This window comes from Mixophyes fleayi, chromosome 11 (assembly GCF_038048845.1).
Source record: "Mixophyes fleayi isolate aMixFle1 chromosome 11, aMixFle1.hap1, whole genome shotgun sequence".
Classification (NCBI taxonomy): domain Eukaryota; kingdom Metazoa; phylum Chordata; class Amphibia; order Anura; family Limnodynastidae; genus Mixophyes; species Mixophyes fleayi.
Window position 1 is genome coordinate 34,577,975 of NC_134412.1, and position 144,179 is coordinate 34,722,153.

At 38.7% G+C, this 144,179-nt stretch overlaps 1 protein-coding gene across 1 annotated transcript; it reads left to right on the top strand.

Annotated features, from left to right (window-relative positions):
- Positions 1 to 23,969: 23,969 nt before the first annotated feature.
- CACNG8 (calcium voltage-gated channel auxiliary subunit gamma 8) lies at positions 23,970 to 108,322 on the top strand. The gene is made up of 5 exons (XM_075191262.1): positions 23,970 to 24,210; positions 72,999 to 73,558; positions 87,913 to 87,996; positions 105,853 to 105,993; positions 106,680 to 108,322. Exons 2-5 carry the CDS (start codon positions 73,336 to 73,338, stop codon positions 107,258 to 107,260), a joined length of 1,029 nt encoding a protein of 342 aa, XP_075047363.1. The 5' UTR covers positions 23,970 to 24,210; positions 72,999 to 73,335; the 3' UTR covers positions 107,261 to 108,322.
- Positions 108,323 to 144,179: the final 35,857 nt, after the last annotated feature.

Sequence of the window (144,179 nt, forward strand, 5' to 3'; positions counted from 1 at the left end):
AGAGGTATCTGGATGAGAATATTATTCCCAGGGGTTTGAGAATTATTAAGGCAGTATCCTTTAGGGATGACCCCATTTTTACCAAACAGTGAAATTCTATTTTGGATGAGTGTTTTTTTAATCTTATGAGACACTTGATTAGATAAAGGAACAATAAAACGAATGCAATTCAAGGAGAAATATAGACGATACAGACACTCCTCAGTAAATTTGAGACCAATGAAGGGTTTGTAGCAAGAGATCAAAGAGTTAATAAGAAAATTGAGTATTTTGAAATATAATTATTTAGAATGAAGGATACCAAACTCATGCATGATAAAGATGATTAGCAACATGATAGAGTAAGGACATCCAACAAAGGTACCTTGAATTGTCAATTTAAAGGGAATAGATCTTCTTCCAACCAGGGGAAACAAAAGGTAAGGTTTTAATAGACAGCAAACAGGAACGATTCCAAGAAAGGAAAAATTGGGTCCCTCCTGTCTCTCCAGATAAACAACAGTTTAGAAGAGCTAGTAGAGATTCAAATATAGATTATAGGAATAAATTTGAATGCTTACGTGATCTTGATACATGTAGTGATTCTCCTAATACACAAGATGATGAATGTGCTAAACCTAAGACCACAAATATACAGTATAGAGATTCAATTACTCCAGATAGGTCTTACAATAACAAGTATAGAAACTTCTCTGCACCTTTTTTTAGGACAGGATCGATCACCACCCACCTATGCACAAAGAGTTCGGTCCAGAACAATTCAAACACCATAAAGAAGACCTAGGGCTAGATTTACTATCAGGCGTGATGCATGGCGGCTTCAAACCGCCATGCATCGCGGCGGTTTTCCGGCGTGTTTGCATTGCAAACAGCCGGATTTACTAATGGGCGCATTTCAGCTTCAATTTGAAGCCGCCGGCGATGTAACGGCGGGATGTAATGCTCAAAGCCGCCGGCGGCTTTGAATAGAACATGGCGCTTTTGCTTTAAATGACGGCGCTTTTGTGTAAAGGCGGTTTTTTTGAAAATTACACCTGTCTCCTGGCCTGTTACTATTGGCTATTTTCAAACTCAGGAGATTTGACATCACAAGCCCTATATAAACCACTGGCCTGACACTTTTTTCTCTGATAGGGTTTAGAGGAGTTTTGTGAGAGGAGTTTGGAGGATAGTGGTTTGCTGAGAGTTGGTGTTTGGTGGATTGGTGGAGCGATATCTGATTGAAGTGTGAGTAGTCCTGTGGTTTTTTCCTGTTTTGTACATTTATTTTCTCATTTATTTTCTGTCTTGTATTTTTTGTATTTGACTTGTCCTCTGTCTGTGTTACTTGTGTGTGACTGTGTGGGGAGTGTGTCTGTAGGTAGTGTAGTTTGTTCTTTGTGTTTGTAAGTCCTTCAGTGTTTTGTGTTTTTCTGTCTTCTGGGTAAAAATGTCCAGAGATAGGAGGGGAGCAGAGGCTGAGGAGAGGGAGATGGAGGTTGAGGGGTCAGAGGAGGGAGAGGGAGAGGTTGAGGAGACAGGACAGAGCAGGAAGACCAAGACAGGGAGGAATGTGCGCTTCTCACATGATGAGAATTGTGTGTTGGTGCACAATATCATTCCCTGCTACGAGGTGATCTTGGGGAACCTGGCAGCCCGGACTCCGCTAAGGCGGCGCCACCAATTGTGGGGGAGAGTGTGCGACGCTGTTAACGCGGTGGGCCCACTAAAGAGGACAGTGGCGCACTGCCGCAAGAGATTTTCGGACATTAAGAGGAGGTTGAAGGAAAAAATGGCCCAGGAAAGGAGGTCCACAAGACGCACGGGTGGTGGCCCCCCTCTTCGCGTTGAATATACCAGCTATGAGGAGGAGCTGCGGCAGATAATGCCCCGTGAAATAGTGGAGGGAATTAATGTGCAAGACACAGATTCGCCCTCGTTTGCCCAAGGAGTTGGTGAGTGATTTGTCCTTTTTAAGCTAACAATATTGAAAATGTTTTTTTATTGTAAAAGTGTCTTTTTTACTCAATCAGTATGTAAAGGGCAATAATTTTGTTTATAACTGTTTTTTAATGTGCAAACACATGTCTTCCAAAGATTTATTATTTGTAAAAGGCTTTTTGCTGCAAATACATTGTATGCTTTTTCTAATACATCCAGATTCACCTGGACCACAGTTGAGTCCCATTCCTACAGCTACACCTCCACCTTCAGTCAGAGATTCGCCCACAGAAGAGCAAGCAGGTGTGTGATTTATGTTTTTGTGCTAAATAATGGAGTTAATTGTTTTTCTGTGGAAATGTTGCTGGCAAAATTTTTTTTATTAAAATATGGTGTGCTATGCGACCTTAGGGCTACATTTACTAAACTGAGATGTTGGCTAGAGCAACCAATCTGAATATACCTTTACTTTATTTATTGCATTCTACAAAAAGAGAGCTCAAATCTGATTGGTTGCTATAGGCAACGTCTTCACTTTTTTACACACGCAGTTAAGTCAAAATACCCAGCATGTACTACACAGAGGGAGGACTGAAATAGGATTTGTGTACCCCAAGGCACGGTCTAGCCAGATATTGCGTAATAAATCACAATATTTGTAGGTTACAAATACTATGCTTTTTTAGCCCCCTCAACCATACATAGTTCATATGATACTGGGTATTAAAAGGATAATATGTGCATCCTTAAGCAGGTAGCATAGGACAATAAATCATTAATGCAAAAATTGTGAAACAATCTGTAGTTTGTAAAGATTATTCTTTCCTATCAAGTGTTCAGAATGCAATATACAAACATATTATATCCTATATACTTACCGTCATTTTCATACACAGGGCCCTCTTCATACCAGGCACCTCAGGTGGAGTCCCTCCAAATGTCCCCTGAGCCAGATGAGCAAACCATAATCACCCTGGAAACTCACAACATTTCCCAAATTGCGGCCCAGTTGAGGCGGATACACCGCACAAATAGCCAAATTCCTGCTGCAATCAATCGTCTGGCTAATGCCTGGGAGCAATCCAATCTGCAGATGGCCCAAATGACTGGGGCTGTGGAGGCATTAAATTCCTCCGTTCGCGAGGGGAATGCGAACCTGACCCGGCTGGCAGGCCAACTGCAGCAAGAACTCATTGCCCGCTTGCCTTCACCCTTTTCCTCGGCCACCACAAGTACCGCTAGTACGCCAAGCAGATCGGCACAGAGTACTCCTCCAAGGAGAGGTGCTCGCACCAGGGGTGGGCCAGGGAGAGGACAGAGTGGGGCAAAACATAGCGATATGCAAGCAAAAAGGCGTCGCTAGCGCTAACACATGACTATTGCCTCATGCTTTTTTTACTTTGTATAAGCATTATCCTTTATTATTTATTGTGTTGTACTGCAATAAATGCAGTTAAATTTCTATGGTGTCAGTGTTTATTTTCTGCTAATTAAACAAGAGTATAGTGATGTTTTAAAAAACTAGGCACTCAAATCATTTACACATTGCCCTCTGACTGTCACAAACATTGCACTCACATCAAACACATTTTAGAGAAATAAATGTTTTTCCTATTGTGTAGTAGTTTGTAATGAGACGGACTCTAATCTGCCTTCCGCCCTCTGTGCTCTGCACATCACCAGATGTGACACAGACCCCTTCTGCTTCAGTGTGTACTGCACTAATCGGTGGGGTAAATTGATGTAATGCTAGATTATGTATAAAACAGCCAGCCAGGATAATATCAGACCCCTTTTCAGGTGCATACATAACCACCCCACCAGATTATTCTAGTAAGCTGAACCTGGTTTACCAAAGTACAAATGTACGCTATAACACACCTCTACTAGTGGGTTTGTGCCTGAATTTGTGCTGTGCAGATGTGTGAGGATGCAGCAGAGGAGTCATCAGCCAGAAACCCATTCTTTATTGAGTACAGTTAAAATTGCTTTTACACTCTGTTAAGGGATTTGTTGCAATATTAAACAAATGTTGAACTTAGTAAAAAAATTGCATCGTGGGAAAACAGAAGAGAAAAAGAAACCCAAATTACACTGCCATTACAAGACACTGGCCTTTTAACATATACAATCCCAAAGGGACAAACTTTGCACATGAAATGGCCCTTTCCCTTCTGTTCAGATTGACCAAATACCTCAAACAGCACACTGTTTGAACAATCTCGCCGCTCACAAGCAGCGCTTTCATTTTGGTCTTTTGAATGGCGGTTTTCCGGCGCCTTTATAAACCCCCTAATAGTAAATCCGGCTGTTTGTATGTGGAGCATTGTTGAAACCGTCACGGCGCTTTATACAGAGGCGGGTTTGAAAACATCATTTCTGGCCGTTTGGATGGCGGGTTTAGCGTTAGTAAATCCGGCGATGGCTAAACCGCCGGCAAACCCGCCGAAAGTCGGCGGCTTTACAAACACGCCTGATAGTAAATCTAGCCCCTAGAGTCAGGGAATGCAGAGGAGGAGTTACGAAATCATTAAAAAAAATGTAAGACTACTGTAGGTAATAAGGGGCTCTTTAATTTATCTTTGAGGGTCCTTACCTTTAATGCGTTGAGGTTCCTGGAAAAAGGCTTAAAATTTGCACCGGCAGCTAGACCCAATTTGTTTGATCTATTTGTGGATCTTATTAAGTATGTGAGTCTTACCTATAGTTGTAGATGGAGTAGTTGATCAAGCGTTAGGAGAATTGGAATCATTATTATTGGAATCAACAGATTCTGAATCAATGCAGGTTACTGAGATCTTTAATGCTAACAATTATGGTACAGTGAGATTCTTTAAAAATAGATCAAATTTCTATCCACTTCACAAAGGACCATTTGTAGAAATTGAGATCTATGTTAGGTGTAGCCCTCACTGACAATGTGATTAATAAGGATATTTTTCATTTCTTATACACATTAAATCTGGTCACGGGTACTTTTTATCAGTTACCAAAAATTCACAAGATACTGACTGCACCTCCTGGGAGACTGATTATATTGGGTGTGCATTCCCACACAAGTAATTTACCCTTATTTGTAGATTCACACCTACAAAGTTTTGTTCCTTTGTTGAGATCATATATTAAGGACACGATTAGTTTTCTTCATCTGATACATACGGTGGACGGAAAGAGTCATACCATTTTATGACCTGTGATGTAGAGGCGTTATATTCCAATATTCCTCATGATCGAGGCTTAAAAGCAGTTGATTACTATATAAGAAAGTATGGGGAATTAAATGTCGAGTTGTGTGACTTCATATTGTCGTCAATAAAGTTTATATTTGGGCACAATTTCTTTTTTTTTGACACTCAATATTAATTACAAACATGTGGGACTGCCATGGGAACCTGATTCATCCAAGTTATGTGAACCTCTTTATGGGCCTCTTCGAGGAGCGGTACATATGGGGTTCACAGTTTGGGGTGGCCTGGTCCTCATTGACAGATACATAGATAATTTATTTTTTGTTTGGGATGATGATGAGGAGCCCACACATGTATTTTTATCCCATTTAAATCACAATAATTTTGGTATCAGGTTCACAGGTCATCAGGATCCTGTAGGTATTAACTTCTTGGATGTCGCATTGTCAGTGAGGGAAAACAAAATAATTTCTGAAACACACACGAAGAGTGTGGACACATTTAACTACCTTAACTATAGGAGTAGCCAGGCCAAAAAATGGAAGTATAACATTTCAAATGGCCAGTTCCTGCACGTTCGGAGGAACTGTTCCCTAGGGAAAGATTTTGACAGACAAGTTAATGTGCTCTACCTTTCCTTTCTTACAATAGGGATACCCTAAACCATTATTAGATAGAGCCCTAAAAGAGGTAAAGTCTATGAATCATAAAGACCTTCTAGTAAATAAGAAGAAATGGGTAAAGGACATGGATGACAAATCTATGGTGTTTGTAACTCAATATAATAAGTATACATCAAAGATCAGAAGAATTATTGATAAGAAATGTGTTATATTGGAACATGATGACAATGATGTGATGATGATGATGATGTTAAAGGTTCTCTTCTAAATAAAGGGAAAAACACTGTCTTTAGATAGCTAGAAATGTGAAAGAAAGATTAGTTTCTGCTTTTTTAAGAATAAGAAAGGTGCTAAAGACCTAACAAGTACTATGAATAATTCTGTGAATTGGTTAGGTAAGAGACCCAATGGGTTTTATAAATATGGACACAATCACTGCATAACATGTCATTTTATAGATCATGGGAGCCATGAGTTCTCTTCACTTGTTTTGAATGAATAATTCCCAATCAATAATATTCCGATTTGTCGGTCCAGTTATATCATTTATCTTATAAATTGTGATTGTGGAACTCAATATGTAGGGCAAACGGCAAGACCATAACATGTACACTTTTTGGAACGTCTTCGAAATATTTTAAAACAAATTAAAACCCATAGTCTTTCTCATCATGTGGCTATATGTCAGAATGGAGATATTAGAAATGTAACAATAAAGGCCATTGAACAGATTGGCTTAACAAATAGAGGGGGTGATTGTTTCAATCTTTTATGTAGGAGAGAGGCTTATTGGATTTTTAGGCTCAAGACCCATATGCCTCCAGGTCTGAATAACACAATTGAACTTAATAATGTTTAGTATTAGATCTAGCTCTACCGTCTTTGTTCAGTATAATTGGGACTACTATATATTGAAAAAAGTGGTGTTCCAAGATGATTTTTATTATTAGTTTTCTTAGTACTATCAATTTGTATATTTTTAGGTATGCTCTGCCATCTAGTTGTTATTATTGTGATGAGCGATATAATCTATTATTTTCCCTATTCACTCTTATTGGGATTGTAAGGTATTGAAATCAAGTCCAAGGTTAGGACCTTTTGCTGATTATGTATTTAAATACTCATTAGATTTAGATTACTATTTACGACATAAGCTTTTTTTCTGCCACGCATCAGGTTATATTCGAGTATAATAATAATATTTATATCAATTTTTGAATATTTTTTTATGTCGTATATATCTGTTCATGGGTGGTATGGCAATCTTGTATTGGTTCATAAATATTGACTATTGAATTTTTTATCTATATTGACAATTGTATTTACTATTTATATGAACTGGTAATTTTTATGGACACAATAGGTTATCATTATTATTATTACATTTTTATTTTTATTTTAATAATATTTAACAACAGCATCCTAGTACATGATCAATCCATACATACTCAATGTGACCACATGTTGTTATATTTTAAGTTTTATTAGAGATCATGGGATATAACTATAGGTTATCTTTATGTTATTTATAAGTACACTAAGTATTAACTATAGAATTATAACATAGATAATGATACAATATTTTTTGCATGTTCAATGACCGATATGTACTAATCAGTATACCTGTCAGTGTCATATGGTTACCATATCGGATTTACTATATATACGTTTAGCCGTAGGAATAGGGAACTGCCGCCTGAACATGGACAATGTTTACATATCATCTGATTGGTCTACATTTGATGAGCACCAGGCGGGTGCTTAACAACATAGTCTTGTTTATGGACATATGATTGGCTGCAAGTTCTGTTTGACATATATATAAGGGATGCCTGGACCATTTGAACTTTACTTCTGATAAAACCGCCAATAGAAGGGGTGTAGAAACGCGTCAGCTACGCCAGCATGCACGTACTCACCTTTTTGTTCTCTACACGTGCCTTTACTGGCAGAGCTACCAGAGTATTATCGGAGTATTCAGCTTCTTCTCACCACACGGCAACAGCCGCATCAAACCCGGGACATTATTCCACAGTCTCTAAGGAGGATATCAGCAGGGACAACCAGTCCCAGTAAGGTACATTGTAGATCTGATTGTTAAGGAGAAGATGTTTTTATATATTATTATTATATTATTATTATTATATATTACATTTTATATATATATAGGTGCTTAATTGTTACACTGAGCGCTAATAATCATTTAATCTATTTATATTTTAATAAATATGTTGAGATAGGATTAACCAGCGCTTCCACTTGTTTTTTCTTTTGTGAGAGGCTGATAGGATGGCAGAGAGCATACACAAAACCCAAACAATTTCTCCTTGGCGATTACTAATCTAACATAGTTTCTCTCATTATTAGATTGTCCAGCGTTGATACCACTGCTCAAGGAAACACAAGTCCTTTAAACCCTGAGTTCATCCCCAGCAATAGCCTGACTGATAGGTGAAGAACCCATGTCTTCCTCCCACCGAGACTGATAGCCCCTACGGCTCCCACTGATGATGATTAGAACAGGTATCATCATCATCATCATCATCATTTATTTATATAGCGCCACTGATTCCGTAGCGCTGTACAGAGAACTCACTCACATCAGTCCCTGTCCCATTGGAGCTTACAGTCTAAATCCCCTAACATACACACACACAGACAGACAGAGACTAGGGTCAATTTTTTATAGCTACCAATTAACCTACCAGTATGTTTTTGGAGTGTGGGAGGAAACCGGAGCACCCGGAGGAAACCCACGCACGGGGAGAACATACAACCTCCACACAGATAAGGCCATGGTTGGGAATCGAACTCATGACCCCAGTGCTGTGAGGCAGAAGTGCTAACCACTGAGCCAATGCTCAGTATTCTACTTTGCTTTATGGCAAGGCTTCATTCTGGCCACACCCTGGAGCCTACCAGCTGTGAGAGACTCTCTGCTAAATACATGTTGAAAGTCACAAACTTTACTACAATTATTTTTACTATGAATTAAAAATGCATGGCTTACAAAATGGTCTTTTTCTGGTAATTTGACTCTAATTCAGTTATTATATGAATGAAGAAAGCAATTGATAACCAGTCTTTTTTTCATGCATTTTTAAGATTATAAATCCATTGCTGATTTATTTACATACTTATATTATGTGCATAGACTGAGCAAACAAAGTTCAACTTAATGTAAAACCAAAGAATAATGCCCCCACTGAGGCACTGAGGTACCTGTTGTGTTACTAAAAACCTCTAAAATCAGGAATGGCTTCACATGTTTGAATTATGCACAATACATCCTCCTGTTGGAAATCATTCTTATATTCCTTCTAAAAAACAAAATGGAATTGTCTTGATTGCAGAACCTGGCACACAATTACAGCTATCTCGCTCTATATGAGGTACGCCCCATTGACCAGACCTGTCTATCAACCACAACGGACAAAAGAGACTCCACAAAAAGATATGGTCTGCCATTTGAGTCATCACTTTAGATTGTACGCTCCTTTGAGCAGGGCTCTCCTACCTCCTGTTTTCATCACTTTTAACTTCACACTCCAGCTACTCAGCTCACCTCCTATCGGACCTTCTGCCCTCCGACTCCTCTTGCTTCTCTCTGTTCCTCTCAGTGGCTCTTAACCTGTCATCCGCGCCCATCACTTTGGGTTCAAGTTACCAGCCTGTACTGACTATCCCCCCCCCCTCTTTTTCTAGCTGTGCTTTAAACTCCCAGAGTTATATTGCTTACTGTTATTTGTACTGTGCTGTTTCACCTTGTACTGTGCCATTGTTTGTCCTTATACGGCGCTACGGATACTTTATGGCGCCCTATAGATAAAAATTAATAATAATAATAATAATAATAATAATAATAATCATAAAAACTGAAAGTTAAAGCATATGTGCAATGTCATAAATGGCTTTTATGGAATTTTCAAAAGTGCCATCAGTTCATAATTGATACCCAAATAGTCCCAATATTGGTACTTTTACTTTCTAGAATGGCAAACCCCTTAATTTTCCAGCTGCTTACTTACTGTTGGCTCTAAATATAGTTGTTCAAATCACAAGTGAAATCCCAAAAATAAATATATTCACAATACACTGTGTACACTAATGCACATGACTTATATGTATTAACAAGTTAACCCGTGCATGATACTCGTGCATTCTAGTCAAATCAAGCTACTTAAGGTGTTAAAAAGGTTCTTGTCATGCATTTGGGCCATAGCCCAGGCCTTAACCACCAACCACTCCCCACTGTCACCCCCGGCAACCACCAACCACTCCCAACTGTCACTTCTCCTTCAAGAAATATATATTTTTTTAAAATCTTTATAAACACTTTTAACAATTAACAAATTAAATTAACAAATTAAAAACATCTTAGTATACCAAATTTCAGCCCTTTCTGAATTTTTTTTCCACACACACTAAGAATTTAGTAGGTCAGTGTATAACTCCGTCCAGCAGGTGGCGCTGCAGCTTGGTTTTATTTTTTCCACACACAGACAGACTAACACACGCCACTAGACATTTATATTATAGATTATGAAACATTTGTTGGTGGTAGAGGAATCTAGGTCAAGCATACAGACCCTTTTTCACATATAGTCCCATGTCCTATATAAAGCACTTTGTCCAGAGTTCAGTTTCATGTGCAGCATCCGATATGAAAAGTCATTCTGTAATATTCACAAACGTATACTGAAAACTTCCCACACCTTGACAAGAGTTGGGATGATGTTGAATGTTAACAGCTTATATTTACAATATATCACTGCAACTTATATTAGCATGGGACCGCTCAGTATGGTCAGGTTAACATTGCATTTAGATGCACAGCAATCATTTAGCAATTAGTCTTCGACTATGTTGTGCATGTTAAACAATTAAGCAAGTATTTGATTGGTTGCTATGGTGTAATGTAAATTTTGCACCTAAGTGCAATGTTTGCAAATAAGCTGTTGTCAATTTGCCTACTGATGGGAAGTTTGACATCCATAGGAAAAATACATTACTGATAGTTAAACTTCATCATAGAAGATCCAGTTTGTGACTCAATAGCACCCACCTCATCTATTTTTATTGAGCTTCTTAATGGACTGCCCTTTTTTATTCACTAGTGTTTTCTGTTCAATAACTTATTTTTTAGCTGTGTGAATTGTTGCTCTGGAGTACAGCATCCATTTTAGAACTTCACTTACTGAAGTCAAATATAAGAGTTACATTTCATTTTATGTTTACTTCAGGACATCATCATTTTTCATTCTCGTGTTTGACGTTGACATGTAATTATATAGACATGCGATAAATTAAGTGATGTATTATTAGTAACACATCACTTAGTATTTCCAAGGCAGTACATGCCAATAAAGTCAAACATCAAGGGTATAAGATTAAAATTACAGAAACGCGAGATGACCCACATGACGTACATGTTAATAATTGACTATTTAGTATTTAATATGCAGCCAACGGGAGTCACCACTATATATTGTCTTCTTCCCCTTAATCAATATGGCCAGTACTACCTCATAGAATCCATGTTGGTTCCTTTTCCCTGTTTGAACCTATAAATGGCCACTTCTTAAGCTGTTTGCTTGAGAATTGTGTTTGCCTTGGTCCAGTGATTTCTGTTTTTCCTAAGTACTGAATCCAACTAGTCTCTGTCAACCTGCTTATCCAATATACCAACTTCTTGTGATTAATTTTCTATATCACAATCATCTATCAGACTTTAATCGGAAACACCAGTATTGTGACTGTGTAATGCATTCTATTTGACAGGCAGCAGCCCTGAAACATCCATGCAAAATCTTAATAATTGTCTCAGAGTGTGCTGCTGCAATACAGTATAATGTACAGGATAAAAGAACAATATGAAGATCTCAGCAGTGAGTAGTATCCCTTTTGCATACCTCCAAAGTGTCCTGATTCAGGTGGGACAGTGCTGCATTTCAGGACTTTTGTTCAGTAGCAAATTGGAGCTACATCCCACTGAGTAATGCCCATTGAGTACTGCAGGTGTCACGAGCTGTGGCGGTGCCCGAGCCGCCGTGACTTATTCCTGCCCTGGTTGCATCTCGGTTGTTGTCATAATGACCGAGACGTCACTTCTGGTTTTTGTCCCGGCCATCACTATGGCAATGGCCAGGATACTCTTTAATTCACCGCCGCGACACGGGCAGCTGGGCAACCGGGCACGTGCGCAATACTTATTAATTTCCTGATTGGCCCTTCCATGTACTTTAGGCAGGAAGGGCTTTGTCTCCCTGCCGGTTATAGCTTCCACTGCCTGTGTGTAGCTAACCTGCTTGTTTCTGACATTCCTGATTGATCCTCCATTGTGATCTTGCCAGAACTTTTTGATCTTGCCTGATTGCCTTTTGCTCTGACTATTTGCCTGGATATTGGATCTCACTTCTCTGCTTCTGACCTTGACCTTTGCCTGAATTTTGAACCTGCTTGATTGCTGCCAGCACCGACCTCTGGCCTGTACCCTGACCCTTCTCCTGGCTTTGGACCCTCTACCCAGTTCTGGCCTCGGCCTCCAGTCTTCCAGTTACCCTATCCAGTGCCATGGCTATCCTGATAATCCTCTACTATCATAGTGATAAGTCCTGGGGGCATTCGAGTACCGGCGAACGTATATAGTTATATGGGAAAGGCGGCTGACATAGGTGAAGACCTCTACTAGTCCTGTACTAGGGACTTCTCATTAGCTGTGATCCTAACAATGGGGAGACCAATGTCTCTTCTTGAATTTTCAATCATAAATGTTGTGAATGATACTTCTATAAACCCAGTACTGTTCGCACTAGCCTTAGAACTATTGGCAGTGACATTGAGAGCTAACTCAGACTCTCATGGCATTTATCTACGGAAATGTGAGACTAAATTCGCACTCTTCATGGACGATATGCTACTCATAATCTCTGATCATGATAAATCTATCCCTGCTATCTTACATACTTTTCACAGTTTTAGTTCTTTTGCGGGCTACAAAATAATTTTTGATAAATCTGAACTGATGCTGGGAATTCCAAATATTTTGTGTAATGTGGAACTCACCTCCCAGTTCATATTATCTCCCACTAAAATCAAATATTTAGGAATTTAAAGTTTTGCTAAATTACATAATCTATATGCCTTTAACTATCTGCCTATTATCAAAAAAAGTATCATCACTTATGCTTAATTGGCATATTCTCCCACTATCTCTCTTGGGCCTCAATACTACCATTAAAAGCATAATTTTTCCTAAATTATCTTATTTATTTCAAATTCTCCAAATAGGCCTAACTAAATCAGATTTACATACATGCACCGCATTATTTTCTAAATTTATAGGGCAAATCAAGAAACCGTGTATAGCCAGACATAAACTGATCTTTGGAAAGGTCCATTGAGGTTTAGGATTGCCAGACATACTTTTCTTTACACAAGCTTCCTTGTTCCGTTACGCTTTAGATTGGCTCCTTCAACATGAAGATTTTACAAATCAAGCACTGGAAAACACATTTTTCCACCCATATTCCCCAGCAGCTTTATCTTTGATACCTACACAGTTTCATCATAATATCCAATTCATAGATACTTATATATCCTGGCTTTACATTAATAAGAAATATAACAGAGACTTAAAAAAAAACTAGATTCTTGCGAATTTGGGACAATCCAGCGTTTCCTCCAAGTCTAGAAAATGCTAATTTCTTGGCGTGGAGGGTGAATGGAATAATAGTAATCAAAGATATATTTGACCCAGGTGGCAAACTCTATGCTTTCCAACAATTGCAAGAAAAAACTGTTATCCCAAATATACAATTTTATATGTATTTGCCATTATATAGACTCAATACAATTACTGATAATAACATCTGAAAACCCTGGCGGTTTAGATACCTTACTCACCTTTCTAAAATCATCACCTTATAGGATTAGATACCTATACACATCTCATATATATCTCATCTATGCAGACCAAGCAGCCACCTGGAGATGAACATTTGAGGCATGGCAAAAAGATATGCCGAACATGAATGATTTTGGACACTTTAGTCTGTTTCTCTGAATCCACATGGAAATTCCTAACCTCAGCTTGTCTTCATGATGTTTACCTTAAAACGATTCATAGTTCTTAAATTCCTTGGACCAGACATCGATTCATTATTGAAGGGGAAACGGGGCTATGGTCAAAATGTAAAACACAAATAGCAGATTTAACACATCATTTTTTGGGATTGTAGAAGAACTTTAAAATTCTGGAACAAGCTTATTAATTTCATCAATCATAGCTTCAAAATACATGTAACTATGACTAAAGAACCACTCCTCCTTGCTAATTTTGATGCTCTACCTTCCACTGAAACATTTCCTGCCCTACCAGTAATAGTCACTGTGGCTAAACAACGAATTCTAAAGCAATGGGAATCCCCAATATCTACAAAATTGGGTGAACTTCAGACAATGTTATTAAACATTATTTATCTAGAGAGAAAAGCTACACTCCCTGATATCAAAAAAGGGGTAATAAAGTTTCACAAAAAATGGGGATTGTACATTGAATCAGAAGTAACTTCTATTCAACAAAACATTTTCAATCTTTTTGAACTCAGTACATGGTATCTTCTTAGGCAACTGGACTGATGCTAGATACACCTTGCCCTTCCAATTATCGACCCCCTACAATCTATAACTGCTTAATTATAATTAAATTCTCTTTTTGTTACCACCCTTCATATCCTCCCCATATGTAGATATGCTTTTTACCTAAAGATTTCCTTACCATTAGAATAATCTAGAATAAAGTAGACAACTACCATTCTTTTAATCCCCCTTATTTATATCCCCTCACTCTCATTTATCCCTATTGTTTTTTTTCTTTATTCTTATACATTATAATATTATAATTATACATCATTATACACATAATAAACCGACTTTGATTGATAAGCTCAAACATTTTCTAAGATGGATTTCCCCTCTCACAAGTTAACGCATCAATTGTTTACGGCATCATTATCAATATATCATTATATGTTTAACTTAATAAATTATGATGATGTTGCTATTTGTAATGTGATTAATTGACTTATGAAAATTTTATATATTCAATGTCCTTATTATAGTTGTTTTCACCTTTTAAAAACAATAATAGTAAAAAAAAAGTTTTGAAATAAAGATAAATACTGACTGTTTTTTCATGTAACACACAAATTACTTGATAGCTTTATTTTTATACTGAAATTTAAAGTTGATCTAGGGCATGCCTTAGATCAACTTTAGGACATTCCCCATCTTTAAATCTGTCTACACATTTTAAATTGAGCACCCCCTCCAATGCAACATGGTTGTGCCAAGGTACAAAGTTACTATTTTTTTTTGCTTTCCTTTTCTTAATGAATCAGGCCCAATGTGGTAAAGTTACTCCTCACATCATGTTTTACTCATCATTAAATGGCCGGGGTAGCTATTAGAGACACACCACGAATGGCTAAGCTGCTTTGTCTTGAGAACATGGGTTGTGAGGGACAAAGCTGAAGTCAATGGTTTAGAGAAGGTAGAATCATGGAGGACAAAGCCAACTTCTATCAGTTGGACAATATAGAATTGTGAGGGACAAAGCTGAAGTCAATGGGTTGGAGAAGGTAGAATCATGGAGGACAAAGCCAACTTCGATCAGTTGGACAATGTAGAATTGTGAGGGACAAAGCTGAAGTTGATAAACAAGGCAAATAAAGCAAGACTCTTTGAAACACCAGCAGAAAAACGAAATTACAACTTTTCTTGTGCAAAGATTGGTAGGAGTGATAGTCTTATTAAGGCTGCATACAAGTGAGGTCTCTTAGTGCCACTTGAATTGCCCTTTAGTAAAGTACCGATTGCAGTAAGTGAAAAAGAATGTGCAGTTGTCTGTGCTGACGGTGCACTGCCACCTGTTTTTGTCTCTTTTAGTTGCAACATTTCAAATACCTTTAACTATATTAGTTTTCTTTTAGTCTCAGAAATTATGTCACCACATCATCATCATCATCATTTTATTTGTAAGGCACCAGAAAAGTACCGGCCTGTCAGCAAATCACAGAACTGCAAATTAAACATAATAGCAAATCATAAATATCAAGTATGACTCATATAAGTACAATTATAAGTAGCAAATATACAAGTACAAATTCCATATGTACAAATTAAACATAAAAATATAGTCAAAGTAATGCAAGTTAAACATAACAGTACATGAGAGTACCCCCGGGTTACATAAGTACATCAGAGATAGAGAAAGGAGGAGCAGAAATGAAACATAGGGTAGAGATGTCCCTGCACATGGGAGCTTATAGTCCAGAGTATAGATATAAAAATATTTTTAAACATTTCCCTTTTTGTCTCTGTGCTTTTATTTAAGTGAACATTTTCCCAGTCTACAAGCTTCAATGATTCTCAGAGCCAATTAAACTTTGCCCTTCTAAATTCATAGTTTTTATAGAAGGATGTTTTATTGAATCTTAAGTCAAATGTTACCATGTTGTGATTTACCTTAACACCCCATTTCCTGTACATTATATGTAATATCAGTTATATTGTAGTCGGTTTCTCTACCACTTGCAAAAGTTAGCTGGATTTTAAAATAGGTCAAAACTGCCTGCCCTTAGCAGCAGGGCCCTCTTAAGAGCATCTTGGGCCCCTGGGCACAGCAGTGCACCGGGGCCCCTATATATACAAAAAAAATTAAAATGATTATATATATAGGCCCTGCAGCCCAGGGGGGCCCGTCGGAGGCAGCAACAAAAAAAAAACCTGGAAAAAAAGAAGAAAATACTTACCTTGCAGTCAGCTGGCGATCCGGCTCCCTCCATGGTCTCCTCCTCCGTCATGCCCGACATGCACTGCGAGCGCGACGGAGGAGGAGACCATGGAGGGAGCCGGATCGCCAGTTGACCGCAAGGTAAGTATTTTCTTCTTTTTTTTCAGGTTTGTTTTTTTTTTGCTGCCTCCAACGGGCCCCCCTGGGCTGCAGGGCCCCCGGGCACCTGCCCATTGTGCCCAATGGGAAAAACGGCCCTGCTTAGCAGAGCCGCTAATTTCATTATCCCAATATACATCTGGATTGTTTAACTCATCCATAGAAAGAACCACATTTTTATTTGCTACCATTTCAATTAAAAATAATAATTGCAATACAGTTCTATAATTGCACCTGGTTTCGCAATTTTTTCGTAAAATGTTTTTGGGCATGTTCCTGCAATGTGTGGGACTTTAACACAAGCCTGCATCAATTTTTACAAAGCATCTTGGGTATTATTTTTTTTTTTTCACTAGCTGTACCAATCTTCCCACATGCAAAGGTCATAGTTTATAACAACCAGATATTCCACAGAAACAGAGACGGATATATTAAGCATCACTTAGGTATTCAAGGTAGATATTGCAAATAGCTCCTTACTTACCCCTCTGAAATCTGAAACCTCTGTCTTTTTTAGTGTAGTTGCAAAAAAGAAATAGTAGATAGGATATTCAATCCTGTTAGATCTCATGTGTGCAAAGTATGGATCAATTTCTTCAGGGGTTTAGGGCTTAGACTTATCATCAGGATTATTGTGGGAAGAGGTAGTAGAGCCCACAAATTATCCACTGTAAATGATGTCGTAAAAGCCTTCTTATAACAGAAGGTATTCACATTCTTGTGGTTATGACAGCAATATTTTCTAGAACCAAATAGTGAAAGATTAGACAGTAATATTTTCTAGAACCAAATAGTGAACGATTAAACTTTACACTACGAATTCTTGACAGAGATTTGCAAATTGCTCTAACCTGCCTTATTGGCCAAACATCTAGGGCCATTGAGTTTCTTGCATGAATGGAGCCAGTAATCTTAATACATTTCATAGATCTCATCAATGCAAGATATAGATCAATAATTTACAGTATGCGGTGCAGTGTTTAGAGATTACACAACCATAGCATCCATTAGGGTTTTAGTGATGTGGGTTAGAAAATTGACACATAGGGTTAGATTTACTAAACTGCGGGATTGAAAAAGTGGAGATTTTGCCTATAGCAACCAATCAGATTCTAGTTATCATTTATTTAGTACATTCTACAAAATTATAGCTAGAATCTGAATGGTTGCTATAGGCAACATCTCAACCTTTTCAAACCCGCAGTTTACTAAATATACCCCATGGAGTCAACAGCATACAAAAAATGGGGCCATATTCTAAGACGGGGAGAAGTGTTTCCATAAATCTTAGATAACGTTCACTTTTTATCCATTCTACAACACATCCATTGGCAGGGTGAATACCTTGCTTTAGGCAGCACCAGGTGGAGAGAGAACATAAGGGCAGCCAATGCAGAAATCATGTTGATTCTCACTGGATTTAAGCTCCAAAAGTTCCAAGACAGTAAGACACAACAATGCATGTATGAGGTCAGTAAATCTCTTACCAGATCCTACGATTGCCACATGCCTCTGCCATAGGAGGCTGCAGGCTCTCAAATTATCCACTGAGTTTCAGGTACCCAAACAAATCATGCAATAATTCAACTGCACCACTTTTACCAGCTGGACCCAGGTGATTGACAAGAGATTAGATGGTCTCTAGAAAATAGCCTTGCATAGCCTATGATTGAAGAATCAGGACGAATATCTGGCAGTAGTTTTAATGACAGTGTGATCAACATGTGGTACTGGGAAAATGACCATGAATTATTGTAACATCATTGCATAGACAGGTAAGTTATTAATCATAATTTTTTTAAGTGTGATAAATTGGATTGTCACTTCTTAACGTACATATCCATACATAATCCTTAGTGCACGAGACATCATAGACCAAATCACTCCAACTGGAGCACCATTCCCTCTAAACTGAATCTGAAAATGTTAGTGTTGAAAATTGACCTTTCTAGGAAAAATCCTGCAGATTGTTAATGGAACCCTTCAGGGTAGATTCATAATTAAATTAAACTTTTAACTCTTTATTATCTAGATTGTTCACTTTAGAGGGGATATTAATTAGAAGAGTACAAATGCGAAAGTCCAACATATCTTTTTTTATATGGTCATGGTAGCCTTCACACAAGTGTGTTTCTGTGCAGAACTAAGGTGTAGTCTGAAATTACAGATGACCCCGTCGTAGCACGTCTCACCTAAGGGAGTTTAAGATGTTTGCTTACACAGTAAAGTCACTTTCTGTGCACTGTGTCTGCAGACATGCTATCCCTGTATTAATGGCATGGCCCCCAGGCTATACTGCACGCATAAATGAATGAATAATTTAATTTAAAAACTGTGATGGGTGCTCCATTTGCACTAATCCACTGGTCTGTGACTGATCATATGCCTGGCATATCCTTGTTTATAGTCTTGGGGGATACTTCAGAGTGTATATGTATGTGTGGATCACCTCTTCTTCCTCATCATCTTCTTGGATATTCATGATCATAGAAGTCTATATAGAGCCTCCATTATGCTCCAATTAACATTGAAGAATCCAGCGTGCTTCTATTGGTTTTACTGCAATATTGCTTCAAAATATTTGTGTGCACATGCATGTTTATGAATTGCTGCCAAAACTAGATAGAATTGTTAGTGTCTTGTCGCAGTGTTTCTAATATAATTTAAACAAACATAATAATATAATGTAATGGGTAAGTTTAGGTGCTTTATCATCCATACTTGATTTTTATTTTTTGAACACAAATAATGAATAATGATTGCAATCAGACTCTGAGGTAGCATAAAATATTGCTGCGGTCCACAAACTACTCCTAAAAAGAGTCATGGGATCCTTCAGATACGCGCAATGTCCATCCTTGGAGCTTCAAGAAAAAAAGACTGAAAATAATTGCACTCAGAACCTATTCTGTGGCATTTCTTATCCATAACAACAGAGTTGTTGGGTTCCCACAATCATGGCCCCAACTGAGATGGATTTAGGGAAACTGACTGAGCAGACCAATAGCTTCCTATCAGTTTGCATGATAACACCTCCATATTCCCTGCAGCCCTGCATGCAAAGGGAATTTGTATTTGGCCAGTACAAATTGATCTTCTTGCCTTTGGCAACCTTCATATATGTAATCACATGTTATGTCTTGGTAGTGATTGTGTATCATTGATATGCGATTGCGATTAACCATACACTATATAGCATTTCAGAACTGGCTTTCAGAATTGCATGAATACTTTGGACACTTTGTATGAGCAACAAATCACTTTAAAACAATGAATGATCCTTGTTCAATGTTTCTTACATCAAGTATCTAGTTTACTATAAAGACCAATGATATTAACAGGCATCCATGCTGCATTCACCATTTGAAAAAACAATCTAGATCTAATGCATTATACTCACAAGAAAATTTTATTAAAAAAAGAAACAAATTAAAGCTACTGTTCAGTCATTCAGCTTTCTTACCGTTCAGATTTTTCCCACAGGAAATATAAGTCATAGGCAGGGGGGTAACTGAAATCCCAAATTGGCCTTCTCTGCGCATGCATAGAAGAGCCAAGTGGGGGACTCTGTAGCTGATGGACCAGGATCATGGGACCCTCCACACCAACGGGTCCTATAACAGCCGCATAAGCTGCTCAGGCAGAGGTTATGCCATTATTCATAATAAAGTGCATGAAATACAAATGAAAAAATGAAAATCATTGCCACTGTAAAGAAGTTGTTGTTACAGCTGGTCAACATTTGTATGGTTTTAGATGACCAGCACTGCACTGCAGTGTGGGAACAAGCACGGTGTCTTAGTGGTTAGCACTTCTGCCTCACAGCACTGAGGTCATGTGTTCGATTTCTGACCATGGCCTTATCTGTGTGATAAACATCCGGCTTTCTACCACACTCCAAAAACATACTAGTAGGATTATTGGCTGCTATCAAATTGACCCTAGTGTGTGTGTGTGTGTTAGGGAATGTAGATTGTAAGCTCCGATGGGGCAGGGACTAATGTGAGTGAGTTCTCTGTACCGTGCTGCAGAATTAGTGGCACAATATAAATAGCTGCTACTGATGAATGTTCATGCTGAGAATCACAAGAGATGGAGTTCTGCAAAATCTTCAATGCTGTCCTTTTGGTCAGTTACATAGCCTTTATACTATATGTAATATCATATACATGTCATCTAGCATTAGAGTTTTGTTGATACTGCTTCATTCACAATAAAACACAGCTCAAAGTGGAGCAAGCCACATATGAAACCATCCATAAGCATTGAGAACTGGGCACTTTGGACTTGCACATAATGGCCACCGCATCAATTCTAGCTGTGGATGAACATTTGGAACCCAGCTTGACTCAAGAAAGAGGACATCTAAATTAGTACATTTTATGGATGATCTGGAACACTGAGGAGAATTAGACATCAAATAAAGGACATTAATACAGTGTTGCATTTCAGAACGTGATGCATGAAATTTACTTGTTCATTTATATACTCTTATTTTTTTTAAAATATCATTTATGAAGTAGATAGCTTGAAAAATAATTTAAATTGTATATAATGCAGTTAGCAAGCTGAGTGCAAGTCATTTCTTTATGTAATCTTCCAGAAATGGACCTGAGAGGCACACCTCAGTTTTCTTCAAAGGCATTTTATTCAGAAAATCCTGCATGAATAAAATCTAAGCTGATCTCAAGTATGTTTAACTCTAACAAGGCCTTGAAATGTATTTATGACGTGACATACTATGCTATGCATGTAATTACTGCATGCAAAAATCCTTGCTATTTAGGTTTACATTTTAGTCAGTGCTTTTTTTGTAAAAAAAAAGTGGTGGAACTCACATCTTGTTAATATTTTATGAAAAAAAATGATATATTCATGTCTAAACATACCTTTAATGTATTGTATTTCAGGCAAATGTTCATAGTAAATTACAAACACTAATAATAATTTTTATGCCCCCCTTCAGTCTTCATTCTGTGCTAGTGCCCCTAATAATTTTTATGTCCCCCTTCAGGTGTCATCCTGTGCCAGTGCCCCTAATAATTTTTATGTCCCCCTTCAGGTGTCATCCTGTGCCAGTGCCCCTAATAATTTTTATGTCCCCCTTCAGGTGTCATCCTGTGCCAGTGCCCCTAATAATTTTTATGTCCCCCTTCAGGTGTCATCCTGTGCCAGTGCCCCAAATAATTTTTATGTCCCCCTTCAGGTGTCATCCTGTGCCAGTGCCCCAAATAATTTTTATGTCCCCCTTCAGGTGTCATCCTGTGCCAGTGCCCCTAATAATTTTTATGTCCCCCTTCAGGTTTCATCCTGTGCCAATGCCAGTGCCCTTACTAATTTTTTGGTCCCCCTTGAGTTTTTATGCTGTGCCCCGGGCCCTACTAATTTTTATACCGAACCCCCTTCCCCCTTCCCCCCACCCTCAATTCTGGCCTTTTTAAAAAAAAAAATCACCATTTATTTTTTTGCACACTTTCTTTTAAACGGCCCCCCATTTTTCCTTTAACTTACCTTGCTTTCTGTTGCCTCATTTCTCCTCTTCATTTCTTATTAGCTTTCTATTCTGGCGCGGCGCTCCTCTTCTTGTGTTGAATATGCTCCTCACACCTCCGTGAATGAATGCCGGGCACGACGTGCGTGATGACGTCACGCCCGACAGTCCTAGCAAATAGAGAAGGGAGGAGGGCGCAGCCGCGCCGGAGAGATGGTATTTGTTTAGTTTTTTTACTTTTTATTGTTAAAGGCCAGCGGAGAAGCCGCCGCAAACCAAAAAAAAAAGGTCCCGGAACGCCGTTCCCAGCGTTCTATGGGAAAAAAAGCACTGATTTTAGTTATAGGTGTTTGGAAAGCATTGCACAATATACATATAAATCCGAGTTTATTGCAGTTAATAGTCTACATTGGCACAGAATGTCTTTCTATATAATTAACTCAAATATTCTAAACTATTCTCTGCTAAGCAAATCAGTGGTTTTCCACAGGATAGCATACGTTCTCCAATGTATTATTAGCCACGGTGGACCACTCACTGCAATGAATCCTGCTCAGCCTGTAGTATATGTAATATTTTCTGTAGAGTAGTGTATATCACTATAATTGCAATGGAGTAATTGGAGCGTAGTACTCGTCAGAGTGGTTAGTGAACCGTGCACTGTGGCTAAGAATTAACTGGTGAATCTGTGCTGTCATTTGACAGACCTGTAATTAGTGTAGCACAGGATATTTCAGTTAATTGCAAATAAACATTATGTTAACATTATGTTTTCACCTATATATAACAAATGTATCTATCAATCTATCTATCTTTCTATCTATCTATCTATCTATCATTGTGTGCAATTTACATGGATGACATCTAACACTGTATGTAATATACAAGCCTAATCATAGAACTTCCACATAAAATGGAATGCCATCATCTCCCAATAAATGACCTTTGCAAGTCTTTCAGTGGAACCCCACCTCCTATGATTAGAAATAGGTTTGCAAACATAAGGATGGGAACCACTTTATTCTTGCAAAATTATTTTATCACAAGACTATTGGAGATGAGCATCTCAAGTTGCTATGGAGACCATGAGAGCTAGAATAGAAAAGGCTAGGGTAAGGCACATCTGTATATTACAGCAAAATTAACCAGAGTCAATGAATTCTAACAATTTAACCCTTTTTGAATATGCTCTAAACTGCTGAGCCGAGAGGGAGATCTGCAAATACACACTTCAAATCAGGACAATTACATTTTACAAATGACTTCATTTTAAAAGCACGTTTATTTAGCTAAATTCCCTTATTTTGCTTTCTGTGTGCTGATGTCGTATGATCAATATGTGCAGCATTATTCTTCCTCTCCTTACTATTCCAAATTTGTATTCTTTAGTCTATAGTGCACTCTTAAGCTTCCATTGTGTATACTTGCAGAGAGGGAACTGCTTTCCTATCTGTGCATCGTCTGTACTGATTCCTGGCCCATTCCAACTCCGCTTCATTTTCACACATTCACTTTAATTGTAACAGAAAACCAAAAAAAAATCTGTCATTTTTTTCCAGCTTCCTATTTTTTCCAGAATCATTGCTTACCCTTTTACTCCATCATAAATCCTCCTATTTTCACAATAAATCCACGTTTGCTTCTCGCTAGTCATCTTTCTTGGTTTAATATATATTAAGCCCATATATATCCCTTTGTCCCACTCTTTCCTTCTGCTTTTCTCCCCCCTCCCCCACCTCAATCCCAATGCTGTGTACATGCTCTCAGCCTCATTCTCTCTCTCCCTCCATCTCTCCCCTTTTCTCTCGTTTACTTTTTTTCACAGTGGTTTCTCCCAGTGACATAATAACAGGATGCTGAAGTCTTTCTCCTTTTCTGCAAAATATCCCCTCTTAAAATAAACGCCATTTCACAGAACCTTCCAGGGCATGAGGGAGAGAGACGCTAATACATCCAGGGATTTGTGAGGCATCTTCTGATCATCCTATATACACACAGACACACATCCTCATCAAAGCACACGTTTTAACAAAGGTAAGATTCATTTCAATAACATGGTAGCTACTGGATCAGCTTTCCTGACCAGAGAGGATGCTGTGTTGTACTTTATGTATAGATATTACTTAACATGGATCAATTTCATTTAAATAATACTCAATATTGAAATACATTTAGGTGTAATGTTCATATATCCAATAACATTAGGAATGCTTTGGATGACAATGGATTTATTTCCCTCTTTCATCCACAATAAATGGACATATTATTTTGAAAAATGCAACAGATACTTAGTTGCATGGTTAACAATTGGCTTTTTTCTAAAGTGATTTACTAAATACTGCCAATTATCATGGAAGTCTGCTCATTATAACAGGAACATTACTAGATAGGATTGCAATTATGTTTTATTTATTGTTTTTACTTTTTCAGTACATAAGCTGGTGCTGTTTTACATACACTGAACGGCTGATTAGCATATGGCACTACATACATGTCTTGAAGATTAGGACTTTTTGGGAATAGAAAAAATGATGCATATATTGGTGTTGCATACACTATTTCTGAATTGAGAAAATACATTTAAAAACTATGTATAAACATACATATGTGTCTGTATTTTTATTGCTGCCTGCATATATATATATATATATATATATATATATATATATATATAAATTATATATATATATAATTATATATATATATATATATATATATATATATATTACATGCACACGTAGTTATGTGCATGTAGGTACCTTGTGTGTATAATATATATATATATATATATATATATATATATATATATATATATATATATATATATATATATATATATATATATAGTTTCTGGGTATGTATGCCCATGCCATGCCCTGCAAAAATTTGCACAGATGCATGATACCATCTGGATTTGGTTTGCCTATGTATTGCTCCCTAAACAGATATATGTTACCTAGATGTCTCCTAGAAAGGGAAAAGGCTCAGGAAGCCGCTTTGTTTTATTTCCGTTGTCATTTTCCCTCCTCCCAATCAGTGGTGTTTGAAATACTGACATGATCTTTATCATGCAATAAAATGTACATGTGAAGTGAAAGTGCTATCCAGCCCTGCAGCAAGCTCTGGGCAGGTGGCCACTGGTCTGGAGGAAAGGGACTGGGGATTTAGGGATTTCTCTATCTCCAGTAAGAGTTGAGGGCTTTACCGTAGGTGAGCTATGTTTTCGCTCTGTGGGTGGCTGTGCATAGCTAATTAGGCTCTTATAGCTCTTATTTATGTTACGTGTATACATTTGCATGTGCTTTAAAATATATGTGCACTGCATAAGCCACAACATGAAATATATGAATAACTGTATTGCATGTTTTATTAATATCTAGACCAAAAGACAGATTTAAAAATACAGAGTATTTTATTTAAAAAAAATAATAATTATATGTTATGTTGCATTACTATTGCTGATTGAATCAGTATCTGATATATTACAGTATCATCCATGGATAAATGGCAATTTTAATAATGTATGACTAGTTATAATTACAAGATATATTGATAGATTATAACAAATTACAGTTGATCACAGCCACTTGTGCAACAGTCTTTCATGCTCTATGCTAACAAAAAGGTGATTCCATCAACGTCCATCATTTTATAAATCCCTGGCCTGCGCCCTAACTTAATTCCATATTAATATATTAAAATTGCCTTGACTACAATATGACACCTAGTCTGACAAATCGATCTTGTTCACAAGAAGAGAAGCACACAGGCCTTTTAAAATTCTGGGGTACTATTAACTCTTCCTGTCTGTAACATCTTGCTTAATGATAAACTGCAGCCCCTGTAGGATTTGAAGTGTTAATGAGGTCATATTTCAGAGTGACACCTCATATTTCATACTTTGTATTACAGAGCGTTTGTGTTCAGGTAGCAGTCACTCACTAGGGTCAGGAAATATTTGGTCGTCTTTTCATAGTGTGAATAGGAAGAGTGAATTCTGATGAAATTAGCACATTATGCACTAACCATCCACTTATATCTGTCAAACAATCTTAACTCTGTGTTTTGCTCATTAGAACTATAGAACCGCATCGGAAATTATAGGCTCATGTAAAGAAACCAGAGACGCCACAAAATTGCCTTGTACAAAATAAGCTCACTCCCCAAAATTTTTTTATAATTGTGCAAGTGCACTATTGTAGGCCTTAGCCTAGTTTTCTTAAATATTACATTAGTGTATTTATTATTACTGAAAATAAGGAGAGGTGTATTTTAATTTTACATGAGGACCATATAACACAAGTTGTTGCTACATTACAGAAGGCATTTACTCATGGCTGCACAGCCTACAAGGAGATTTAGGCAGTCTTGCCATAGTTAAAGTAGCAGCTATCTCCGACACATTCATTCTGATTGTGTCATCCTGTTTCAGTATATGTACAGTACATATATCCCGAGGGGGGCAATCAGATTCTGCACAAAGCAGGCAAAAAAACAAATACTCTGAGATGTCCATTTGGGATCAGTCTCATGAAAGTTTTTTGTCCATTGTTTTGCTTCTATGGTGACTTGTATTTTGAACTGTTTTAAACATAGCCTTACCTTTATTTCATTGGAAACAGAGCTGACCTTTGTTGGAAGACACAACTGCAAATTCACTTAATTGCAGATTAATTATGACCTGTGCCTATGACTTGAGTAGTCAGAAAGAGGATAATGCTGACATTATTGAAACAGTCCTGAATGCTGTAGAGTAATGTATTAGGGCATTTTTAAGGGTGTAAGGATATAGGTGATTGTAAGGATATAGGTGAATTGGCAAGTTAGGAATATTTTATTTGGCTCTATTTGAATTATAGGACCAACAATTCTCACTATATGCTGTCCCCAGCCTCGAACGTAACACATATCTCTCTGTAGATACCCTTAGCTCAGAATGTGTATTGTATTTGACATTGTTTAATTATGTCTGACCATTCCAACGGTACAGTAATTTCGAACATTATCTACATTTCAAACATTTTCCATAAGTGGAGTCATTATTAAAATACCATGCTGCTTTTGCATCAATTTTGTATTTTACGTGAAACTGAGATTTGTACCACTTCACTTTTCATATTACAATTAAAGTGGACAGTAAGTGACTGAGTGGTCTAGTTATCATTAGAGGGGAGCGGCCTGCGGGAGCCAGCATTACGAATCATTGCATAGCGCTATGATACATAATGAAGTACCGCTGGTATTTATGACTTCCTCTCTGATACATTGCGAAAACCCTCCTCCTCTGCGTTAGAGGATGGGGTCTCACAGTCCTCCTAATGCAGCAGATGAGGGCTGGAGCTTCTGTGCATGTGCACTTTACTGTTTAACTAAGGCTTGGAGTCTTTTATTTTATACTCTGTAATGCTTGCCTTTAAATTATTATTGGGCAGCACAGTGGCTCAGTGGTTAGCACTTCTGCTTTACAGCACTAGGGTCACAAGTTCGATTCCCAACTCTGTGTGGAGTTTGTATATGCTCCCCGTGTTAGCGTGGGTTTCCTCCCACACTCAAAAAACAGACTAGTAGGTTAATTGGCTTTTGTATGGGGCAGGGACTGATGTGTATTACAAATAATGATGGTACAGAGCTGCAGAATAGGTGGCGCCATATAGATGATTATTTTGTCTTTAAAATATGTTCATCCAATGGCTTGGTTCTCACCTGTTTGCAAACATGCAATTATATCCAGCACTTTTCTTAAAAAAGACATACGTTCAAGGCATGTAATCAGATGAGTATGTCCTACTGCAAAAGTTAAGGACACCTGTTTTTTCCACGGTCCACAGACAACTGGAATGTAGCATGTGTCAATCACCCAGGGGGAGGAATGTGCAGCCAGCCATGGAGAGATAGAGAGTAGTTGCTGCATCTGTGAACTCTGTGCTCTTCGGCTGTGGCTGACTGGCAGATTGGATGCTTAATGCCATCCTGAGATGGCGTAAGGTTTTCTCCAATTGATAAATTGGATCAGTTTGCAGTCCTCATAGAGGTCTATGGGGACTGCGGTAACGTGCGTCAAATGGGTTAAGGTAGAAGAAATCTGAGATTTTTCCTGTGTTAACCCCTCGATAAACTAAGTGTCATCCTGCGATTGCCATTTTTCAGCTATCACAGCTTGATAAATAGACCCCCGAACCTGACATTTCAGGTGTTACACTGTAATGTAAATGTTTGTTTTTCAATCAAATTTTTGCATCGATTTTCAAACAGATGATTGGCCCTTTCTTTTGGCACACAGAGAAGAACACCGAGAGCTCAGTACTTTAAAACCTGCAAATTAAGCCATGCTTATCTTTGTTTTCTTACCAATTCCACATTAGCGGTAAACTCTACTTATGCTTTCTGTCACTTGATAATTAAAATTTTCAAAACTTATTCCATATTTGAGTAGAGAATTTTGCATGTTTCTTCAATGGAATTTGGCCATAAGTGTCTAGCATGTAATCCTGTCCATTCACACCACAGAGCAGACACTGTCATCGCAGCTCGATTTACAGACTTACTCAAAGCTTGTAGCACTGGAATTTTGCACATATGTGAAATGATTTAAATGAAATTCCTTTGCACATTTGCTCATCTTATTACAGAGTATAATGCAATACAAAAAGTACATAGTTACGTAGCCAGGCCTTTGTAATTGTGGAATCATATTGAATCATTGACATACCAATACTAATTGTCATCAAGAGCTTAAAGGTAAAATATTTGGCTGAATGTAGTACCATTTTTCTATATGACCACCTTCACAATAATCCAACCTATTTAATGAGCAAGTAACTCATTAATGTACTTTAATGTATACTGCAACAAAGTGTGTGTAATACTAAATAGGGTGTGGTACGCATCGCCAATGCTGTTAAATCCGACGCTGAGGACACCTACAAAAGAAAACCAATTTGAGAAGACAACGACAAGAATATACACAGACTTACCTGATCAGCAATTGTCCACATATCCGATCGTAGCAGGACACTGACAGCAGTTTCTTCCGAAAGCACAGCTGTACAGCAGTAGTGTCTGACGTCAGTGCGCCCTCAATGAATTTCTATTTAAAGTGGCAATGTCGGGACCCCTCTCTTAACAGTTAACCTGCGTGGTCCCTACTTTTGTAGGTGTCCTCAGCGTCGGATTTACCAGCATCGGTGAAGTGACTACCACTGTACTAAATAATGTACCTGAAATAACTAATGTGGTGAAAGCTTACTAGGTCTATCAATTGCTATTTAGGAGTATTGAGCTTATCAGTCTTTCATCATAATGGGGCAAGCAAGCAATCAGTGCTTGTTTGATTGGCTTGCAATCTCCAATTAGCAAATATGCTTTGTAGAAACTGCAGATTGGAGAGTACACCAGGGATGAGCCACTAATGTTATTGTAAGTTTAACTAGCATATTTAATGCATGCTTCCCCATCCTACATCTCTGACCGTGTCAAGAAAAATTCCCCTACTTGCCCTCCTCAGCACCTCTCACTGGGAGATGCTTGGTGATGTGGAGCATTTCTTTCACATAAATGCACCTTGGATTGTACCCGAAAAAAATAATGAAATGTCATTTTTAGGAGCAAGGTATTTATATAAGATTCGATGCATTGAGAGCATACTTGCCTACTCTCCTGGAATGTCCGGAAGACTCCTGAATTCCAAGTATGTCTCCTGGACTCCCGGGAGACCAGGCAATTCTCTGGCATCCTGTCCCCAACGGGGCTCAATGACGCGATTCATGGCGAATTGGATCATTTTGGCCCGCCCCGTGACGAAATGCCGATTTGGTCACAGGGGGGATCCAATATGACATGATTCACCATGTCCCACCCCTTCTACTCTCCCACCACACACCTCTTCCGGCAAGCAGGCAAGTATAATTGAAAGGGCACATTTGCAGGGGTGTTCTCTGGCTGGTTGAGATTCAGGGAATACCTTCATGCTTCACAGAGATGGAACATTTTTTGTTTTTAACACAGACAGTGTGATTCTATGCCAAAATGTGATGCACAATATAGATTTTTTCACCTGAAAGATTGCATGCATCTGAATAAAACACAACTCTTTCTTTCTGTAATTGGTGGGGCAAAATTATGCACTTAAGTTTGCATGTGCACAAAAGAGACTAACATATTTGCATTGCACCAGCCTGGTGTATTTTATCCCCAATGTGTTTGAAATATTGATATATTATTTCCAGGCATACGGCAAAATAAATATAACCCTCTTAATATGTCTTTCCAGTTTTATAGTTATGTCTAACAAGTGCTTGGTAAATAATTAATTGTTTAAATATTTACATTTACTTAAATGAATGATAGGGTTCTTATTGATTTTGGTTTACTGCCAGTTTGGAAACCAGTGAGGCTGCAAAATGGGCTCAGGCGACCTGAGGCTCATTAACTACATCTATAAGGCCCAAGACACTCAGATATTTTGTTTCCTCATTTTAAAAGCATGGGCTCCTTTGGTGACAAATGGAACCATGTCTAGTTTTGGTGATTGGCCTACGCAACAAAGATATTAAAAGGAAATAGAACTAGTATGTTACCTACTTAACAATGCAACAGATTTGGTCATTATTCCACCTTCACTATGGACAAAGTAGAAGATGGTTAAGAAAGCAAAGAAAATGTATTTTTTCTAATGCATTTTAGAAATCAAAACCAAACATCTGATTGGTTGCTTTAGATTATAGCACCCTTATCATGTGCACAAGTTTTCATAAAAGTAACCGAATCTGTGCAGTACGGGGTAAAAGGCAACACTTATTGATCTACTATTTTTTACAGTGTACATTTTAACAATTATCAGTTGTAACAGAAACACTCCATTTTGATATAAAATTTTATTTTTTAAACACTAAGGGGCATATTCAATTAAGCGCAAAGTGCCTCTGCAACAGACCCAAAGTCACTTCTTGTTACTGCAACATCGGGGATTACTATACGGCCCCACATAGAGTTGTGAAGGGAAGTCCGTGATGTTGCGGTACAGCCATACGTAGCAGCGATGTACCGGCTTAATTGAATATGCCCCTAAGTAACAAAATGTAATAAAGGTAATTTACGAAAATGTGAAAATGGCTATGTGTAATGCAGTATTTTAAGCTTAAAAGTGTCCCAAGTACCAATAGTTCTGGTAGTGTCCAGGGTAGAGTTCAGGGGCAGATGCAGAATTTTTAGTGTGGGTTTCTAAATGCTTGATTTTGGAGCAGTTAGCACTTAACGAGCGATAGCGTGCCTCCAGCCCCTCCCTGTAATACAGTATGCACCACTGTTTACTCTGTGTGGCTGTCCATTCCTGCTGCCCTGCACTGCAGAGGAGCACTTAAATACCAACTGTTCACTCATTCAGGACAAATTCATAGCATTTCGGGACTGAGCCATAACCTGGTCCACCGATCTGTATTTCTTTTGCTACCCTCTATTTCTAACAAACATTCCCACTTGATCACACCCACTTCTGTGGCTCACCTCCTCTCATTCAGAGCATAGTGCATACACCGACCAGCCACAGCATTAAAACCACTGACAAGTGAAGTGAATAACATTCATTATCTCAGTACAATTCCACCTGTCAACAGGTGGGATATATTACGCAGCAAGTGAACAGTCTGTTCCTTAAGGTGATGTGTTGGAAAAAGGAAAAATGGACAAGTGTAATGACCTGAGAGACTTTGACATGGGTCAAATTGTGATGACTTAAACAGTGAGTCACAACATATCCAAAATGGTAGGTCTTGTGGGGTGTTCCCGATATGCAGTGGTTAGTACCTACCAAATGTGGTCCAAGGAAGGACAACAGGTGAACCAGCGACAGGGTCATGGGGATACAAGGCTGATTGATGGGTGTCAGGAGTGAAGGCTAGCCAGACTGGTCCAATCCTACAGAAGAACTATTGTAGCGCAAATTGCTAAAACAGTTAATGCTGGCTATAATAGAAAGATGTCAGAACATACGGTTAAGCGCAGATTTCTGCATAGCTGCAGGCCATTCAGAGTGTCCCTGTTGATCCCTGTTTACCACCGAAAGCATCTACAATGGGTACAAGTGCTAGAACTGGACCATGTAGCAATGGAGGAAGGTGGCCTAGTCTGATGTATCATGTTTTCTTTTACATCATGTGGACGGCGGGTGCTTGTGCATCGTTTACCTGGGGAAGAGATGGCACCAGAATGCACTATGGCAAGCCAACGGAGGCAATATTATGCTCAATGCTGGGAAACCTTGGGTCCTGGCATTCATGTGGTTGTTACTTTGACACATACCACCTACCCAAAACATTATTTCAGACCAAGTACACCCCTGCATGGCAATAGTATCACAATAGCAGTGGCCTCTTTCAGCAGAATAATGCGCCCTGCCACACTGCAAAAATTGTTCAGAAATGGTGTGAGGAACATGACATGAGTTCAAAGTGTTGACTTGGCCTCCAAATTCCAATCCGATCCCACATCTGTGTGATGAGCTGGAAAAACAAGTCCGAGCCATGGAAGCCCACAACGCAACTTACAGTACTTATAGGAACTTCTGCTAACGTTTTGGTGCCAGATACCACAGGACACATTCAGAGGTCTTGTGGAGTCCATGTTTAAATGGATCAGAGCAGTTTTGGTGGCACAATGGGGGCCTAAACAATATTACACAGGTGGTTTTAATTTTGTAGTCGCTCGGTGTGTAATACAGTGCACATAATATATAACACTATATATATATATATATATATATATATATATATATATATATATATATGATCACCTTAGACAGTACACAATGTATATAATGCAATATTAATAAATACTACTATAGATCTATGGTATTTATCAATAAAATATTATATACACTATGACCTGCCTGTATGAGGATATCAATCTGTATATATACATCCATCTGTGGTGAATTGTCCTAATAAGATCCAATATCCTTCTATAGTGTGGCTCTTAATCTTCACAGTTGTGTACTGGTGCCTATTGTGGAGGGTTGGGTACATATCAGCGATGCTCAAAAATCCGACAGGGTATATTCCTACAAAGAAAAATGAAATGTGAGAAAAATTAATAGAAAATAAAAGGTCCACATCTCCGATGGAAACGTCATGCAGACAGGCAGTGATTCCGAAGACACAGGACTTCGGCACTTCACTCTGACGTCAGCGCGACTTAGTTGAAGGTTAATTTAAAACGGCAATGTGTTGACCCCACAGGTTAAGTGTTTAAGCACTTAGCCTACAGGGTCCAGACATTGTTCTCAGACTTTTTAAGCTGTTCTTTTCAATGAAAGCCATGGGTTACTTTTTGGAGCAATTGGTTTAATCCAGACATAACTCATAAAATTGCCACTGAAGTAGCCAACTGAGACTATAAGTACAGTGGGCCTAGAGAAGAGCAAAGCAAAAAAAAGAAGTAACTTTGCACCTTGGCAGAACCATGTTGCATTGGAGGGGGAGATAGATGTAAAATGTTGGGGCAAATTTATCGTTGGGGTAGGGCATATCTTAGATCAACTGTAAATTTCAGTGTAAAATAAAGCTATCAGGTATTTGTGTAATATACTGAAAAGCAGCCAGTATTTAACTTGTATGCAAAACAATAAACTAATTTGTACACCTTGTATTGTAACATGGTTTGTCCAGGAACAAATTTACTCCTTATTTCTGTCTTGCTCTCCTTAATGACTCATGCCCAGAGTGCGCCCTATAAGCCATTCATAAGTGCGGAGGATCTGAATAAATGACAAGACAACATGTCGTTAGAAAACTTGACTCTCTTGCAATATATATGGTGTATCCTGCCACACCAGGTCCATAGTTAAGTGCATTCTTTTCCAAGGATAGCCAGTATTTATTCTTTTATCTTGGTAACAGTGGAAACTCTGTCTCTGGACCTGTGAATATGCCGCGCTTGCAGCTTTCACTGTCGTGATTCTTCTATCCAAAATGCTAATTGGTCAAGTGGAGAGGACACAGCAGTCTGTTCCACTAATGTCTCTCCCCTTTGACCAATTAGCGGTCAGGAATCTACAGAGGATCATGTCATTGGAGCTCAGGGGAGGAGAAAACTAAAAGTGCAGCTTAGTGCATTGATAGATAGAAAAATCTTAAAAGGTGTTTTATGTGTAAGTGTAAATGTTTTACCTCATCATCATCACCATTTATTTATATAGCGCCACTAATTCCGCAGCGCTGTACAGAGAAGTCACTCACATCAGTCCCTGCCCCATTGGAGCTTACAGTCTAAATTCCCGAACACACACACACACAGACAGACAGAGAGAGACTAAAGTCAATTTTGATAGCAGCCAATTAACCTACCAGTATGTGTTTGAAGTGTGGGAGGAAACCTTATTAAGTTCATCTTTTCTCTTTTCTTTTAAAATATTGCTCATTGAAAACCTACAGTGTTTTTCTCTTTGCTTTGTAAATGTGATCCACCGTTTCCTCTGCAAGGCAATATGATTTGTACTCTTAACACAAACATTTATAATATAATCCCTGTTTTCAATGCTAAATGATTTGATAACATAGTCACCCTGACTTCTAACCGGTGATGCTCTTAGATCAAATAACCAGCTGTACCTTAGTCTCTTTCTCTGTACTATACTTGGTTGTATGGGTCAGTGTGAGCAAACAGAGGTTACTGTGAGCAAACAGAGGTTACTGCACATACAAGTGTGAATAATGCTACAAAAATACAGCTGAGGCAGGTGAAATGGTGAATGGACAAAAGTGATGAAAATAATGGGAGCGAGTTCATCTTCTAGAAAAAATTATATGTATTTAGTTATTAATTTATTTATAGTCTCATTAGACAGTCGCTTGTCTTTTCATAACACATTGCAGCATAAGTCACTTATTGCAGTATTAGCATCCTTTTTCATACTACCCATCATTAGCCCCATTGAGTGATAACAAGTTCACTTGGTTAAAGAGCCAACACTCATTCATGGTGTCTCCCTCTAGTTTGCTTCTGCTCTCCTGCACTATAACTTGTATAAAACTGGACACTGCATCCTGATAACTCAATTTCCTGAACTCCTCTCTGTATTGTCTCTGGACTAACCCTGGTTGATCCTGCTGATTGAGACAAGTTGGTATTTCCATCCTGGCTGACATAATCTTCACTCAGCTCCATCCTTATCTTGTAGTCAGCACCTGCTTTGTTATAATATTGGACTTCTTTCTACAACTCGATCTTAGGGGCATATTCAATTGACGGCGGGATCGGCGAAAATCCCGCGCTCCAAAAATATTACCACTAATAAGGTAATATCTCGCTGGATTTCAGCTCGCAGCTCCCTGAGCTGCGAGCTGAAATCCAGTGAGTAAATTACCGTATTAACGTTTTTTACGCGCAGGATTACCGTATTAACGGTAATATTTTTGGAGCGCGGGATTTTTGGCGATCCCGCCGTCAATTGAATATGCCCCTTAGACTCACAAAAGTCACATGTCATTATATCTCCATCTTGGCACTTTACGCCAAATCTCTCAACTCTCACAGGCTTTAGAATGTCCCTCTCTTGATGAATTCCCACTCACTCCTCACACTACACGCAACTCAACTTAACACTGACCTTGACTCACTCAGCAGCTAAACTCATAGGATTTCCCACACTGAGCATCACATACTCTTATGCCACATGGGAAGTTACAGGTGATTATCTTCCATGTGCTCCCCAGAAAACTTTGCCAGCCAGATGGCATTAAGAAGCATATGGATGGCATTAAGAAGTATTTGGTTGGGGGCATTTGTAATACTTTGTAATATTATTGAAAAATGTTGGAGGTTATTGCCCACACCTGCCAGGACTGATCAGACTGTTGGTCAGTGGTCTAACTCACACTGTTTGTTGTAGTGCTCACATAGTGCCTGTTATAATCGGAGAAACATTGGTTTGTTCTATTAGTATTAGTTTGTTCTATTTGTTCTATTAAATTACCCGGGAAATAGGTGCTGGGGAGAACACTGATCTTTTTTAATTTATATTTTCTTTTTCATGAGACTGTAGTATACAAATTAGATGTTTTTGAGGATTTGCATCGACTAGATTTTCACAAGGGATTTGTAGTAGCAGAAAAGGCCAAAGACAGTACAGGTTGAGATGTGGGTCGATCCACTGTGCTTCTGAAATTTATTTTTACCTATCTATGGCAAATAAAAAATTATTGAGAGAGTGAGAAAAAGAGGGTTAAGCTCAAGGAGTCATATATACGAATGTTTCTTACACACTCTGAAATCTTGTATAAGTTGAAGAGCTGATCATGCTTGATTAAAATTTGGATTTTACTCTTGATCCATTGATCCATTCTTTTGTAAAGAAGTGTCATTAATTTGAAAGTATCCTGCTCGTATGACGACAGGGCAGATAACAGGGCAGAAAAGTACAGACAAAAGCTATAAAAATAATACAACTTTTATTTTAATAGCCTCTGTCTTTTTCAGGCCATCTTGTTGCAGGATGATATGAAAAGTTCAATAAATGTAAATCTTAAGAATGGCAACCCCTTTAAGTATCTGCAAATCCATTACTAGTATGTCTGAAAATAAGGTGATATTATGCATTTCTCTGTGATATTCTGCAAATTATAAGTCCAAAATGACAGCGAGACAACAATTTTATAGGTTGACATTTTTATTAATAGAGGTGAGTTAAATTTTAAAAAACCTGTTTGTGCTGTTCTGCATTTGGCAGTGACATTTTTCATGTTATGCTCCCGGCAGGGGCGGGCTGGGCCGGGGGGCAGGGGGGCATCGCCCCCCCCCCCCGGGCCGCTTAGAATTACAGCTATTAGGGCCGGCCATCAGACCGGTCTGCCGCCCCCGGAAGCAATATCGCCGGTAAAAAACGGCGATAAATGTGCTGCATAGCTGTGATGCGGCCGCGCAGGCCGACTGTGCGGCGTGCGCCCCCCCGGGCTGACATCTGCCAGCCCGCGCCTGGCTCCTGGAAATTGGCTTTAAGTATTCCCAGTCCTACCCCGACCACACCACAAAAGCAGAATGATTTGACTGTCATTATCCCAGCTCTATTCATAAGCTATAAATTCCACAAAATGCATATATAAAAATATAGGGCCTAAATCATTAAGGAAAGGTAATAAAAAAAAAATTGTAACTTTGAATCTTGGCAACACCATGCCATATTGTGTGTGTGTGGGGGGGGTAAATTTAAAATGTGAGGACACATTTATAATTGGGGTGGGCCATGTCCAAGATCAGTGTAAAAATAAAGCCATCAAGTATTTGTGTCCTATTTGAAAAAAACAGCCAGTATTTCACCTATGTGCAAAATAATAAACTCATTTGCACCCCTTGCATTGCAATATGGTTTTGCCAAGGTTCAAAGTTACTAATTTTTTTGCTTTACTTTCCTTAATGAATCAGGCCTGTAGTCCGCAATTGAATTCTACAGAATGGTGAAGTAGAAGCAGAACTCGTTACTTTACACCTCTGTGAATCAGCCTGTTCCTCTGCAAAACTTTATTCACACAAAATTGTGCTATAATTTCACTCATCTCTATGCTTTACAGCTAAGAGAATACCCATATACTTACACACATGAAAGTCATGGTAATTGTATGATAAACAACACACTGTAATTAGACTATATCAAAACTACAGAATTGTGATATTCAAAATGCAAATATACATTTCAATCTCATTTTATGATGATTGTGATTAACTGCGTGCAGTGCAGAATGCCTTATGGCAGTCATGTTTCTGTTCTTTAGAAAATCCTGATTTTATCTGGATGTCTTCATCCACAGGGGCATTGCTGGCTTATGTCCAGAATCAGATAAAGTGGCATACTGCAATACAAGTGACTGTCAGGCACGATGAATTTAAAGGACCACAATTGGCAGCTCAGTGTGTGGTAAATATACCTTTCAGTTGTTACAAATTGCCCACAGGGCTATCAATCTCCAAAAGAAAGTATTCAACCAGCCCCATGACTCTGCATGTTTTACATGTATATACACATCTGCCCTGCATTGTTCAATAATTAGAACTAGATCCATTTGCTGTAAATTTATAAGAATACATTTAATTCTAACATGTATCTGTAGGCTTATTTCAAATGTTTATTCCTGATTAGGTCTTATCTTTATCTAATGACCAGTTATCTGTGACTATCACTGCAACAGAACAATGTGCTGAATAATAATTAGAGGACAAGCTACACACTACAACAGGGGTTGGCATCCTTTTTCTATCAGCGTGCCGGCTAAAATCTACTTAAGCCCAGGTGCACCAGACATATGTGTGCGTGTGTATATATTTATCTGTATATATATATATATATATATATATATATATATATATATATATTATATTATATTATATTTTATTATGTCTTATTTTATGATGCTAATAACATAATAGTAATAGTAATGGGACCAACAAATAAACATTCATGCTGTGTCACACTGTACACTCAATTCATGTTATGACACAGTAGTGTCCCCATTTTGTATTATGCTACATAGTTGTGCCCTCAATTCATATTATGTCACATAGTTGTGCCCCCAGTTTATATTATGCCACATAGTATTGTCCCCAATTCATATTTTGGCACAGTAATGCCCCCATTTCATATTATGCCCCACATAAGTTCCCCCAATATGCATAATGCCCCACATAAGTGCCCCCAATTAATATTATACCATATTAGCCAGCCCTTTGTGTGACTCACCTCTCACTCACACAATTCAGCAGCTCTGCAACGGCGCCCGGAAGGGACTGCTGCGTGTTCAATTCCTGCAATCTTGTCTTGAAAGTGAAAGTGGCTCCTGTGTACCAGTCTACAAGGCCCTGCGCGCCATGTCTGGCTCGCGTGCCGGGGGTTTCCAACCCCTGTACTAGAACACCATGGGCCTGATTCAGTAAGGAAAGTAAGGCAAAACAATTAGTAATTTTTCTTCTGGACAAAACCATGTTACAATGCAAGGGGTTCAAAATGAGTTTTTTATTTGCACATAAGTTAAATATTGGCTGTTTTTTCATCTAGCACACAGATACGTGATAGCTTTATTTTTACACTGAAATCTAAAGTTGATCCAGAACATGACTTACCCCAACTATAAATCTGCCATCACATTTTAAATTTTCATCCCCCTCCAAAGCAACATGGGTTTGCCAAGGTACAAATTTACTAATTGTTTTGCTTTACTTTCCTTAATGAATCAGGCCTCATATGTTCTCATAAGAAATACTACAGCCCTTTTTTTATTTTCATGATTAATCATTCATTTATTTGAAAGTGCACAGTACATTTCATAGTGCTGTACAATACAAGTGTAAATAATAATAATAATGATTATAAGGTTGCAGAAAGAAAGATCACATGGAACTCCAAGGGTTAAGTTATTCATAAAAATACATATTTACATTTTCATGCAAAGCTGTACACATCTTGTGTATCTCAGCGTACCAGGTTATATGCGTGTGCTGCATAAAGATACGTTTAAAGTGTATCATATGCTTTAAGCACCCATAGCTTAGCTGGTGAACTAGGGTGTGTTGGGGAGTTTTTTTATTTCGAATAAAGCATTTTTTAAACCGTGTTTATGCTATTGTACTTTTTTACAGGTGCACTACAATTTGCACTGGACCCTGGATGACAGGGCATGCTGCCACTTGTAGTTCTAACAAGTGTCATCATACCCAAACACTTAAGGCATGCCGTGACTTGTTGGAACCTATAGTGAACCAGAAAAAAATACTGATTTAACTATTTACAGTTTATTACCTTACATCCACCAATCCAGGGGTGTTTGGGAAGACCTTTCTACATCCCCAATTCCCCATAGCCTAGTGTTGGTAGTGGCTTTTCAGGGAAGACCCCATGTTGTTTGTGCCCCCAAAATTGCCACTACAGGCCATCTTGGGTTTTTTTAAAAAAAAAAATAAACAAATAGGCTTATGCATTTTTCGTGCGCATGCGCAATATGAAAATGCTTATTTTACAGAAAACAATGTACTTGCATCCAACATGAAGTCCTATAGTTCCTAATGAGTATACGTTGATGACTATATATTACAATTGATGATATCTGTACTTTTTTGTAATGTTTACCCAGATATTATTTAGAAGGGAATATTATTTCTAAATCAATTAGTGTCAGAGGTGTTGTACAATTGGTAAAGGCAATCTGTTATTTAGATGATCTACTATTCAGGTGAAATGCGTCTTGTGAATGGGATTAGTGGTGCAACTAAATAAATTAATTGGAGGAACAGAGATTAAGGATCTTTGGGAAATATATATATATTTATATACAAGCTGAAGTACCCGGAGTTGCCCGTGTTTAAATCTTCAAGTTATTAAGTTAACATTGAGCTGGATGTAACTGTCAACATTTTAAAAATAATTAGCAGCTTAGTAGCTCTCCCATCCAATCAGTTTTTTTTTTATTTTAAATGTAATTCAAATCCATTCAGTGAAAGGAAAGGCCCAGAACAGGCTCCCCGTGTCAAAATTCTGCCCAGCATACATCAACTGGAGGTCCAAACAGGACCCAAAACCTCATAAATCCTGGCCAGGATCCGACTGGACCACCTCGCATTGGTTTCATGCCAATCGGTGCAGGAGTGTCCAAATGTATAAACGGACAGAGAGACAAACCAAATCCACCCAGTGGAAGGCCCACAACAGGTTCCCCGGCTCAAAGTTTTGACCCCTGTACACCAATGGGAGGTCCGATCGGGACCCTAACCCCCTTAAACCTGCCCAGGATCTAACTGGACCACCTCACATTGGGTTCATCTCAATTGGTGCAGGGGTGTCTGAATGTATAACTGGACAGACAAACAAACCAAATCTATCCCATGGAAGGCCCAGAACAGGCTACCAGGGTCAAAGTTCTGGCCCGCACACATCAACGGGAGTTCCGACCAGTACCTTACCCCACCAGTACCTTAACCCCCTAATATGTTTTCTGGGATTTAATGTTATCAGCCTGTGAAGTTTTCATCCAAATCCATCCAGTGGAAGGCTCAGCATACACCAACGGGAGGTCCAACCGGGACCCTAATCCCCTTAAAACCTGGCCAGGATCCAACTGGACCACCTTGTGTTGGTTTCATCTGAAATGGTGCATGGGAGTCGGAATGCATAACCAGAGAGACAAACAAACCAAATCCAAGCCAAGGCCCAGAACACGCTCCCTCTGTCAAAGTTCTGGCCAGAGGGGAGGTCTGACCTCAACCCCCTGGCATGTCTTTTGGGATCCAATGTTACCAGTCTGTGAAGTTTTGTCCAAATTCATAGAGTGGAAGTCTCAGAACAGGCTCCCCGGGTAAGAGTTCTGCCCAGCGTATTCTAATGGGATGTTCAACTGGGACCCTAACCTTAAAACCTGCCCAGGATCCAACTAGACCACCTCGCGTTGGTTTCATCCCAATCGGGCAGGGGTTTCTGAATGCAAACAAACCAAATCCATCCAGTGGAGGGCCCAGAACAGGCTCCCCAGGTCAAAGTTCTGGCAAGCGACCACCAAAGGTAGGTCCGACTGAGACCTACACCCCCTAGTATATCTTATGGGAATTTTCGTCAAAACCTATCAAGTGGAAGGTTCAGAACAGGCTCTGTGAGTCAAAGTTCTGGTCAGTGTCCACCAACGGTAGGGCCAAAACGGGTCCGTAAACCCCTTACAAACTCATATATATAATAGATAGACAGATATCCATCTATCTATCTATCTATCTATCTTAGATATGATATCATGTACAATATATCATTATGTGTCTGATGTGGCTTAATAGGAAAGTATATATGCAATTGTATGGTAAACAGACAATTGCTAATATTTCAATAATATTTTCGGTAATACTTTGCTATTTGGCAGTTGCATGTGTATATGTTGTGTGCCAAACAAGACCAGCAGCCATAGGACACATTGTAAGGCTATCATGAAATAACCTCAGGACGTATTCATAAGACATTTCTGTCAAATATATCTACTCATCTGCTTACACCCCTGCATAAAATATATCCAAAACAGATAAAAAATAGTTTGGATACAAAGACCCGAAAGAGCAGCTCTACAGCTTACTGACTGAGTCATGGTACAATTACAGCTGGATAATCAAAGGATATCTAACTCTGCTCAAGAGCAACTGTACTCCTTTTTCAGTTTATATCATATTTTTCAAACTGCCATAAGCTAACTTCATCTGCTCAGTTAAATTATGTTTTATTTCTAGTAAGATTCATTTGTTTACAGAGCTCTATAATTTATGTGAGAAATGTTTTGTAGTGGACTTGTTATCCCCATATAAAACACCATTTTTTAAAGACATCAAAGACTGTAGTGCTGATTACCTGGAAGACAACCTAGTTTCTTGCTTAGGGCTCAACAGACAGTAGTAGTTGGTAGTCCTACTACCTGCTTTCCGCTGCAATTGCAAGTGGGAAATTGCTTGTCTATTGGACACTGCTACTATAACACACAACTGTTCCAATTTCAGCAGGACTGTATTAAAGTAATTCTATCGTTTCAAATAAGCATTGCCCAAGCGATTGTATTGTGTTTCCTAGGCACAGGCAATTTATTTAGCAAAAGCAATTTGTTTAGCAGTTCAATAAATAAGTACAATACAGTACAATATAGCCGATACATGATACCTATTAAAGATGTTACATTAAAACAGGAAAGTATAAAACACAGAATGCATTACATCTTCCTTATAGGTTTCCCTCAGGTTCCATGAATGCAGCCCTGCCGTCACATTTCCAGCTTCCAAGAGAGCTAACAAAAGCCAACATGCTTGTATATACTGTACAGATTATAAATCTTAGTGAGGTCTTCATTGGTCCAGGCTTAATGGCATTTCAGTTCCTTGCAAGTTATAGGTCAGTTCATTTGATCCTTACAAAGGGTGAGGGGAACATCCCCCACCCTATTGTTCCCATGATTTGACTCTGAATGACCAGTTCAAACTGACCCACACAAAAGTATTTAAGAGCATTAATCTCATATTGCTTGTATCTTGCGATCGCTAGATGCGATCGCTATTCCATCCACACTGGGTTAATGCTGGTGAAATAAGCTTTAATATGAGACCAAACTCTTTATCTTTTAAAACACCTGACCCATAAAAACCTTTACTAAAGTATTTTATATATATAAATAAATATACAATCTAATACATTTTACTAATAAATGAATGTGGATTGGAACCTTTAATAAATATGAAATATATAAATAACCAAATTTTGTAGTGCGAGTGTGTGCGTGCGTATTTTACCGCGTGATAGCGCCATGCCCCGTGTAGCGTGGCATGCTGAGTGCAATCACATGATAAAACAATATTAACCAATATACTTTTCGTTCATCCAATTATACGACTTCGACAACTGTCACGATTTTATGGATCTGTCCCGCCTGGGGTCTTGTTTGCCCCGTGGGTGGAAATGTTTCGGAAACAGAATTAGGTAACGAACAGCCGCTAGGCAGCCTTCTAGGAGCCACCATTTTGCCGTGGTCAAACCCTCTGTGAGGTATGTGCTAGTGTAATAAAGGCAATGCTAGTATAATAAATAAGGGACACTGATAGTTTAATATATACTACTGCAGTTATAATACAGGGCACTGATGTTGCAATATTGGGCACATCTGCTATGATATGGGGCAATAGTTCAGTGTTATAGGGCATGTTTTCCACTGCTAGTATGATATGGGGTATTTTTGGTACAATACGAAGTATTGCTGGTGTAATATGGAACACTTCTGGTGTAATATAATATATTGCTGGTATAATATGGAGGTAAAGTTGGTATAATAGAAAGGGTTTTGATGGTATAATCAATATATGGCAGCATGATTGTTATAACCTGTTGGAGGCACAATGAAGATCAGAGTTGGGGTCCCAAAACTTCCTTCATTTGGTGTTGGCTGCTATTAATTATTCATTTACTTACAAGTGCTAAGTACATTCCAGAGCATTGTACTATAAGGACTGATAATGAATGGGATAATATAGTCACTAGCGTAAAATATAAGCATATTAGAAGTTATTGAACTGAAGTGAAGAGAACTGTAGTGATACCTCTCCCCAAAGCACTGTGGGAACAGCAATCTTTCTTTCTACAGTACTAGGATGCTTTAAATGCTGCCTGATTCCTCTCATATCCAGTATGGTGGTGACATTAATGGCTGACTCCATCTTTAAACTTTAACTTTTAAGTAGGAACTAGATATGGGGAATTAATAAACAAATAGCAAGCATGACTTTAAGGTAGTCATTGAAATATGAAATAAATGATATATAGAAAATGTTAATTAGTGGTGGAATGTGCGTCTCAAAAAGGATTGGTGAAAAGTTACCCAGGAGGTAGTGTAGACGTCATGTTCACTGTTGATTTAAGAGCTGCCATCATATTTCTAATATAGATTTGATTTGCAATAAAATTAAAGCTCTGGTCCTTGTATGTGATTATTACTAGCAGTTACTAAAGCAGATACATGTCTCCCCTCCTCTGTATCAATGCCTGCAACACCTACTCTACCATTTTACCTTTTCTTCTATATTTTAATACACTTTAGATATGGAAAAAAGCTGGAGTTGAGTTCAGCGACTGTCGTCAACACACGAATCACAATTACAGATACAATATTGATGTCTTTATTTCTCAATTTCAAGTTCGGTAGCAGAACAAAGTCACATGTATTGATTTTAGACTTGTGTAGGAGAAATGTTGTGATGATCCTGAACAAAATCAGAGAATCATGAACAGTAGTAGACCCGCTAACGTGACCCATTTTATTATGATCTGCTCCTGCTTAATCCAGTTACTTTACAAATATAGTAACCTTTAGTGAATTAAGTGTAGTCCCCCGTTTACTAACTGTCTTGTGCAGATGTCTCTCCCTGGCAACTACCTCAAGTCACCAGGGGTAGAGCTTAGCTCTCTCCCTTCAGCCTGTTGTGGGTACATAAGGGAACTAGTGCCGGTGTCTGCAGGTTCAGTTACCAGCAGATAGAGAAGTGTAATGCAGACAGAGATATAGTAGTTTGGTGCAGGCTCTCAATATCAAAATAATCATCATCATCATCACCGTTTATTTAGATAGCGCCACTGATTCCGCAGCGCTGTACAGAGAACTCATTCACAAACCATCTCTCTTTAATGAAATAAACAGGAAATGTATTACATCTACTTTCTCACTCCAGCACAGTCAGTTACAATGCATCCTGCCTCCTACAATACATCCTGCCTCCTACAATGCATCTTGTCTCAGCACAATTAGTTACAATGACACATTTCTGGGAGACCTCCCGAGCTCTCGGGAGAGCAGGCCAACCTCCCCGTTCTTGCCCCACAATAGATAAGTGGGGGGAGGGCTTAACGATGTAAACATCATCGTAGCCCCTGCTGTAATTGGCCAAAATTGTGACAATCGTTTAGGGGCGGGGCCAAAACAATGCAATTTGCCAACCCCCGCACCCAAACACCCACCTCCCCCGGGATCTCCTTGAAGCCAATGAGGAAAAAGTTGGCAAGTATGAGCTCACTGCTGGGGGTAAATGTATGTAGCTGCGATTTTTTTTCAGCAATTTGAAATTGCTGCAAATCGCTAGAGATCTCCAGCGATTTTATGTCACCATATGTATTAGCCTGTGATTTTAACATTCCAAAATCCAATCTTTGGTGATTTGTGTCAATTTTATAACACCTATCCGCCCGCGTTTTAGTCAAAGTAGCCAGAGATTAAACAGAACCTCTCCCGAATTCCAACAGAAACTGAAACACGGCTGAGACTTAACAGAAAAAAAAACACGCTGGCCAATGTTAATATAACAGGAGACATAATGCAAGTTTTATTTATCAGGGTAATCATGAATTCTTGTTTAGAAGGGCAAAAATGATTATTCATTTTCTTACGAGGGCCAAATTATTTTAAGAAAAAATTAGTGGGCCAAATTTCTTTCTTGACTATATATATAGGATTTATATTTTGTTTTGTTATATTATAGTGACTTACTATTGCATTACCAGTGGGGCAATAATTATATATTTCTGGTGTGGCAATTTAAAGTATGTACTTTAAATGGTGTCCCCACCTGGAAATTGAGTTCCCAGACCTCCTGGTCCTCGCAATGTACCTTCCCTCTGGGATCTCCTGGAGGGAAAAAATAAAGAGTCAGCAAGTATGCAGCTGGGGTGTATACATTATGAAACAGCATAACTGATTTATTGGACCACTATTTTTCCTATCAGCTGTACAAACTGTATTACTTTTTGAAATATCTAATAAAACATTATAGTGTGAACTAGCACTTATGCTTACAAATAACAATATTATATTACAAAATAAGTATTTAGACAGATATCATGAATAAAATAAAATATAAGTAATACCTTGATAAAGATTTTAAATTGAAACGCGTTGGGCGATGGGACTAAACACTTGGAGTGATGAATTCTGTTCACCCATGATCCGTGGGGCAGATTGTCGGCGCCCTACAATTTCTAACTGTATGGGACTCTAAACTCTATGAGCCTCATTTAGAGTCGGACCTAAAGTCCGTTTTAGGCGCATGGACCACAAAACAACTATCACGCATGTGCAGCAAGCACCATATCCGCCTGCATCTTGGACGCAATTGACACTTGTAACAGCTTGCGGCTTACTACGAGGGAAAGGGCGGAACACAGAATTATGAAGGCGTGAACTTGTATAATATAGATACAAGGGGTGTGATCCTGTAAATAAATCCTGGACGCAGTTAGGCGCAGACGCAACACACGTCAAAAAATTAGGTGGCACAAGCAGTTAGCTAGCTGCATGAACTGCTCGCAGCTAGGTAGGGTATTACGAGTGGAATGCAACTGGGGTTGCTTGCCACTCGTAATACCCTACCAAGCTGCGGCATACTCCCACTCCTACCCGTCTTAGACAAACATTGCGTCTGTCTCCAAACGAGGCCCTATGTGACTATTTTCTATCTGCCACTGGGAAGGGTCCATTCACACCTGTGTCAATGATTTTAAAGTGTTTTTCATTTTTATGGTTAAATCCAGATTTTTTTTCTAGTAATAAAGAACACATGCTTTACTTTTTTTTTCACTTTGTGGACTGATTTGAAATAATTAATAAGAAACAAAGGATTTTTCTTTTTAAAGTGCATAAATCAATGAAACAAATATTGTTTCTAACTTATCAATGATTACGCAATACAGTGAATACTTAGGGCTAGATTTACTAAGCTGCGGGTTTGAAAAAGTGGGGATGTTGCCTATAGAAACCCAATCAGATTCTAGCCATCATTTTGTAGAAGGTACTAAATAAATGAAAGCTGGAATCTGATTGGTTGCTATAGGCAACATCCCTACTTTTTCAAACCCGCAGCTTAGTAAATCTAGCCCCTAGAAGTGTTTGAATTTTACCCATTATATATATATATATATATATATATATATATATATATATATATATATATATATAACACAGGGAAATATTTAATTCATTTCATACACAGATTACACTATGATGTGCTCTGTCTTTTGATTTTTTCACATGTCACACTTAAAAAAAATAAGGAGAAAAAAAAAACACTACTCAAAACAAGACAAGATCTCCACAGATACTTGATGGAACTTATTTTCAAGATTGGATTGTGAGATACTGGAAAACTTACAATCATGTTTGAATAATAAGTAATTACTTATATATTACTTTATTCATAATATTTGTCACAATACTGGTTTTAATGTAAAAGATTGTTAGTTTTACTTATCAAAGTTCACACTATATTGTTTTATTAGGCATTTAGCCTTTTGGGGTTTCTTTGGATGAAACCCTAAGGACCTGAGTCATTAAAGAAAGCAAAGCATAAACAAAGGAGTAACTTTGCACCTGTGCAAAATCATGTTGCTTTGGAGGGGGAGGTAAATTTAAAATGTGGGGACATGAAAAAACAGCCAGTGTTTAACTTATGTGCAAAATAATAAACTAATTTGCACCCCTTGCATTATAACATGGTTTGTCCAGGAGCAAACTTACTCCTTTTTTATTGTTTGCTCTCCTTAATGACTCAGGCCCTAAGTGTGGAAAGCTGCATGTGAGGGTAGTAAAGGATATTCTAGATACATTTAGTGCCGTGTATTCCTTTATTGAAACTTACGTTTTCCACATCCCCAAATAATCTCCATTGTATTGTGCATGAACTGCACTGAAGTCTAACTAATTATGACATTGAGGAAGCATAGGGGTTATTGATACATTAGCAATCGACCTATGCAAGCCTATAAAGTTAATCATGGGTAACAATGAGCATTAATGGCGCATGCTCTAAGTCTAAGTGCATTCCTGTTTGAGTCTTCTATTTACAAAAAAATGGATGACAATCAAATAAGATTGCTTGTAAGCTGCTAAATAATATTCAGGAGCAAATACAGAATTTCTAAAGGGGGGTTTCCAAAAGTTTGATTTTGAAATAAAGCAAAACAAAAACAAAAACAAACTTGCCGCAATGGATGGGGTACGCTTTACTATTATCACTATTCTGACAACTTTAAACCACACAACTAAAATCCGAAATGCTGAAAAAGCGATGTAAAAATAAACAGACTTACCTTCAACCTGACGCTGGACATCTCTGATGAAAGTGCCGTAATGAAAGCAAGTGATTCCGATTCAACAAGTGATCGGCAGTGTAGGCTGACGTCATTGTGACGTCTGTCTATAGAAATTTAAAGCGGCCACGAGCAAAAATACGTAATAAAAATTACAGCACTAACGTTAAAAATGTGCACTATTACCATAGTAACTGTAATAGTGTGCAGGCTGCGTTACTTTTGAGAGTGATGCGGCCAATTGAATTACTCCCTATGAGTGTAAGAGTGTAAGCAGAAGCAGCTACTGAGAGGCGTTTGCTCCACTGTTTTCACTTGTCGGTTTTATTTATGGTTTTAGGGAAATTTGATTTTCAGGAAACTTTTGTGAAACCCTGATAATTCTAACTTATTTTACATACATAAAATTACATAAAGAGAATTGGTACTATGCAGCGTCCATATGTACAGCATAAACATGACATAAATAGAAGTGGTGCTATGCCGTGTATATATGTATAGCATGGAAATGACATAAAGAGAAGTGTCCTCATGTTCAGCATAGAAAAACAAATCAGAATTTCATACAAAATAAAAATTAATCAGTAGTGCTGTATTCAGATATGAAAACTAGAATTAGAACAGTAAAATATACATAAATGTAATAACAATTTACATAAAAGGGAATGAGGCATAAAGTAAGCTATTTTGAACAGTGATTTAGATAAATTTGACCATCTAACCAAATGAATATTACTCTACAAACTAAATATTAACCCCACTCACACCCAATTAAACTTAACAACTATTAAAATGTGTGTTATAGTTACCTACCCAGTGCTGCACATCAGACTGCAGATCACAGGTCATTTACATTTTGCATTTTTTATGTCAGACAAACACTATAGCTCTAGATACAAAACTATAAAAAAAAATACACTAGAGACAAAAGTGACTTTGGCCATTTTGTTGATGCCAATGTTCATGAAAACATATGCAGATGCTCATGGAAATGTTTCCTAGCCTGCAGGCAATGTGTTGAAGTTCAGTTAATATACCTACTAACTGGGAGGTTCAGAGATCAGAGATAAGGGGACTTCCAGGTAACTGAAAACCCAGCTAAGTGCACCCCTTCGTTTAAATGAATTGCAAGTTCACTTCACATGTCATTGTTAGTATTTTGTTTATATAATCTGACCCCTCAATATAGAGCACTGTTTAATAGGATGGAGCTTTATAAATATAGGATAATAATAATAATAATAATAATAATAATAATAATAATAATAAATGTCAAGAGCACTAACAGATCATACACAGTGGATGAGGGTGATGAAGGCTCACCTGCCACAGGTAGCTCTAATAATACACCTAGTACCGTAATGATCCAGTACCACTGTATGTTGCTCCTTGAAATAATTGTGCCATGTATTAGTTACTGTATTTGTAGGAAAACATTCGCCAATTGCATGTAATATGGTGACATCATTATATAATGTGTATAATAAACATTAATAAACATGTTTCTTTTAAGTGATTTTGTAAATTCACACAATTAGTGATAATTGCTCAGTGTTTTAAAATATTAGAGGAACCTGGGCTGTTTCATGCAGGAGGAAAGGGTAGGTGAGACAGGTTATACGGATGATCACTGATATTTAAAGTGCATTGTGAATTTAACTGGCAAGCAGACAGACAGAAAGCAGGGCAGGGATTTGTAAGAAAAAAGTAAAAGGATTTCTGTAAATAAAAAAAATTGAAACATGAGTGGTTTTATTAGTCATAGCAGTATGATCCATACAATGCCTTAACAATGCTATAATGATAACAGGGTCGGACTGGGCCACCGGGGGGGCGGGCTATCCCCCGGTAGGCCCCGACCCTGATCGCTCCCCTCTTTGTTGGTAGGGGGAGTGGAAAACTTTAAAGGAAAAAAAAAGACTCACGTGACCGTGGCGCTCCCCGACTCCTCTCTACTCCGTTCGCACTGAATGTCGGGCATGACATCATCACGCCTGATATTCAGTGAGGAGCAGGGCAGAGAGGAGTCGGCAAGAAGAGAGAAGACAGAAGAAAAAAAGAAAGAAGCCGATAGAAAAGGTAAGTGCAAGAACGGAAGCAAAGGAGCATAAAGGCAGCATGGCAGAGAGTGAGAAGGGGCAAAGGCAGCATGGCAGAGAGTGAGAAGGGGCAAAAGCAGCATGGCAGAGAGTGAAAAGGGGCAAAGACAGCATGGCAGAGTGTGAAGGGGGGCCAAAACAGCATGGCAGAATGTGAAGGGGGGCCAAAGCAGCATGGCAGAGTGTGAAGGGGGGACAAAGCAGCATGGCAGAGCGTGAAGGAGGGACAAAACAGCATGGCAGAATGTGAAGGGGGGCCAAAGCAGCATGGCAGAATGTGAAGGGGAGCTAAAGCAACATGGTACAGGGTGATTAAGGGGTGCCCGGAGAAGGGGGGGGCAAAAGCAGCATGGCACAGTGTGATAAAGGGGGGCCAGGAGAAGGGGGGAGCAAAAGCAGCATGGAGGGCACAGTGTGATCATAAGGAGGCACAGCGTGGTGATGAAGGGGCACAGTAATGTGTGTGTGATGGCACAGCGGGCTTGTGGCAATGTAATGTGTGTGTGGTAGGTGGTGGCTAACTAATGGGTGCTATTTTGTTTATAGGGTGAAGGTGGGGCAAATTAATTTTATAGTTGGGACTATTAATTTAAGATGGGGTGGTTTGGGCGCTATTATTTGAATGTGGGGCTGAGTTTGAGAAGTATGAGGTCTATTTATTAAATGTGAATATAAATTATTTAATGGCAGTGACAGTTGTGAGAAATAGGTATATTTATTATACGCAAATGCTATTAATTTTTTGCTAGGGCTGTCTGGAGGGAGGGAAATAGGTTTATATATTAAATGGGAATACTATTACTTTTAATGTTGGGGCTGGAGGAAGGCCTAAGTATTAATTGTGGGTCCTATTGATTTAACGCTGGGGCTGGTTGGAATTTTCTAAATGTACCCATTTTTTTTCCAAATAGGGCCCCCAACATTCCAGAATCCAGACAAGCCACAACTGAAGAAACCAGCAGCCACAGGTGGTGAAAGTGACAAGAACAAGTAGGACAGTTTGTCAAATGTTCTGAGTCTAGTGGGACAATCCCAATTTTTGGTGACTGTTCTGCCCAATCTAAGGGGCAGGTCAAGACTGTGTATTCTTTATATACACACTGCATTCTTTATATACTACACTATGGCGCTAGCTGTCCTTCGTGGGCTGACCACTCCCCCTCTAGGGTCTGGTCTCGCCTCTTTGATGACTGGCCACACCCGCTTTGGTGGACCCCTAGCATTGCAGTCCCCTAAGGACCCTTCATGCCCCAGTCCGACACTGAATGATAATATAGCATTTATTTCAGTCCAGAAAATCAATTGTTTTTCTTTTGTATCTGTATTTTGCAATACCATAGAGATATTACTCATAGATATGTCCTTAAATACCAAAAAAGAATAAAATATCTACTTTCATGTCTTGCCCAATATTTTGGATTGGCTTCTAAAAGTATGTATGAAGGTGAGTGATGTCCAAAATGCAAAATTGAATAATAACTTTATGAATTCAGTGACAATCCATGATTTTGGAGTGTCCTTTTTCATTATACAGACAAAGGATTTTAAAAAGGGAAGGAAATAAAATAGTGTTGGTATCTATTGTAATTGTTTCCCAACTTTTGCACTGTGCATACTCAAGGATTTCTGTTTTTTCATTGCATGAATTAATGTATTGATGTCTAATTCCAAATCAATGCAATAATTCAAACAAATAGTACCTGTAGGTGACAAATAGTATAGTACCACAATTGCATTGTAATGTAGATTACAAAGTGCATTTATTGATAGACGTTGAGGAAGATAAAGAAATTAGAACTTGCTGACTATCAAACTTCGTTTACACTGGTGTTGTCTTTACATATGATTAGTTATATTGCCAATAGAACACAAAAAGAATCATAGTTGTCAGCAAATGTTTGTATAATTTTAATTACCAGCAGATGTATATAAGTTATATATATATATATATATATATATATATATATATATATACTTGGTGCGTGTATTAATTAATTTCAGAACTTGATTAGCTTTGTTTGGCTCTCTCTTAGGGGCATATTTAAGAAATTGTGATCACTATCGTGCACTTACCGTGCAATCTAGGTCCCAGAGTGTGTTCCGCATATTTATAAAGAGTGCATTGCAGCAGATATCATGGATATCTGCTGCTTTGCATTCCTTTTCATTTTTGGGAGCAGTCACCATTCTACAGTATGGTGACTGCTCCCAACTGCAATCTAACAAGTTCAGAAAAAAAGTTTTTTTGGCATGTGTGGAGGGATCACATGATCCCTCCCTGTCACTCACTGCTCGCTCTCTTCGAACTGCACATGCGCAATTGCAGTGTAAAGAAAAATGAAGAGGACCTGGAGATCTGGGGCCATCGCGTTCCGAAGAGTCGGGGTAAGTATGATTTTTTTTATCACAGAAACAGCAGTTTATCGGAACTGCTGTTTCTGTGCTGGGTTGTACATAAATGTGAGAAATAGTTCAATCCTTATCATTGCGATAAGGATTGAAAACTATTTTTCACTTTATGTGAATATTGATAAATGTGCCCCTTATTACTTTAGTTATACATCCTGCTTAAAGCAAGTATGGGTGCTACCGGCTTTCTTGATCAGTGACATCTGCTTTTCTTATTTACCTATTTGCATATTCCTATTTAACCAGAATTCCTATTTATTACACATTCATTTCTGGGACAGCTGTTGGGTCACTTTGTGCCATGTACAATTGTGTGACAAGCAGAATGACCCAGCAACAAGCAGCATATCCTCCAGAGTCCAACCGTCTCTCACAGAAGGGGATCATGTCTCATACTTCTCAACCCATTATGGTCGTCACCATAAATTAATTCATAAATTATTTCATTTCTAGACCTGTCTTGACTTCTTTTGGCTATACTTTCTCACAGTTAACAGTATATCCTAGTCTTCCCATTTCACTTTACCTATTTGCTTTAACATGCCCACTGTTCCTTATACTATACCTGATCCTCAATTATGAGGATTTTAATCCTAACCCTTAGTTTCACATTGTATCTGAAGTCACCTGTAGTGAATAGCAGGTGCCTGCAATATAAAAATCACTCATTGAGCACAATTGAATATAGAAAAGGGATCATTCTTTTCTTTAATGTCACTATGGGTACTGCAATGAGCATGAAGAAAATAAAGAAAGACAGAACATTTATGAGGAGGTTGGACAGATGATTGTATTCAAGCATGGACAATCTAAAAGCTACATATCAATTTCCAGAGAGCAGGGACTAGAGATACTCTTGAAAGGGCAGCTACCAGAGATATGCTGGAGAGGACAGTGTACAGGGATATGCTGGAGAGGGCAATGAGCAGTGATAGGCTGGAGAGGGCAGCAAACATGGATAGGTTGATGAGGGCAGCGACCAGGGATAGGCTGGAGAGGATAGTGTACAGGGATAGGTTGAAGAGGGCAGCAAACATGGATAGGTTGGGCAGCGACCAGGGATAGGTTGAAGAGGGTAGCAACCAGGGATAGGCTGGAGAGGGCAGCGACAAGGAATATGCTAGAGAAATTAATATGTAAAGAGAGCTGAATGGACAGAGCATGGACTGAAGTGCCTTAAATAATGCAGGAGGAGATTCACTATATTAAATGCATGTGAGTCCAAGATTTTAAATAGTGGACACGCAGGTTAGTCCACTCTCAATTAGCTCAGCCAGGGCAGCAGAAGAGGAAGCCACGGAAGCAGGGACTGCCCAGTGGTGAATCTGACAAGCAACAGAACCAGGTTACCAAATTAACGGGTCTGGGCTGTGAAACGTATACTGTATTATAGAGTGGGGTGACAGTGTGGTGCTGATTGTACCATGATGTGTGTGTGTGGGGCAGGATTCTGTAGTGTTCAGTGTAGTGTTGGTTGTATAGATTGTAGTATGGTATGGGTGTCATTATTGTATGGTATCACAGTATAATTTGTGTGTGTGTATGCTTGTGTGGCACTGTTCACTCTAAGCAGTGCACTTTGCAAATACTTGTGTTAAAACTGAACTTTTGGGGAGAAAAATCCATTGTGCAGAGTTGTAATTCACATCCAATTCTCAATAAAGCCCTTCTGGTTGGAGTTTAGTGTTGGCTTCTTCTTTTAAAGAGTACACATATCAAAGAACATCGGTATTGGGTGATAGTGTAATATAGCCATTACTATATGAGTGGGTGCAGGGGCTGGAGATTTATGACTTTATATAGCACAGAGGGTATGCCCTGCCATTCACTTTGGTTTAGCAGTAATGTGCTTATCTGACCTACCCAACACATTTCAAGGTCCATGCATACTTCTTTATCTATAACCTTTTTGGACTATGTTTCAGATATTGCATGTATTTTGGACTTGTGCCGTCTTATGCACTTATTGATATAAATACATGTATTGTTGTGCTTTGCTTTCAGAGTAAATACAAAGGACAAAAAAATTTGCCCCGCCCAAACCCGGTGCTTTACATTCCCTTTGCATACTGCCACTTCGACCCTGTTAAAGAAAGTGCATTTTTTTAATCTTAAATTTTCTGAGCACCTTTCTGATCTTTTCAAATTAAAGGGCACAATCTCTTTGGACAAAAAAACGAAATAAATAAATGTTTACCATTTTTCTATTGCTTAGATTAGCCTCTTTTATGTCTTTACTTCATGATCAGTGGTGGATATTAGGGGCAGATCATTTCGGCACATGTTTGAACAGGCTATGAGACAATAGGTTGGGGGGGCGGGCAAACAAGACAATGGACAAACAAAAAAAGTAGGCAGCTAAAGAGTATAAAGTAAGGTATAAACAAGAGACATGAAGGAGAAATGATATATGGGGTAAAACAATAAGTAAGAGAGACAAGACATAGAAGGATAAAATAGAAACCGGGGATTAAGGTAGGAATGCAAAAGGACATTCTATTTTCTTGAAACAATTTTTGGGATTGTTGACCACTGTAAGTTTCCATCCTCCTGCACTGCACCTTTGCCTGATTTTTGCACTACCTATATCTCCTCACTTACATCTTACTCTAAGCATTTGACAGAAAAGACTTGGTGGGAGACTGGATACACATGAGGAAAGGGCTTTGAGGTAATAAGGGAGCAAACTTAATTGTGATAGCGAGGAAATAAGCGCACTAGGGTAGAAGGTATAGAATCAAAGGATGAGTGTAGAATGCATCAATATAGTTATGGTTTATCTCTAAACATTATAAAATAAAGTGTGTGAGGTATACAGTTAACAAGAATTTGTGCCTCAAATCAAAATATAAGATTCAAATGATCATTAGATTAATGAAAACCGCAATCAAAATACATCTACAGCTTCAATGTGATAGTTTATGCAAGGGTTGATGTTTAGTATCAATATGTAGCTTCCATAATGAATCTTTTAGCAACATCCATTATTGTATCCTCATAAGATTCTGTGTGGCCAGCTAAACAGATGTTGAAAAGATTGCATTGACTGTCAATGAGCTGGCAATAAATTTAAAGAAAACTGCTTTTGATATTTTGCTGTTTCACTTCGGTATGAAAATTTGCAGTACATGTTTTCCACTTCAATACATAACTTAAGCATGTCCCACCAGTTCACAAAGTTAGCGTAACTTGGCATAAACTTGGTCCCCATGGCAGTGCCTTGTACCTGGTAATAATGGGTGTTAACGAACCAGAAATGCTTATATGTGAAATTGAATTCAAAACTTTTGGTGGTGAACTCAATTTGTGACTGCAGTACTTCTTGCTCATATTTCAGAAAATATTGAACTACTGAACACTTTCAACCCCTTGTCTCTGATTAAGACAAGTATATAGAGATTTGACGTCACTTGATGCACTAATGTATTGCGATTGTCGTTCTGCCTTGTATAATATTCTGAATATCTCTTTTGTGTCTTCTAAATATGAATGTTGTTTCTTCACTACGTCCTGCAGAAAATGTTCTCTATATTGGGATAACTGAGGAATCGATCCCCAATATTATGGGGTGTTCAGATCGATGCAGTGGATCTTTATGTACCTTGGGGAAGTAATAAATGACCAGCAATTTTGGGTGTCTAATTGATAGGTATTTGAACTTATTTTTTGTTAAGATCCCTAACTCCAACCCTATTTTTAAATGTTGATTCAGGTCCTACTGACATTTTTTCAGAGGGTTGTCAGAAAGTATTTAGTATGTACTGCTGTCCCCTAGTAGGTTATACGACCCCCTCAGTTAGTCTGATTTATAAAGTATGACCAATCCTACCCTTTTAATAGATGGGTTTAATTACAAAGTCAATGCGTGTCTCTCTTTCCTAGTTCAACTGGTCCTTAACTTGTTGTTTTTGGATGTTAATTTCATCTTCTACAAATTTTTGGAATGTGGTAATATAGTTTCCTTTTACATGAGTAGAGTAAAATGAGACATTTGGTTTGAGGTTAATGTATTTGAACTTATCAGGTTTTTTTTTCCTTTTGCGTGATCACAGCACTTTTAAGAAAATACTTTTTTAAAGTGAAGTTCCCAGTGAACCTATGGAGGTTGATGTATGTTTGGAATTTGTTTAGCTGATTATGTGGTATACATTTGACTCCTTTTTGTATTAGTGAGGTGTGTGCTTCCATCTAGTGTAGAGCAGTTAGTTTGTATGTTCCTATAGTGTCAACCTGATCTCAGAGTTCATTTGTTTGTTTATTTAGATCTTCGCCCCCAAGCAGAGGGTTTCAAGCACACAGATAAATTTCAAGGTAGTAAGGAAAGAGGAGGAAAGAGGGTAAAGAAAAGTGAGGAGGAGAGAAAGGTGGGGGAGCATAGTGCAGGTGTCAGTATTGTGTTCCCACAAATTTAACATTTCTATGTAGACAGACAGCATTTCTTTAAATGGCAAGATAGTGGGTTGCAGTGTAGTGTAGGTTGTAGCATAGTGAAGGTATCAGGACTGTGTGGGATGCAGTGTGTGGAGTGTAAATGTTAGAATACATGCTTTGAGAAGCACAGTCACGGTTACATTGTGCAGACATAAACCATACTTGCCAACTCTCCCGCATTGTCCGGGAGACTCCCGCATTTTGCGAGAGTCTCCCGGACGAGTGTGGCAATCTCCCTGATAGGAAGGGGGAAAAATTTAGTTTAAACGCCGCGATTCACCCGGAATCGCGGCGTTTAGCCCCGCCCCCACTGTAAAATGACGCGATTTGCGTCATTCCCTCACGGGGGCGGGGCCAAAATGACGCGATTTCGCAGCCCCGCCCCCTGCACGCCCACGTCCCAGCCGGCATCTCCCGGAAGAAAAAAAAAAAATGTTGGCAAGTATGACATAAACACCATATACATTCTTTTCAATACACACAAATATACATCAAATGTACCAAAAGCATTCTATCCAATACACCCACACGTATTCTTCCCAATATATACATTACACTCACATATACATTCTACCCAATACATACATTAAACATACTCACACATGCATATTGCCCAATATATACATTGCTAACAAACATGCTTCTCCTCTTCATATGCACAAATTCCTTTTACCTAAAGTACACGTTGCAGACCACAAATATGGAGTACATCATGCTCACTGACTAAAGATTCAGTTGCTGAGCAGTTTAGATTACAAAGCAAAGAAGGCAAGGAAGATGTGCCAAATTACTTCAGCTTCAATTTAAGATTCAGCTATACTGACTGCCCAGGTTGGAGACACAGGGCATGCAGACACAGGAAGCAGGTAACAATGAGGGGGTGGAAGACAATAATAACCTTAGCAAGGTTGTAAGCACTGAACCCAGGATGGTGCACCACCCATCATGGACAGAAATCCAAGGCATGCTGCAATGGGTAGGAAGGTGACACCAAGGGACTGAGAAGGAGGAGGGGACAGCATAGATTAGATTGGAGCAACTGGAACTGGATTTACTGCGTGGAGTGTGAATGTGTTGGCCGACAGGGAAGTGTACTGGTGCAGAGTGCAAGAAGGGTGGGACTGTGAGCTGGTAGAACAGAGCAGTTTAGACATATTTCCCAGGTGATTAAACAAGGAATCCGCCATTGTGGGCTGAAATTACACCTGGAAGTGACTGTGGTGTGAGGACTTATGGGGGCAGCGTAAAGCAGTTGCTGTGAGAGGTATATAGAGATGGGCCTTAAGTATATGGCAGCGTTGTATACAGTGTGTGTTATTTCACAGGTGCCATTGACCAGATGTCACTCCTTTGTAGAGCAGGAGCTTTTCTGGTTTAGATTAAGGCAATCCTCCCACCCACATACCATTGGCCACCTTTGGTGCTTTGTTGTTTTGGCGCTACATTGGATAATTCTCTATTCGAGCTCATCTCCTGCATCCTTTTTGTTTACATCCAACACAAGTCTCAATTTTGTTATATATATGGATTAGCAGACAAGCATTATATAACTAGTATGAAATAGGAAAATCTTTTTCCCTTGTCCAGACAATTAATGTGACTAGTTAAAAGTATGTCACTAAGTCTCCTTAGATATAATTTTTTTAAGTCTTGATTACCAATTTCTAAACAAAAACAAATGACATTCCTCATTGTATTTGTAAATTAGCATTTTGCTGAATTTTGTAGTGTATATATAGCTGGAATGACGATGTTCAATTCATTCTGCTGTGTGGTGTGATTGAGGTAGGACACAGGGGACATTTGAGGCTAAATTCTGCTGATGAAACATTACAAATTTTGCAGAAAACTGCAAAACAAAGCAAATGTTTTTCAGAACTATTTTGAAAACTTTGCTTATCTGTAGTCATTGCCAAAAAAGGGTCGCCATCTAGACATCTACTCGTAAGCTAGGCACGATAAACACGGCACAAGCTCAGCCAGAAAACCTGCTTTGTAAGAAGAGAAGCCTTTCAGTGATATAAGTTAGTCTTAAAGCTAATTCTTATCAAGTAAATGAATAGAGAGCCAAACAACAGGATTTGTAACATATAAACTGAAAAAGGTGATGACAGGCAGTAATTTTCAAAACGATACAGTATACATTTTCATGACTCAAGTGGATAATAAATACGTGTGAAACACTGTGCTAAGAAGTAGTAAGAGCATTGCAGATATTGATATGTTGTAAAATAATCTTTCTATAGAGAATCTTTGAAACACTAGGGTATCAAAAATAAGTAAAAGAAAAAAAGGCCAATAAGCAAAAGATCAAGAAAGGTTTAGTGGCTATGAGCTTATAGAAGGAACTTACAGCCCCTTTGGCACACAATCTTCCTGAAATGTTCTAGATTGGAGTCCAGTAGATTTGTGTAGGTGTTTCTCTTCCATTGTACAAATTGTGCATGTATTCAAATCTGCCTTTTCTCTTCATTCAGTTCTGTAATAAATCCAAATCCAGAAGAAGCATAAAAATAATTGCCTGTCTCACAAACTGCAACTGAAAAACACCATTCCCCCCGTTGTGCTTTAGAAGGCAATTTTATTTTACCGTAGTGAAACCACATAAATGTTATACAGTGCCATGCTGCTAGTTATTCATGACCTACATTACAAGCAAGTGCCCAGAAAGATCCCAGTTAAAGAATTAAAAGCCACAAGGCCAATCACCAATGAAAAAAACTTCAGTTTAGAACTGTTTTAAAATGACATGGATATCATAACATTATAGGGTGAGTTGAGATCACCAGGACAAAAAAAGAAATCATAATGTAAGTGGAAAAGCACCATCAGTCTTCTATGGGAGAAACTAGAATAACCTGACAAACCAGATAACAGTTCCAAAAATAAAATTGTTAATTTTACACCTGGAATTGTGGTCCTTGCTGATGGTGATGATGACGATGATCATGTACATGGTGAGTGTTCTGAATTGCAATTTCTTCTTTGCTTCATGTTTAAAACAGTTTCCCTGAAAAATTTTAAGCCAGCCACAGACATTACAGTCCCCATTTGGGCAGAATAGTTCCAATATGAGGGTACAAACTCTCACTCCGGACTGCAGCTCACATTGTAATTCAGGGGTGTTTTCAAGGGAGGGGCTTAAAAAAATTGCTCTTCTGATGTGCTAGTAACCCTCCCCCCAAGTCACTCCCATGCAGCGTAGTCACACCATCAACTTGGTATGACAATGCCCCCTTTTTGTGCAAGCGCAACCATGCGGCTTGCCCCAATTTGCAGCAGAAGATATGGAGTACTGTAAATTATTATAGATATTAGTCACTGAGAAATTTACAGTAGGGGCTACTATTATACCATATATCATTATTATCATTATCTATACTGGGTCACCATATTCTGAAGGCATGTACAGGTATGCAGATACATTTAAATACACTGAAACAGAAGGTGAGAGGCCCCTTCTTTTAAATAAGACACTAGATGATCTAAGGCCTTATGCCACTGTAGTGAGAGCAGGTGTCTGGTCCATGCAACTAAAGGTCATAACATGCTGGACACCCTCTCTCACTCTAGACTTGGGGGGTTAAGGGGGGCATTGCATGTATCAGTGTGTTAAAATTACCCTGACTATTACCATCTATATTTGCTTATATAACATATGACTTTGCTATTGTCTATCCTTAAATGTGGCCAGGTGGGTTCTGAGTAATTATTAGGAATATCCCTGTCACGTGTACCACAGAGGGACTGCAGTACCCTGTCTTACCAGGAGACAGGAAGTCCTGGTCAGCTGGCAGCCAGATTCTGAGGAGAAGTAATGGATAGGGTTAAACAGGCAGTTGTTATACAGACCCACACCCTTAGTTATGGTAATTGGAGCTCCATATTCATGGCTGTGGCCAGCTAGACAGACCGGGGTCATACCAGCAGGAGGGCCTGTGGATGTGTGGGTTTGGGAAAGAACAGCCTGGTAACAGCCCCAATATGACAGCTGCTTATCCTTGTTAGGTTCCCTAGGTAAGACCGACCCTAGCCCAGCTAATGATCATGGGAACTAAACTGGACATAAAATGGAGGGGTGAAGACTGAGGGGCTGGTTTCTGCTTGGGACAGTCTGTTTTGAAGTTTGGGTTTCTGCTACAGAGACGAGAGATCTAAGGTTACTGCAGTCCTGGGGCTAGTGGTGTAGGGGGCAGTGAGTGTGGAATAACTGCCTGGCAATTATTTAAAACTGTATTTTGTAGCATTTGTGTTTTTGCACAATAAACATACGATTGTGCTTTCTAACTGTTGTTGCCTGAACAACTTAGAACTCCTAAAAGGTACCGGGTACCATCACGTTGCACATAAAGTACGTCCGGGTGGCCAGCCAGCATTAAGTGAGAGCAAGTGGTCCAACACTAAACCCGGTATCCTCACAGCCAGCTCTTATTTTTTCTCAGTCTCAATGGCATTCATTGCGAGTCACCACTTTTAAATATCTTGAATGTGACCTTGAAATCACATTTGTGGTTTTCCACAAGTACATTCATTGCCTTTAATTGACTCAAATATTAACTCATAGGATAGCTTAACTATTTTTGGAATATTACCCAAAATACATATAGTTAAAAAAAGAAAACATTAAAAATATTAACACTACTACATACATATATCCTCATTTTGCCTAAAGTGATTTGTACTAAAAAAAAAAAGGTAGCTGGCACAGTTCAGCATTTCATTTAAAAAGTTAATGTTAACATAAAAATCTGCATAATTTAATACTATGGGGAGTTAAATGATCTTATTTAGGACTGAGCTATCATCATTCACTCATTGATTATGTTCAAGTATCCACTGGAACTTGTGCCAATATTTAGACATTTTAATCTTTAAACAAGACAGCTTACATTGCGTGAAATTGGTATGGTCAAGACGACCTTCAAAGTGAAGGGATTTGTGCGTATGTATATACATTTGTGGTTTGACTGGTGTGGAAGAGAGGCAGCATTTAATCTTTGATATTAAAGATTTAGCTTTGATTAATTGATAGCAATTTTGTTACAATAATTGAGGATTGCATATGTTTTAATCCTTTGCAAGAGTAATAAGTAAAAAATGCCTCAATGGCTGTTGGTTTCTTCTAATGGGAGAGGCTGACTAATGTAACTACTTTAAAGTCATACCTGCTCCATTAGGTGCATTCTCAGGTACTATAGCTGCACATCTGCCTGTGATATCTTGTTCTGTGCTGAATTCACTGGAAGATGAATGCAATGTTGACAGTTTTCAAAATAGTTGCTGCGCATACCTCAAATGCTGGGATGGTACTGACTTCAAATGCTTAACAAAGCAGGTTTCATTTTTAGGCTAACCAGCATTTGAAGTCAGTACTGTACTTATTATTCATAGTGATCTACTGGTGATTATTATGAGGCTTTAGGATTAAATTAATTTAACTAGAATTTGAAGTGTAACAGGGTATCTAGGGACTTCTTCTGTAAATTATTTAGCAAATGATTTAAGAAGTTGTCTAATTAAACTTATGTTAAATTTTGCAATTGAAATAAGTAAGAGATACCTACTAAGTTTCGAAAAAAATGCCTCACTAGATTGATTTTTACTAAACAGTTTAAGTAGATACACTGTCAAGTGCTCAGAAGGGGATTAAAAAGAAACCCAATTTAGTTCACCAGCAAATTCTACCCAACCATTCCAAGCTGAAACAAAATGCCCAGTCAATCGGGGGTAAAGCTGTGGAGACTAGGGGCCTGATTCATTAAGGAAAGTTAAGTAAAAAATTGAGTAAGTAGTCTGCTGGACAAAACCATGTTGCAATGCAAAGGTTGCAAATTAGCTTTCTATTTTGCATATAAGTTAAATACTGTCTGTTTTTTTCATGTAGCACACAAATATGAACTTTAAATTTCAGTGTACAAATAAGCTATCAAGTATTTGTGTGCTACAAGAAAAACAGACAGTATTTAACTTATGTGCAAATAGAAAACTAATTTGCACCCCTTGCATCGTAACATGGTTTTGTCCAGGAGACTACTTACTTATTTTTTTACTTAACTTTTCTTAATGAGTTAGGTCCTAGGAGAATTAAACCCAGATCATATCCCATATAACATCCGGGCATACAAATCTTTTTTTTTCCGCCTGATTATCCTATTGATGAAATCACTGCATTTTTGAAGGAGACAAAGAATCTGCTTAATCAATAATTGTACCAAGAATGAAAAATCTTTTTTAATAGTACTCAATAGAAGAATATGCCATACAGGATTTTTTATATCAGAATTCATGGAGCCTAATGCCCTTTGAAAAACCCTACCAATTAGTAAGATTCTAGCTGCAAACACTAGATGACCTAAGAAAGACTGAGGGCTAGATTTACTAAGCTGCGGGTTTGAAAAAGTGGGGATGTTGCCTATAGCAACCAATCAGATTCTATCTTTCATTTATTTAGTACCTTCTACAAAATGATAGCTAGAATCTGATTGGTTGATATAGGCAACATCCCCACTTTTTCAAACCCGCAGCTTAGTAAATCTAGCCCTGAATCTCTCAATTGTTGTATCACAGAAAACATTAAAGCCTTATTTAATAAACTTGTTAACTGACCAATTTTGTCCTCTGGCAATGTAAATTCCATTATATTAGAATCAATTGTGATTCCTAAACCTGTTTAATTCTACAGTCTTATCCTCAACTAATGCAATACCAATATTTTTTGGGAAAAATATCCAGAAGTCGGTAACCTCTGGGCTTGCAAACATAGTCAACCAAATAATTAACTATACATGTGTCCTGTGAGTCTCTTTTAACTACCAACTACAAAATGATGCAACTTTCAAATAAATAAACTTCATAATAAAAAAAATATATAATGAACCCAATTATTGCCTGCCAAAAACCCATTGGCAGACTGCAACCAAAATAATAACTTGGAACTTGAAACCTAGCATCTTAACACATTCAGGTTCACTTGGTAACAAGCGAAATATAGAATGTACAACTTAGCTATGCTATGGGAGCCCAAGGACCAGAGCATTTCACTAAACACACTGCATGGAGGAATTTATCACTGAGCATATTATTAATTCCATTGTTGACAGATAAACCTTTAGGAAATGATAAATAATGGATATAACATAAACCTGCATTTGTCTTAGGAATTAAACCTAATGGAGAAAAGTTTAATCTCAGATCTTAAATGAATTTGAAAATGACACAGAACCCTACCCAAAAAAAATTGGTTTTCAATTTTAACAGAAGGCATAACAAAACAATACATAAATCCCCTCTCAGTTAATAATGCCTCATGATTGTCTGGTTATTCCAGAAGCCATAGATGCATTTCTCCTATTTTAACTGGTATCATGACCCACTTTGCTTATGACTGCTTTGACACTTGGATGGGCATCACTACAAATGTTGCATTTATGTGAAACTTGCAAATAGCATACACCTATATGTGCCCCTATTAAATGCTCAACAAACAACGTTACACTTACATGCATTAAATGGGGTATGATTGTCAACATGCTCCACAACTCAAATTTACATTCACCATTGAGGTCATTATTAATCTCACCCACAAATGAATATGCTTCATATCCAACATCATATTCTTATTTACCAACGGTTTTATAATTTATCTGAAGACAGGAATACCTTAAGGAGATCTTACAAAACGTCATGCATATCAGTCACTGCTCTGCTGAATAAAGAAGACTGTGCTTTGTAGTGCTGCAAGACTGCTGACTCATTTATACTTGGATTATTGACTTTGGGTTTTTATTACTACAATGGTGTTCAAGCTGCAATCATGTATACTCTTAATGTGCCAAATAATTCCTGATTTTAATAGTCCTTAAAGTTCAACCTATTCTAAGCTCTAATAGTGTTGATGTAAAGGAAGCCAGAACAAAATCCCAGTGAGGCAGTTGCCAATGTGTCCTCACCATGGGGAAAAATTCCCTTCTGACTAAACAAATTGATTGCATTGATTTCCTGGATCAGTCACCACAAAAATACCATCAAATAGTTAATAGCTAGAGTCCCAGTTCATGAATGACCATAACTTCCTATATTGGTAAATAATTCCATAATCCGACTCCCATTATGGTGGATAACTTATTTTTTTGTTGATGGTGATCCTTCACTATCCTGGGTATGACACGTTCAGTATAGTAGACTTTGTATTGAAATTTCTAGTCAAACTCTGAGGTGCAAGAAGGACATTGTGTTAGGAACCCCTCCAGTCAGCACGCCAAACCCCGGAGTCTGCTCTGAAGTCCGGTTTTCACTGGAGCCCCTAGTGGTGGGGACAGACTTGGCCGCAGACAACAGAGGGTTCGAGAAATGAGCGCTGACTGGGGAGAACCCAGCTATGGAGGGTAAAAGCAGCGGCAGAGTGAAATCCAGGCAGGAGTTAAGGGCCGGCAGCAGACAAAGAATTTCCAGGCACTATCCGAGGTCAGGGGTCACAGGCAATACAACAGGGTCCAAAAACAAGCCAAGGGTCATACACGGGAGATCAGGTCTGAGCAAAACAATCAAGGAGCAGAAACAGGAACAGGGAGCCTAGCTACACTGGGAGCTATAACTGGCAGTGAGGCTCTGTCCTCACTGCCTTAAATAGTGAGGAAGGCCAATAGGAGAGAGAGCCAGCGAGACCCCTCCCTACTGCACTAATGACAAGCTAATGGCAAAGAGAAATCCAGATGTATAGCTCTGATTGGTTGGACAGAAATCCAGAAATAAACATGCCTGAACAGTTCCTGAAAGAAGTGCAAGAAATAGATGTTTATCTTTTTCTGCGCGCATGCTGTAAGACCGCTGGCCGGGCGTTGCGACAGTAGAGCTAGAGCGTCCCGGTTAATGCCCAGGCAACCGGGCCGTAGGCGGCGGAAGTGACGTCCCGGTCGTCATGGAGACAGCTGGGACCCCTGAGTCCGCCGAAAGTGAGTCGCTGCGGCCCTTCGGGGAGCCGCGGCTCATAACACATTGACAAAAGATTAATTAAGCTTGTGGTGAGAACTTGGGAAGCTGCTACTGACATATAATACAAAATACCTGGGGAGTAAGTTTTTCTGTGTGTTCCAGGGAAAACTTTAATCTTTTACATGATTTTAATAATGACTGTTTTGTTGGAAGTTAGGCATGAAAAAGTATGTTGTGTTGCAACTCTTAGTTTGAGGGCCATCCACGGATCACGCAAGCCACCACATCCCAGGGCCCAATTAAAATATATATGAAGTCCTTCACTGTCTAAAATTGACTTTGTTATGTCTTACAGATAGTTGGCGACTTCCCTGAGGTTTGAGGATTGTAACCTGTACTACTAAATTTTCGATAGCTATACATAGCACCTTAATGTGTCCTTAAGTTTAATTCCATCTGATAATGGGATCCGTGAGTTTAATAATACAATTTTTGATTATAGTATAGAATCATTGTCTCCTCAGTGGTGTTTCTGGGCAGACTGGTGATATTTTGCAGAGACCATAAATCATGGGGCTAATGCAGAGTGGAATGTATGCTAGTTTGCGTAGCATATCTTTTGCTTGAAATAGGTCTACACATGCCCAGAAAGTGGTTGCATGTCTATGCACCTATGCAGACATGCATATATCTGGCACTTATGCCTGCCTGAACTTAGTAAAGTAGGACAGGGAAGAGAAAGAGCGCTCTAATGTTTGCCAGCAGGACCAAGTATATACACCTTGTTAGAAGGCGTATCTTTTGCACCTGCTATAGGACAGATGAAAATACGCACTGATATACTGATATCTGTTCACTTTTTTAAGGGTAATTTTCTCCCATTTTGTACCTAACTTTGCATTAGGCCCATAGGCCTAGATTTGCTAAACTGCGGGTTTGAAAAAGTTGCCTATAGCAACCAATCAGATTCTAGTTATCATTTATTTAGTACATTCTACAAAATAACAGCTATAATCTGATTGGTTGCTACAGGCAACATTTCCACTTTTTCAAATTGCAGTTTAGTAAATATACCCCATAGTGTCCAGTAAATAAAAAAAAATGAATGAATGGTGGGGCTCTGTACCTACTGGCTACAAGAGCCACTGGAGCTGCAGTGTTTTTTATCTTTTCTCCTCCAACATCCCATGCCTCTTTCTCCTACCTCCTCTGCTCACATCATTCAACCACTGCAAAAACAGGCTCAATATAGACTCTTAAATATGCCATAGTGAAAAGTACACTGTGGTTCTGAAGGGATCACACATATTCAGGGACGGAACAGCTTCCTATCTGAAAATCTTTACTCTTCTCATTCTAATGAGAAATGCATAAGTCTCAATATTTTCTAAGGACTGTTATAATGGCTGCTAATGGATTTCCGCCGCAATGATAATTTGATTCTCCATCAAGTCATTGTACACATAGCATTTTTACAGGTAATTAATTTTGTTAAAGTTAAGGTTACATACCACACAGCGTAGTGTTCTGATAAGATACATAATTCATATCTGCATAATACTCAGAATCATTCTGGATGGCATTATATGCATTTTTGGTGCTTAGAATGTGTCCAGCTTTTTCCTGACATTTCTCTCTTATATGTACATTGTTTACAATATGTTTTCTGTACGTATAATTTATACACATTATCTTTTCTGTAGTTTCTATAAATTACTGCAATTACCCATTCTTGGCTCCACACAAAGGCCTGTATTTTAAAACAGTCAGACCATAAAGTCTCATCATCATCATCATCAATTTATTTATATAACGCCACTAATTCCGCAGCGCTGTACAGAGAATATTTGTCACTCACATCAGTCCCTGCCCCAATGGAGCTTACAGTCTAAATTCCCTAACATACCCACACACCCACACACACACACACTAGGGTCAATTTGATATCAGCCAATTGACCTAGAATGCCAATATTCAAAGTAGCAAATCAAAGTAAAAAAAAATACAACAAAACTTATCTAGAAAAAAGAAATTGTGGTGCAAATAAAAAAAAGTATTGAAAATTATAAAGTATGTAACCAGGTTTAATTTGTACACACATCAAACACAGAAATGCCTTAATGTGTGTATATTTGGGTAATGCATAGATAGTTTGAATCCATACCAATCGTGCTTAAAACATTTAGTTTTTTCTACATGTTCTGAACAATAAATATGGCAATGCATCTTTAAAACAAATAACTTCACCAGTCTTTTCCTTTTGTGAATGAGGACTTGCCAAGTAGTGGAACCCTTACATCTACAGAGTACTACTTACAAAGAGTGAATGAAATGTCTGGGGAACCTGTACCATGAGCAGGGGCGGATCTAGAAAAATGCTGTACCCGGGGCGATTTAGGGGGGGGGGGGGGGGGCGATTTAGCCCCCGCCCCTTTCTCGCATCTTAGGCTGCCGACGGCTTCACACTATGTGCAGGTCCGTCCAGCCATGACAGGCAGGGATAGTGTGCTGCCCGGCTGCTCTGATTGTGTTTTAAACACAGTCAGAGCAGCCGGGCAGCACACTGTCCCTGCCTGTCACGGCTGGACGGACCTGCACATACTGTGCAGCCGTCGGCAGCAAGTGTCTGCTAGGGGGGGCGATCACCCCGATCGCCCCCCCCCTGGATCCGCCACTGACCATGAGCAACCACAGAGTCATTAACTTAAACATCAGAAAAGACACCTCTCACCTATAATGGCAATGGTGGTAAACAAAACAGTGACTGTCAGTCTGGGATCTCTTGTCAGCCAGTATTGTCATCTTTAGAATGTGTACTTGGCCATCTAGTCAGTTTATCATCTATAATATTTATATTTGATCTTTTTCAAAAAACAGTTAACCATTGAAGGCCTGTTGCATCCCGTTTTGTCAGTACATATGTCTAAAAGTTTTTAGCCTTCAAATCAACATGTACTGGAAACTGTAGTAATGCAAACACTAACTATCCTGTACATATACATGAATCATTCACATTAGTAGGCAGATTCCTACTAAGGAAGACAACAACACTTCAGAAAATGTTGCCACTATTTATCAACATCATTAGTCTTATATTGGCTTTCAAATTCTTAATTTTATGACTCTAAATCTTATTTATAATTGTCATTTTGTCAGCAAAGAAATGTTGATATGGTGAATGGCAAAATAATGCCGCAAAACAGCTTTATTACGTATGCTTCTATTAGAATCCTTGTATTTGGATTTTAAGGCTTGCATTCACTTAAACACAATACTTATAGAATTTATTAAAGTTACGATAATTATCTAGGGAAAGAAACGTTTTATGTAAGGACTATGTGTAAACAGTGTAGTAGACTGGGAGCTATCAAGGGAAAACACAGGATTCTCCTGGACTACTCTTACTTTGGAAATATCACATGTTGACATATAAATAGCATACATATAGTATACACACAAGTATAATATATAAATATTAATCAAGCCCAGTTTTAGGCCTAGTACATTCTCTAAACTACATTGTAGAATAGCAGAGCTTTTAACATTAACAGAGGGTTTTTTAATTAGTTTTTTCAAGGTGCCGCTAATCGCTGCCCCCCCAAAAAACTCACACCACTGTTATACTGGTCAGCTTGTATTGTGACACTGAAACTTTTGTTTATATATTTTTATATATTTTTAGCACATAGTTTTGACTTTTTAGTATGTCATGGTTATATGTAGAATAAGTTATCAGAGGCACTTTTATTAGAAGGTGAAGTGATAAAGAGGAAAGAACCTTGTATGCTTGAAGATTCCTTTTAGCACTACGGGATGTTCTCTGAACTATTCAGTTATACAGGTTATATAGATCTTGTTACAAGGTTAAAGTCTAAGGCATGGTGAATGGACAGAGAATAATATGTCATATGTGGTTATACAGTCAAAGGAACCTAGCACATTTTGATGGTTAGAAACTTGTTATCTGTCACATACTCATTTCCTCTTCTAATAAAGACGTTAAAGACATAACCAGAAGTTTTCACGTTTTACATTTTCGGTAGTCTGTAGTCAAATTTTATTAATCTGTTATGTCACAGAAACACCCTTTTAGAGGCATTTAGAGGTCTACTAATAAGGCTTACAATCCATAGAATAGATATGTACTCAGTATTATATTTAAAATATGAACAATATGAATAATAATTGAACTTATGACAATTGTATATTTATGGTCTTTAGCATTTAAATATATGCTTCTCTTGCCGGGTAGTTGTTAGTGGAGACTGCTTCCTCACTACTTCTGGAGAGAAAGGTTTCCCAAACTTGATGCAGAGATAGGGACCTCCAACAGGACAAGACCCTAAATAATGGGGCACTTTTAAAGATATACTTTTAAATATATTATCTTTATTAGCAGGGTCCAGGCTAAGGACTTGGACGGGATTGATGTAGGGATAATCACAAGGAATAAATTGGTTTTATAGTATTAAATTATCTAATCAACTCTTTTAAAAATAGATACTATTCCACTACCTAATCTAAATATTGTAAATAATAAATATACTACTATAAATAATGATGGTAATATTCTTCCATTAAACTTTATTATAACTATTTACTAATATTAGACATGTACAATTATTTTTCTATTCAAACAAATACGCTATTGTATTTAGAAAGAAAATAAAACAAACATAAAATCAAATAAAAATAATTGGGCCCCCTTAATTAGAGATGATCAACCCGGTCCCCTCCTGATACCCCTGGCCAGCGGGTACCAGGGTAATTCACTACTCATGCCACCATTTGTAATAAAATTAATATTAGTGTGTCCATCTAAAGCAAATAAATAGTAGTTCAGAAAAGTAAGTAGTAGTTGTCATGGATCAAATAAAATACGTAATAGTGCCCCAATTCAATAAAATAGTTAATAGTGCCCCCGTAAATATAAAATAAGTAGTAATGCTCCCGGTATTGAAGAATAAATGTATACAACCATCTTAATAAATAAATTAGTATTGCCCCCATAATTTAGAAATATATTTTTTTTCCCCTAATAAATACTTACTCAAAATCTTCTCAAATTAAATAAAGAAAACCAATGGACAGAAAGGTCTGCTCCTAAGTTGCGCCTGATGCAAAATGTGTTAATCTCCGGTGAGCCCACCTACTTAAAGGCTGGGCAGCCATACAGGAGCAGTCTCTTATCTGTGATTGGCTGAGCAATTTAAAGAAAGAAAAACACAGAAAGGAACATATACTGCCAGATCAAATGTTCCTCCTAGGGTATTGTTAAGTCACATCTTTTCATGGCACACTGAACATTAGATGGAGCTCTGACCTGTAAAGTGGTCATTAGATGAGGCTGCATTTTAATTGATGGTAGCACTTTGAAATGTTAATTAATTTTGCATTTCATTGGCTGCAAACCAGGCCTACAATTTAGTAAGAAACTTTCAGAACCATACAAACCATGTATAGGTGTGTCATAGATCCACTATCACATTTAGCTCCAGCATTACTAGGCCTTTATACAGCACTATAATTAACATAGTTTGTAATCACCCCCAGTTGTCCTATTGACAGTTTTCTGTGCCCTATCAAATGTGAATGGTAAGATATAGTGCTTGCAATCAGCCTACCAACCAGATTTATCAGGAACATTTCAGACCGAACATTTTCTGGTGTCACATTTGACAAGAACACCAAACACCAAGTGCGCAGCTTTGAATTCAAGTAGTTGTTAAGTGTGTCTAAAAAAGACATGTTTAAAATAATGGTGAAAGATAGGTTACGCTGCTTTCACTTTATTGAAAATCCAATGTACCTTGCTAATTAGTACTGAACTCTAAAGTAGCAATTTGGATGCAAAGTGCGACATGTACCAGCATCAGACTCTTGATCTATTCGTTCCTCTTGTTTGAGCAGACTTAATTTTCCTTTGTCTTACAGCAGTCACATATATTCCTAATAAGCCGTATGGCATATATTCTCACAGAAAGCAATATTGTTGCTTATAAACTTTTTACTGGGCATATATTTAAGAACATCTTTCTCCTTAACAATATTTATTAAGTTGTTCTATGCAATATATTGGAAACTATAAAAATGTACAGACACTATTTGAAGCCAAATTGTAAGATTCTGCTCTTTTATAGCTTAAAATATTTAATGTTTTACTAAATATTTTATTAAATAATTTATTTGCTTCTCTTCTATAAAGACTGAATTACAAATATGATTGCTGTGTGTAAAATAAAGTGGGCATATCTCTGTACATAAAATAGTAAAATATATATCTATCATACATGTTGCATTGACCTGCAAAAAAAATGTCATACTTGTCTCCATGTTTTACACAGGTCCTTGTGATGCTAAAGGAATCCCTAAACAATTGACACTGAACATACGGAGCTGAACCTAGACAGTCAATGGAACACAACTTGAGGTTTGTTGAAAAGATAGTCCTGATCGATTCAGTGGCTTCCATTGTCCTCTGGCAAAAGCACTTGAGCTGCTGCTGACGTCAAAGGCCACTGGAAGAAAGAAGGCAGGGAGAAGGTAGTTGCAACCAAAGAGCACAACGCCAACCGAAGAAGACACTGGGCTTCTTCTAATCAACAGTCATTTTTTTGTGAATTAGAAATCCCCCCCCAACCTGTCACCCTGGAGTCGTGGAAGAGGTGGAATGAAGGCAGAATGGTGTGGTGTGAGAAAGGGGTTCAGATTCTTATGACCACTGTGGGAGCTTTTGCTGCATTCGGGCTCATGACAATCGCAATAGGAACAGATTACTGGCTCTATGCCAGGGCCTTCATTTGCAACACGACTAATATATCAAGTGAGGAAACCCCTCAGAAAGACAAGAAAGACCCTGGAGGGCTGACACATTCTGGCCTCTGGAGAATTTGTTGTTTAGAAGGTAATATTATTTTTTGTTATTTTCATGTTTTGAATGTGTTTGTTTTAATGCTCTTCAAAAAGTGTCATAGGCTCAAAATACTCTTCTGAAATCTGAAAAGTTTAGGCTTGCCGCTTGCGAATTGATATATGAGCATAATGGCTTAACTGTTGTGCGCATGTTATGTTTGTGCATGTGCCTTCCATCTTATATGGCTCTGGATTTATATTAGCTATATCTATTTTGTTACTGTGAATAAGAACAGGCTCTATTTTATCCAATTGTCTGTACTGATCTTGTTACAAAGGCACAGATTGTAGGAGTTTAATCCAGTGGTCCAGACAATTTTGAATGTTCCAGTTACAGTATTCTAATAAATTAAGTTATGTTATAAAAGATATATGACTAAAATGTAAAATCACACAATAATTTCTAAGTTTTATTTTAAATAATCTAATTTTTATCATTCAAATAAAACAAAGGGAAGTGAAAGAAAGTGTAAATACAAAGTGGGCATTGCCGGAAGGGCATTGTGCTTGAAAAATGTATTAAGATTTGTACAAAAACTTATTATTAAGTTAAAAGCATGAGAAGAATAAGTATAACATAATGGGCCTGATTCATTAAGGAAAGTAAAGCAAAAAAAAATGAGTAACGTTGAACCTTGGCAAAACCATGTTACAATGCAAGGGGTGCAAATAAGTTAATTATTTTGACCATAAGGATAATACTGGCTGTTTGCTCATGTAGGACGCAAATACTTAATAGCTTTACTTTTACACAGTCATTAAAAGTTGATCTAGGACATGCCCTACCCCAATTATAAATCTGTCCTTACATTTTAAATTTACTTCCCCCTCCAATGCAACATGGTTTTGCCAAGGTGCAAAGTTACAAATTTTTTTTGCTTTCCTTTCCTTAATGAATCAGGTCCAAAGACTGTGGTTCTTATCTGCCAGTTAACAGCAATGGACCACTTTGTGACAGAGAACACTTAAATTACTAATATCCATTGGGTTTTAAACACTTTTACCAAAGGCAAGTAAAAGGACATCATAGAGGATCAGGCAGTGCTAAAAGATGGTCCTTGGAAACAAGTATACTTCTGACTTGATCTTTTTAAGGGTACAAATTGATATTTTGCTTATAATCTACTAGAAAACATACCAGTGAAATTAGGTGTCTCACAAGACTACATGTAGTATATTTTGAAAATGGTATGAGCAGGAACTTAAAGTAAAATAATAATTTTCTCTCATGACTGACACATGACAAATACAGTACAGTACAGAGATAAATATTTATCATCCAACATCTTAAAAAGTGCACCGTAGTTATTTCAGGGTGGGCTTAATGCTTAATCAACTCAATTGTGAAGATTGTCTCCAAATATCTTGGTGGGAGAGGAGATATTAAAACATAAAGCCAATGCATTGAAATTTGAATTTCAGTGCACAACCACCATTGAGAAAAATATTAAGTAGAAATAAATAGTAGCATGTTTATAGGGGTTGGGTATGGGTTAGCGGCTATGGGAAAGCCGACATACTTTTAAACGAAGCGATAATAACAATTGTTATAAGGGCAATAATACTAAAAACACAACTTACTATATAACAAATAGTACATTTTTCCAAAGGTTTCAATGACTGGGCACGGTAATCTCTGAATGGGCTTAACAGGTACAGTAGGAAATTACGTTACTTAGCATAGACAGAGTGAAAATTACGGTTTTAAAGTGGCAATATTAAGACCCCGCATCTGTATACTATTATACAGGCATGAGGTCTGCCTATTACCATTTTAAAACCAAGATGCTTACTTTTTTCTAAGCTAAGTCTGCAAAGTGCCTACAAACTCATTCACATTAAAGAGGGAGACGTGTGGAAGACTGCATTCAATACCAGGGACGGGCATTTAAATTTATTTTAAATTAAATTCTACAAGATGTTTTATATCTGTTTGCCGTAGTACATCCCGATGACATCCTAATCTTGTCCAATATTAAGCCTCACAGGGAATACGTGTCAAAAGTATTTAACCGACTTCACACTCGTCATCTCTATTGCAAATTAGAAAAGTGTATGTTTGAACAACAACAACTACCATTCCTAGGATTTATTGTTTCCAGGTCTGGTCTCCAGATGGATCCCATGAAAGGAGAGGCTATTCAGTAATGGCCACAAACAACTGTTCTTAAGGTCATACAGTGCTTCTTATAGTGTTCGCCAACCAGTATGGTCAATTCATTAAAGGTTATTTCTCGGTAGTAGCATCCATTACTGATTTGACTTGGAAGACTGCTAACCCTAAGATATGGTCACTTGAAGCCACTGAAGCCTTTTGCGCACTGAAGCAAGCCTTCATGTCTGCACCCTTTCTCTGTCAACCAGATATATCTTCTCCTTTCTTCTAGGAGGTAGACTCCTCAGCAATTAGAGTAGGGGCAGTGCAGGCCCAACGTGCATCTTTGGGGAAACTCCATCCATGTGAATTTTTTTCACGAAAGCTGCAATCTTCAGATAAGAATTATACTATTTGAGATAGGAAACTTTTTCCATTAAGCTTACACTCAAAGAGTGGAGACATCTTCGTAGGGTGCCTCCTTCCATGTGACCATCTATACACACCATAAAAATCTTCTGTACCTACAAACGGCTCAATGTCTTAATCTCCGCCAAACAAGATGGTCCCTTTTCTTCTTCCGTTTCAATTTAATTTTTACTTTTTATCCAGGTTCCAAGAACTTGAAGGATAATGCCTTATCTCGCTCTTTCAATTACTCAGATCTGGAATCATCTTTGGAGGGTCATACCATCATTGGTCCTAACTGTATCATTGCTGTTACTTACTATTTCTCCAGCAAATCCACTTCCAGGGAGAAATCATTTGTTTTTCCTAGACTTCATCCCAGTCTGTTACAATGGGTTCCTGTCTCTTGGTTCGCAGGCCGTGCAAGAGATAAAAAGACACAGGATCTAATTTCCAGAAAATATTTGTGGCCTACTCTATCTCGAGCTGGTAAGGAGTTTTTTACAGCCTGTTTCACTTGTGCTCAACATAAAACTCCACATCAAAAATCTCTTGGTCCTTTACATTCTCTATCAGTTCCAGACAAGCCTTAGATACACATTTTGATGGATTTTGTCTCCGATCTACTCCCCAGCAAAGGGTGATGGTTGATAAATTTGTGAACATGGCCCACTTTGTTCTCTTGAAGGGGCTTCCTGCTGCTTCCGTTTTAGCTGATCTCTTTGTCAAAGAAATATCCAGACTGCGTGAATGCCCACAAGAGTTTAAATCTGATCAAGAGGTGCAATTTGTATCCAAATTATGGAGATCTTTCTGCAAGAACTTTGACATCAAATTAAAAATTTCAACGGCATATCACACACAGTCAAATGGGCAGTCATAGAAGGTGAACCAAGACCTGGAGACATTCATTAGGATGTAAATTTCCGCAAGTCAAGACATCTGGGTTGAATTGCTACCTTGGGCTCAGTTTGCTCATAATAATCACACTCGTGAAGGGATGTCTATGTCCCATATTTTCATTCTATATGGTTGTCATCCTCTTCCAGTACTCTTCTCAATACCCAGACCAGAGGTTCCTGGACCCAAGTAAAAACAAATTTACTGACAGCTTCATCTCGCTACAAATCTGCGGCTGACAAAAAAGGATGCACAGTTCCTAGTTTAGTTCCAGGGCACAAATTGTGGCTATCCACCAGGAACCTGTGCTTATAAGCACCCAGTATGAAGTTTGCACCATGTTTTATTGGACCTTTCAAAATCCTAAAAAAAATTAATCCACTGGCTTTCAGGCTGAATTTACCGGCCTCATTACCTGTCTCCAATTTGTTCCAATTTCCTTACTCAAACTGTTGATACTGAATTAGTTTACATCTAGAAGTGATCCTCCTTCCTCTTTAGCAGTTGACCAGCAAAAGGAGTATGAGGTTAACCATATTTTAAATGTAACTACTGGCACTTCCTGGGGATATAATGGTTTTAGTAGGCGTGTGGGCATAGTTAAATCTCATCTCATCTCTGCCGCAGTGCCTCCACCCACATCTAACTTTGGTTCCTGGGAATTGTAAATTTTTCATGAATCCTACCAGGGCTTAACTCGAGGACAACAACTTGTGGTTATTAATTGGCACAATACTGAACTGTGGGAAACGTCAACTGGCACATTTATTAGCAAACAATACCATTTAATGGCAGTGACTCAATGAAAAGATTTATAGAAATAAATACTGGTTCCTTAGTAGCAGTGATATTGGCTTACACAGATTAATAGTGACACCAAAACAAAAAGCATTCGGAAGACGATTAACTGCGACATAGTGTGAAGTGTCTTGAGCCTTAAAGATGTGAGATTCCATAATAATAATAATTCACAGTTTAATATACAGTAATGTAACCAATGGTGATACAGTAATAAGAACTTCACAATGCCTGACAGTCACTTAAGTCTGTTTAGGCTGTTCCTCATATGTGCAGTATACACACTTATACCTACAGGCACACACCCTAAACTGGCTAAAATTACTGGTACAGCTGAAAACACAATGTGAAGACGTGCACACCAATGATCTCAGGTACCTTGTTATTATTCAATGTTGACTGGGGTCACTACAATGGGATAACAATTAAAATGGGAAAGTACAATTCCTTGTCTGCAGTATGGTCTAATATACTCCTCTAATGAAACTAATATATTGATTCTAAGTGCACTGTTTCATCCATGGCAAACATAGTCTGAGCGTATTATAATAAAGGGGATTTGGGGAGAAGTGCTATCTGCAATATTGCAACAATTCAAGTTCAGACCTCTAGCTTAGGTGGGCAGACTATGGAGTGTTTAATCCTTGTGTTCAGTGCCAGGCTGACAGGATTACTCACGCATTTCTGCCGATAAATGCCAGATCTCGAGTCCCGGTGGACACGCAAATAAAGATTCCATGCGCTCTCTGTCTCCATGTTTTTGTATTAAAGCCAATAATCATCAGGGGCTTAGTTACTTTTTAATCACATTGCAGCCATTTTTATCCAGTAGTGGTAACTTGATTTTGGGCTATACTAATGTTGCCTAGTGACATCTATGTCCTATGAAGTTTCATAAACACAGATATTTTATTGTTATTGAGCTTCTTTCTGGTAGTGGCAGTGAAAAGTATCCACAAATAAAATAAAATAGAGATCATTGATTCCTTTGCTAAATGCGCATTACAGAAAGTCTATGGCAGAGCATGGATACTGCAAGCACATGATTAATTCAGCCTTCATCATGCTCCTATTCTATACTTCCTGGAGCTGATGCAGTGGTTTATACAAAATGGAAATAAATTATTGTCATATGTCAAACACATCTTGTAAAATTTACGACATCATCGTCAGCGAGTATTTGCATCTGCCCTATAAAGGGTGTATGTGCTTGTCCCGCAGATCTTCATGAGCCACATTTGTATATATGTGTCTATACTGTACTGGCCCAACGTTAGAACGTCCATACCCTTCCTCATCCTGCCTCTCCAGGAGCAGGCAGACGTAATTATTTATCTATTGCTATAACCTGTGTTAGGCTGCTGATCACTGAAGCATAGTTTATCACACTGGCCTGGGACTCATCTAGTCTGAATAAAACCAATTCTTCCCAACTATATTGTAGCATTCATTCTAAGGGAAAGCGTGTTTGGGGTGTGATGTGTTGGTATTTACTAGACTAAGTGGGTTTTCTTAAAAAAGTGTTAAGAAATGCACAGTTAATCAAAACAGATGAGCAAACATTGCACAACATCTGAAGACATTCATAAATAAGCTACATACACTACAACCTGACACTGCACTTCTCTCTAACTCGCTGGATATTGTAGCTTGATAGTTCTTGTTTATTTTCTTTTTCTCTCTGCATTTCTTAAGTTTATTTTCCTCAGTTTCTTGCCATTTATTCTTAAATACCAATGTTTCACACATTGCCTTTCTTACTATACTTTCATGGCATTATCTACAGGGGGGGGGGTGGTAAATTTTAACCCGGGGGGCAAGACTCGATTCAGCAGCCTATTTTAATGGAAAAAAATGCAGGTGACCCAGCCCAGGGCAGCATAATATTGGACCGGCCTGGGGGCAAGATGCCCCCCTGCCACCGAACCCAGCCTGTTCCTGATTATCTATAGAACAATATCATCCTTCACTCTCCCTAAAACACACATTTTTGTGCACATTGCCCCCCTTTTTCCTATTTGTATTCATTAACAGTAATACACCTTAACCAATCCCTAGAATCAGTCCTTGTTCAAGTGGCTCCAGCTGCTCTTCACAATCCATGTCAGCCCTGGCACACCAAAGACGCAAAACATCTTCAAAAACTTTCTCACAAAACAGAACATCATAGACATAAATCTCATACCTCTAATGATTTCCTCACATATACAGTCATGGCCAAAAGTTTTGAGAATGACACAAATATTATTTTTCACAAAGTCTGCTGCCTCAGTTTTTATAATGGAAATTTGCATATACTCCAGAATGTCATAAAGAATGATCAGATGAATTGCAATTAATTTCAAAGTCCCTCATTGCCATGGCAATGAACTTTATCACAAAAACAACATTTCCACTGCATTTCAGCCCTGCCACAAAAGAACCAGCTGACATCAGGTCAGTGATTCTATCATTAACACAGATGAGAGTGTTGACGAGGACAAGGCTGGAGATCACTCTGTCATGCTGATTCAGTTAGAATAGCAGACTGGAAGTATTAAAAGGAGGGTGGTGCTTGAAATCATTGTTCTTCCTCTGTTCACCATGGTTACCTGCAAGGAAACATGTGCAGTCATCATTGCTTTGGACAAAAAGGCAAGGATATTGCTGCTGCTAAGATTACACCTAAATCAACCATTTATCGAATCATCAAGAACTTCAAGGAGAAAGGTTCAATAGTTGTGGAGAAGGCTTCAGGGCACCCAAGAACCTCCAGCAGGCGCCAGAACTGTTTCCTAAAGTTGATTCAGCTGTGGGATCGGAGCACTACCAGTGAACAGCTTGCTCAGGATCGGCAGCAGGCAGGTGTGAGTGCATCTGCAAGCACAGTGAGGCGAAGACTTTTGGAGGATGGCCTGGTGTCAAGAAGGCCAGCAAAGAAGCCACTTCTCTCCAGGAAGAACATCAGGGACAGTCTGATATTATGCAACAGGTACAGGGATTGGACTGCTGAGGGTAAAGTCATTTTCTCTGGTGAATCCCCTTTCAGATTGTTTGGGGCATCTGAAAGAACGCTTTTTGTCTGGAGAAGGAAAGGTGAGTGCTACTATCAGTCCTGTGTGATGCCAACAGTAAAGCATCCTGAGACAATTCATGTGTGGGGTTGCTTCTCAGTCAAGGAAGTGGGCTCACTCACAATTTTGTATAAGAACACAGCCGTGAATAATGAATGGTACCAAAACATCCTCAAAGAGCAACTTCTCATCCAATCCAAGAACAGGTCATGAACAATACCTTTAACAGCATAATGGAGCACCTTGTCATAAGGTAAAAGTGATCAAAACATCGAAATTTTGGGTCCATATCAAGTAAACTCCCCAGACCATAATCCCATTGAGTATTTATGGTCACTCCTCAAGAGATGGGTGGATAAAAAAAAGCCCACAAAAGCTGACAAACGCCAAGCATTGATTAGGGAAGAATTGGTGGCCATCAGTCAGTATGTGGCCCAGAAGTTGATTGACAGCATGCTAGGGCAAATTGCAGAGTTCTTCAAAAAACAGGGTCAACATTGCAAATATTGACACTTTGCAACAACTTAATGTAATTGTCAAAAAAAGCCTTTAATACTTATGAAATGCTTGTAATTTACTTCAGTATACCATAGCAACATCTGACAAAAAGGTCTAAAAACACTGAAGCAGCAAACTTTGTGAAAACCAATACTTTTATCATTCTCAAAACTTTTGGCCATGACTGCACTGCTATGTATCACTTATCAAAATGCTCTGGACACTGCCAAACAGACATACTTCTGATCTCTCATCTTTTCTTAGACTCCTAACCACAAATGCATTTTAAATACATTTAAATCTCTTCTTAACCCTCCCTCCCCAAACCCTCAGACTACTAACAGTGCCCAAGATCTTGCTTCCTATTTCAAGGACATGGTGGATAAGATCTGACATGAAGTGGTATCTTCTTCTTCGACAAACATTCAGCTCAATTCTTCCCCTACACTCTGGCATGTTCTCTTCATTTGTTCCCCTAAATAAAGATGAAATATCCACACTAATTATCTTCCTACTCTCCTACCTGTCCTCACACACTTTCTTTCCTTACACAACCTATTGAACCCTCTTCAGCAAGGCTTTCTTTCCCAACACTCCACAGAGACTGCCCTGACAATAGCTGTCAATGATTTGATCACTGCTAAATCTAAAAGCCGTTACTAGCTTTCAAATCTCCTGGTTTTCTCGTCTGCATTTGACACCACGACTACTTTCTTCTCATAAAAATGCTCCAATCCCTAGGTCTTTAGGACACTATCCTATCCTGGTTCTCATCCTACCTATCCCATCACTCTTTCAGTCTTTGTTTCCATTGATTCGCCCCCTCTCCACTTTCTTTATCAGTTAAAGTACCACAACACTCAGTCTTAAGCTCTCTGCTCTTCACTATCTATAACACTTTTCTTGGAAAAATAGTAGGGTCTCTTGGATTTCAGTATCATCTCCATTCGGTTGGTATCCAAATTTATCTATCCTCTCGAGATTTCTCACCATCTGTGTTGGCCCATGTTACTGACTGTCCTTTCTGCCATTTCATCTTATATGTCCTCTCAAACACAACCTTTCAAAAACAGAAGTAATAACATTCCCACCAGCCAACACAAGTTACGTTCTTGACATTTCTATTTCTGTTGACATTAGGGATGTGCACTGGCCACTTTTGGTGTCTCGTGTTTTGTGTTTTGGATTCGGATTTGCTTGAGGTTTTGGGTTCGGATTTGTTTCGCAAAACACTTGACGAAAGGTTTTGGTTCGGATTTAAGGTTTTGGATTCAGATTTTTTTAAAAAAAAACATAAAAAGTGTTAAAAACAAGTTTTTTGGTTTATTTTCACTCCTACGCTATTATTAACCTCAATAACATTCAATAACAATCATTTCCACTAATTCCCAGTCTATTCTGAACACCTCACACCTCACAATATTGTTTTTAGTCCAAAACGTTTCACCGAGGTAGCTTTCTGGACTGCATAGTGCAGTGGTCCCGGTACACAATTTGGTACCGGGCCACAATACCTCTGCCTTCAAATGGTCTGAATTCCACTGCACAGCTGCCTGCTCCTACATCCTCTGCAGCATATACAGGGTGTAGTTTGAGCGTGTCAATACCTCTTGTTTTTGACGATGACAGGTCATTTTCATTAATTTATGATTTGGCAGCAACAGTCAACGTTGTTTAAAATCTGATACGCCTCTATCTGGACTGCATAGTGGAGTGGCCCCGGTACCCAATTTGGTACCGGAGCCACAATACCTCCTCCAACTTTCAAGTGTAGTGTTTATAATTTATAAAAACTACAGTAGTTATAGCACGTCAATACCTCTTGTTTTAGACGACCATGGTACAGAGCATTCATCATTGAGATCCCATCAAGTATGTGAAATACAGATAGGGTCGAAGTGTTATTTGTTGACTTTGTTAACCCAAAAATTGTCGCTGTTGCAAATATTCGTGCAATGAAGAGTGACTTTTTCTATTAAAGGCTCAAGCTTTCAAGTGTAGTGTTTCTAACTTATAAACACTACAGTAGTTCAAGCACGTCAATACCTCTTGTTTTTGATTATGACAGGGCATTTTACTTTTGGTTTAATTTGTTGAATTTGTTCTAATTTTGTTTTACTTTGTGCTCATGGCAAACGACTGTTGAATGGTCCCATAATGGCAATAAAAGAGTTGCAAGATGGAATTGTCCTTGGGCCCTCCCACCCACCCTTATGTTATTGAAATAGGACATGCACACTTTAACAAACCAATCATTTCAGCGACAGGGCCTACCAAACAACTGTAGCTGAAATGATTGGTTTGTTTGGGCCCCCACACCAAAAAAGCTATTCATCTCTCCCTGTACAAAATAAACAGGCTCTACTGAGGCAAGATGTCGTCCTCATCCTCAACCTCTGATTCCTCTTCCCTTACAGTGTGTACTTCCTCCTCCTCACACATTATCAATTCGTCCCCGCTGGACTCCACAACCACAGGTCCCTCTGTACTATCTGGAGGGCAGTGCTGTACTTGATTGAGGAATTGATAATTCATTTTTATGAACATCATTTTTTCAACGTTCTGAGGAAGCAACCTCCTTCGCCGCTCACTGACCAGGTTCCCCGCTGCACTAAAAACTCTTTCCGAGTACACACTGGAGGGGGGACAACTCAGGTAAAATAGAGCCAGTTTGTACAGGGGCTTCCAAACTGGCTTTTTTTCCTGCCAGTAACAATATGGACTGTCTGACATGTCTATTTGGATGGTGTCAGCAAAATAATCATCCACCATTTTTTCTGAATCAGTGAACTTTGTAATAGCAGTACCACTGGACTTATACTGCTGAATCAGTGAACTTTGTAATATATCAGTACCACTGGACTTATACTGCTGAATCAGTGAACTTTGTAATATAGCAGTACCACTGGACTTATACTGCTGAATCAGTGAACTTTGTAATATAGCAGTACCACTTGACTTATACTGCTGAATCAGTGAACTTTGTAATATAGCAGTACCACTTGACTTATACTGCTGAATCAGTGAACTTTGTAATATAGCAGTACCATTGGACTTATACTGCTGAATCAGTGAACTTTGTAATATAGCAGTACCACTGGACTTATACTGCTGAATCAGTGAACTTTGTAATATAGCAGTACCACTGGACTTATACTGCTGAATCAGTGAACTTTGTAATATATCAGTACCACTGAACTTATACTGCTGAATCAGTGAACTTTGTAATATAGCAGTACCACTGGACTTATACTGCAGAATCAGTGAACTTTGTAATATAGCAGTACCAATGGACTTATACTGCAGGATTGTTTTGGGATATTTTTTTATTTTTTTTATAATTACTTTTTTAGTAATTTTTTTTATAACTTTTTTTGCAATTTTTTTATAATTTGGGAATAATGGGGAAATAACAATGCCCTTAGAAGGACAGAGCACAGGACACAGCACCACTGGACTGAACAGGACACAGCACAGGACCCAGCAGCACCACTGAACTCAGAAGGGCAGAGCACAGGACACATCACCACTGGACTGAACAGGACACAGCACAGGACCCAGCAGCACCACTGAACTCAGAAGGACAGAGCACAGGACACAGCACCACTGGACTGAGCAGAACACAGCACAGAACAGCACAGAACAGCACAGAACTGAACAGCACAGCACAGCACAGAACTGAACAGCACAGCACAGCACGAGATATAGCAGGACAGAGGACCACCTAACACAACCTCCCTCTACCCTGATCAATGCCCGAGTGAAGATGACGGCGACTAGCGGGAAATTTATAGGATCCGAGTATTGCGAGATCCGACAGCGGAATTATGACTCAGAGCCTCGCTTTCAGTTTTGCAATTGGCGGGAATACCCGGATCTGTCTCGGATCCGGCTCAGATCCGCAATGTTCGGATGGGCTCGGATTTCAGAAATCCGAGTGCGCTCATCTCTAGTTGACATGACAATAAATCCTACCCCTCAAGCTGCCCTCAGTTGCCCAGATGTGATCCTTGACTATACTTTGTTCCCAGCATCAAATCTAAATCCTGTTGTATACATATAAGAAACATTACCAGAATGCGCATATATCTCACTCATTGCAAAAACATTCATTCAGGCACTTACCATTTCCCTCATTTACTATTGCAATATCATCTTTACTAATCTTCTTGCAGCAGCTAGATTGATTTTCCTTGCATATTGCTCTTCCACTGCAGATCCATACTTTTGGTCTCTATATTGGTTGCCTGGTTTTTACCGAAAGCAATATAAAATACTTCTTTTAACATACCAGGCCATCAACAAAACTGCACCAACTTACATATCTACCCTTGTATCAAAAAGTTTCCAAATCGACACCTCTGTTCTTCACAAGATGTGCTTCTTCAATCCACACTCATTACCTGCTTCATTCTTTTTCAGGCTGCACCCACTTTGTAAAATTCTCTAACTCACCCAAGACTTTAAACTAATCTTCAAACCTTCAAGCGTTCTCTGAAAATCCACCTCTTCAGGATAGCTTTTCAAGTACCTCAACCACCCTTTTAACTTCCCTAGGGTACCCTATTAGAAATCCTCTACACAGTTCACATAAGACTTGCATGCTTACTTTCTATAACCAGTCAACCTCCTGACCACCTGACCAATATGTGTGGCTGAATCATATAGCCCACTAAGCACTTTCTTCCTTTGCAATGTGGCTGGACCAAAATGAAATATATAGCACAAAAGCACTACAGAATATGCTGGTGCTATATAAAGAAATATTAATAATAATACTACTAATAAAAATAATAATATAAGTGGCCCACTTTCTGACCACGTGCAGAGTGAGTTCATGCAAAATATGTTACGCAAACTAGCGTATGTCCCATTCTGCATGAGTTCCCATGTCTGTTGGCTCTCTTCAAAAAAAAAAATTCGGCTCTATTTGCACTCTTTAACCATGTTAGCCTCAACAAACAGAAATTTGATATAGCAATCATTCCTGTATGTATAATTCCTAAAATGCAACTGGTTGTTTTTTAAAATGTCAATAAACATAAAATATAGTAACACCATTTCTATTGTCTATTCCCTTGTGGTTAGCGTTACAGCCTCACAGAACTGTAGCCATGGATTGGAATCTAACCAAGGCCTTATCTGTTTGTAGTTTGCATATTCTCCTTATGTTCTCCTTGGGCCTGATTAATTAAGGAAAGTAAGGCAAAAAATGAGTAAGTTTTCTCCTGGAGAAATCATGTTACAGTGCAAGGGATGTAAATTAATGTATTATTTTGCACATTAGTTAAATACTGGCTGTTTTTTCATGTAACACACAAATACTCAATAGCTTTATTTTTACACTGAAATTTAAAGTCGATCTAGAACATGCCCTACCCCCAACTATAAATCTGCATTTTAAATTTACATCCCCTACAGTGCAACATGGTTTTGCCAAGGACCAAAGTTATACTTTAAATAATGGCTCAGGTTCCTTCTGTTTACCACCAAACTTACAGGTTAATTGCCTTCTTGCAAAATGGACCCTAGTATGAGTGTGCTATATAAAATAAGCAACAAGAATATAACAACTTATAAAACACAAGTTAAATTGACATTTTAAAAACTAAATTGTAAGGGCACATTCATAACGTAATTTAGATATCAGTTATCACACCATGGCATTCAGTTAACATTATAAACATATTATAAGTCTGTGCATGAAGCTAGAGGCAGAACTAGCGAGCAGTGGGCCCCCGTGCAGGGAAGCAGGGAGGAGGGAACCGGGATCCACAGCTCGCTAGCTCCTCGTGCAGCTGGCCCCATTATCTCCATGGGCCCCAGTGCACCGCACCTGCTGCACCAATAGTAGTTCCACCACTGTATGAAACATTTGAAAAACACATTAAAAGTGAAACACTATAATCCAATGACACTCACTATTAAATCCACACAGCCCGCAGGGTTCTTAGATAATTTGTAAACAATGTTTCTCTTTAAGATGAAGACAACACAATTAAAATGTGTGTTTATGGTACAGAGCAAAGCCCTACATCTGGTGAAAAGACAAGTTTTCTCCAGAGCTAGGACTTCTCCCTATTTATTAAAGGCTAACAGAGGCGGGAGCTGTCACTGGGTGTCGCCGTCAATAGACTATTTCCAGGTGCCTCTGGCAAAACTTCCCCATGCAGAACACTGCAAAGCCTGTTTAAGAAGGACAGTGGTGGTACAAGTACTGCTGCTGTCCTCCTGTTGCTATCGCCATATCTGGATTCTTACCACCACACTATTATTATAAATCGGGTTACATTATATAAATATCTTTATTCATCTGAAAGGGCACTATTAGTTTGATTAATATCTACAGGGGCAATATATATAATAATCATATCTAATGGGGTAATATATTTCTTTTAGTTTCCTGGTACCCATTGGCCAGAGCACAATGTTACTTTCAGTTGGGTATACAAGTCGCAGGGTCATAACCAAGACTTTTATATTTGCATATTTTTCTGGCGTGTTTTCCAGCTGTTATGTGTAAAGGGAAACTTTATTATTTGCAATTTCAAATATTATTGTACAATAATTTATTTTATTTTTATTTATACTTAGGCCAAAAAAGAGGTGTGTGTGTAAAAATAAATCACTTTCCAGAAGACACAGATTATGATCACGACAGTGCTGAATATCTTTTACGTAAGTATGTTTTAATGTCACTGCTGTTACACATGGTTTGTATATATGGCTGAATGTGCTACTTTTAGTTTTAAGGGTAAATGCATCGGTGTAGAACTCTCCCATCGGCATTTCCCTCCCCACAACAGTAGTAAAAAGTAGGGTCCTTAAACTGGGCTCCAACCATTTTCAGTATACTGCCACGTTATAGTCCACACTTACATCAGTTTTCCAGCTGTCAAGGACTATCATACCATTAGAAACTGGAAAGTACTGCTCCAATGCTGACTAATGAATAATTAAGTCCAGATGGCACCTGATTGGATAAATGTGACACTTATATAAATAGATAGCACCTGAAATTAATTATTCAGCTAACCAATTTTGAATGTGCACTCGGCATGACTCTAATCAACATCCACATTATTATTAATGTTATTAATATAAAATATTTATGTATATATTTTTATCTATGTAGTAACAGCGGCATTACAGTTTTTGACACCTTTAACCACTTAGTCTGAGACTTCCTAACAGCTTTCTTTATTCACATAGTATTTGAGAAGTGTTGTTATATTATTAGTTACAAAGTTTATCACCTATAAATGACAGAAAGAGGTGTATTTGTAATATATTTATATATATACACATATATCTATCTATCTCTCTCTCTATATATTATTTATATATATATATATATATATATACATATATACATATATATATATATATATATATATATATATAGCATTGCTATTAGTGTGCACTATATATAGATATACTTATATATACAGAAACATTACAGCAGGTAGTGTTATCACTGTTTGTACATACGGCAGCTACACACCACCAGCAAAAAATTTCAAACATAGTTTCACCATTATAAAGCTTAGCAGGTTGTGTGCGCACACAATATTTGAGGCTACAATAAATATTGTGCAATAGAGTTAAAGATGTGGAGCTGAAACATATTGCTGTGCCTAGACTTCTAGGTGCCCAGGCAAAATGTTAGTATAGACCCCCACCACTTGGGACAGTATGTTTGCACCAATGAAAAGGGGCATTGCTGGGGCAGTGCCTTGTACATCTGAAGTGCCAGGGTGGAGCAACCCTACACCCATTCCCTAAAAACAGCACTGCATTGCTGCACACACCAGTGGAATAATGTACCCGCTCACTGCATACTCCTCCCTGAAGATATCAGTCGCCTCCTTTATCTCCCCATTCTTTCAGGGCCCCTTATCTGAGGGACATGAATAACAGCTTGTGTAAAGGAAACTACATAGAACAATATTTTAATTGATAGCAGCCAATCAATCTTTTCTTTCTTCCAAACTGTACTAGAACAACGTGGATGTTTGAACGTCATTTCACATAGTGGTGCTTCTGAAACCTGAGTCATCCTGCATCAGTATGAGAGGAGCCTCACAACTCTATTGTGTTGTTAATGGATCCTGCATCTTCCACCTTATATGTCTCAGTCTACTTCTCTCCATAGCCCACCCACCATTTTCCCGCCAACATCAAGCACTGTCCCAGTCACATGTAGCCTAGAATTACTTACTCAATCAGACCAGTGAATAGGTGAATGCCTCTAAAAAGATCAGCACACTCATCTCCAGAAATTTTGCTGTGAACGTCCTGATGTTTTATTTGGCTAAAGGTTGTTCTATCCCCGGTCATTTCCAACATGGCCACACAATATGCAGGACATGAAGATTGATAGCAAAAAGTTCTTTTGACTCTGTCAAATATACTGTAACTTAAAAATGACAGATAGAATCTGACTGGTTGCTATGAGTTACATAACCTTTTCATAAGTATCCCAATTGTCTTGGGACAATATTATTCTGGCTGTTACAGAAAATGCATGTTTTATCCTTTCTTATGCAAGTCCTTTTGCACCATATCACAATACATAATGGGACTTAGTCATTAAGGCACGCATACTTAGCGCATCAGGCGTTATTTTTAAATAGCACATAAATTGGCTGTGCATACTACCGAAGTCAATGATGAGTGGATCTAACGATGCATGTGGTGATAACTACGGGTGTAGGTTTACTCAGACATTGCCGGATACGAACAATTCCAATGTGGAATATAAAATCTTAAAAGAATGCACAGAAAAAAAAAATAAGCAATTAACGTTACCTGTCAAAAATGTAGGCATTTATGATTATAAATGGAATATTTTATATATCTTTTCCCCCTGGAAAACATTTATTAAACTGTCCTTAATGGCTACTGTACATAAAATACATCTTTACAGTTACGTGTTTTCGCAGACAAACTCAGACGTCAGCACTAGTCTTCTGAACTTTAACTAGTTCCCCCAGTTTGAGCAAGAGAGACGGCAGAAAACCAATGCACTTTTCTGTGTGCCTGAGTGTGACTTGGACATGACTGCAGGGGAACACCCTTACTGTATATTGCTCAAACCGACTTGGACATGGCTACATTCTGTTGCGTGTCGTACTGTTCTAAACATGTGCATCGTGATTTTTGCAAATGCTATGCGCAAAACCGGCTGTTACGTTTCTTAATGACTCAGGCGCAACAAGTGCAATGTTATATACAGACATTGTTTGCTCTTAAATGACTTCATAACATGGTATATGGATTCTTATAAATGAAGACTTTGAAAGTCATTATTTACATCTGATTATTGCAGAGAAGGGCAGAAATAAGACTCCATTGCACAGAGAAATATTATGAGATGAGATAAAAGATTGGATACGGTGGATTTTCAAGGGTGCTTCTTGCCATGCACGGCCATTCCCACTCCACAAAATGAATTGCATTCTGCACCAGTTCAGAGCTACTTTTTAATGGAAAAAAAACAGTCCCATGTACAATGAACTGTTTAAATAAAATAATTTAAAAAATCATCCTCATCCATCCTCAGCACTAGACAGCCTGGGTTGTTTTCCACTATAACAAGAAGGTGGGGTCCCACTGTCAAATTGAAAAAAAAGCCTCAAGATAGTCAACCCAGGGCTAATGCCTCTGTGGGGCTCTACCTTATTTCTCCTGGGTTGTTGTAGCTGGGGTAATTAATAAGTTTGGGACCCCTAAAGTGGCAAATTTGCCACCCTAGTGGTCCCAGTATAATGAAGGGTCTCGAATACCCATTATACCAAAGAGGTAAAATAATGAAGACATGTAAACAATTTTCAAATGCATTTCAACTGAATAAAATTTTTGTTAACAAATAAATCTTCTTTACAAATGATTAGCCCTTAGAATAAACACCCTAAAAATGCTCATAAAATAAATAACCCATCAGCGCACTATGGCCGACCAATGCAAAATCACCATAGACCAGCCAATCAAAATCATTTTCCCACAGTGGCTAAGTGCACCAATGGAAAATCAAGGTGCTTTGCGATGCGTTTCTGGGCACTTTGTAAATTACCTCGAAAAAGGCGTTGAGTACATTCTGTGACATTGTCTTCCAGAAGCAACAGTTAAAGAGCAGATCTGAAGCACCACCTTTTTTCTTGTTGTCTTTCCAGATGAGACCTTGTCTTACATGTGCATGATACTTGCCCACCTAAGTCTTCATCACTTTCCTATTAACTGTAGGTAGAGGTACTTTACTTTCTTATCGGACAGTAGTAAAGAGGGAAGGAGGATAAAAGGCAGAGGGTCTGAAGGGACCATCAATGTCCACTAATGGCTGTATGATGTTTAAAAAACAACCACCTCATTGTGTCACATAGTAATGCCTTAAACCAAAGAAAGAACATTAACCAGACACTATTTTCACATTTACTTAGCTGTGCCCAAAATATTAATTTATTCATTTATTTTTATTCATTTATTCATATATATTTACGACCCTTAGCATTTTTCATTTTTTCTATGTTAGTTTTCATTTCTTATTGCAATGTTAAGAAATTACTTAACATAGATAATTAATAAAATTGTTCAGATTGTACAGTGACTCCAAGAAGAGTCTGTCCTGGTGAAGGGTCTTTAGTAATAGTGATCGTGATCACATTACTTCCAGGTTCTGACCTGGCTTATACACTACACATCTGCGGTCTGCTCAGCAAACAATTAGTAATAGGAGGGAGCAGAGGAGAACAATGCCTCTCAAGGAGGGATCAAAGATCCCAATCCTGCAATACTCTCCCAATACGATAGACTGATGGTGTCAGCTACCAGGATCTAGCTCTGAAGCGGTAAGCTTTTCGGTGTTTGATAAATTGAACCAGACCATAGTTGCCATTGGAAATTATGGGGACTGCAATATTCTGTGATAGTTAGCCTAATGCAGGAGATGTCTCCAATGTTTATGCATGATTTAAGGGTTGATGTATAGGCCCTTAAGAAACTAAAATGAATGTCCCAACATATTAAGGCAATAAACACTACAATAGCATAGCACAGCATTGCTTAATATTGCTCGCTGCCACTGCACACAGAGTTATTTTACAGAAATATAAAGCTTTGATGCCTGGTACGTTTAACTACGTGCTATTACTGAGGCCTGTGATATGGTGATGAGCAGAGTGATGATCTGGAACAGTTTTAATGTGTGAATATATATTTTAGCAAAGTTACACCAACACTGCCCAATATAACAACATACCTAATTGACAGGCACATCAGTAGTACCTTCAATAGCACTGGCATTATCAATCATGTGGTACAGCGCTGCTACCCCCAGGGTGCGGGTTTGAGTTGAAGCAAATGTTTCTTTTCTGGGAACGTGCTGTAATGATAAAACTCTAGCAATAATGGAGTTGATTCTATTGACAAATATGGCCTTTAGGTTATATTATGGAGAACTGTTATATCTTACAGGATGGTGGAGTCTTCATTTAGGTGCATGGATATGGACGTTGCTCACATGGCCCATCTGTCTGAACTACTAAAAAAAGGAGCAGAGTATTACTCAGATGTGATTTTGCAAAGGATTGTCGATCCCTATGTCTATTAAAGTGGCAACTTAGAGTGATTGTGTAACAGAGAAAAGACAGGGTGAGGTAGTGAAGGATTAACCTATCCTCAGTCAAGCATTCACTCTGCACTGCCTGTAGTGCCTGCATGAATGGTCCTTTCAGTCCTCAGGGATCAAAAAATGCATAAGTCACATTAAGTAATATTTCAACATTTCATTCTGTCTTGTTTACAGTGGACAGTATTGTCTCAATTGGTTATTTTATAAAGTCTATGACACCACTAATGTGTGTCCACGATTTAGCATCCAGGAGTATGTGAAAAGCATTAAGTTGTTAGTCTAAGTGCTTTTCATTCCCTCTTGTTCTATTTTTCTAAACATGGATCAATAAAACTTTGCTTTTATTTTATAGAGGTGAACTGCGTCAGTTTGAGTGCAGCTTCCTTTGATGCTGTGGGAAGTGGGTTATTAAGATATCTGTACCCTGTTTTCTGTACAATGAGATTAACAAGCAATGTCTGGGTCTAATACTAACAACGAGGGAGTTTTAAGCAGTGCCCAGTGCATATTTTCCCACTAAGATCTGTTTATACTTATTCTTGCATAGTAACAAATTAAAACTACTATCAGGAAGGTGCTCAGGACGTGGATACCAATCCACATACTTTTATTTCATGTCTGAAAAAAATGTCATTATACATTCTGGTCCATTTATCAGTTTACATTTTGATTAGAACATAAAAGCCAAGTGTATTAATATATATACCAATCATCATACTCAAGTATTCTCAAATAAATGAGTTAAGAAGAAAAACTAATATTAAAAACATATGTCAACATAAACAGGAGTAGAATATACAGTACAGCAAGCCCCTACCCCAAGCTGACTTAATCTCTTGTCAAAGGCATGCTTGCACAATACTGTGTCAAATGTCCTTATCACCTGACACTGTTCTGGCAGCAGGGGGGGGGGGGTGGTCATTATAGAGGTAAAAACACAATATGTAACTGGATATTTACCTGGCTGGAACATTTGTGGGGTAGCTATGTAATTCTCAAAAGTAGTCTCAGAACAATGCGTGTAGAGTCCGCTTCTTACCTTCCATAGGAAACTGTCAGGTGCTATTGCTCCAGGTCAGGGAGCATGGCGCCCCAACATAACATACATAATAGCACATGGCCACATTTAATAATGCTTATATGAGGTATGGATAGGAGTAGAGGGTTTCAGTCATAAAAACCTGGACTCATCATTAAATGCCTTCTTCTTCATTAATGATGTAATTGCATGCACTCAGTAAATCTTAACAGTTAAAACCTCAAACAATCCCCATCTGCTACCAGTAATTGCCAATTAATTGGAGGAATATTCCCTCCTGGTGCAATAATGGCAATCAGGTAAATTCTCTCTATATAACATGGTTGCATCCTACTTACTAATAACAGAATATTAGGACTACCACAGCCTCCGTTTCTGGTGAAATCTGCACATTGATAATTAGCATTTTCCCTGTTTTTTCCAACTTTCTATAAATGATTCATAACTCTGTGCAGTGTAATGGACTACCATAGCAACTACAGTCACATGACACATGATGAAGTCAGTATGGAGGCCTTGGAATGCCCCTCTGACCTCTGTGTGAACTGGGCACTGTGAGATCTTCCCCCTCCCTCTATCCAGCAATAGTTACAAATAGGATAGGGTTTATATTTGCAATTTTTGCACATTTAACAACATAATATAAGTTCACATAGGTGGGTGTTACCTTTAACTATGTTTGCATATGTTGTATCCACTGTATCCTGCCTTTTCTGAATCCTACCATTTGTTTAGCCATTCAGTAGCTGTCTGCCACTAAATGTTGCCACTCAGTTTACAGCCAACTAGTATTTTTAAGTACATTTATTTTAGGCATTACCAAATATGTCCCCGATAGTGTAATTAAAATACTTGTTACTATGTCCTATATTGCATTTCCTTACATGTATCTACAATGAACTTCATCTAATTTCCTATCCAACCTGCCATTACAGAAACATTGTTTTGTTGCATGCAAATAATAGTACATACTTAATGGTAGTTAATAGTTTAATGTTAAAAATAAGCAAATATGTAAACCCTACTATTCTATGCTAACTTCATGGTCACTAGTTAAAAAAAATAATCTGAAAAGCTCAAGACTCAATCCTAGTTTCTATGGCACAGCACTAAAACATTTAGCCAACTCAGAAAATGTCCTATCAAACAACAATTTCCTCATACTGTTTTCAGCCAATGTACATATTTATAAATCAATTTCACTAATCCCATTTTGTTGCAAAATTCACTATACATAAGTTTCGGAATACTTATCTTCTTAAAAAGAATAGCAAAACTAAGAAACAACCATGGTCTATTAATAAACTTAGCACTCTCATCCCACATGGGTTACTTTAGATATCTGTGTGCTAGGGGAGTGCTACTTACAATTATCTGTACTTACTTCTGTATTTCACTAGCAGCATTTAATGGCTTGTTCAGGGATTTGTGAAAATATATTTCTTACCATTGTATTTTATGATCTTTGCAAACACAGATGAAGAAAATGTATTTAAAGGGGTTCCCATCATATATCTGAAATAGCTGTAAGGCTTGGCAGGAGGACAATGAACCTGGCCAAAGAGGAAATCACATCAGTAAATGTGAGACAATGAAGTGAAACATTTCCATGTTACTCCCTATTTGGCCAAGTATGCCCCACATCTGCTAACCAATTATGTTAATTAATGCAATTCACCCAGGGATATTCATCATCTTTAAGAGATTGGTATTCTCTTCATCTCCTCTAATCATTCTCCCTAAAATGATTAGGTCCCAGTAGTAACAACTCAGTAACAACCAATCAGATTCTAGTTAGTTTATTTAGTACATTCTACAAAATGACAGCTAGAATCTGATTGGTTGCTATAGGCAACATCTGCACTTTTTCAAACCCTGCAGTTTAGTATATATACCCCTAGGTATTACATTTTCATCATAATTTATCAATCCTGACTAACTGTAACAATTGGAATGCCCCTTTTTCTCTGTATCACTGCTAACATCTTCCTAATCATCATTATTATTTATTTATTTTTTGCTGATATAGCACTGTGTGCCTACAAAGGAACTTACTTATATGTTTTTTAATGATCCTGTGTACATTTATTTGAGAGGATGCTATTTCAATCTATAAAATAAAATGCTTCTTTGAGCTGATAACGGTTAATTGAATCATCTCTGTCGCTCTTTTACAAGAGCCTTCATTACAACAAAAGTAAAATGCTATCATACATTCAATTATATCAGTTTTCTAGTTATTCTAGTTATTTTAGTTATAGTAGGTACCTGTTTGGAGGTAAGAGGTAGTAGCAGAGAAGTGAGTTACTCTAGGCTGCAGAAGTCATTAGTGAAACACGCTGGACACAACACCCCAGATAACTAGATCTATGTATTTCATAATAACTTATCACCACCCAAAACTAAATTTTAAGACATGGATGGCGTTTTCCTTCAAAATAGGATAAGGTTATAATTTTTGACTTTGATAAAAACTTTTCGGAACTAAGAGGTTTTTCTCATGCGTAGTTAACAAAATCTCTTGCAGGAAATCAGTGAAGATGCAGTTTAATTAACTGTTGTCTTGGTACACTATGTTCTTTAGTTTGTGCCGTGGTTTTCATTGCAAATCACTTTGCAATACTGTATGTTACGACATTATATATAAAATTTTAGTACCAAAATTAATTACAATAATTCAGAAACAATGGTATTCTCCCTATGGTCTCCATGAAATTTACCACTGAATTATAGATAATATTAATGATGATTTAATATTGCTATTCCAAAAAACTTCTTACAGATTTATCTTTTATTCCCAGGCATCTGATCTATTATAGCTAACTGCACTGTCTTGGCACCATTTGTTCCTCGAGTATGCCTGAAATATGGGGACTTATCTCTGAATCTGCTGTGTGAAGTGAAAATTTTTTAATTATTGCAGTTTTAATGTATGCATACATCAGATAAGAAAAACCTTAGATGTTTCTTTGTGACAGTAAATAGTTCTTAGCAAGTAGACAGTCATTTTGCATTGTTAGTTGTAACTTTTATCAGGATATGCACAGAATAAGGACAGAAAGTACATTGAGTACATTTAACCTGATGTTGTAATCTGCTTCTAGTTTCCTGTCCAACTTCAAAATCTATCAACTAATGTATGAGAAAAACCAAACTGTCTTTCATGGGATTTGCTTGGTACAACTCTTGTTGCTTCGTTTCTGTGATGGTTCACAAATCTGGGCTAGCAGTTCAATTTTCAGCAAATTTTGAAACTTATTGGGCGTGAGTCATTATGGAGAGCAAGGCAAAAGCAGGGTGCAAATTAGTTTATTATTTTGCACATAAGGAAAATACTGGCTACTTTTTCATATAGCTCACAAGTCAATAAGGAGAGCAAAGTATAAGAAAGAGTAACTTTGCACCTGGGCAAAACCATGTTGCATTGGAGGGGGATGTAAAATTTAAAATGTGGAGACAGATTTATAGTTGGGATAGGTCATGTCCTAAATAAACTTTAAATTTCAGTGTAAGAATAAAGCTATCAAGTATTTGTGTGCTAGATGAAAAACAGCCAGTGTTTAACTTATGTACAAAATAATAAACTAATTTACACCCCTTGCATTGTTACATTGGTTTGTCCCGGAGAACATTTACTCCATTTTTTTGCGTTACTCTTCACAATGACTCGGGCCCAAAGACTTGATAGCTTTATTTTTACACTGAAATTTAATGTTGATCTAGGACGTGTGCTACCCCAACTATAAATCTGTCCCCACATTTTAAATTTACCCCTCCCCCAATACAGCATGGTTTTGTCCAGGTGTAAAGTTACTCCATTTTTCGCTTTATTTTTCTTAATGACTAATGCCCATGGTGTTGAACAAAAATTATAATTTGAAAAAAAGTTTTGACAAAAATATAATTTATCATGCAAATTTGTTCAATGTGTTTTCATGTTTTTGGCAACTTCTTGTTCAGGGATACTTTTTTAAATTTGTAATCTGTGGTTGTGTTGATCCACAGAAAGGTATACAGACCCGCCTCTCCAGTAACTGGAAATTTAACTCATGGAGGAAAAGTTTCTTAACCTAATAATGGCAACACGATCTAAATAAATGTGTAAATTTGACATTGCAGGTTATTTTTTCACATATATACTGCATCAAAGTCAATTACTCCGATATATCACTATAACAGGAAAACCAACAGCACCGGTTCAATTGTTATAATAAGTGCAGGGCAGAGTACCTCCATATAGTGATGGAGGACAATAAAAAAATAGTGTGCCCTTTTCCTAAAGCCTAAAGCATTCATCATCAGCAGCTATTTATATAGCGCCACTAATTTCACAGCGCTGTACCGAGAACTCACTCACATCAGTCCCTGCTCCATTGGAGCTTACAATTTAAATTCCCTAACATATAAATACACACAGACTGAGAGAGTCTAAAGCTAATTTAATAGCAGCCAATTAACCTACTAGTATGTTTTTTGAAGTACGGGAAGAAACCAGAGCACCAAGAGGAAACCCACCCAAACATGCGGAGAACATGCAAATTTCAGACAGATAAGGTCATGGTTGGGAATCAAACTCATGACTCCAGTGTTGTGAGGCAGAAGTGTTAACCCCTAAGCAGCCATGCTGCCCAAAATTGTGGTTCATGTACAATGGCCATACTAAGTATTATACTGAAAGCTGTAAAGTAAGTGCAACACACTCATTTTAAATACATATTTATTAATTTATTTACAGGGAATCTGTATACTCCAGGTATCATTCAAATAATTAGTTTCAGTTGCGCGGCGGAGCTAATTTTATGAATGAATCTGATTTCAGAGCCAAGAATTGAAGATTTATCCCTTGAATATTTTGTATTATATGCTGTGAAGATATCAGGTTTTTTGGCCTTATTCTACCCCTTCACTCTGGCTGGCCACCCACAGTTGCCTTACTATGGTAGGGAAGCCTACCCAGTACCTTCTAAGGTTCAAAGAGTCACTCAGGCAAATGCAGTTAGAAAGTAAAACAATACATTTATCGTAATAAAAACAATCACTAGAATATTATATACAACCAGTAAATAAATACCAGGCAGGTTTACCACATCATCTGTCCCTTACCCCACTAGCTTAAGGAGTTACAGTCACCTGGCTGTCCTGACTTGATTACTGATGACCCTTTACACTACTTTTTGATGTCACAGGGTCCCCAGCTGCTCCTTGCTTCCTGTAGAGAAAGGAGGGTGAGAATTAATGTAGCTGCAGCCCCGTCACATGTATCCTGGAATCTCATTCTTCCCCATAACCCACCTGGCTTCACTTTAAGAACAATGAATAACAGTTTCACTGCAATATCAACAATATACAATAAACAATATACATATTTACAATGAGCTACAATGTCCCCTTATCCACATGTAATTAGAAACTGCAGTTGTACTCTGATGAGCTGGGGAACAAATAGAAGGGCTATAAAAAGTACATGTCATAATCCACATTTTGTGAGAAACGAGGGACAGGCTGGTTAAGGTGTTATCAAACTCGTTTTTACATATTCAATTTAAAATTTGTTGAACAAGAGTATTTAAAATGAAACAGAACCATGTTCATATGATCTACAGTGCTCATGTTGTCATCTCAGAGATTGGGATGATTGTACCACACATTATTTATTGATGCACCTGCCCAACAGCAGTGTCACTGGAAAATATTTCAGCTGTTTGCAATTCATATAAGTGTTATAAAGCTTAATTTATTTTTAAACTGTCAAATTAAAAAGGTTGTTGATATGTACAGGATTTACACCACTGTGAGTGAAGTATTCAAATATTGAAAATCACAGCCACTTAATGTTGGTTTTATAATCATATACTACACTGCACTTTCATACAAACCAAACTAGTACCTTAGAGAAAAAAAACAGCATAGAAAAATAAAAATTAAAAAGTCCTCCAAATCCCGTCGGGGGAGTTTGGAAGAGTTTCATTCAACTCTTTTATTCAAATTTTCCTTCCTAAAGTAATCCACAGGGATTAAAAAAAGAAATAAAAAAAAGAAATAGCTGTAAAGCGAATATATAAACTTAATTGATCTAAAACTGGGGAAATGACAGTCAAATCATTTTGATTTGGTTGGGGTAGGACTGGCAAAACGTAAATCCAAATTCTGCCAGAAAAACAAGCAAATCTTTGCCAAGTGCAGAGCAAGACAATTTTTTTGTAAACAGTTGTGAAAGTTGTGCTCATCTCTACCTTCATCGTCCCAGACCTGTTAATAGCCTATAAATTAGATGAAATGACAATTTACCAATACAATCTAGAATGCCAAAGCTAAAGGAAAGCTCAACAATTGTATCGCCAGAACTTTGCACCTATGAAAATTGGCCTGTTCCTTCGCAAAAAAAGAGCAAAAAGTAGATTGTGTGACATGATCTATAGATACCTGTTTTTGCAAACTACAGAATAACCCACATTGCATTGGCTTAAGGATATTTGAAGCTTAAACAAATTGTCTGGCACCTGAATTTCCTAATCTTTTTGGTTGCTCAAATATGGAGGAAAGAGGGGACATGTGCCAATCTTTCCTTCATAGACACATTTATATGTATAGTGCAATATGTGAATATGTACTGCAGATACACAATGACCTTGTAGATCATTCCAGTTTTGTCAAGGTCAACTTTCAATGCCTGTATGTTTTTAAATAATGAGTAATGAAAAAAATTAAATAAAGAAAAAAAACTATAATTCCCCCAGCCCTTGTGTAAAATGCACATATTAAGTATCCCTATACTCACAGAATTAGATAAATAAGTTCCACTGGATTATGCTTTGGTTTCTCCAAGTATGTAAAGTTAACTGTGATAAAAATGATGGAAAAGTGTATTTTTGGCTGTTTATGCTTGACAAAAATGAAACTCTGTAAAACCATGAAAATCAGTCTGGTCTGGTCTGATCATTTCTCCACCTCACCTCCAGTCTTGAAAAGATTCAAAGCCACATATAGATTGCAATTGCATGAAAAGTTTGCAAATATATGCTAAGAAAATACAAGATATTGCACATAACTAAACTACTGCAAAGCAACACAAAATAATAATAATAATAATAGTAAACATAATAATAATAATAATACTAATAATAATAATAATAATAATAATAATAACAACAATAATAATCTTATAAATTTAAGAGCCTAATAGACAATTTTGGGACTCAGTAGAGGATATTATCCACACTGATGCATGCATACTATACTACGCACCAGAGTTAAAATAAGGACAATTTAACATGAAACAGGGACAAGGGATTTAGATCCAAATAAGGCATTGTACAAAAGAGAAATAATTACAGTTGGTGGTATCAGTGGCGGGTAAAAGTATTTTGATACTCTTGGAAAAGATGAACACCTGTCTTCATACATGCATGTGCAAACAAAGAGAACAAACCACATACATAGAACATAGCATATAACAGTTACATAGTAACGCAGAACAACTACCAGTTACACAATCAAAAACAGAAACAAGTTACATAGTCCAGCATGGGTGGGAGTATTGAGGAGGGATGGGGAAAAACAGGGAGCTACTATAGTGAAGCTGGCCTGAGCCCATGAGAATGGGTTGAACAAATAGGACCAGATACACTGAATGAGGAAACTAAGAAACCAGGTGGAAGGTGTTACACCTGGATGTACAGGTGAATAGGATAGTGAATGCTGGAAAATGCAAAGAAAGAGAGCCCTGCTCACAACATCTTATAATCTAGAGGGGGGGTGGGGCAGACACAAAGAGGGTGGCACTGAGGGTGGGAGTTGGGGTTGTATGCGGTTTTTCGATTGCGAAAAACCCAACACCCACTTTACCTACACATAAAAACGAAAGTGTTAAAAATCTATGTAAATCTTAATAGACTTACCTTTAAATTGAATGTGCAGATCACCAATGGAGCATTAAAGCATTAAAATTAAGATTAATAAAAGTCGCAAAGACAGTAAACAGTAGGGCGGGACAGCTCTTCATTTGAAATCACTTGCGTCAGCATACTGGTCCATCGATGATCTGCACAGTCGGTTTAAAGGTAAGTCTATTAATATTTAAATCAATTGCAGTTGGGAGAGGATGAGACAAGGGCACAGGCTTCATCCCCCAAAGACGGACGTGGCAGATGACAGGTTTGGGAGGGTAGAGTGATAGGGTTGACATGGGGCAAGAGGAGTCTGAAAGGAGGAGATTTCAAGGCAGATGTACTTGATTTTGGAGGTGAATTGAAAAGTGAAGTCAAGGCCGGAGAGGGAGGATGAGGCAGACGAAGGAGTTAAAATGGGCAAAGAGTTATGTGGGCTGGAGAACTGGGAGGAAATGAGAAATTTGAAGTAGGAGCTACGCCTGGAGGAAAAGCCTCTTTGTGCCCAAGCCCTCTCAGCATTATGGGTGCATCCTTTAATTTATACCATGAGCTACATGTGAATTGTCTGCTAATTTCTCTGTATAATTGTTAGAAAAGTGTGATGGAGTATTTTCTTCCCCTGTATTGCAAGCAGCAAAAATGGACATTCAACGCCCCTGACTGAACTGAAATGAACCAGAAAGCTCAGATATTTTAGTGTAGTATGTGGGTTTTTCCATTTCACCAATCTGTACATCTGGGGCCTGCTTTAGATGCATGTTGTGCCCCCAACATACATTTAAAATTTATTTAGTAAAAATGTGGTTTTACATGTGTTTTTTGAGTCTCACATATCTCAAGATACTTCCAACTCAAAACACAACAAACTTTATAAATCAGTCATACAAATGCATTTACTAGTATCCAGTAATAGCATAGAGATGAGGCTTGACATTGTTCATTATAAATGCAGAAGTTGCTTCGCCCTATTTCTACACAATATAATGAGGTGTCAAATGCCAAAGAGAGAATAGTGTATTGACAGCGTTAGTAATACATAAAAAAATATATAAAAAATTCACATTTCCCATATGAAATGTAATGAAATACAAACACCCAACATACATTGTCTTCTTTTCTGCTGTACTCCAAATGGAAATGATAAATTAGAATAGACTGTAAGGCGCTGCCAGGTTAAGAGATGGTTAAATCTAAACAAGAATGGATTTGCAATACAGAAATGCATTTATTTATGCCTGTGAAGATACAAGGTTTTATGGTCCAATTCTACCCACTTCACTCCGGCTGGCCACCCACGGGTGCCTTCCTATGATAGGAAAGTCTACCCAGTACCTTCTAGGATTCGCATACTCTCTCAGGCAAATGTAATTAGAAAATTAAACAATACATTTATTGTAATAAAAACAATCACTAGATTATTATGTACACACAGTAAATAAATGCCAGGCAGGATTACCACATCATCTGTCCCTTACCCCACTAGCTTAAGGAGCTACAGTCACCTGGCTCTCCAGATTTGATGACCCATGGATCTCTCTGAGCTGCATATGTAGACTCTGGTAGAGAACGACAACTCAAAACCAGACCTTGCTCCTTCCAGTAGTCAAATCACAGAATGAATATCTCCTCCCCCTGAAGTGACTCCTTATATCTACAGTCTAATTTCCACAGAGTTTTCCCCTCTCTGGGCAAATCCTTGGGCCTCTCCTTGTTAAACATTGGTCAGTGCTGGGCAAGGGGGAGGTTGGAGAGGGGAGTGAAGATGAGCTGTCCTTCCACAGAACCTCCCCTGCTAGATGGCCTGTCTGGACTAGTCTTGTGAGAACAATGGACACTAATTAGTTTTCCTCCTCCAGTATCTTGCAACCTGATCCTTACCCATAACCCCCTGGTTTCACTTTAAGGACAATAAATAACAAACTCACTGCCACATCACCAATATACAATAAACAATATACATTTTTACAATGAGCTAAAATGTCCCCTTATCCACATGTAATTAGACACTGTAGTTGTATTCTGTCGAGCTGGGGAACAAAAGCAAGGGCTATAAAAAGTACTTGCTATAATCCACATTATGTGGGAAACGAGGAACAGCATGGTTACAGTGTTATCAAACTAGTTTCGTCCCAATGCCCCACAAATAAACTTACACCCAACTCTACGTATTTCCATTCTAAGATCATACTTACTAACATTTTACACCTCCACTCCTGTTAGTTGTTAACAAAGCTAGATAGCATACAGGACATGTTTACTTAATGTGTTTTTACCACTTATGGAGACAGTAATCAATATTCATTAGACTGTAGCCTATGACTCTTCTATGAAGCAGTGCCTCATGGATATTAGTCAATCCTCATAAATAGTAGTCATCAAGTACCTCAGTCATATCATTGATCCCTAGTGAATTTGTAGGCTGGATTGATATTCTGCTTTCTGCATGTATATTGGCACAAAATGGCTGCCTCCATTGTGCTCTTTAGATAACCTATCATGTTTTTATTCAGTTATTTCAAGTATATCATTTATGATAGGTTTTTATACACATTAATGTCTATTAGTGAATGTGCTTATCCTTTAAAGGATACTTCCTTTTAAACATAAGTTATGACAATAATACACAGTATCCTAACCTTATCTTCCAGTCAGTTACAACCTTCATACAAATGTCAGCTGCCATGAAATTCTTCTAGTTGATGATGGGGTTGTTACTCTCAAAACATACTTTATGTAGATAGAGTTCTTCTTTCACTTATAAAGATTACAATTTAAAATTAGCTGTCAAAATGTATGCACATTAATTTTAAGGCAATTTGCGAAACACTTTCTTAAAAACTGTACTTTTATGCTGCAGGAGAATGGCATATATTAGATCTGAAGTTTTAAATATAACAAGGGTTTTAAATAGGTACAGGTGGGATACATTCTTCAAAGGAAGAGAAGTGTTAGAACACAAGGACATGCACTGACACTGGAGGGAAGTGGCTTCAAAGTAAATTTGAGGAAACATTGCTTCACAGAAAGAGTAGTGGATAAGTGGAATAGCCTCCCATCAGAGGTGGTAGAGGCTAATACAGTAGAGCAATTTAAACATGCTTGGGATAGACATAAGGATATCCTTACAAAGAACTGAGGATCAAATAGGGTTGAGGGTCACCATAGGTTAAAAAAAAAGGCAGACTACATGGGCCAACTGGTTCTTATCTGCCGCCAAATGTTTCTAAGGTTTGAAATTTCATTTGTTTACATGCATTGAGTGTTATGCAAAGATTTTTGGTGTTTTATATTGCATACCAAATACAGTAGTAAACATGGTTCCCACCTTTTGTAGGTAACAGTGATTTAACTAAAATCATTAGATGATAAAATTAAAAATTCCTCAACATTGTATATATATATATATATACAGATTTCACAGCAGATATATGCAAAGAGATAACGCAGAGTTGGCCAAATTGAAGGGGGAAGTCAACGTGGCTATGCAGAATACAGGGGATGAGGTCAGGTTATGGTGTGACGGGTATATTATAGGGTATTGTCACTAGGTATACAGCTAGGCATCTCCTCTGACCTGGGGTCCAGTTAAGATTCATTAAACTCATCTGGCTGCTGTTTGTCTGATTTTAAAATGTATTTATATATTTTATTAATTTCTTTTACACTGCACTGTCCAGCTTCAGCCGCTGGACAGTGTATCTTAGGTAAGTAATGGTACAAACTGAAGGTTTTATTCCTTCGTCTACAGTTTTAATGTACAATATGTGGTTTAAATTCACAGCTGATGGTTGTGCATTGCTTTGTCACACATTTAGTAAACTACCTGGGCAGTAATGGGCAGTGGTGGGCAGTGAATTGCAATAGATAAATAGATAGGATAGATAGATTAAAGAATAGATCTACAGGATATTTTACATGTAGTCATGTCACTCTGTGGAATAGTACTGTTTAGTCACCTCTTTTTTCTTGTATGCCAGGTGTGGTTCGTGCCTCAAGCATCTTCCCTATCCTCAGTGCCATGCTCCTATTACTTGGGGGCCTTTGTGTTGCTGCCAGTCGTGTTTACAAGTCCAAGCGCAACATCATCTTAGGGGCTGGAATTCTATTTGTTGCTGCAGGTAAGAACATATATCCAGAACTCTACAGACTGAGGTTAAAAACCCAGACTGATACCATATTCATCATCATCATCATCATCATTTATTTATATAGCGCCACTAATTCCGCAGCGCTGTACAGAAAACTCATTCACATCAGTCCCTGCCCCATTGGAGCTTACAGTCTAAATTCCTTAATATAGACATATACAGACAGACAGAGACTAGGGTCAATTTTGATAGCAGCCAATTAACCTACCAATATGTTTTTGGAGTGTGGGAGAAAACCAGAGCACCTAGAGGAAACGCACGCAAACACAGGGAGAACATACAACCTCCACACAGATAAGGCCATGGTCGGGAATCGAACTCATGACTCCAGTGCTGTGAGGCAGAAGTGCTAACCACTAAGCCACTGTGCTGCTATATTTTCTCAGAACTTTGGCCTTAAGTTACACATTCTGTAAAGGGTAGTTATAAGACACTTTTAATTAAATTGTAAAGGCCAAATAGGTGCTTTTAGATATCACTATATATTTAATTATATATGCTAGATTAAAAAGTTTTTCTTAAAAAAACCTGCTGAAAAGTGGACAGGTGCATCATTATAACTTTACAGCAGTATGATAACAAATATATTATTTTTCTATTTTTGGAAGCATGATATGCCTTGTATTTTAACTTTGTTGCTTCTATATTAATGACAGGTTTAAGCAACATTATTGGTGTTATTGTTTACATTTCTGCCAACGCTGGAGATCCTGGCACTAAGAGAGATGATGAGAAGAAAAGTCATTATTCGTATGGTTGGTCCTTTTACTTTGGGGGACTTTCTTTTATCATTGCCGAAATGATTGGGGTCCTTGCAGTTAATATCTACATTGAAAAAAACAGAGAAGCTCATTGTAAATCACGTACTGAGTTGATCAAAAACCCCTCAGCCATCCTTCGTTTACCAAGCTACCGTTTTCGATATCGCCGACGTTCTAGATCAAGTTCACGCTCCACCGAACCTTCTCAGTCAAGGGACACATCTCCCGTAGGAGTCAAAGGGATACCTTCAACTGATATTTCCATGTATACCTTGTCAAGAGATACCTCCAAGGCTAATGTAAGCAGCCTGTATAATACAGAGCGTGGAGATCACAGTTTTCTACAGCTTCACAACTGCTTCCCTAAGGAACCTGGGGTCACCGTCACTGTCACAGGACCAGCCTCAAACACAGGCACCCTGGGCAAGGATGGCTCAAACACCAACACTCTAAACAGGAAAACCACACCTGTGTAGGTGGTCCCAAGGCTAAGGTCTTCTAAGTGAGTGTGAGAGAGTGAGTGTGCAATGCGTGTGACAGGATGAACGTTTTAGGTTGGAGATAGGAGCCATTTTATGCCATGTAGCTGCCAATTTCTGGTAAAGAGGTGTCGGGAATCCTAAAACTCTTTATCGGTGAAAGAAATTTTGGAACCAAATGGTAAATGTTCTGAAACCTGCATTATATTATTTTGATAAAAAAAAAATATACTTATTAAGATATAATGTACATTTTAGGATGTTAATTAACAACTGTTATCTTTAAAGATAAGTTAAGGTTTATCCAATCAACTATTGTTTAACATGCTTAGGTCAATGTTGCTGTTAAGCTGTAGTTCCTCTCACAATAGTTCTGCAACATAATAACAAAAGAAAACAAATAAGCAGTTTAATATTCTAATGAAAACAAATGCCATAAATACATTTATATAATCATTTTATTGTAAATGAAAACTGACAAGGACAAGTGTAGAACAGGCAACCAATATCCAAATAAATAATTAAGTCATTGCTCCCAACTGTAGAGAGCTTCAGAATTGGAATTAACACATATTTGACAAATAATGTGTTTGCTATAAGCCAAAAAGCTTTACTTAGCGGGTGATAGAAGAATATAATACAGCCTCAGAACAAACGTAAAGGTACTTAATGTTGAAAGTTGACATAGGCAGATAGTTGATCCTGTTGCTGACATTTGTCTTTTATACAGGCAGAGACTTATGTAGCTCAGCTTAAGTGGACTTATTATTGATTACTCCATGGCCTTTGAAGAATAACTACTCATTTGTGTATAGTTAACTGTAAAACGTCGCCGGAGCCTTACACGTTGTGCTCCTGCATGCATTGGTTATTACACTAGAGGAATTCTCAGATCTGCCAAGAACAAATGAGTGGAGATTTCAGACCAGTTGTCGCCATGAAGTCTCATTACACAAGGCTCCGGCAGCACTTCGCTTTAAAATGAATTTCCGCCATAGTGTCTTTTCTGAAAATTACAAGTAAGTGTCTATGCTAATTCATTGATTAGATAAACTCTGTTGTCAAGTGTATCAAACACTTGCCTGAAGGGTGGAAACAGTCTCTCCTTAGCTCTTTTTACTTGCTGGGGACAGAATTTTTCAACATCTCAGTTACATGTTAAATACACTGTACTAGACTGTGTATCTTAAACTAGGCACTTATACTGTAATTTGCAAAAAAAATTCCTATGGTTTCTTTACATTCAGTTATTAAAAAATAATATATAGAGGTGGACTTATCTTTTGAATTATTCAGGATGGTATTCCCATTTATGAACATGTGGAATATGTAAGCATGTTAATAGGTGAGTAACATTCTAACAGACATGATAGGCCTGAGTCATTAAGGAGAGCAAAGCATAAAAAAGAAGTAACTTTGCACCTGGGCAAAACCATGTTGCATTGGAGGGAGAGGTACATTTAAAATGTGGGGACAGATTTATAATTGGGATTGGGTATGTCCTAGATCAACTTTAAATTTCAGTGTAAAATAAAAGCTATCAAATATATCTGTGTTCTATGAAAACCAGCCAGTTTTTAACTTATGTGCAAAATAATAAGCTAATTTGCACTCCTTGTGTTGTAACATGATTTGTCCAAGATTAATTCTACTCCTTTTTTTGCCTTGCTCTCTTTAATAACTCAGGCCCAACGAGTCATTAAGGAGTAGGGGCAGGTTTCTGATATGATTTGAACTGCATTATTATATATAAACCCTGACTGTAGTTGCTTTTTTGAGAGATTTTGAAAGCTTGTGCTGGGTTGTTACCTTCAAAAGTCCGTTAATATTACCACTACACCGAAGCTGGTGGCCAAATGCTACCAACAGAATGAGCAACTCCAAATTTAGAATATAATAGCAGGGAGAGAGAAAAAATGCTTCAACTTTGAAACTTTATTTCTCCTTTAAATGTATACACACATTATATATACTCCTCTCTGAGCTCTGTTCCAGCTGAAGTATTACTGAAGAAAAGACTTTTCACAATTTCACGCTCTACCCTATAATAAAAAGCAAAGCAATAGGGAGCTCACAATAACTCCCTTTGTCTTCTCCTTCAGCGTAGGGATAATGAATCACTGCCCAGCATTCGCAGCTTTATGTTAAGAAGGTAACAGAATATGACCGTTCTATGGTAGCAATCACTGGAGGATTTCTGAAAAAAGCAGCTTTATTCAACCATGTTTTAAAAATAGCTGCATTCTGCTCTGTACCTGCATGTAAGGAAGAAAAACCCTTCCGAGATTTCATGCATAGAGATTTTTTAAGCTGCAGCCTTCACTTGTGTATGTCCTATCCTGACATTTCAGTACTGAAGATGATTAAATGTGTAATTTAGTATTGAATACAACTGTTAAATGTTACTGCCTGGGAGATCCCGGAGGGGAGGTGGGCATGTGAGGATAGAGGGAGCGGGGCTCGGTGAATCACACCATTGTTGGCCCCGCCTTCTTGATGCATTACCGTTGGGGCTGGCCAAAGTAACGTGATTCCCCAAGAAGGGGGGGGTCTAAAATCTGCCCACTTCACTAGGAAGTAGGCAGATGCAGGAGAATGCCATGCTCTCCCGGGAGTCTGGGAGACCTACCCGAACTTCGGAAGTCTCTTGGACATCCCGGGAGAGTGGGTAAGTGTGATTGAATGGAAGAAGAAAATATCTGTATTTTAAAATGTTTAGCGGAGAGAAAAAAATATGTGTTTAATAAAGATATATCCTCAAATCATTTTAAGTTCCAAGTATTAACTGGAGTATACATATGAACAAATTGCAGCAAAATTTAATTACACAATTTTCAATTTGTGATGGAACATCCTGTTGTGCAGAGGAGCAAAGTGCATGAGATTAATATTTTACAGAATAATTTTAAAAATGAAACTCTTCTCTAGCTGAAAGGGTGAAAGGCAGCACCTTATAAAGAGTAAGATGCAGATCTTAAAATGCAAACATTATAATCTAAAACAGTCTTCCCCAACAGAGGAGAACACCACCTTGTGTAAGAGGAGCTAAAACATGCTGGAAAAGCCATATTTTATGACAACAGTTATATTTTTACGGTATGTATCATCATCAGCTATTTATATAACGCTATTAATTCTGTAGCGCTGTACAGAGAACTCACTCACATCAGTCCCTGCCCCATAGGAGCTTGCAATCTAAATTCCCTAACATACACAGACAGAGAGACTAGGGTCAATTTGATAACAGCCAATTAACCTACTAGTATGTTTTTGGAGTGTGGGAGAAAACTGGAGCACCCGGAGGAAACCCATGCAAACACAGGGAGAACAAACAAACTCCATACAGATAAGACCATGGTCGGGAATTAAACTCATGACTCCAGTGCTGTGAGGCAGAAGTGCTAGCCACTAAGCCACCGTGCTGCCAATGCATGTATGTACTGCATATTCATCATATTATTATATAATAGCCCACCGGACATGCGAGCTGCAGTTGTGGTGAAAAGAGAGCAAATAGCTACTATAATCTCCAAGAAGACATAGAATATACAGTAGATTTGTGCTCCCAGTTTAGAAATATAGAATTAATGCAAGCAAACATAACAATGCTGAAAAATGCAAATATGCATTTAAGACTTTAACAACCGGTCAGACCTTTGCTTTTATTAGGACGTATATACAAAACAATTCATTCAACAGAAGCGACCAATCATCAAATAACTTTTATCTGTCTATTACAAGTTATACAATGAAAGTGTTTGATAGGTTGCTATGATTTTGTGCCACCACAAGTGCCAACTAACGCACTCTTGTGCTGTCACATGTCTGTTTGTGTGCACAAATGTATCCACGAGTATGGTTAGCCAGTGGATTTGCAGACCAAGATGTCTGCAGGAGATATATCTTATGGGAGGAATCGAGGGGATTGTGTGTGTTACTAAGTGAGGATTGGATGTAGGCTTCAGTCTAGTTTTCCCCTCATGGTAAAAAAAAAATAGGTTTAATTTTGTGGTATGGGATTTCAAAATTATCTGGTAGAAGAAATACTATTTGGGAGGTGTTCCCCATTTTGCAGATAGACCAATGCTTTTTCTTCCCCAAAAAACAATTTGAATTATCTGGCTGATCAGAGATTCCTAATATATCTCCTTCCAGTTGCACTTTTGTTCACAGTTCTAGGTGCCCCTCGACCAATGTAATAAAGACATTGCCGATGTCCCCTCACTTTCAAGATAAGCTTAAGATATAAACTGAAAAGTATTTAAGGAGACAAAATTTAATTTAAATTATTGCAGTGGATTGTATTCTGTAGTGACTTCTTACGTTTTAAACTCATTTTCCATAGAATCCATGGATCCATACATATAGGCATTTCTCCCTTTTACAGGGTGTTTCCAAAACACAGGAAGTGAATATTTAACTTGAAACGTGTTTGCCAGACAATTTTGCAAATACAAAAGCCATATAGGTGCAAATTTTCATCCACTTCAAACCATAATGTTACTGACCCCTATTGTTTAAATAAAAACTAATTGGTATGTATGGTTCAGTGAAGATTTGTGAGTTTGCAGCCTAAATAACTTGCTGCACTGGGATTTTAAACTGATTAATGCCAAGTGCATGACTCTCAGGCAGCCAGTGCAGTCTATGGGAGAAGGTAATTTCAAAGCAACATTAATTACAAATATTTGTTTGTTATAGCCATCAACCAAAGGCCTTTTTTTCACAAAAACAAATGAAATTTGATATAATGGGGTCTATTTATTATGGACCACATGACCACCACGCCCCCTCTCCCTTCCCTGGCCCATCAGTTCCAGATTTCACAAAAACAAATATATTAAAGTTATAAATGAAAAAAAAAAAAATAACAAATAAAATAAAAATAAAAAATTATAAAGAAAAAGCAGAAAAAATGTTTAATTTTATTAAGAAAGTATTTCTCCTGTGGGCACCCCTTTCTAACTCCATCCTGATATGGTGTTCACAATCAGAGGAGAGCAGCGGTACTTATACTGCTGCTGTCCTTGGTTAATAAGCTTCCCCATTGGAAAGCACTGCAGATAAGGTATATTTTTAACATAGCTCACTGTGGCGGGCTATAAGTAGAACCTTGATTTTCACAATTTTCTTTGATTGTTTCTTCAAGCTGCTATTAATGATTTATAATTATGCACAGTGTCTTAGACTTCACTGGCAACCATAGTCACATGACACATGATGTAGTGAGCAGCAATACTTTGGAACGCTTCTCTGAGCTCTGTCTGCTCTGCGTACTGTAAATTCCTCCCTCTCCTCCCCCTTCTATCTTCACGTGACATGCTGAAGGCTGTAAGTTTGTATGTGACTGACAGCCATAATTTGCTCCCTTTAGAGAAATTTTGAAAAGGTGATAACTGTAGGAGGACAGCTAACAAAAATTAATATTAGATTCATGCTTAAAAAAATACCTTACATGTTATTTAAAGAAACATTATATAAACTTTCTCTTTGGGATACGATTTGAAAAGTTAAATTTAAAATTGCAATTTATTTAAATAAATTGTATTATAAAAATGTGCTCTAGGTGTACAGTACCCATGTATTGGTCTCCAGTTTTGAAGAGGATAGGGAGAGAACAAAATGTAGCCAATTAGACCTTCAGAATTATCGCAGCAGAGCAGAGTATTTCCACAGATAAGTATGCTAATCTTGTGTATGCATTGACAAGTCAACTCATAGTAAGTAAAGGCAGAGCTGCATATGACAATAATAGTGTTATAATATGAGTAGAGGTATGCAGTGAAGCAGACTGAGAGTTATTAGGAAACACTGGGTCCTGCAACATTACGATAGGTTGAGTACTTTTTCCTGAGTTAGAAAACACAGACAATGAGGATCCCTACAAAAAAAAAAGCAGTTACTACAATAGCGACAGGAATATAATACAGACTTAACTAAAAACCAAAGCAGCATATTTCTCATTACAGCAGCATGCTGACAGGTACTAATTCGGAGTACACAGCTTGCTGGTATTTCACTTTGACATAACTTAACACAGCGACATAGTAAATGTGAATTTAAAGTGGCAATGTTGTAAGGGCTAACTGTATTAGTAAGGTTAAGTGTTTGATTAAAGTGTGTAGTTGCGGGGTCCTGACATTGCCGCTTTAAATTCACATATGTGTATGTGGCAGTGTTATCCCAGTTGTCTGTGTTTTCTAACTCGGGAAAACAAGTACCACCGCATTACAATAGTGATGTGGGTGACCACCATACTGATGCAGAACGATTGTTGTGTCAGAGGTACCACCCAAAGGAACAATGTTGGTACGTTCAACTTGTTCTATTATGGTTTTGACAATTAAGACAAGTGTTTGCTACTAGTTACAGCATGTTTCTGTGCTCAGCTTGCATTGTACCTGTTTTCTTATATCTATGGCATATCATTTATTGTGGCACCTCTGAGTGAAGTTTATACATCCATAGTGTTATTTTCTGCTTTGCTACCAGTGATTCTGGCACTGGCCAAGTGATGTGCCGACACTGAACACCTGCACACCAATAAATTTGCTGAAATCACCGGCTAGGTATGTGGCAATACAAATGTAATTACCGTAATGAATTATTATCATAAACTAGTAGGGGAAGCAAGAAGAAAACCTTCCACGGAGAGCCCCTTTAATCTTTTTGGCTACTATATTAGACTTTGCATGTCACTTAGTCATTTAGAAACCACTCTGGAGTGCTTTATCCACACAAGATTATAGAATGCATTAGAAGAGTAATATATCCCAGTAGAAGGTATGAAAGAAAATTAAGAAAGATTATGATAGTCAAGTTTATATATCAAGCCAGGTGTGTGGGCCAGATGTCTTTGCTGCTGCTGTGCTGGGAAATATCCTCTGCAATGAGTGGCGCGGTGATGAAATGCTCCGCAATTTACCCTTGCTAGCACCTGCTGTGTCCCATTCATGTTATTGGCACAATAGTCATCTATCTCCTTTGTCAAAATAATGTAATGTTATGGGAATATGTGTCTGGCAAGAATATAAGCTATTGCTTCTTAAGATCTTTACGTGAGAGGGACTTGCATCTCAGAGGACCTGCAGCGCCAGGAACCTTATGAAAGAGACGCTGCTAAGGGCAGAATTAGTGAGCAAATCTTTCAGGAAATGATACAGAAATGATAGTTTAGTCCAATCTCCAGAGAGCATATGTGCAACAGTAAAAGAAAAAGACCAAGAAAGTAAAATCAAAGTGTTGTTGTGAAATATAGGACAGACAATTTTTTTAAATGCTGCTTTTCTGTGGTCACACAGGAAAAAAGCAGAAGAACTTGAGAATCATTCATAAATATAGTATATTTTACCACTACATCAGGGAGAAATGGAGTCTGGTGTACTGGAAAATATATTTCATAGAAAATACATTAACATTAAATGTAGAGGTCTAGTTTACTTGGCATTTGTACTATAAAGTTTAACTTCTTGTTTTATTTTCAGTTTAACTGTTGCACGATCAAGTGCTGTTTTCTAAGCATCAGAAGATAAGCAGATTATATGTAGAGCAGGGGAGGGCTGGCAAATTTTAGCCCGGAAAGGGAGGGGGGGGGGGGGGGGAGAGGGCAAGATTCGACTCAGCAACCTATTAAGAACATTTTGAAGGAAAAAAAATGCATGTGGCCCAGTGACCCAGCCCATTATGTGACCGGCCTGGGGGGTTGATACCCCCCTGCCCCACAGACCAGCCTGCCCCAGATGTGGAGTGTAGCTTGGAACACATTTGATAGGATACATAGGCACTTATTGAAACAGAAATAAATATAGTGATAGCATTTATTTAAAACATTTAATGCAATTTGCTCATCAGGTTATTATTTCAGTATGGCACACATTGGTTTAGTATCTGACATAAGTATTCTCTAGGTGGTAGATCGTGAAAATTTTGATATTGAATAAATACAGCATATCATATGTACTTGAACCAGTATTCCATGCATTTGTATAGGGCATGGTATTATTACAATCATGGTGCACAGACTGGGCAAACATCTTCTACAGAACATTCTAGGTTTTAAAATAATAGAACTTATTACATTCTCACATTACAAGCTGTTAGCATAATAAGTGATTTATTTAACCATTATGTACGCAAATTGTTGTCTGATAAAATGGAAAAAAGGTAAAGTTTTTGTCAATTCAATTTATTTAGGCTTTATAATGGTATAGAGATGAAACTCACCCAGTCCAACAGAATTCTGTTAATAATTAAAACACTGCAGTGGTGTGATTACTGTTCCAGTGAGATAGTGCTCTTGAATTTGGGATACTGAGGTACCAAGGGTTGCAGATTTTCTTTAAAAAAAAAACCTTGAGTCTTCATGTACCAGCAGACGCTGAAATGTACTTTACCACAGGAGAATGAAAAGTACATGATTTGGAGACAAAACATTTTACATTAACACAATATAACGTTTTAAACTATTAATGTTTTAATAAAATATAATAAACAATTTTTCTGACCCAACAAGACATATAAATACTGTTTTGGGTGATCTTTTAAGGGAAATTTAGCGTGGCTTTTTTTGTCAGTGACTGAGTCATGGCATGAGCTTACCAGGAAGTCAGTGGCTGTGTTTGTTTGTTATGTGACTCTGATAATAAAATATCTCCTCCATTTAGTTCATGTTTAGTAGATGTTTACTTGCATGTGTTTTCATTGCAGTTCAGATTAAGTAATGGTAATGTTAAGTGGAATCTGGATTGTCACTTTGCATGACAGGTTCATGTGATGTCAGTCTACACTAACATTTTCAACAAGCCTTCACGTCCACCCAAGTTATTGAATGGTGGAGGATCTGGGTGAGGAACATTATTGAAAGTGAGCACATCTGCTTTAGTATGTTGGATCCCGAATGTCCACAGCTTGTACAGTCAGCTGATAAACAATGTTGGGTCCCAGCTGATTGGACAATCACTGTCAGTTGATATCTGGCGCAGGGACGTAGCTTCACTCATTTGGATTATTCACCAGGCTTGGGCACCCAGAAAACACTCTAAACAGCGGGCGCACTGGAGTTTAGTGTTAAACATATGGTGGAATTTCCAAGAAAGGAATTTGTCCATTTAAATAGTTACAACGGAACAAAGATCTGTATAAAATTTCATCGGAAACTGGAGAAAGGTGGTGCTGAAATTAGGTATCGAAAACAGAAAAAGAAAGTGAAATTCCACAAATTTTGAATATTTGTGTGATTGCCAGATGATTAAATACCAACATTGAACAATATTATATTTTTCAAGGGCCTACTCTTCATTTCTTTAGCAGTTACCCACTCTTTTTTATCTATTTAATCTCCAATTAATGATGCAATGATTTGCAAATTACCATTTATATATCTTTTGTCTTATGGCTGAAATGCATCACTAAAACCTTCTTGTAGCTTGAGAGGTCTTCTGTGTTACAGAGAGTTTCAACAATGTAGCAAGTAAAAATGAACTGTAGTCATGAAAAGTTTACCTGTCAAGTTATATTGTAATTAAGCTGGAAAGGAGGAGAGTCCGGACTATTATTGATTTTTACGTTATCGTGAATAATTTGCTAATCAGCTCACCAACTGGTGGCAAGATATGTTTCTAATTAACTGCAGTTATCTTGTAATAGTTCTTTTTTTTTACTATATATATATATATATATATATATATATATATATATATATAAAGATTAATTTGAGTTTAAAGTTTGCACCCCCAATAACGTTGTACGTTTTAATATCAGAACAAAAGTGCAACTTATTTACATTGGTTAATCAATTATTGACAAGGTACTTGGGCTTTGATTTTAGAATCACTAGGGTGAAGTGGAATTGGTGCTTCAAATATACTTTTTGGGGGGTAACTGTTAGCTACCATTTATCAATATCTGATTGTCTGACAGATTGAGATCAGATTTTAAACTACAGTATTTATTTTAGTAAAACGTGCAATATGCAGCTTTCTGTTGCATACATTAATATTATATCAACTTTTCTAAGATGTGTTATAATTGCTCTTGTACACATACAGTATATGGGCCTGATTCAATAAGGAAAGCAAAGCAAAAAAAATAAGTAACTTTGCACCTTGGCAAAACCATGTTACATTGGAGGGGGAGGTAAATGTAAAATACGGGGACAGATTTATGGTTGTGGAAGGGTATGTCCTTGATCAACTTTAAATTCCAGTTTAAAAATAAAGCTATCAAGTATTTGTGTGCTACATGAAAACATAGCCAGTATTTAACTTATGTGCAAAATAATAAACTAATATCCACCCCTTGTATTGTAACATGGTTTGTCCAGGAGAAAACTTACATGTTTGTTTGCCTTGTTTTCCTTAATGAATCAGGTCCTATATGTGTAAAGGTAAAATATTTTATGCTGGAGACAGACTATATTCTGTCACCACATAAACAGAAAGATTGGCCAATAGACGTATGTATGTTCACCAGATATCTAGTTTCATGCATGCAAGAAACTTACATTTAATCTTCAGTACTGAAATGTATATCTACAGCAGTCTTCTACATTCTCTAGACAACTTGGATTTTTTTTTTAAAGAACTTAAAGCTGCATTGCTAAGAGCAAAATATCTAAAATTCAAATAATATTTCTGTAAGATATGATTTTGCTTTGTTTTAATATTTTTTTGTCTAAAAATATTAACCATGAGCAAATAATGTATGACCGGTCTCTAAGCGAGCAAATTTATAAAATTACAACTAAATTTGCAAAAATAAGTGCCAAATCCATAACATCACGCAAATTTGGTTCCGTGATTTTGGCATCAATCTCTTTTTTAACAAGATAGTACATGATGAGGATCTTTTCCAGCGTATTTGTGCGCTTTTGATATGATTTGATCGATTTTACACAATGCTGTGAAGTAATTCTTGACTGTTTCGTTATGAAAAATATCTGATAGATATTTAGAATCGAACTTCAATACCTCTTCTATATAAGGAAACATCAAAAATTAAGGACACGATGGGAGAAAAAATAGGGACCAGACAAAGGACAGAAATACAGGGACAAGTCAGTGCCTTTTCAGTTATGTCAACACAACAATGCACTATAGTAAAGCATCCATAGTACTGTGTGGACATGCTTCCCTTAATAAACTCATGAGATCATATCATCCATATCTTAATTAGTTCAGACTGAAGCAGGGTTCTAATTGAATAGTAATTTTCATTTACTGCCATTTACTTGCAAAACTAAGTGATACCCAATTAATTATTATACCAAATTTTCATATTTACCATATAGCCTAGTTCTCTGAAAGTGCTACAATACCCAATTTTGATACAGTGGCTTACAAAAATAGGCTATGGATATGAAGACTTGGGAGGAAAAGAAACAATTAGTGGCATCTTTTATTGACTTCACTTTGGGTTGGAAAGAATCTTTCTGAGAGAGAAATAACATTATATGATACAGTTAACGAAGACCTTCTCAGATATGCAAGGAAAGTTGGCAGCCAGCATGCTACACAAATACATATTTGAATGTATTATTTACATAGCCATTACACGCCTGATGAACTGGAGGAAATCATCTGCAACTACTGAATTATTATTATTATTATTTTTTGTGAAGGAATCTTATTTCATGATGCTAATATTTAATTGTGGCACCGATTTGTTATGTGGTACAGCCTTGGCGCTCAGAAGACTACATTGTGTCTGCCCTGACAAACTGTGAACATAAAAATACATTTAGGGCATAGTAACAGTGAGAGAAAATTTAGTTTGATGCAATGGATGAATGAGTAACATGCGTGTGTATGTAAAAATATGACTTAAGCAACCAATATAGTATTACATGGGCTTGCTATTCGTTCTTTTTTTCAATTAATATTGTTTTGTCATGATTTGCTTTCACATTATTTAAAAAATTCATTATATGATTTTAGGTACTAAATGGTGCACATTTTACTTTTGGTATACTAAGATTTCTGATGCAGGTAAAATGTTCTGTATCTTAGAAAGTCTAATGGTATACGAGAAAAGAAAGAAAATGAAAAATGTGAAGTAAAAATACAAAAATAAGGTTATAAGCATTGACATTAGATGGCATTTTTGATTTATTGTCATAAGATTACATTTTCTTTTGTTCTGTTTTCAATTCTGATTTGTAGATGTATGCCCTCGGGTCATTAAAATGTGATTATTTTCCTCTTGTAATCAACTGAAGACTATGTGCCAAACTTCAAATGCAACCACATTTTGGTAATATAACTTATAACACATTCTTGTGTAAAAACAAATAAACACACACAAAAATAAATTAATTGTGGCAATCCTCCATAACATATATTTTTGAATATAGCAATCTAAGGGTTTAAAACATGAGAGTATCAAACTAATTTATAGATGTTCAGCAAGTTGTTCACGTGCCAAAATAGCATCAAAAGCACTTCCATAGGTAACAATTCAAGATATTATTCGTATAGTGTATTCCAGGTTATCCTCATATAAACATCTAAAGGACTTTCAAAACATCTTATGAAAACATGTAAAAAAAAGGTAATTTTGCTTTATATTAGATGATACTAAATAACTAATGTAATAACTACGTTCCTAATGATAAGTATTCACTTCAACTCTGAGAAAAAATAATGGATATATTTAAAAAAAAATACATGTTATTGTAACATTGAACCCAATGTATGAGTTACTGTATTCTGCCTAAAAGATGCATTTTTATGGACGCAAAAGAGTACTGTTGTTATATTAAAGTTTCAGAAAGAAATTGTGGAGTGTTCTCCACAACATTAAGTTTCCTTTTATTTCTGAAAAATCTAAATTTTCATTTTTTTTAGTGTAATCAGTCCTGGGAGCATTGTTTTAAATGTAGTCCATTTAACATTGTAGCTAGGAAGCGATGCACTGTGCATGTATGTGTAGCATTCTGAATCAGGTAAAACAATACATGTACATGTGCTATACTTTGTGTTATCTCGTGTTCCAAAAAGCTGGAAAGAATTCCTAGCAGTCATACTCAAGCAAATGCTCTACTCAAGGTTCTAATGTACCTGTACACAGTTGTTTTAGACAGAAAACAATAAACTCTCATTCACAAAGTGGCAGTATGTGATTGCAAGGTTGAAAATAGAGAGAATGCTTTCATTTTGACAATTTCAGTCAGGATTGCCAAAAGACAGTCCGATTTCCAGTAGGAAAAATAGAGCTCACTAGAGATATTACATCCTCATAGATAAAAATACTACACAAAGTAGGAACCAAACTAGTAGATTTAGGGTATGTGTAAAAGTTGTAAGTGGGTAACCCCTACTTCAAACAAAGGGCCTGATTCTTTAAGGATCTTAACTTGAGAAACTTCTTATTTCAGTCTCCTGGACAAAACCATGTTAGAATGCAAGGGGTGCAAATTAGTAGTCTGTCTTGCACATAAGTTAAATACTGACTGTTTTTTCATCCTTAATGAATCAGGCCCAAAGATGTTAACTTACATTTCCTGTGTTACCTTAAACTTTAGAAAAGACTGCTATTAGAATCTGGAAACATTCTAGTATGACTTTAAGGCTTGCTCACAAATATGCTCTGGGAAAATGACCTTTCTATGCATTCTGCTTTTGCTCTAAAATGTTAAATGCAATGGTCAGTTTTGTCATGAACGTCCAGTCTGTCTCAGATACAGCAATCTGAGAAAGCTGGCTGTGACTGGAGTCACCTTGGTCACTTACTAATAAAAACACCTTTTCTGCCACTACAAAGGATTTACTATGAACACCTTACGTTCACCAAAACCAGTATAAGGATAATTTTAAAACATTTGCACCTTTGTGAACAAGAAAGATCCCCAAAGCATCACAAGAACTTCTCTTTATAAAGAATGTTTGCGCGAGTCGCATTTGTTGTGCTGAATAAAACCTCGAAAACAAAACCTTTCTACATGATAGGATTTGTGAGTGACTCTACAGAACACATCTAAGATAGGCCTTATGCAGTGCGTGTGCTGTGCGCACAAGATACGATATTATGTTTATAAGAAGCCTGTGTTTTTATACACTTAAATCACATACACATGTAGTACAAGCCTCATTTGGCTTTGTAAGTCCATAAAGAATCACAAAGAATATGCTAGATTAAATGTATTTAATCCAGAAAATGTTTCCAAGGCTTAATTACAAAACAGTTAATAATAAGACATACAAAATAAGTTGCCCAAATAAGTTTCAGACATAAAATAGGAAAAAAACTTACTAGTCTAAGACTTGGCGTGAGAGGACTACACTTTAAGAAGGATGGCACACTTCAATCAAGATACTGTAGGTCTCCTCTTTAGAGAAGCTTATAAGAAACCATCCTATTTTTATGTGCTTTTAAGGTTTTAGAAGGTGAACAGAGCTTTACTAGTGGATAGGAGTGAAACCCTTAATGTATCAATAGAAACAAAGGCCATTTGTATGTCAGTTACAATATTTTGAAACAACAAACATCCTGTGTTTGGTCAGTTTATCATTTAAATACCACACAGACATGTATCAAACAATACTTGACCGTAGCATATCCAGTCCAGTTGTTACAGTTCTTACAGCCTTTAAAATAACCTGATTGAAATAGTTGAAGCAAGCAGGTCAGTTATACTGGGTACCATGAAGGGTTAGTGCACATGCAGAGAAAATATGTCAAAGTGTGAACGTCTGCTTGAGTTTCATAAAACAAAACAGAGATAGCAAAAGCAATACTCCATGGAAAAAAATCAGGGTCTGATGCTGATTGAAAGCATGTTGGGCATAATTTACGTTCAAAAAAGAGACATCTCAAGATGCGTCCAGCTCTGTACCTATAGCATATGGACCAAGTTTACATTAGACATACATATACCGACATAAGTATACAGACAACCAGGTCATGAGCACAACAAAAGTATAATAACATTTGCTATTCAGCTTGATATAATACAGCAGATATAATAGCCCTACTCATGTATGAATGAAAGTAGCATAAAAGTATATATTTACAATATGCCTACAAATTGTGGTAGTGGTGTCATCGGCACTGACAATGGCGACCGAGTTTAGAACTACAAAATAACCCCAAAAACAATAATAGCAACAATATGACAATATGGACTTACCATATAGCAGGCTTAATGATCTACAGATAGAAAATGCGACTGTCATAAATATCTACATAAAGAAATCACGTCATTTCTAATAGACACAGTGTGAATGGTGCTTTTAAAGCCTCAATGGGCGGACCCACTACCTGAATTGCATTATAATTGCTTTAAAATCACCATTTGCAAGTTCAGTACATGAAACTTCTTATTATCTTTAAAAAATGCATTGCTGGATTAGAGCATTACCTGTATAACAAATTAATAATAAAATTACAAAATTCTAATTTACTGCCATCTTGTGAATGGACGGTTTTGATATATATATCTATTTATAGTGATCGAAGTGGGTTGGTATACAGTGGTTTGCCACATTGTCACGTCTTCTACTGCCTTCCTTGTAAAACTGTTAAATTCCATTCACTTACATTTGTCATACCACCACTTCTAAATTTCCACTTCAGCCACTGTAGGTAGGTAGATAGATCGATCGATCGATAGATATATAGATAGATAGATAGATAGATAGATAGATAGATAGATAGATAGATAGATAGATACACTCACTCATGGGCCATAGGTATTCGCACAAATCTTCAAGACCATTTTGAAGTTTCAGAATAAACTTGCACTGTGAATAAATTGAATACATTTTGTTGTATGATTTTCTTCTTAAATCATTATACATTGAAAAAATATTTTAAAATACTATTTAAATGTTATTTTTGAGGACCTGTAAATCACTATAATTAAACTGAGTCTAAATATATAATGGAACATGCAAAAAAAATCTCTCAAAAATGCATTAAGTGGAAAATACAAAAAATGTTGTGTAGCTTGAAGATGACTCCACTCAGTATACTGCTCTCCAGTAGAATCAGTTGAAAAAGTAAAAAAATGTTTAGTATTTTAAAATTGTCCATATACTGTAAACTGTACTTCCAAGGCAATCCACTGGAAACATTATGCTTTGTATCTTTTTGAACAGTAGAGTATAAGACATGGAAGCATTTTGAAGAATGAAATTTTGAAATCTGGCCCTTTTCCAATTGGATTTTTTTTGTTTGTTAAATTTTCATGAAATGTTAAAGCAGACTAAGATCAATGCATAACATAGGACGACTAGTTTCAAATACTGTAACAGTGAGTGCAATCAGCATTAGGGGATAAAGGTTTAATGCACAAACAATCTAACAGTATAACACATTGTATGAGGTGTAAAACAGTGTATGGTTGGCTTCAAATATTAATAAGTGAGCATGAATTCAGTACATCATAACCAGAGTGCTTTAAAACCCACTGAAAATCATAAGTTGAGTTATTTTTAAATCTACTATCTCAGCACTGGGCTGAACTCATTTAAAAGAACAGTAATTTACACACCAAATTTGTTTGCTGAACTGTCTTCATGTACTGAGCAATTATCTCATTCCAATACTATATTTTTGGATCAGTCATCACTTCCTAATTCTGAATTGGAGACCATTTACATAGCGATGATTTTTAATGTTGACAATCAAACATAAATACAAAGCTATTTCTGATATTCACAGATAACTACATTCTTTAAGAGTTCTCTTATAGTTACAACAATCAATATACTATTTATACTGTTTAAGTCAGAAATATATGCCCTCATTGGTTATATGCATAACAGATTAAATGATCAAACAAGCACCCCTTGCAATACAGCATGGTTTTGCCAAGTTGCAAAGTTACTCATTTTTTTTACTTTACTTTCTTTAATGAATCAGGCCGATTGGATTTTAAGAATTAATGCACAAAGACCCATGCCCAAAAATTAAGCAGAGCTGACAGAGGATTTATGTGCAGGGACAAAAGGAGGGGAGGGAGCGACTCCTCTTGCATGTTACTTTTTAATAAAACGGAGAGTTCCTCATACACAAGTGGTATGATCGACTGGACTCTGCTGATAAGACATCCTATAGATAAAAGGGCTTGTCAACTAATATAACCTCCCCTGTTGGTAAGTAACAGAGGAACTCATCATTACTTGAAGTTGGTGAAGTTGATCATGATGAAGCTCACACTGCTCAATACCTCAATCCATTCTTTCCTCTTCAAGAGAACAGGACTGTGTAACACTGATCCATGAGCTGAAGCCAAAGTACGCTGGTAATAAATCTGACCTGGTCCTGGATTCATGTGGAAGGAGGGGTATTAAGTCCAGTTTTGGACAGTTCCTTGAACATTTTTTTTAAAAGTACAGTACCCAATTTTAATTGTTAGATATATTGTCATTAAAATACAGCTAGATACAAAAAACTAAAAAGTAAAACACGTAAATAAACCACATATAGTGCTTAAAATAAAGTTATAGATATATAGGCAACCTGCACGAACCTGGGTGGAGCAAGTGGACTTCTCTGGCTTTTGGCTATGATCACCTATAGTATCTGTTTTTATCAGAGGGTCTTCCTCATTCACCCCCCTGGTGGAGCAGTGCTACCTTGGTCTGATGTTAGAATACCAATGGGGCTTAGAACCTGAGGTGCCTGTCCAGGGGTCAGGGCCTAAGGGTGACATGAAAATAGACTGGGGCTTATTTTTTATATGTAAACATTTTGCACTATGCACTTTTTTGCATGTTTTTTGTTCATGTTTGTTTTTGAGGGGTTTGGGCTTGACTCTTATATGAGTGGTCATTACAAACACACATACACACAAACACACACACACACACACAAACACACATGCACACAAACACACATGCACACACACACACACACGCACTAGCCTGGCACTTGGAAAGTCAGAAAATAAATAGATAACAATAAAAGAGGAACTTGCCCTTTGGTAAAGTAAAATGGCTTAAATGACTGTAACAAGAGAATATAATTTGCAGACAAAATTACAGTAATATGAGAATTTGGTACATAAGATTAACATGAATATAGGAACAAATGCATGACAATAAATAGTGATATGGTGCAATGATCAACATAAGTAGTGAATACAAAAATATATTAGCTCTCAATAACAGTGATAAACAGTAGGCCTAACATGAGGAATATTCACATCTGGACCTACAGGAAGATACCATAATCTGGCTAACAGCATAAATGCACACAATAGAGGTAACCTAAAATAGAGAAATTCTGTGACGCAGGGAATTAAACAAATGTTATGAGTTCATACTCTGAGCCATAAAAAGATGTGACTGTAGCAAGCAGTGATAAATACCACTGAGGAGATTGTAGTATTAAGACAACAAGTTATACCAAATCACACTCTAGACAGGGGTAATATATTGATGTACATTTCTCTTCAAGAAGAGGATGGAGAAATAGTTCCAACAATAATAAAGGCCACAAATGTGTGTAGAAGATGAAGGGTGGAGTAGTCTCGGCTGTGTCAAGCAGTTCAAGGCCAGACTTAAAGCTAAGGGACGCTGTACTGTTGCCCAACTCTGTATATATTCTGTTGTGCATATTAAATTGGTTACTCAAACTCTATGTGGACACAGTCCACTTCTGGAGAACTGTTTGGTGCTAAAAGTGAGGAAGAACGAACTAAATAGGTCCCCAGTGGCTCTACTCTCTAGACCAAAGACTAAAAGTAGTAGAAAATTAAGGCACTTGGGACAACTGGCACATAGACCCCTTGAGATACCTGAACTGGATCTATATTGCCTCTGAATATCTGGACTCTGGATTCCTTAATTGGATCTGACTGCCTTCTGGAGGTGTGGACAGGACCTGGACTCCCTTTGGGCATTTGTATAGGATCTGGACATCCGCTGACCACCTGGCTGCTTGCCCTCTAACACTGGTGGCTTAGTCTCTGACACTGGCAGATCCCCTCTGGAATTGGCAGCTTTTACTCTGGCACTGGAAGTTCTTTCTGTGGCAGCGTTCTTTAGCAAATTGGCAACTCTCCCTGCAGGGGAAAATGCAGGATTTGTAGAGAGGGGTTTCCATGCCACACCGCCAGTGGGTGTCACTAGCAAGCATGTGTGCATGGCTATAATTTCAGACAGTACTTGGCTGCACTCCAACTCTTCCTATCCCCATCATAAAAACAAGCAATGTGGCTCTTCCTCTTCTATTCTCATTGCCTAGCCTTCCTGAACAGATGAGCGTAGGTCCAGGTGTTATATATTTTTTTTTAAATCCAGTATTTTTATTGACATTTTTTAAGATATAAACATACCAAACAACAAAAAGAAAAGAAAAACAATTGCATATATATCAGAATTAAATGACGGAATTTACAAGATTACAATAAAGCATAATAATAATAAATGTGCTATATTCATTCAGGATCATACATGGTAAATGCTTATACATAAGTATGTTACACATGCAGGGTTTATTACATGGACTCAGATACTTATTATAAGAACTGCGGGAGCCATACATTTAAGTAAATAGAGCATCTGTACTAGATGACACAGGATAGAATGGAGACTCTAACCATCTATACCATATATTCTCAAATTTCTTCAGAGCCTGTCTGCTAGTATAAACAAATCTCTTGTGCCTAATGGTGGTATTAACCAGTGCTTTCCAATTTTTAACCGTGGGACTCGTGGGGGCCAACCACAGCCTCGCTATACAGACCTTAGCCAACATCAATAACTGTGAAATGTACATTTTTGTCAGTTTATTAACTTTCCCCTTCAATCGGAGCCCAAAGAGACAAGTGACCGGTGAACTAAGAGACACTTCAATTCCAGTAGCCTGAATACATCTCCTGATCCTTCGCCAGAAGATTTGTATACATGAACACTCCCAGGTGTTATATTTAAATCCACTAAAGTATGCCAATTTAGCCATAACTTTACTCACATTAGTAGCTAGTGTCCCATAGGTCTTATAAAAGAGACATATGAGGTATTTGCAGGCAAAATTCAAGACTGTATAAGTGCTCCAAAGCAGGCTCATTTTTTACAGGAAAGAAATGGATTACATAACTGTTATACCGCTATATATAACAGAGTTTTTATCTCCAAAATATAAAGTTCCACAATTTAGTTTTAGAAGTAAATCCTGGAGAGGAAATAACAAAAATCTGCCTGTTCCAGGATATGATAACAGTCGAAACCGCAATACTCAAACACTTGACATGATTCCATATTGCACAGGAGATTTAACCAGAAGTATATTATTTATATATATATATAAATTACAAGTTAACCCGTGCATGATACTCATGCATTCTAGTCAAATCAAGCTACTTAAGGTCTTAAAAAGGTTCTTGTCATGCATTTGGACCTAGCCCAGGCCTCCTCAGGGGAAGAGCGTTACTTCCTGATGCAAGCGGCCTTTTTAATGTGTGTTCATGAGGTAAAATTACCTCACGAAAATGAGTTTGACCCCTCAACTCGTAAATTTAACCTTTACTACCCCTCCCACAGGGGGAAGGGGGGATGATGGAAGTTAACTGACTTGACTATTCTAATTTTTTTGTCAAATAATGTCAGTATACCAAATTTCAGGTCAATTGGATGAGCCCTTTCTGAGAAAATAGTTTTTTCCACACACACACACACACACTAACGCACGCCTCTACACATGTGTGTTCATAAGGTAAAATTACCTCACGAAAATGAGTTTGAGCCCTACCAAATTTCAGCCCTTTTTGAAATTTTTTTCCCACACACACTAAGAATTTAGTAGGTCAGTGTATAACTCTGCCCAGCAGGTGGCGCTGCAACTTGTTTTTTTTTTTTCCCACACAGACGCCACTAAGCATTTATATATTAGATATTATATAAATTTGCAAATTTTTATAAATGTTTTGCTCAACTCTAGATGTAACTTATTTTCTGTAAATAATATTTCATCCACATTGTTACTGCAGACCTGCCAGTTTGACCCAATTCTACAAAGTGATAATGTTCAGTTTCTGGCTATCCCTCTTTATTATCTAACTGCATTAACAACTATGAAGGGAAAAGTGAGACAGGCAATTGCTGGATGGTGCCTTCTGTATTTCTGCTTATGTGGGTCCATTGATGATCTGCGTTAGAAGTGTCTCAGATCCATTCTGACTGTCACTCACCTGTGATTCGATGGCCAGTGGACTTGTTCAATCAGGAATTAGTTATTATGTCAATGAGTTGATGAGATACCTCCAACCTTGCAGATTTCTATCAGTGCTCCTTATCTCAGCAGCAAAAGACCCCAGTGCAAGTAAATATCGGGAATGTCAGCATAAAACAAACCGCAGGGAGGATGTGCTTGTAAAAGTGAACCACCATTCATATAGCAAAAAATATTACCTCTCAGTAAATGTTGAACAACGCATGTGGCACATGACATGCACATTTCAAAAAAGGAGAGTATTGAAGTCATTGTCGAGATGAAATCCAATGAATGTGTTCATCCAGTGAAAGGCACCTAAAAACATAAATATGTGTCTTTTACTTTTATTTCTTTATAATAACCATGTAATGCAGGGCCATCTTAACAACATTATGGGCCCCCGGGCAAAGCAGTGCACCGGGGCCCCTACATATGTAGATATATATATAGATATAGATGTACAGAGATATAGATATAGATATATAGAGATAGAGATAGATAGATGTACTTGCTCAGTGACCCTTGAAGGTTTTTTTGCAGGTTTTTTCTTTTGCAGGATTATTTATTCTAATTAAGAGCCCTGCCTATGGGGCCCCCTTGCCCGTGGGGCCCCCGGGCACCTGCCCATCATGCCCAATGGAAAAGATGGCCCTGATGTAATGCTAATATATGTGCAAACCCCTGTAAATAATATCTGTATATATGAGTGTGAGTTCTAATATCATAAGTTATAATTAGTGTTGATATTAAGTGATATAAAATAAATCTCTACACAACTTATTCTATTAACTCATTATATTAATGGAAGAAAATAAACCATAAAATTGACACCATGTACACATATACTACAGTTCAATCTCTCTGATATTACGCTAGAAATTAATGTTGCAATTTTTTTCGGACTGAGGTACCAGCTCGCAATAGATAGGCGGCACAGCCGTCTCTGGGAGTTAAAAGGAGAATCCATCGCAAAGAGGTAAAAGCGGAAGTAAAAATCAACCAAAAAAAAGAACTTTGTTGGATAGACATAAGAATGTTCAATTCATCCTGAAAGACACTCACATCACACAAACATAGTTTTTGAGCAAAATTTAAATCCAACAATAAGTTTGAGTTATTTCTGGACCTTTATAAATATATCAGAATACTTAACCTACAACAAATGTTTTTTTGTGTCAAGCCCCATATCCTCAACCTGCTTCTACTTTTAATTGATCTTAAACGCAATGCAATTTTCCATCAAAACCCTTCCTGTTCAAGTTTAGAGATAGCTAGCTACATTGACATATGCTTTGCTTTTGTGAAAAAATAACTACAGGAAGTTGCACTGATGGCTGCAGATATACACACATTTTATCTAAGAGTAAAGAAGAAGTCCTTTGTAATCTTGACTGCAGGAGCTCCCATCGCATAATGAAAAAAATGACAGCTGCTAATTCTATTTATAACCTGGGGCTTTCAGCTCTGACAGTGTGGGGAAGTCCCAGGCTACAAATAGAGCTAGCGACTGTCATTTGTTCATTATGCAATGGGAGCTCCTGCAGTCAGTAGCTAGTGTGCATCGTGTGTAATGTTTTTTTATTTTGCCAATCATGTTCTGGTGTATTATTTTAGTTTATCACAGTTTATTTACAAGTTGAGATTATTTTACTAGGTATTTTGCTTGGGACAACCACGGACCATTGGAATTATTTTAATAGGTATTTTTTGGGGGGGGACAACCATGTACCATTGGAAAAAAAATTCTAGCTATTTTTTGGGGACAATCACAGACCATTGGAGTGATTACAGATGAAGAACCAGGAACTGAGTGAGTATTACTTGGGGTTTTATTTTTTTTTTCCAATAATATTATTTTGGAAACAAGGTGTGTGCTTTGTTTCAATTTTGTCTTAGTGCTCTAACGGTCCCAGTGGGCCCTGGGTGCCAGGGCATGCTGGCACTTGTGGTTCTCCAAGTGCCAGCAAACAATGGCCATCATGGGTATGCTTATGCTAGCAGTACTGCAAGCACCAACATGCCCCACACCCACAGCCCAGGTGTGTGGGAAGAGCCATAGTGTTTTCAGCATGGGGCTGGGTACCTCTAGGGGGGAGTTTCACTTTTCTGTGGACCCCATCTACCTGGGAAATCCAACCCCATGCTGACTGCTCTGGGGCTGGTTTGGCATTAAGGCAGGGAGACCCCACTTCGCAGGTTCCCCTGTTGTAGTGCCACCAGCCCCGTCTGGCATAGCCTATTGATGGTTCTCGTAAAATCGGGGGGACCCCATGCTTTTTGTCTCCCCAATTTTGCTAGTACCAGCCTAGACTGGCAGCACTAAGGTTAGCATGTTTGGAGTTTGGAGGGGGGGGGTTGAGGCTAGTGGTTTTTGTTTTTTAGTGTTAACTATTTTGTGCTGGACCCACTGGAATTACAGCAGCTGTAATTCCAGCAGCTCCGCTGGCATTGCCCGTTGGATGTTGACATTGTGACTGTCGACAGTCACATTTCTGTAAAGACAAAAGAACTAAATTGAGATCCCACAGAACTACTGGAGAGATAAACAGGGGTTGGAAAGGGAGAAACCTGTCCTTTAAGGGATGTGAGCCACAAACCCTTATCAAGCCATCTTGCAGGAAAGCCAACAGAACCCATTGACAATTTATGGATCTTACGCTAACCAATGTACAACTTCCAGAAACAATGAAAATTCCTAGAAGACGATGTCTTCCTCGCCTGATGTATAGTCAGTATAACTTTATCTGATAAACCCTTCTTTTTAATGAACAGGGTTTCAACATCCACACCATTAAAGCTAATTGTTCGAGGTTCTAGTGAAAGAATGGACCTTGACTTACAAGATCCGCCGTGCCTGGCAGCCGCCAAGGAGGATCCACAGACATTGCGAGAAGGTCTGAGTACCAAGATCTTCTTGGCCAGTCCGGAGCCAAAAGAATCATTGGAACTTTTTTTCACCTTACCTTTTTCAGTACTTGCAGTAACATTGAGATTAGGGGAAAGATGTACAACAATCGAAAGTTACAAGGAACTGTCATGGCATCTGACAGAACAGCCCGCGGATCCCCCATCCACACACCATATCTGGCCACTTTGTTGTTCCATCTGGAAGCAATCAAGTCTATTTCTAGCTGGTCCCACCTGTTGACCAGTTGATTAAACATATCCAGGTGAAGCGACCCGTGACGACTCAGATAATCCCCTTCCCAATTGTTCACTACTGGGAAAAAGATCACCGAAATGGCCTAAACCCACCATTCTGCTCACTGCATGCTGCGTGAGACTTCTTCATAGCCTGGGAGCTACTGGTACCTCCCTGGTGGTTTATATAGGACATCAGTTGTGATGTTGTCCTACTGGATTTGTACTGATGTGTTCCGGAGTCGAGACTGTGCCTTGACTAGGGCATTGAATACTGTCCTTAGCTCGAGTACATTGATGGGTAAACACGCTTCCTCCGGGGTCCAGGTCCCCTGTAATCTCAGATCTAGGAGAACTTCTCCCCAACCCGAGAGACTGGCCTCCGTTGTCACCATAGTCCCATGAGGGACCGAAAACAGACACCCCTTCCTGAGATTGTTGGTGTTCAACCACCATAGCAGGGATAGTCGAGCAGAAGTTGCCACCACTGCACTGCCTTGTAACAAGACACTATGCAGCCCATTCGCTTTATACTCTGAAGCACTCACACCTTCTTGAAAACCAGCAGTTTTTTTTACTTGTGTCTGCAATGTTAGAATCTTCCCTGGAGGTAAAAATACCCTCTGACACCTGGTGCCGAACAGAAGCCCTAGAAAAACCATGTGTTGAGTAGGTGTCAGACTTAATTTTTCGATATTTAGAATCCAGCCATGGTCCTGTAACATTTCCTCTGTCAAGCGCAGGTGGTCTCAAAGGAGATCCTCAGAGTCTGCCTTTATCAGCAAATCGTCTAGATAGGGAATCAGCTTTACACCTTGTAGGTGAAAAATCGCCACCATTACCGCCATCAATTTTGGTAAAGACTCTTAGTGCTGTGGGTAATCCTGAAGGGAAGAGCACCGTAACTGAAAGTGATGTTGGTCCACCGCAAACCTTAGGAACTTTTGGTGGCCTAACCAAATTGGGACATGAAGGTACGAGTCCTTGATGTCTAAGGACACCAAAAACTAGTCCTTCTCGATAGAGTTTATGACTGAACAGATGGACTCCATCCGAAAACTTGGCACCTCTCTGAGATCTCTGAGACTGAGAATTGAACAGTACAACAAATATGGCTTTTGTACCGGAAAAAGGTGTTAATAATTTCCCTGACCTCTTTCCTTTTCTGAAACTGGGATAATTACCACCAAAGCCACCAGATCCCTGACAGATTAAAGGAGGGCCAACCTCCGAACCACTTCTCTTTGCAGGGGAATTGACCTGAACCTTCTGGGCCCTGAACCTACCAGATCCAAAATTTAACCCATCAACCAGGTGTCTGTGGTTGAGCAAAGCCCCTGCTCCCGAAAGTTCAGCAAGCGAGCTCCCACCACCATAAACCTCGGAGGGGGGGTTGCGAGTCATGACGAGCGCTGTTCCGCAGGCTTGTTCGTGGAACAGTGTGCCAGCCAAGCCTGCCTTCCTCTCACCCCGAGGGACAGAAAACTGACCTCGTGGAGGCACCCCCTTGGCTCCTCCCACCTGTCGGAAGGACCAAAACTATCTCCTTTTAGGTTTGGAAGTGGCCACTGGAAGGAAAGAACTCTTCCCCCTGTAGCCTGAGCAATAAACTTCTCTCCAATAAACAACTGGAGGCCCGTGTGCAACTTTCACCCATCACGGTTTGCTCTGTACAACATCATTGCGATGTTTTGTGAACTACTCTGTGGACTTATTTGGAAAGTTGATAAGTTAATATGTGAGTAGAAATGCCTATTTCTCGCGATAGACATGTCTCTTAGATGAATAAAGAACCCTTATCAGGATAGGGTCTGTTATTGCTAAGAAGAGAAAAGGTAGCAACCTGGGCAAAAGTGTGCCTGTAGAGTCTCAATCCTGATTGCATGAGACCCTAAAAAGGGGTACAGGGGAAAATAACAATGACGTTATAAAATGTGTTTTCCAGAAACTGGAATTTTTAATGTTGAACCCTACACATAATGAGGGATAAAATTCTCTTTTAAGAGTAAAGTGAAAAATAGGACAGTTAAAATGTTATTTAATTGTTAGTTGTTAATAAGTGATATGAGCAGTCAAAATTGTATAAAATTCAGAAAGCAGAAGACATGATACAGGCCTTGTATTCTCATGTTTCAGCTCTCCCTGAAAACCTGAATGTAGCTTTTTTTATATATCTCGATGTGTGTCACGGGCACTAGGAGTCTTTACCCAGGGATCACCAGGTGATAAGCTTACCAGAGCAGAATAGGTGGTAATATGGTACTCTGGTAGCAGGGTGATCACGGAACAGGAGACAGCAGATGATAGAGATGCTCAGTAAAGTCTATGACTAGCAGCACTGGTAATATATATGTAGTAATACATGAGGAACTGAATGGACAAAGGACACGTGAGGGTAGTCAGTGGTCTGCGGTAGCAAGTTGTACCACTGCTATAGTGAGGAGGAATGTCCAACAGAAACGAGGAGGTGATGAGAGTCAGCGGTCTGCGTTTAGCAAGTTGTACCGCTGTCTGGGTGAAGAAATGGGATCCAGGTGAAGGTATCCGGGAAGTCAGTGGTCTGCGTTAGCAAGTTGTACCACTGCTATGTGAGAGGACACTGGAACAGGTGACACTGGAAACGGGAAACAGTGGTCGGCCTCTAGCAAGTTGTACCACTGAATATATATGTGAGGAGGAGCACGGGGAGAGACTGGAATACAGAGGATACACGGGCACCTTGAACTTGATCCACAATGACATGCACAATATAGTAATGACTGAACAGCACTGCAATAATACAAAGTCATAGAAACTATCCGAGCAAAAGATAACACAGTCAATGATGGCAAAAGTCTCAGCGGATAGTAAGCTCCAGAGGAGAACAACTCAGTCCAGCAAGATATGCAATACACCAGCACAGTCAATGAGAAGTATGCATACCGTGGTTCAGGAGCAGGCTGTCAGACAGGAGTGCAGAGATACCTGAATGGCTGGAGGCCGGCAGGATGCGAAGTCCCTGGAGGGTGAAGCGGTAATCAAGTAGGTGCAGCGCACAGGTAGGTAGACCAGCAGGGGAACAAATACTCAGGAAGCAGTAGTATGTAGAACTGGACTCCTGGAGGACCCTGAAGAGTAGCGATGCTCTAGACGAGTGTCACTCACCGGACTGTGAGTGCTTCTTCCCGGACATTTAGGAACCGTGGCCGTCCTCCATCCTGAGGGACTGCGCATGCGCAGCCCTTTCTATACCTCCAGTGTATGTTCCTTTAACTTAATTGGCAGATCAGGCAACCTCCCTATATTAAGCACCTGTGGTCAACACCACGTTGCCTGATCTTGGAGTCTCATTCCCCATGAGTCTCTGAAGGTGTTCCTGTGTTTCCTTGTTTATTCAGCCCTGCTGATTCCTGTGGTTTCCAAACCACTTCTACCTCTGTGGTTTCCAAACCACTTCTGCTACTGTGGTTCCCATACCACTTCTACCATCTACTGTATCATCGTGACTGTTAGCTGATGCCTATCCGCTGCCTCCGTGCATTACAGGCTTCAACCACATCCACTCACCTGTTCATGATTGTGACTGCCAGCTGATTCCTATCCGCTGCCTCCGTGCACTACAGGCTTCAACCTGCAATTCGTCTGTGTTTCATCATCGTGACTGCTAGCTGATTCCTACCCGCTGCCTCCGTGCACTACAGTCTTCAACCTGCAACCCGTCTGTGTTTCATCGTGACTGTTTAGCTGATTCCTATCCGCTGCCTCTGTGCGCTTCAGTCTTCAGTCCTTGTCTACTCTACCGTGTTTCCTTGAGTCTGCTGCCACTATTGCTACCCGCTACTCTCCGTGATCATCTGTTCCAGTTCAACTCTGCTCCGGTGTCCCATCGTTACTGCACCTGCTGGTTGCTATTGGTTACCTCCGTGTTCCCGCAGAGACCCGCTGCTGTTACTTCTCAGCGCTACTCATCCATCTACTGCTGATCCGCTCTCCACGCCTTCCTGTGTTCCCTGCTGGTCTACCTACCTGTGCGCTGCACCTGCTAGACCCCTGCTTCACCCATCCAGGGACTTGTATCCTGCTGGCCTCCTGCCCTTCAGGTATCTCTGCACTCCTGTCTGACTGCCTTCTCCTGAACCACGGTATGCATACTTCCCATTGACTGTGCTGTGTATTGCATACCTTGCTGGACTGTGTTGGTTCTCCTCTGGAGTGTACTATCCGCTGAGTCTATTGCCATCATTGACTGTGTTGGTTCTCCTCTGGAGTGTACTATCTGCTGACTCTACTGCCATCATTGACTGTGTTATCTCATGCCGGATTACTTCAAGAGACTTTCTATATTGGCAGTGTTGTTCAGTCATTTATACATTTATATTGTGCATATTACTGTGGATCAAAGTCAAGGTGCCCGTGTATATATTGTGTTGCAGTCTCTCCCCGTGCACCTCCTCACATATATATTCAGTAGTACAACTTGCTAGTGGCAGACCACTGACTCCTGTTTACTGTTTCACCTGTTCCAGTATCCTCTCACATAGCAGTGGTACAACTTGCTAACGCAGACCACTGACTCCCCGGATACCTCCACTTGGATTCCATTCCTTCACTCAGACAGCGGTACAACTTGCTATCCGCAGACCGCTGACTCTCATCACCTCCTCGTTTCTGTTGGACATTCCTCCTCACTATAGCAGTGGTACAACTTGCTACCGCAGACCACTGACTACCTTCACGTGTCCTTTGTCCATACAGTTCCTCGTGTATTACTACCTCCATATTGCCAGTGCTGCTAGTCATAGACTTTCCTGAGCATCTCATCATCTGCTATTTCCTGTTCCGTGATCACCCTGCTACCAGAGTACCATATTACCACCTATACTGCTCTGGTAAGCCTATCACCTGGTGATCCCTGGGTAAAGACTCCTAGTGCCCGCGACAGTAAGATCAGGCCATGACAGACCCAGATACGGAACCTACTGCTAAAGAGATGCTGCAGCATCTGGTCAGCCGTGTGGAGCAACAGGATGCTCGCCAACAGCTGTTACTTCAATGTTACCAATCGTTAACCTCCCAAGGAACATCTGGACAGACTGTTACAGCTAGTATTGAAGCTCCTGTGCTTTCCTCCGTTTCCCCAGTGCCATCCCAGGTGTCTACAGCTCCTACGCTTCACCTGCCTACTCCGTCAAAATATGACGGGGACCCCAAAACTTGTAGAGGTTTCCTTAACCAATGTTCAGTCCATTTTGAACTCCAACCTCAAAATTTTTCTACCCATCGTTCCAGAGTGGCCTATCTTATCTCATTGTTTTCTGGACAAGCCCTGGCTTGGGCCTCCCCTCTGTGGGAAAGAAACGATCCAATTCTACAAGATAGTGCCAAATTCATTTCCACGTTCCGAAGTGTGTTCGATGAACCAGGTCGTGTGACCTCCGCTGCTTCCAGCATTCTTCGTTTGCGACAAGGCTCCCATACAGTAGGACAGTATGTCATTCAATTTAGGATCTTAGCCTCTGAACTTCAGTGGAACACTGAAGCATTAGTTGCCGCCTTCTGGCAGGGGCTCTCCGATAAAATTAAAGATGCACTGACTACCCAAGAGCTTCCTTTGTCACTAGAAGATTTGATCTCTCTTTGCCATCGTGTAGACATGAGATTTCGTGAAAGAGAATCTGAGAAAACAACTTCTGCTAAAGCACCTCTTCGTTTAAACCCTCAATTTCGTCCAGTTTCACCTTCTGTGATTCCCATGGAGATAGGACGTTCCAAATTATCTTTAGAAGAGAGGAAACGAAGAGTAAAGAATAGACTCTGTATCTATTGTGCTGATTCCACACATATGCTCAGTTCTTGCCCTAAGAAATCGGGAAATGCCAGGCCCTAACTAGTTCTGGAGAGGTGAAGTTAGGGTCCCTGGAGTCCTCTCCATTGTCTATGAAATCTAAAGTCTGCGCTTTCGATGTTACGATTTCCTTTGCTACCAAATCCTTTGAGTCACAGGCATTGATTGATTCCGGAGCAGCAGGAAATTTCATTTCTAAATCACTAGTGAATCAATGGTCCCTACCAGTGATCACTTTAAAAACACCCATTACTGTGACGGCTATAGATGGATCACGTCTCATCAATGGTCTCATCACCCAGAGTACGTCTCCAGTAACCCTTCAGATTGGTGTACTACACCATGAAGAAATTTCGTTTTTAATTCTTCCTGTTACGACAAGTCCGATTGTCTTAGGCCTTCCATGGCTTCAATGTCACTCTCCCCAGATTGACTGGCGTACCCCTCAAGTTACGTCTTGGGGGCCTGAATGTCACCATCGTTGTCTCTCTCAAGTTATTCCTCTTAAAGTACAGCAATCTTCCATCTCATCTTCCTCCCCGGGACTCCCTCCTCAGTATGCTTCATTTGCCGATGTGTTTGATAAGGCTCAGTCTGAACGTCTTCCTCCTCATCGTTCTTGGGATTGTCCGATCGACCTTCTACCTGGCAAGACTCCTCCCAGGGGTCGGGTCTATCCTCTCTCGTTACCTGAAACTCAAGCCACATCTGAGTACATACAGGAGAATCTCCAGCGTGGGTTCATTCGACCTTCCACCTCTCCCGCTGGAGCTGGGTTCTTCTTCGTCAAAAAGAAGGATGGATCATTACGCCCTTGTATAGATTTTCGTGGACTCAACGCCATTACTATCAAGAATCGGTATCCCATTCCGCTGATCACTGAGCTATTTGATCGCATCAAGGGAGCTCGGATATTTACTAAGTTGGATCTTCGTGGTGCCTACAATTTAATTAGAATCCGTTCCGGTGACGAATGGAAGACCGCGTTTAACACCAGAGATGGGCATTACGAATATTTAGTAATGCCCTTCGGGCTGTGTAATGCCCCCGCGGTTTTCCAGGGTTTCATCAATGAGATCTTTCGGGACTTATTATATGTATGTGTCGTTGTCTACCTGGACGACATATTGATCTTCTCACAGGACCTGCCTTCTCATCACCAACATGTGGCAGAGGTCCTCTCCAGACTACGGAAAAACTCATTGTTCTGTAAATTGGAAAAATGTTCATTCGAGTTACCCCAGATTCCATTCTTGGGGTATATAGTTTCCGGAGTTGGCCTGAAGATGGATCCAGACAAAGTAAATGCTGTACTACATTGGCCTCAGCCAACTACTCTTCGTGCCATCCAGCGTTTTTTAGGTTTTGCCAATTACTATAGACGCTTCATTCAAGACTTCTCATCCATTGCATCTCCCATTGTGGCCTTAACTCGGAAAGGGGCTAATACTAAGCAATGGTCATCTGAGGCTCTCCAAGCCTTTCAAATCCTCAAAGAGTCCTTCTCGTCTGCTCCCATTCTGCGACAACCTGATGTGACACTCCCCTTCTTCCTAGAAGTAGATGCCTCTAATGTGGGCTTAGGAGCTATTCTCTCCCAACGCTCGGAGCAACAAAAATTACATCCTTGTGCCTTCTACTCTCGGGGTCTTCTGCCCGCAGAGAAAAACTATACTATCGGGGACAAGGAGTTGCTGGCCATCAAAGCTGCATTAGAGGAATGGAGATACTTGTTGGAAGGAGCTCGCCATCCGGTGACGATCTTCACGGATCATAAGAACTTGTCATATTTGCAATCTGCTCAATGCTTGAACCCTCGTCAAGCAAGATGGTCTCTTTTCTTTTCCCGTTTTGAATTAATTATAACCTTCAAACCAGCTGCTAAGAACAAGAAAGCTGACGCTCTATCTCGAGCTTTTGTGACGTCCTCTGATGTAGAAGAGGTTCCCAACCATGCTATTCTAGACCCCAAATGTATTTCTCTGGCTGCTTCATCCACCAAAATGCTACCATTTGGGAAGACCCTCGTGCCTCCTACTCTGAGGAGGAAAATCCTTTCGTGGTTCCATGCCTCTCGTTTTTCTGGACACGCCGGTGAACATAAGACCTTTGAGATTCTCTCTCGTAGTTACTGGTGGCCTTCAATGAGGAGAGACGTCAAAGAGTTTATTGCTTCCTGTGATTTATGTTCTCAGTTCAAATCCTCCCGCAGAACTCCAGCAGGGTTGCTGCGACCACTACCCATTCCGTCCAAGCCTTGGACCCATATTAGTATGGATTTCGTTACTGATTTGCCACCAAGTAAGAATCACAATACTATTTGGGTAGTGGTAGACAGATTTTCGAAGATGGCTCATTTCGTCCCTCTGTCCGGTTTACCTTCCTCGTCTACTCTGGCTGAACATTTCATTAAAGAAATCTTCCGCATCCATGGATGTCCGTCTGAGATTGTGTCAGATAGAGGAGTACAATTCGTTTCCAGATTCTGGCGGGCCCTTTGTAAAACCTTGGGCATACGATTAGCACTCTCATCGTCTTACCATCCGCAATCTAACGGACAAACGGAACGAGTCAATCAAGATCTTGAGACTTTTATTAGGATGTTCTCTTCAGCCAACCAAGACAACTGGGTAGAATTGCTCCCTTGGGCTGAATTCGCCCATAACAACATGTACCATGAGTCATCATCCAAAACTCCATTCTTTGTGGTCTACGGTCACCATCCGTCGTTTCCGGAATTTCCTGCCCTCCCGCCCACCCAAGTTCCTGCTGTGGAGACTGCTTGTCAGACCTTCAAAAATATCTGGTCTCAGGTCAAAACCTGTTTAAAGAAGACATCTAACAAATATAAGTCTTTCGCAGATAAGAAGAGGCGGGCTATTCCACCACTAAAAATTGGAGATCGTGTCTGGTTATCTACCAAAAATATTCGTTTGAAGGTTCCATCTATGAAATTCGCCCCTCGTTTTATTGGTCCATATAGGATCATTCAAGTTATCAATCCAGTATGTGTTAAACTTCTTCTTCCTAAGAATCTTCGGATCTCCAATGCCTTCCATGTGTCCTTGCTCAAACCTCTCATCATCAACCGTTTCTCGACTCCTTCCTCAGCACCGCAGCCAGTTCAACTTCATCAGGAGGAGGATTTCGAGATTACTGAGGTATTGGATGCAAAAATTTCGCGAGGAGTCCTCCGTTTCCTCGTTCATTGGAAGGGCTTTGGTCCTGAAGAGCGTTCATGGATCAAAGCTGAAGATCTTAATGCTCCTGCCCTTCTGAAGAAGTTTTATTCCAAAAATCCGGACAAGCCCGGTTCCAGGCGTTCTGTGCCCACCTTTAAAAGGGGGGGTACTGTCACTCACCGGACTGTGAGTGCTTCTTCCCGGACATTTAGGAACCGTGGCCGTCCTCCATCCTGAGGGACTGCGCATGCGCAGCCCTTTCTATACCTCCAGTGTATGTTCCTTTAACTTAATTGGCAGATCAGGCAACCTCCCTATATTAAGCACCTGTGGTCAACACCACGTTGCCTGATCTTGGAGTCTCATTCCCCATGAGTCTCTGAAGGTGTTCCTGTGTTTCCTTGTTTATTCAGCCCTGCTGATTCCTGTGGTTTCCAAACCACTTCTACCTCTGTGGTTTCCAAACCACTTCTGCTACTGTGGTTCCCATACCACTTCTACCATCTACTGTATCATCGTGACTGTTAGCTGATGCCTATCCGCTGCCTCCGTGCATTACAGGCTTCAACCACATCCACTCACCTGTTCATGATTGTGACTGCCAGCTGATTCCTATCCGCTGCCTCCGTGCACTACAGGCTTCAACCTGCAATTCGTCTGTGTTTCATCATCGTGACTGCTAGCTGATTCCTACCCGCTGCCTCCGTGCACTACAGTCTTCAACCTGCAACCCGTCTGTGTTTCATCGTGACTGTTTAGCTGATTCCTATCCGCTGCCTCTGTGCGCTTCAGTCTTCAGTCCTTGTCTACTCTACCGTGTTTCCTTGAGTCTGCTGCCACTATTGCTACCCGCTACTCTCCGTGATCATCTGTTCCAGTTCAACTCTGCTCCGGTGTCCCATCGTTACTGCACCTGCTGGTTGCTATTGGTTACCTCCGTGTTCCCGCAGAGACCCGCTGCTGTTACTTCTCAGCGCTACTCATCCATCTACTGCTGATCCGCTCTCCACGCCTTCCTGTGTTCCCTGCTGGTCTACCTACCTGTGCGCTGCACCTGCTAGACCCCTGCTTCACCCATCCAGGGACTTGTATCCTGCTGGCCTCCTGCCCTTCAGGTATCTCTGCACTCCTGTCTGACTGCCTTCTCCTGAACCACGGTATGCATACTTCCCATTGACTGTGCTGTGTATTGCATACCTTGCTGGACTGTGTTGGTTCTCCTCTGGAGTGTACTATCCGCTGAGTCTATTGCCATCATTGACTGTGTTGGTTCTCCTCTGGAGTGTACTATCTGCTGACTCTACTGCCATCATTGACTGTGTTATCTCATGCCGGATTACTTCAAGAGACTTTCTATATTGGCAGTGTTGTTCAGTCATTTATACATTTATATTGTGCATATTACTGTGGATCAAAGTCAAGGTGCCCGTGTATATATTGTGTTGCAGTCTCTCCCCGTGCACCTCCTCACATATATATTCAGTAGTACAACTTGCTAGTGGCAGACCACTGACTCCTGTTTACTGTTTCACCTGTTCCAGTATCCTCTCACATAGCAGTGGTACAACTTGCTAACGCAGACCACTGACTCCCCGGATACCTCCACTTGGATTCCATTCCTTCACTCAGACAGCGGTACAACTTGCTATCCGCAGACCGCTGACTCTCATCACCTCCTCGTTTCTGTTGGACATTCCTCCTCACTATAGCAGTGGTACAACTTGCTACCGCAGACCACTGACTACCTTCACGTGTCCTTTGTCCATACAGTTCCTCGTGTATTACTACCTCCATATTGCCAGTGCTGCTAGTCATAGACTTTCCTGAGCATCTCATCATCTGCTATTTCCTGTTCCGTGATCACCCTGCTACCAGAGTACCATATTACCACCTATACTGCTCTGGTAAGCCTATCACCTGGTGATCCCTGGGTAAAGACTCCTAGTGCCCGCGACAACGAGATGAAAGCAGTGAGGCGCAGATCCGATGCAGACTGGCGAGTAGAGACCAGCAGGAACACTGAGAAGCACGGAGAGCGGATCAACTCCTGCAGACACGAGTAGAACTGAGGAGTAGCAGCCAGCAGGACTCTGCAGGTACACGGAGGTAGCGGATAGCAACCAGCAGGTGCAGCCACGATGAAACACGGGAGAGTAGAGCTGAGCTGGAACTGTTGAGCACGGAGAGCAGCGGATAGGAATCAGTTGTAGCAGTCTCGAGGAAACACGGGAGAGTTGAGATGAGCTGAAGACTGTAGTGCACGGAGGCAGCAGATAGGAATCAGCCAACAGTCACGATGAAACACAGCAGAGTTGAAGTGGTCTGAAGACTGTAGTGCACGGAGGCAGCGGATAGGAATCAGCTAACAGTCACGATGAAACACAGCAGAGTTGAAGTGGTCTGAAGACTGTAGTGCACGGAGGCAGCGGATAGGAATCAGCTAACAGTCACGATGAAACACAGCAGAGTTGAAGTGGTCTGAAGACTGTAGTGCACGGAGGCAGCGGATAGGAATCAGCTAACAGTCACGAAGGAAACACAGGAGAGTTGAAGTGGTCTGAAGACTGTAGTGCACGGAGGCAGCGGATAGGAATCAGCTAACAGTCACGATGAAACACAGGAGAGTTGAAGTGGTCTGAGGACTGTAGTGCACAGAGGCAGCGGATAGGAATCAGCAACAGTCACGATGAAACACAGGAGAGTTGAAGTGGTCTGGAAACCACAGGAGTAGAAGTGGTCTGGAAACCACAGGAATCAGCAGCGCTGAATACACGAGGAAACACAGGAACACCTTCAGAGGCTCATGGGGAATGAGACTCCAAGATCAGGCAACGAGGTATGGACAGCAGGTGCTTTAAATAGGGAGTGTTGCCTGATCAGCCAATTAAGTTAAAGGAACAGGTACTGAAGGTTTTGAAAGGGCTGCGCATGCGCAGACCCTCAGGATGGTGGACGGCCACGGTTCCTAAACACACGGGAAGAAGCACTCACAGTCTGGTGAGTGACAATGTGTTACTAAATGTGTCTGTATTAACTGCATGCATACTGTCCTTTGTAGCTTGAGAATACTGTGATTATTTCATGTAAACAGATGCATACCGGAACTATAACTAAAAGATAAAAAAGTTGGAGTTTCATCGAGTTTGGGTTCCAGGTGATGGGTCTGGCAAGCATGCTACTTAAGAATTCAAAATCAAAGAAAAAATCACCTGCAATACAACTGGGGTGATTTATCTTATCGAATGCCCATGTGGCTTTCAATACATAGGGCGTACCATCAGAACCCTTCATACTAGAATTTCTGAGCATATACGGAACATAAAGAATCAATTAGAAACCCACAGTGTTCTGCAGCATTTTACTAAATTTCACAATCATGATCCTTCCCTGTTAAAGTTTGTGGGAATAAAGAAGGTCCTTAAAGATTGGAGAGGCGGGGATTTTACTAAGAGAATATCAAAAGAAGAGGCTCATTGGATTTATGATTTGGGCACCCTGTCTCCTAAGGGTCTTAATGTGGATTTTGATCTGGGGACCTTTCTATCTGGGGATAGTTAACCATTTTTGTGATGTTCATATTGTTGAGTTTACTCTATGCATGTTATATTTTTGC

Excerpts from the sequence above, each read along its gene's own strand:
- CACNG8 (XM_075191262.1), top strand. The coding sequence starts at position 73,336 with ATGGTGTGGTGTGAGAAAGGGGTTCAGATTCTTATGACCACTGTGGGA. Across the intron at positions 73,559-87,912 it reads GAGAATTTGTTGTTTAGAAG|GCCAAAAAAGAGGTGTGTGT; the intron begins GTAATATTATTT and ends ATTTATACTTAG. Across the intron at positions 87,997-105,852 it reads CAGTGCTGAATATCTTTTAC|GTGTGGTTCGTGCCTCAAGC; the intron begins GTAAGTATGTTT and ends CTTGTATGCCAG.